Below are 121,896 nucleotides of genomic sequence, written 5' to 3'. Positions count from 1 at the left end.
TAAATGTAAATAAAATTAATATGACATAGCAATAATAGTATTCTCAAATCATAACCAAAATCTGAGGTTTCTCTTGAATTTAACTAGGTACAAAGTATAAATTTAATTAGAATGTCTTTCTTTCAAGTTAACTTATTTAAAGTCATCTTCTAATATTAATTTTTGGTCATGGTGTCAATTTTTAGTGACTTACTTAGCCAACCTCATATTTGGAAAGGGGAATGTCAATCTTATTTATGAGTTATAATTTATTATAAATCATAAATATTATATTTAGGTTTCTTTGACAATGTAGTTTTCAGTACCAAAATAATTCCAGCGAAATTTTTAAATCTGAGTTGAGCAAATAGATTTAATATTCATGCCATTGACTTGAGTGCATGATTCCGAATAATTACAACATTTTGCACAAAATTGGAAATTATAAGAGCATACTAAAATGAAATTAATGTACAAGTAGCACTCAAAGAAAAATTTTACAAAGTCACATACCACATAATTTTATTGAACAACTAATCTCTGTAAATGATCAAGGAAGACCTCAAAGCTAACATCATCCGTAAAGATAATATCCCCCCCGGGATGTGAAGTTTCAGTATTGTAAGTAGCAGAAGGATTTAACTTTGCTAGTAGAAACCGTGCCTGCACATGATTGCAAGTACATCAGCACATGTACGCCAAACATCTTACATTACCAAAAACATATGCATAAAGTCCACACAACGGAGCAAAACTATAGCAGAAAGCCAGTTCGAAGCATATAAACCAATCAACTAAATTACAGCTAAATTTCAATCTAAGCAAGCTAACCAATTAACAAAATAATTGAGATATTCCTTTTCACATACAAACAACTTGTGCAGAAAGGCTTTCGAGAAGAATATGATAGGTGAATTCTCTTTCTTTTTTATTCCCTAGCATTGGATCTATTACAGGAAACCACTAACCAAATACACAAGGATTACAGAAAACCATGATATTTTCATCACCAATAAATTCTATAATGCATTCTCCGCACATTGATATCCTTCTATACCCGGAATTCCATTCGATTAACTACTTTTCCAGGTTTCCTTTTACCCATCTAAATTGTGATCCTAAAGCCAGCCTTATTCCATTTGAAAAGCATAATAGCATTTCAAATTGATATCAAGAAAAAAGCTTCAGAATTTTCTTTGTAAAAACACAATAATTTTAAATAGATTTTCTAAATGGTGCCACCATCCCTATCCTAGAAGGTCACATACACTAAATTAAAAGAAATAGATGAAGAATGTATAGAGTCGAGTCATTGACAAAAAATAGAGATAGAGAAGTCGAAGTTCTGAACTTCTGATAGTTCCAGAACAGCAAACAGAAATTCATCCACATATCCCTTGCATTTGAAGGTGAGTGCATTGTTCAAAACAAAATACTACAATTTGTAGTTTATATGCTTCTTTACCGGTAGAATTTTTCTGAGTGAGAAACATATGAGCAGCAGCTAGTACATACCATTAATGTTTACTCCAAATAGGACAGTAATGAGTTAGTAGCAGTGAATAGACAAACATAGCAAGCAAGCCAACTATACAGCATTGTATTACCAGAAGATCAATGGCAAGAAGGAACAGAGGTTAACCTGAGAGCCATACTGATCACAGACAACAAGTCGAGGCACAGGAAATCTCTCCTTCATTATTAAATCTGAATCGTCATGTGGAGCTTTTAGCAATTGAGCGAATGCCTGCAAAATATAGTTACTTTATTAAATAAATTGACAATGTGGAGGCAAGAGCATTGGAAACGCAGTGCCATTTTGGATATTATGACCTCAAGAAAACACTGATAGAAGTTTACGAAGACCTGGAATAGGTGTCCAATAACAAGGTCCCTCAAGCTCAGGAACAAATTACCACAATCATAAAACCAACTGCGCTTTTTGGTACTGAATGTAGGGCTCAAAATTTCCAACAAGAGCATGAGAAATATTGTTCAGATAAGCTAGGTCAAGATGTATATATTGTCACTACGATAATAAGGAGAATATTTACATTATCATGTTCTGGCTCCTTTCCCTTTTCAACAGTTTTTATTAAGGTTTCCTCTCTCTTAATTATTTTCATTTCCCACTGGGATGTATCCATCAAGTCATACTCTGTCAAATATCAAAGTAATTATAAATAAATACATCATGAACCATAAAAGCTTAGAAAATCAAATAAGACCCAATAAGGCTTAAGTAGAATAAAACTGATGCCCAACTTCATCCTAGGAGCTGCAAAATTTATTAAAACCTTGCAGTTGCACAGCTGCAAAGATCTGAAATTTAAATTTAAGCAGCAAGACCAAGCACCTTACTAAACAATCTTAAAACTATTCTCACGCCATCCGAGGTGGCCCAGCCCAGCATTCATTCGCAAATCCTGTAGTGAAATTGAGACTGCTTGACCACAGAAGCTAATTCGCGTGTAGGCATCATAAAGTAAGCCCATAATCTACTTGGTTGTTTGATACATTGAAATTAACAAAAATACTGAAACAATTTCACCATAATAAACATAATCTACACTTACACTTCTTGATGCTATTTTGTCTCTATAAGTTGGATACTCTAATTCTCCAACAACATACCACAGGTCAAAACTAATAGAATAATTATTCTCAGATTAGCTATAAAATGCTCAAAGAATACCTGATGTTCTGGTTCATTATGATATCCAGCCTTCCTCCATTGAGCAATGGTTGAACCATGAAAAATAACAACAGTGAAAAATGAATCCAAAAGCAGGATCCTGTCAGCTGCAATGGCTGCAACATCAAGAAGAGCTGGTTCGGGACCAGAATGGAATGAATAAGAAATCAATGAAGGCTGAACCATGACAACAGAATTAGCAACATTTTCCCGGTTCAGTATCATTCTAAAGTAAGCAGTCTCATCTGGGCTGTTGTTAAAGACCTGAAACAAAAATAATTACAGAAAATAAGTAAACAGCAACTGGAGTAAATAATAAAACAGCAGCAGCAAATAACAGCTGTTACATGCATATAAAAGATATGATAATAGAAAATGCATACCTGAACAAATTGAGAGCGTCGTAAATGAAACATAAATTGTGGGAATATTGACAACCTGGGAGACAAACTGAAAGAAGATGGACTATCTTTCTGGAAGTCTCCAAACCGGGAACACAAATTTATCAATGCTTTGTCCAACCATCTGATAGGATCAAATTCAGCCTGATTCCAAAATTACATCATTACTAAAATGTCACAACAATAAAAAAGTAAAAAACCATATAAGGTGGATCAGCAAGAAAAAGATTAACAGGTTCTCCAGCTCTCACAACTATGTGTGTTACATGTATCAAGTGGCAAAGAATACTTCTGAGTCTTGATTCTCTCTGTCAATACACTTTTCAACTATACAAAAGTATTTAGGGTTTTGATTCACTATAGTCCATTCCTTGTTATGAAAGGAAAAAACAAAGATAAGCTCATCCCATTTTTCATGCTGTAATGAAGTATTTAGCAGTAAAAGCTCAAACAATAGTTTTTCTTGTCTTGCATAATTAAATTTGGGTTATCACTTATTGTTAACAGCATAAAATAAAAAAGTCTCTATACATGCTTTTTCTGCTTCATTTCTATAACATGCAGTAATTAATTATAATGCCATTTACTTCTGTAAATTTATGTACACAGACACATGATGGTGATCCACATCCACTACATTGGTTTTTTTTTTCTCTAGCAGAATTTAATTTTCATTATCAGTTAACAGAATAAAATGCAAAAGCCTCTTCACATGCTTTTTTCTGCTACATTTCCATAACATGCAAATGCGATAATTAATCACAAGCCCTTTAGCTCTGTAAATTATTTTATACACTCATACACATGACGTGACCCACATCCACTTACTTGTTAGTATATGAGTAAGCATTTTCAAACTTTGCTTAATAACGTTTTATGGTCATTAAATTTCATCAAACTGACAGTAGGATTATAAGTTCTCATTTAGTAGAACAAGTGCACAAAATTCCATACAACTTAAAAACTAGTTGTGATACAAGATACTTTCAAAAGATACATGTTGAATATAAGATTAAATTAAATGCCTACAAATGTATGATTTGTCTAAAATTTAGTACCCACAGTCATCAAAATAAATTCACATGATTCAACAGTTATATATATAATGTTTATTCTATAAAAAATTATAAAGTCAAGTAAATGTTCGTGACTTACTCCTACATTAAGTAGATCACAAACATACATACATGTGTGTGTGAGAGAGAGAGAACAAATGCATCAAGTGTCAAACTCAAGTAAAACACTAACAATAACTTTTATCAAAAGTAAATTTCATCAAGCTAACAATTGAATTTAAAATTTTCATTATTTACAAAATTTTACACACAAAAAATTATTTGATACTTCATCACACCAATTTATTTTAAAATATTTAAAATAGAAATAAATAGTTAACACTTGATTACACATCTACAAATGTCTAAATCAAGGTAGTTAAAATTAGGATTTTACTTTAAATCATAAAGGAGAGTGAAAATCGTAATTGTAAAATTGTAAATCAAATTGTAAGATTTTACAAAATCCATATATATGCTTATAAATTCATATTAAGCATATAAAATAACAAAATTTAGGAAAAAAACCTTTAAATCAGTAAAAGCACTTAAATAAAGTAGCACTCAAAATCATAATCCATATTCCATAATAATGTCATGCATCGGCATGGGTAAAAAATAGACCAGAACAGAAAAAATGCAAGAACAGTAGCACTAGACTCAAACTCAGAGTCAGAGCACTAGCACACTGCTGGGTTTAGTGGCAGATCAGGCTGCACACACTGGGAGGACTGTTGAATTAACAACAATGTTAGGGTTCAAAGCTGCTAGAGGGAAGTTAGGTTTGATAAAAAAAAAAGATATGAAAGAGGTGTCAACTAAATTAGGGTTCAATAAATGAGACTTTTCGTGGAATTTTCAGAATCAAAGTGAATCATAAAATCCCACAATTTGAGGGATTTTATGATTTAAATCGGGATTTTACTACAATTTTACTCAGCCATGATTTAAATCAGGAAGGTTTCCAAAATTGTAGGATTTTCCGATTCAAATCGGATTTTAACTACCATGGTCTAGATCATGTAAAATTGCATATAACATTATCATTACGACGATATCATATGATTTAATGGTTGGATTGACAAAAATTATTAGAGGTGGCATTTCACTAAGTTTGACACATAGTATAATTTATTCCTACACATACATGCACACACACATACCAAAATACAAGTACATTAGGCACAGAAAATATCCAACACTCACCTCTGTTTCCATTTTGAAAGAGACTTGGCGCGCCATGACTATAGCAGCTGCTTCTTGGTCAAATCCAGCAATCAAGTCCTACAACATTTTAGACATAAATGCTAACTTAGTGATTGAAAAAAATGATAAAATTGTTATAACACCAAGTAGTACTTAAGTTACTTGATAAACCATCCCGTGAAACAGGAAACCAATAACCAACATAAGCACTGATTATCACATAAAAGATTGTTAAGACCATAGTAGTCAAAATCGAGATTTTACGTAGGATCAGAGAAGGGCTTCAGGATCATAACACAGAACGTAAGATCTTACAAAATTGTATATATACATATAAAATAGTATAAATAGGAAGAAAATAAAAACATTAATTCAAACCATAGTATTTTAAAAGATGAATATTAAAAACATGTCCAACATAAACATATTCCAAAGTTCCAAACCAAATACAAAATCAATATTCAAACTTTAAATATCTATTTTATCATATCTAAAATATTTTGATAATAAAAAAATTCGTCATCTCCTTCATCATCTTCATTTGGCCCATCTTCTTCATTTGGTCCATCATCTCCTTCATCATCTAAATTGTCTATATTAGCAACATCACCAACATCTTGATTTGAACCTTGATCTAAATCCAAGTTCTCATCTTCATTAAGAGTATCAACCTCAATGTCCTCATCTTCCAAATTGTCTTCTAAGCCCAAATCTTCATGATTTCCTCTATCATTATTTTCCACTATCCACTCATTGTCAGATGGAATATCATCTACATTTATGTGTAAATCCTTCACTCTCCTAATTGTCTTCTTCTTGGCCAATTTTGAATTTGCCATAACAAATACCACATCATTCATTGTATTTTGCTTCAAACGGTTTCTTCTTTTAGTATGCACCTATCAAATAATAATATATTAAATTATAATTTAAGATACAAAAAAATAGTTGGCTAGCCTAGTACATAATTTTAGAAAAAAGAATTTCTACTTATCATCTCAAATACACTCCAGTTACGTTCACATCCAGAAGAACTGCATGTTAAGCTTAGTATTCGAATAGCAAATCTTTGAAGCTCAGGATGCTCATCTCCATGAGACATCCACCAATCAGTTGGCAGTCGCATATCAATAGTATTTCTAGCCAAGTGACTGCAAAAATTACCAGCTCGCTTTCTAAATGAATCAAGTTGACAATCAATTTTACATTGTTCATCTTGATCAGAGACCATCCTTGTCAAACAATCATATAGTCCACGCTTAACTTCAAGATCAGCCTTAAATTTAGGACTATAATGCATCTTAGGATTAAGAAATTTAGGACAATGTGCTGTACAAGGGGTCCAATACAAGTGTTTTCTTTTTTGCATCAACATCTCCCCTGCAGCCTTATAATTTGCTGCATTATCAGTCACAACTTGGATTACATTTTTCTCACCAATTTCTTCAACAACATCATCAATCATTTTAAATATTTTATCAGCTGTTTTTTCTATATGAGATGCATCAATAGACTTCAAAAAAATAGTTCTTTTAGGACTATTCACCAAGAAGTTTAATATTGTTCTCCTCCTCTTATCAGTCCACCCATCAGTCATTAATGTGCATCCAACATAATTCTATTCAGCTCTATGTTCTTCTAATCTCTCCTTTGTTAACTCTATTTCCTTTTTCAAGTACTTTACTCTAATTTCATGATAGCTTGGTGGTTTAAATCCAGGACCATGGCTAGCAATTAAATTACACATAACAGAAAATTCATCACTTCTTGCCACATTGAATGATATGGCATTATTATAAAAAAACCTTCCAATAGCTTGACAAGCCTCCTCTCTTCTAGTTTTGTTGAATATGTTGTTGATTGTTGCTTGAGTGGTCCTTTTCCCTCATTCTCACTTGATTTTCTTTTGCTTCCATCACTTGTATCTAAAGTCTCTCTCTCAGCAAAGGAATTTGATTTTTTATTCAAATTTTCTTGCATGCTTACAAGTAAATTCCACATTTGATTTTTGACCTCATCCAGAACAGATTTGCATGCTCCAACATCTTTGGTTATTTGAGCCAAGTGATGCTTCAATTGATAAGCACCTCCACTTACAATTTTTTGACAATATTTGCATTGAATTTTTCTTGTACCTTCAATTGCAATCCCATGTTGCCATGCTACATCACTTTTGTTTCCTGGTGCATTCTTTGGTAATGACTTGGAAGGAGGAGCTTGACTACTACTTATCTAATGGTAGCAGACAGCTATAGCACAGAAAACAGAAGCAAAAAAATGAACAAAATCCCAATCACACGCAGCAGCCAAGATGATGAAGGAAAAAACAGAGCACAGGAAGCAAAAAATCCCAAACCAAATCAGAAACAATCCAGTCGCCGAAGCTAAGCCCAGTTGCCGGAGCTAAATGAATTGCTGTCGTCGGAGCCTCACAGACGCACAACAGAGACGCAGTTGCCAGAGCCGAATTGCAGTCGTTGGAGCCTCGCAGAGAAGTCGCACAAAGACACCCAATCTCACAGAACAGAGTGAAGAAGAAAGGAAGAAGCGCAGTGACGAGTTATGGGATTTTAGGGTTCCAAAAATGATGCCGGGTCGGGTCGCGGGTCGTTAGCCCAAACAGCCTTCTCCTCTGCGCGTCGGAATCGCACGTCTTTAACGCGTTTACGACCTAGCACGTACGATCCCACCGCTTCAACCAATTCGCGTTCCCAGCACCAACTCAGCACGGAAGCATGGATGGAGATCGTAGAATCGTACGATTCTACGATCCAACACGCGATTTTGACTACCTTGGTTAAGACCACACATCAGCTAGGCATAGGGAGTGTTTATTGTCCCTCCCAGGTGTCTTTTACCAATCCTATTTAAGACATCTGTATGTTAAATATCTCTATTAATAATATGGTTATAAAAGGGGAAAAAAGGCATTTTAGACAAAAATCACTTAAATGGGTTTAGTAATAGAAACTTAGGAATGGTAATAGACACACCCATTCACATATTCCCAAAGTAGTCTTTCAAATGACTTGAGTGATGCCCCCCTTCCTCTCTTCTTCCACACACACACAACCAACTTCTGGGGCTAAATGTGACCTTTGTTCTCACTTCTCAATTACATGGTATCAAAGCCTTTCCAATCTTGATGTTGAGTCAACCACAGATGTCTAGTCTAGTAAAAACTTCATGCTCAAAATATCCAATCCCCACATAAGGGGTGTGTGTTGAGATCCAACACCAACTAGCCATATCGCCAAAGTAATCCCTAAAAGGACTTGGACAATAGTAAGCCCTTTTTGGGATTGAATTAGGCTCAGTGCATTCAAAATTTGATAAAGAGAATAAATGTGAACAGATGAAGTTCATAACAATTTTGGTGTAAGAAACAAGAATATCAATTCACAGTTCACACCCATTAGATCATCACCCATCTCCGACCTTGCACACCTTTGAGCCATTGAAGCTGGTGAAATACTTCTTTCTTTAAGGTTCCCAATGCAAATGTGCAAGAACCCTATACCAAACCCTTTCTTCTTTTATGGATAAATTCCCTGTTAAATTCTGAAAAAGGTCCTAAATGGTCATGGCTCAAAAGTGACCTCAGTTTCCCAAATATACAACTAAATTTGTTAGAACTATGGTCCTCACTTCACTGATACTGTAACTCCATTGCTCTGAACCTTAATGGAGAAATTACAATGTCCTTCTGTAAAAAACAACTCCCAATTGTTACTCATGAGTCATATTATGTTACCATCAACCACTTGGAATTCTCTCTCCTTTTGTCCATGAATGTGTTCAAAAATCATGGTTAATAAAGCATATAGTTAGAAGAGATATATTGAATCAGGGCCCCACTTGAGCCATGTAAACATTGTGGAGGGAGGGAAATAACCACTTGCTCACATGACTTGAGATGAGGATCATGCAGGAGGGGAATCAGAGGAAAAGATGATAAAAAGCAAGGCAGGGAAGTGGGAAGGCGTGTAATTCTTCAGCGAGGAAGGTGAGGACAGTTTAGGCACTCTCCAATTGCCTAGACTTCTGTATTTTTGTTCATTTCCTGATAATTCTAAATCTGTGTATACTTTACATACCCACTGATCTGATATCACCTTTGCTCCTAGAAACCAGTTCAGGATAGATGCATACCTCTGTTTCTGTGCTGTGTCTGAATCTGATCCTTCTATTAAAAATATAACCACACTTATTGCACTACAGGATTGATTATCACAACAATCCAACTGATTGCCATTTGATGGCCCTACTAAGAACGCTGCTCCAGTTAAATATTCAAACCCATCCATCAAGACTAGAGACAGGTACAAGTACAACTTTTATACTTCAGCAATTAGGAAGAGAAAACAAATGTTTTAAAACTAAAGAAGGTAAAACACTAAAAATAAGAAAGAAAAGCCATGAAAAGCTACAAATAATCCCTTATCTTCATAAAGGAATACTCTAAAAAAGGGTGACACAATGCATGAGACTTCCACATGGCGGCTTCTAAGTCTCACAAAGCACCAATCATATCATTGCACCCAGGTTCACCCTCTTATACACAGAATATAATTGAAAATATTTATTGAAACCATAGTAGTCAATAGCAGCCGCTATTGCCAGAGGAGCAGAGCAGCTCCCTGCCACAGTTCAAGTGGTCATTGGGTCGTGGTTTGCTGTAGCGGCCATTGCGCCACGAATCATGGCCGCACACAATGTAAATCATGGATATTTTGCAGCTGCGAATGGTGTAACCACTATTTCTTGCAGGGCAAAAAGTCAAGTCTTCCCTCCCTTTCTAAACGTTGGAATCCTTTTAATGGGGGGAATCTTGGGATTTTGCCCCCTTTTACATTGCTGCTTTCTGTGCTTCTCCGCTGTCTTCAACAAATCAAACCCTACTGACCCTGCTTCTTCCTCTCATCTTCCTGCTTCGTCCACCATCTCCAACGAAGTTTTCTAGTCATTTTCTGGCCAAGCTCTGGTCTTCTTCATCTCTGGCAAAACAGAAGCAATTTCTGACATAATCTAGACGTTTTCCAGTCGTCTTTTTCATCTCTGGCAAAATCCAAGCTATTTCCAACATGATCCAAACATTTTCTGGTCATTTTCATCTCTGGTGAAACTTCCAACATGACCCCGATGTTTTATGGTGAATGACCACTCTATTTTTTATTTTCCCTCTCTGTTTTTATTTTCTTCTTTGTTCTGTTGGTTTTTGTTCTCTGAATCCCTCCAAATGATCCAAATTTGAATGCCTGACCCAAACCTCAGAATAGTGGCTATCTTGCTATCCCATTATAGCATGTTCGGGGTGGCTGCTTTGCATCGCTATCCAGGATTGACTATTATGATTGAAACACAAACACAGTGCACACTACAACAATGAATTTGCCGTCCCAAAAACTTGCGTCTCCTACAGAGAATATTTCTCTTTCTGAAAGTGACAGATAACAGCAAAATAACTGCCCACATAGGTGATTAAACACTACAAAGCACAACTGTCATATGGCATAACTAACATTCATTACCAAAAAAAAAAAAAAAAACTGCCATTCGTTACAAAACATAACTGCCCACTCACAGTGCTCCTAAATTAAATTAACAGTCACATGGCATAGCTGCCATTCAGTACACATGCCTTCTCAAATAAACATTCCCATGTGAGGTCAGTTACATGGATCACACGATGCCATTGAGCTTGGTCAAAAATCAAATTTTCATAAAACCGGCATAAATTAGTATAAAAGAAAAATCAACGTAGAAACTCAAATTCAGCAAAAGAAGAGAAAAACAATTAAAGATGAATTGTGCTGGCTAGTACTAAACATGTTCTACCCTAGACTATTATGAAAGGAAAGAAACATAGACATAGAAAAACAACAAGGAAAAGCTTTGTTTAGCATCTTAACTTATTTTATGTAATGAAAAAAGTACAGTGTATCATTCCCAAACTAATTTTAGTAAATCACTTCCAAATTCAACAACTCCAAAGGAATTGTTTTAGTAATGAATGGAGATGAAAAGAAACAACTATAATGAACCAAAAGGTAGCAGATGACACCTTACCTGTATGCTTCCTGGTCCAGCAACCCATCTACGAGAAAGAGTTGTAACCCGTAATCTCATTTGCCCACTGTTATTCTGATAACTGAAGCAAAACATCTGTGATGAGTGAGAAATATTTCATGTGCATTATCATAACATACAAAAGATTACTCAAAGGAGCACTAGGATGGTCTTCATACTAGGTCAAGAATTGGAAGTAAAATTGATTGCTTGTGGACTGCATTGTAGCATCAGGACTTTCTTTCCTCACAATGTCAAAAAATAGACACAATGATGTGGATTTATCAAGACCACACATCTTCCATGCACTTGTACCACCTTGCCCAATAACTACATCTGAGCATAATGGGCCTTTCTGCAGATACAAAGAAGCAGCTAAGCATCTATTGTGAGGGAATAAGCAGCAGAAAAGACAAGAGATTGTCTAGATATACCTTTTCAAGAGATGCACAGGGGCCAATAATACCTTGGACTTTCAAGTCCTTAGAGCAGTTTATCTCAAATATTCCACTGCAAAAATAAGTTAAAATAAGAAATAGATGATGATATATATAGGAAGACATGATTATCAAGACCATCTACACTATTAATATATAGTGGAACTTAGAATAATATACAATTATAGAAAAGCTATGTTCATGGTAGCATTTATAGTCTATTATCCAGCATTAATATGGTGTCAGAGCTTGGTACTCCCAATACATAAAACAAAGAAGCTGCTAGAGTCAGGCACTAAACAACCATAGGACATGCTAGGTGGCACAAGAATATATTTCAGGTTTTCAGTAAGGCTAAAAGTGCTGATCAACACCTCCCTCATTTTCACTGGTTTTCTTTTGGTTAGTAGATGTGTTTCTGTCAAACTTGTAACAAGCTTAAGCTTGAGGGAAAGTGTTCAAAGATATATGGAGTATTAGTTATTCAGTGCTAATGTAGTTAGCAATCATTTTTTGTTCAGTTCTTCCCTAACCCTAAAATTTATAATTTCAACAAGAATGAACTTATTGTTTAATTTTACACAATTATACAATGGTACACTAAGACTTACTTTGACGATAGACCCAGATCATAATCGCCTGATTGGAAAACTCGCTTAAGTGAATCCTTGAACACTGAATGGCCAAAACTTTCAGCAAGTACAACAAGGCCCCCAGTTCTTTCAACAGCAGTTTTAAGTTCAGCAATACCAACCTGTAGGATAAAGAAAGAATAAAGCAGAAATTTAATATTTTAAATATAAAAAAAATTATACAAATGAAAAACAACCACCAGATTGTGCATTATGAACATTTATAGAAATTAAGAAATAACACTTTTATCCACCAACAGAAAGCCTAACTATAAGCTTAGTATCACCCCAACTTCAACATAAATGGAATCAGATAGCACAGTTAACGAAAATAATCACCTTGTCTTTTCTCTTATATTCATAAAATCAACCAGCAATTTCAGAGTACAGGAATTATGAATTAGTATGAGTTAGTTATTAATGGTAGTAGGCATTAGACTGATGGGCGGTCATTGTCAGGATTGCTCTAATATCAAACATCATTTACATTTTATAAAAAAAGTTAGAATGATCAAAATTAATGTTGTTAAAATCGCAATTAAAATTGCAAGATTGTACGTGAGAATGAATATACCAAAGGAGTTTATCGTTTCAAAGTTTCAAACATCATTTGACAAGAACAAAGCAAAATGTTGGAGTTTGCATAGCTGTCCCTGATGATGTTCGAAAACAAATATGGGACATTGTTGTTAAATTGCAAGAAAAATTCATAAAAAACAAACACACGGCAAGAAGGACTGTACTTAATTTTTCGGTAAATAGTCCTGCAGAAACTGTTTTTGAAGTCTATTGATGCTGTTAGAAATATGCAAATATGGAAACATGTAATTATAGTAATATTGAAATTAGGGAGATGATATATTATATTTAGGGAAATAATATTCCTGAAATTATGGTAATTAGGTAAATATAATATCTCTGTAATTAATTCTTGTATCAATGCTCCTAGTATATATATATATATATATGCTCCGGTGTGTAGTTGAGACACACGGATTCACTCAATTCTCTTTCATTTTCTTTTCTCTTAACAGATGCATCTGACATATGCAAAACAAATAAAATTTTTAAGATGATAAATGATGTTGAAGAAGTTGGAGAAGCAAATATGGTACAAATTGTGACGGATAATACTGCAAATTATAAGGCAGCAAGAGAAATGTTGATGGAGAAGAGGAAATTGTAATTGTTCTACTCAGATGTTCCTCATTCTCTGTGTTTACTAGTTCTACACTTCTAGTTCTAAAATGATAATATAAAATGAATTAATTGGTTTAAAAGTCATCTCTACATAATCTCATCTTTTCATAGAATATATGTCAGTATTTAAAGACTAAATAATAGTAAATCACTAAAAAATTATGGCAATAAAGGGAGTATTTAGATCCACCTTTCTTACATTTTTCTTTTACTGTTTCTTTATGGAATACATTGTTCACCTTTTCTACTGATCGGGACATGGCCCAAGGTCCTTCGTTAGTACTAGCACTGGTCATTTTAGTAGAGGTATGGAGGCTACATTTTTATGCAACATTCAATTCTTGCTACAATGGAAGCATTTGGTTGAGTACAAAGCTCGTATTTTAAATTCAATGAATTTTTAATCCAACCGCTATTATTGAATCAAAGATGCAAGGAAGTTAGTGCATGAAGACTAAACATACGGCAGAAATTTCAACACAAAACTACTTTGAAAAATTAAATTATTCAAGAATAGGAAGAAGTGAATTACAATTTAAACCATCATTACACAAGAAGTACTTGGAGGTTGGACTGTCAATTAAATATTCTGGCTTAAAAAAAAACTGAACACTGGTGAAAGCTTTTTGAGGGGGAAAACAGAGACAGTCATTGGTCAACCTATAAAAAACCAAAACGCTGTGTACCAAACAGAAAAGGTCGGTTGAAAATGTGAAAACATTACCTGATCAAGAGCGCAAGCAAAGAGATCTAATACATGACCTTGATGGACAAGCTGCTTCGAAAGTCCATCATAGAATTTCACACATTTATGGTAATATAGTACAGAATCTTTATCCAGATCCTTGTGGGAGCGAATTGGTTCAGAAAGTTGTTTGGATACAATCTACAGTATACAGTAGTTCATATAGAGAGAATCAGTTGAATGTCATCAATAAATCAAGTGAGACGGAAGTAAATGTTGATTCATACACTTAAGTTTTTATTATCTCATTTTAGTTTTGTATTTGTAGCATTCAACATACAGCAACTAGTTGAGGACAAATGTTCTGAAAAGCAAAAATAAAATAAAATAAAACTTTGAGCTAAAGATTCTAACAAAAGCTTAACCTGTTAAGGAAAGGTACATAAATAGTTTTATACTTTTATCACATTTCTTTTTAATAAATGTAACATTACACATAGGTGGATATTGCATTCAGGTTATTTCAGACCAGAAAAATGTTCAAATACCCATAATTCAAGATCTTCTTTTATTATGGAAATTAATTAATTAAATTCATTCCCATGATGTCTGTAGGCATTCAAAGCATAGAGAGATCCATCATATATGCCAACGTAAAAGTGCCAACATAATAAATGCTTACAAAACTAAAAATATATTTTTGTTTGGATAAAAACTAAAGAGAAATTAATAAAGAGGAAGGGAAAAGTACAATAGAGGGTGTTATATACTAAAAAAGAAAGCAAAAAGCTGACTGGCTGAGAACAGACAGAAAAGAAAAAATCTGCACAAGAACCCTCATCACAGGATGGAAATAGCCTACCCTTTTTAAGACCTAACCCAGTTTGGCCTATTTAAATAATAGACTTAATTTAAGTTTTTTAAAAGACTTAATTAATTAAATAGATTAGGCTCAAGCTTAAGAAAAAACCTACTAAACCTATTGAAATGACTTATTTAAAATTCATAAATTTATAATAATATATTAAATAATTTTATATCAATATTATAATATTATATTAAATAAGTTAAATTTTAAAATAAATAAAATCTTAAATTATAAACTCTAATCCTTTTCGTTAGAATTGAAGAGTGTTCATACTACATACCTTCTAAGAGAGAGTCTCAACTAGCTGGAGTTTTTTGCGTTACTATTGTTTAATCTATGCATAACGCTGATTTGCATTTGTGTTATTTCAATTACATATTTTGATGAAATAGGAATATGTAATTTTATTATACATGTTGAAGGTGTTAAACCATTTTTTAATAGCTTATTTAAATATAAGTTTTATGGTCCTTACAAAGATATACCTATTTAGATTGTTTAATAGCCTATTTATAAAAATGCTTAATGATCTATTGAAAGTTCTCAATAGGCCAGACTTTTAAAAAAGTTAGGCTAAACTTAATAAAAAGCCTATGAGCCTATGAAAGATAATAGGTCAGACTTAGGCTTCAAAATTATTAAATAGGCAAAGCCTATTTATGCAAAGCCTAACCTAGTCCAGCCTATTTTCATCTCTACTCAGCATACTCCAAAATCTTATGGTGAAGTGAAATGGAGCAACAGTTGCCGCCATACAATAAAACCAGATCACTTCATCGAAAAATAACTTCCAATGAAAAGGATGAATGTAAACTATAAAGCCCAAAACAACTTCACCTGATCCTCAGCACAAAAGCCAACATCAAAACTTTAATAAAACCTTATGTAAGACTTCATTTCCTACACACCCTCCACAATTCACTGCAATGGTTAATCTTTGTAGTTCCTTCTTCATAGTCTAGGTCAACACTGCATTATGGCACCTCAACACCCTCCCCCAACAAATTAACCAACCATTAACCCAATAAGTCAAAAAGTGAGTGAAACTCCGTCCATCAAGTAATTAACATACACTGCATTATGGCACACTGGACATAAATTCGTCCCCCAGTCCTCTCACTTTGACCAAAAGATGTTGTATTATGAGCATATGGACAGAATCATCTGAGAATAGATTAATCTAGTCCTTCACGGAATCTTTGAAGCCTAACTAAAAGTATAATCAACCTCAGAACCTTGTTGCTGAAAAGGCCTCCTTCCTTCGCTCCCAGCCAAAACACACGATCAATCACTCCTTCACCCACCATACCTGACTCAGATAAAACTACAACACTAACTATTTATATAACCCAAAAATCATCAGATACACGCAAGTAGCACACATTCAAGTTCATTTATAACAACACAAGCACAACGAGCAGCCCTTACCGGAGCAGGTCCTTCTGTCGCAGGTCCCCCAATAAATGCCATTATTCTCGCAGCAGAACCCGGCACACACGCCCCCAACAAACTGGCAGCAATACTCAACGCCGTGCTGGTACACCTTGTTGCCCGCTGATCCGCCGGGACTGTCCAAGGATCCCTCTGCATCTCCTCCAAAACCTGCCAACCAAACCACACACACATGCACGATCAAAACCAACACAATCAACCAAAATCCAAATCCACTAACACACACTCATCAAAACCTCACCGAATTGAGAGTAAACTCGCACTCGGACGCTGGCACCAGAAAACGCGAAATACTCTCCGAGGAGAGGCCGTCCCTGGCGCCGGCAACAACGCCGACCGCAGGCCGGGGCTTCTTGGCGAAAAAACTCATCTGCTCGAGAAGCTGGTCTTTGGAAATATCCTTAGAGCCCTTGAACACATAAGTCTTGGGAACAATTCCAAACCCTAATTCATGAACATGCACGAAAGTCCCGAAGGTAACGAGTCCAACGAGGGAATTCTCAGGCAACAACTCAACGGCTTGGGAAAGCGCGGAGCGGAGGAAGCCGATTTCCTCCTCGATGACGCAAGTGTCAACGACGAAGAGGAAAACGGGGGGCACGTGAGGGGAAGGGTCGTTAACGGTGTCGTATTCGACGGTAGTGTATTGAGGGAAGAGTTCTGCGGGGAGGTTCTGGTCGGAGATGGAAGCATAGTGAGTGGGGAAGTGGTTGCGTTGGAAGCAGAAGGGGCAGATCCAGATCTTGGCGGCGAAGTCGACGATGCAGAAGGGATTCAGAATGGATCGGCACGTGCGGCAGCGGAGAGGCGTGTAAGGGAGGAGAGGCATTGATGGGAAGTGTTTGATTGGAGTGTATATGGCAGATATCGGAACGACGGCGTTTAGCGAGTCTTGCTTTGTGCCTGGGATCACGTTCCATGGCATTCGCACGCCGTCTTGCGATTCCAGATCTACGAATTCCGCCATTCAACTCAACAACGCTGATCTCAGAGCGATCTTTCCCCTGCTTTTGCTGATCTCCACTTCTCCACTCCAATTTTAATTCTTTTGTTTCTTCACACAAACAAGTCACACAGGTTAGATTTTTATCAGTTTAAGTTCTTTTATTTATCAGTTCAAATATATTCAATTTTATCAGCAGTTAATAATAATTGAAAATATTTAAAAAATAATCTCAGGTAGTGTGTTGTGAGAATTTTTTAAAGGTTAGATTTAAATATTAAAAATTAATCGATAACATTTTAAAAAGAATAAAAAAATCTAATATATTAATTATATAATTTTTAATACAAATTTATTATATATTTTTTATTTATTTTTAAATATAAGTATCTCATAAAAAATTTAATTGTGCACCGTAAGCATGTTACTATATTTTTTTATTTATTTAATTAAATCTTTTTTTAAATTTTTAAATTTTAGTTTTTTATTTAATATTCTCAATTTTTTACATTTTTATTTAAAATTTTAAATGATTAACCGTGAAATTAAAATATAATATAATTATTATTAAACATGCAAGACTTATCTTAACTTAACATGTAATTTTGAATTTAAGTTTGAAAGAAAACCATTCAAATAGGATTATTACTTTCATTGAATATTATTTAAGATTTAAAAACATAAAATAATTTAAAAAGTTTTTAAAAAAAAGCAAAAATCTAGACTAAACTAGCATTTTAGTCTCTGAGAAAGTTTGAATCCAGCAATTTAGTCCTTGAGACATTTAAAATATTACATTAGTCCACAACTCCCTTCTTCGTTATGCATTTTAGTCCTGACGTTAGACCCCGTTAAGAGACCGTCACAGAAGGTTAGCTGTCACGTTAAGTGCTACATCAGCATCCCAGTTGGCAGCAACGACGTCGTTTTGAAAGCTGGCATGGCACAGATAAATGCAAAACGGTGTCGTTGTCATTAAAACCTTTTTGCCCAAATTGAATTAAACATTTTCTGAATATATGTTGCGCCGCTGGTCTTCTTCCACCATTAGGGTTAGGGTTCATGGTTGCAATTGAGTTACTTGATTTTGTTGGGTTTCTTCCGTTCCTCTATTGTTGGGGTTTCTTGCTTCTATTATTAGGTTCGTGCCTTCTTTGCACAATTTTGGTTTCCAATACTTTATATGGCTAGTAATAGCAATAGAAGCCCTCTAATGAGTTCTGCTTCAAGGTCATCATTAGAACAAAATAAGAAACGAAATGGCAAGATTTGTCATTGTGGGTTGAAAGCAGCTATTAGAATTTCACAAACAAAAGCTAATCTTGGAAGATTGTTCTTTAGATGTCCCAAATATATGGTAAACAAAGTTAATTTATTGTTGTGTTCGATTGTTATTTCTGATAAATTAAATTAAATTACTTGTTACACATGATGTAGGTTGGTGAACATTGCAATTATTTTGCATGGGCTGATAACAAAAATAGTATGGAAGATAGTTATAATGCTGCTAATTATGCAACCTCTCAAGTAACGTCTCCTCTTACAAGTGCAGTAGCTGTGAATGAAGAATGGATGAAGAATTTGGCTGTCAAACATATTTAGAGGCTGAAATTAAGATATTAAAGTTGTTTGTACAAATTATTTGTATTTTGATGTGTATTGTCATGTACTTTGTTGTAAGAATTGGATAAAATTTTGTTTTAATATTAATAAAGAATGCTTTTGTAATCATTGTTGACCCTCATTTCATTTATATTTTAGTGAAAAAATTGATGAAAAGAAGAATGAAGCAAAGTAATTTGTTAGCCTGTTCTGTCAAGTACTGATAACTATGAACAAGTAAAAGTAACTTGGAGGCTATATGAATTTACAATTTAGAATGCATTATAAGTGGATCAAATATGTGTGATTTGAAAGGAAAGAGGAGAGCACTGAAGTAAAAAATATTTTTTTTTATTGAATTTTTTTATCATTTAATAGATGGCATATTGACAAGATAGATTTTGAACAGTTCTCGCCAAAGAAAAATGAAACATAGAACTGAAGATTTAACATTCCCATACAAGGTGCTTGAAGACTTCATCCTTCAATTGCTTACAAAGCCATAGATGTCACACACAAAACTTATGGTGTGCACCTGACATCAGTTATTGCAAAGCTGGAATCAAACATTGCAGTAAAATACGAAGTTCATTTTAGTCCTTAATATAATAAAAATCATGCAATTTAGTCCCTAACTGATGAATTATTCATGCAATTCAATCCCTGTCAATTCTAATGCAATCAAACCTCTGGTGCTATATAAGCTGGAGTTCTAACTGTTGATTTGGGTCATGAATGAAGCAAAGACAACTAAACCATAAATAACAGACATTCATAAATATAAAATAACACTTCAGTGGAAATAAATAATTGAAATGACAACTTGTTCAATCAAAATAACTATTCCAAATAAAACATGTCCAAATGACAGAAGTCTTACATAATACAAACTTGTTACGTAAAAAATAATGAAAACAAGTAACATAATCAGAACAACTCATTCTGCAGTCCTAATTCCAGGTGTTGGCATGAAATGTGCAACTTTTGTAGAGTCATCTCCCTTTTCATTTGGTGAATGTGGTGGTGGACTTTTTTGCTGAGGTGATGTGGGAACATTTGCAGCAATTGACCTTGTCCTAGTGGTTAATTTAGGCCTAATTCTACCGCTCTTTTCTTGTGGTACTGCATCTGTTGGCCCTTCTTTTGTAGGTACAGTAGAAAATTGTTGTGTTGAGACTTCTTCTGCAGGAATGGTGATGAACTGTTGTGTTGAGTTGTTGTGTTGGGCTTGAGAGTCTTCTATTCTTTGCTTTTTCAGTACAAGACAAGTCTGTTTGTTGTGGTTTAGAACTCCACAACATGAACACCTAACCTGTGGCAATTTTCTTTTCAATTTATGTTTCTGTGGATTCTCAGTTGTTTGCTTTTCTTGTTCATCTTTTCTTCTTTGTTTCTTAGGTCTACTTGCAGTCCTCTTAACATGCAATTCAATCCCTGTCAATTCTAAGTAATGAGAAATTATATCCTACGTAGATGTTTACCTTCTGCATGTCAGATATGAAATTCCAACCATGTTGCTTATAATCTCTCATATCTTCATGTAAGAGTGATAAAAACCATTGTCAATTCTCCTTATTTTTAACATCTACAATAGCGTAGGCTATTACCCATATGTGATTATTAGCAGCTTGTCCCACTACTGTCAACAACTGTCCTCGGTAATAACCTTTTAAAAATGCACCATCAACCCCTATCATTGGTCTGCATCTAGCCTTAAAGCCATTTTTACACCCAGCAAGACATATATACAATCTTTTAAACTGTGGTGGACCTTCAACTTGAGGATCAATTTCCATTTTGACAGTTGAACCCGAATTACTTCTCAAAAGTTCTCCACAATAGTCCCATAACTTTGCAAATTATTCTTTCTCACTTCCCTCTACAATCTTTCTTGCCTTAACCATTGACCTGTATATTTTGGTATCTTTTATCTGCACACCAAATTTCTTTTTAAAGTACTCAACAGCTTCAGAATGTTTCATATTTGGGTGTTTCCTTAGTTTTATAACAAGCTTACCTACAACTCAATCTTGTGTTGCTTGTTTGTTTTTAAAAACTTTGCCACAAATGTGCTACTGAGAAAAGTCTTGATCTGGAAGCTATGTGTGACATTATTTTTTGCACAATATATTTCCCACTTGCAGTTTTCATATTTGCACTTAGCTCTTGCTCTCACTTTGTCATTTTTTACCCACCTTATTTCTCTTCCCATCTGAATTGTATAATCCTTAACACCTTTTTTGAAAGATTATAAACTTTCAAACTCAATTCCAAGCTCCAAGTAAACATTTTCAAATTTTTCAGATTCATTAAATTTGGAAAAAACTTGTTTGTTACTATCCTCTTCATCTGATGAGTTTGCTGGAGTTCTTAATTCTTCAGACCTCCATAAATTTTCAGAATGCTCTTCTCTTTCTGGAGTTTCCCTATGACCCACCTCTTCTACATCTTCTATAGTATTTTCATAAAGTTCTTGGTGTAAATAATCTTCTTCATCAATATAGGTCATTTTTTCTTTACCTTTTCCTTTAGTTTTTTTTGCCTATTTCCCTTTTCCTTTTTTGTTTCCCATGCTTTTTTTTTTCCTGTTTTTTCTCTGATGTAGCAGATTGAACGTTTTCTTTCATGGCTCTAATTTGCAAACTTCTTCTTCTTATTTCCCCAGCTGATTTACTAAAGATACCTTTTCCTTTTCCCTTTCCAATTTACTTTTCTTTTGCCTTTTTCTTTTGTTGTTTCTTATCAACTTCAACTTCTAATTCTTCAACTATTACATCTTTAACTTGTACTTCTTCCATTGCTGGTTGTGCAACTTGTACTTCTTCTGTTGTTGGTTGTTCAACTTCAAAACCTTCTTCCATTGCTGGTTGCTCAACTTGAATTTCTTCTTCTATTGTTGCTTCTTCAACTTGAATTTCTTCTTTCATTGCTGCAATATCACCTTCAGGGCCTTCCAACATTAGAATTTCACTGTCTTCAAGCAATTGTGATCTACCTATCTCATGCTCATAATAGACATGCATCTCTCTTCTATTCCTCTTAGCAACAACCACATTTCCAATACATCAGTATCATATTTTAATAATTTCAAACATTCATCAAACTCTTTATCAGGGTCAGACCAGAATATATTTTTTATGTTATTGAAATACCCCATTGCCTTGGCAAAGTTTATGAAGCTAAAGATATCAACCATATTTTCATCAACATCAGCCCAAACCTCAATTTTATCCTACCTATACTCCTTCTTAATTCCATTTTCTTCCAAAAATTTTCCTCTATGGTGAATGTAAAACTTAATTGACTGCATTTACAGAGAAACAATTATCAATAAAGTTAGCAATCTTTTGCAAATTTAAACTAATTTACTGAATAAACAATGACTTTCATGCACGTACATAGGAAAATGGGTTAAACCATGCAGAAAGGGACCACTTTCATTAACATTATCTTCTTTAATTTTAAAAAATAACAAGTTACAGGAAACATAAGGGGACCACTACCTACCAGGGACCACTTCCTACCATCTCTCGATAACAAACAAAAAATATTTTTCAATAACCATATTGACACTTATTAAGAAGAAAGAAAACAGATAGGCTTCGTCGTCCCCAAAACAATGAGCACTTATGGTTCATCGTCCCCAAAATATTGAACAGTTAGGGTTCTTTGTCCCTAACCAAAAAATTGACTCAATGAATTAAGAAAATTTTTTTTTATCGAATTCTCCATGTGTTGGCACTTCTTCAACAACAACAAACTTCAATCATCAAATTTTTTACCCCCAAACACAACCACGAATAAGAATTTGGGCGACAGAGAGCCTGGAATTAGGGTAGGGTTCTTCGACAATAATCAGAAAATGTTTGATTCAATTTGGGCAAAAGTGTTTCAATTACAACGACACCGTTTCGCATTTATCTATGTCACGTCAACTTCCAAAACGATGTCGTTGCTGCCAACTGGGATGCTGATGTAGCACTTAACGTGACAGCTCAGCCTTCTGTGACGGTCTCTTAACGAGGTCTAACGTCAGGAACTAAAATGCATCACGGAGAAGGAAGTTGTGGACTAATGTGATATTTTAAATGTCTTAAGAACTAAATTGCTGAACTCAAAAGAGACTAAAATGCTAGTTTAGTCAAAAATCTATTATATGCAAGTTCTTGCTAATCCATTATATGCAAATTCTTGCTAATGTCAGTCAGATTGAAAAACTATTATAATAAAATTAGGCCCTTAATTCAATTTATTAAATCACTAAATCAATCGTTCAAAGCATAAAAATGGAGTGGTGTTAATCTGCAAATTATATTAACTTTCTTAAACATTTATTATTTAGTTTCTAAAATTATAAAAATAAATTTTCAGTCTTTAAAATTACTAAAACAAATCATTTTAATTTTTAAAATTATAAAATTAGCCGTCTTAGTTTTTGAATTATAGAATCCATCATTCTAATATTTACATAAAGTAAGAAATAAAGTAAAATTTTCATATCAAAAGTCTGAAAAAGAAAATAAACAGTACATAAACTGAACAAGTAGTAATATTTTTTAATAACAGTAATATTTTTATAAAAAAATATTTAAAGTGTTTTTTTTATATTAAAAGACCAAAATAAATTGAAATAAAGTTGAAGTATTTTAAAGTTAAATGATAAAAATATTAATTTTACTCCTTAAGTAAGTATAATTTTCTTAATTAAAGGTTTTTCTGTATATTATGGGCAGGTCCGTCAATTTGCTTTAAAAATTTAGCCATTTATTAATTATGCCAGACTTTATAATATAACATGATATATGTAATAATTAAAAAATATATATTAATATGCTTTCGGGACCCAGCACAAATTATATTGGTGATGAATGAGTGCTTACAAAGTTTTTATAAACCCATTTTCCATCATAAAATGCTATCTTCAAAGTTGAATACTTCTCTTAATCTGTTATTGGATAATTAATGCTAAACTCAATATAAAAAATAATAATATAAAAATATCTTTCTTTATTTTTAAAATAAAAAATTAACAATTATATTGCCTCTCCTTAAATTTACATGTCTTTTTAAATAAAATGTCATTTACTTTTAAAATATTTTTCTTCGAGTAAGCCCAATTAATAAAGTTATAAAATATGAATATTGGGTGCACAATTTTGATTTCCAACATGCACTTTGCCCTTTTTCTCATTCATTTGTCCCCTTTTGTCCTTTCTTCTTCGTAAGGCTTATTGTGTACAAAAGAAATATTCTTGAGGTAAGTTTTTAAATACCATTTTCTTGCTTAATCTGCTGCTAATAATGTCAATCTCTACTTATTTTAAACCCTATATATTATTTCCTTCTCAAAATCAGTTAATAGTATGTATAAATGATATCTTTTAGCCGAAAATAAAAATTAATAATTCTTTTTAGATAGCTAAGTCATCAAAGTGTGTACAATCTTTTTTAATATATAATTTTTTTCATATGCATAAACAAAAATAATGGATCCTTAAATAATACAGTTAATTAACATGCACTTATACAAACGATGATGTATGGTGTTATTGCAATGTAATGTGTTAATACATTTTTAATTTATGTCAATTTGAGAATGCTATGGCGACTAAAAACACTTTTTACATGAAACTAATAAATTTTAAGATGAGAATATTAATAATACACTCTTTGTAATATACTATTCATTATTGGTTAAATATTTTTTAGAAATATAAAATTATAAGAGCTTTTAAAATAATTGAAACTTAAATAGTCTTGTGATTTTTAATAAATTTTAGTCAATGATAAATAATTTTTAATTAGATTTATCTTTTAACAAGAAGATTAAATAAATGAAAAATCACACCTTACAAGACTAATTTTAACATTATATTTTTTAGGGACTAAATTAAAAGAATCTTTAACTTATCTTTTATGAATCAATTTGAAATTTCAGGGCATTTTTAGCATTGATTGAGAAATGAAAATAAAATATATTGATAAGAAAATGTATAAAATATATCTTATAATGGTACCTGATAAACAAATTTTTATTTATTGAAGGACACAGTGAAGAAGGAATATTTATTCAGCAAAGCATGATAAGAATCATATAAATTAAAAAAGTTGGGCTTCTTCGAGCGTAATATTTGCTTGACCAATAAACTTTCTTCCGATTTCAACGCTTCAAATTTATCCCTTTGTTTGAAATTGTCTATCATCATCATGTGATTTCTATCAAACCACCATTCTTGAGCTACTGGAAAATCCTCAAACAAAACAAAACAAAACAAGAGAGAGAGATCTACAAAGAGAAACAAAGAGAGTGATCATTATTGATCTTCCCATCATCCTACTCTTCCTCTTCAATGGGAGATAGAAAAGGAGATGTTAGAGTATATCTCATCTCTGGAATTTTCTTGGCATGCACCATTGGAGGAGGGATCTTTCTTTGTATGTACATAATATTGCCAAATTCAACATTTGCACGATTCTATCTCATTGCTGGCATGACCTTGGTTGCCATCCCATGGTTCTGTTGGCTTCTAATCTATTTGTATAGATGCTTTGATCACATCAATGCCAAATTTGATGAACACCATGATCATGGTCGTTATCATAATCATGATCATGAAGATGTGAGGACACCAAAACATGCACCAACAACTGCTGTTACCAACTCTTGTGAAAAAAACCCTATCAATTCTCCTGTTGGAGAAGACCGCCATGTTCATTTTGGAGCAGTTATTGAGATAGACAATGAAGGCCAAGAACACCATCATGAAGATGTTGCTAACAAGTCACAACATGAGTACGAGGAAGAAAAGGGTAATGGTTAAAATTGGTCTAAAGAAAGTGAAAATACCTTTGAAATCTTAAAGGAATTATATATGCAGGATGCTATGAAGAATCTAATACGAGTGATGGGGTGTATTTAGTTGAATGCATGTGCATGCGATGCATGCCAAGTAGTTCTTACTAAGGTAGGGGCATGCATCTATGAGATAAGAGAAAATAGTGCAATAGAGTAGATGAATTGATTAATTAGCTAGGCCCCAAGCCTTGATTGTAAAAAAAAAGGGACAAGGTGGGGAAAAATTCATTGATATATAGTGATTGTATTAATTGGGAGGTTGATGATAGAACAGATAGTGTTAAGTGAAGGGGAAAAAAATGGTTATCATGAGTCATCTTGATCATTATTGATTTTTTTCCCCCTTTATTTTGCTTTTCTTTTTGGTAAATAAATGGGGCAAGAGATATAGAAAGATAAAAAATTAAGTTACATGGAAAAGGATCAAGGATGTAGAGTCCTAACCAAATCTAAGAATACATACACAAAATTAATATGAAAGGGGCAAGAGAATGACCAAATTGGCAAAGGATGAAGGAGGTATAGAGTCCTAACCATCTGGGATTGTTCATTGAACCTCACATATGCATATACAAGTTGGACAAAGCATTAAGCTCCCTTTTTTTTTAACCTTTTAAACTTGAGAATTGAAATCTTCAATCTCCCAAGACTATATTGGATCCCAACTAATAGAAGTTAAGTTAGGAGAAATCGTTAAAGGGCTGATAAAATTATCTTAAAACTTTTTTTATTATTTATAATATTAAGACTTGATACTTTATTTAAAGAAATCAAAATTCTATAATTTGAACACATGAATTAATTAGTAGGAGGTTTTATCGTTTTAACCTGTAATTTTAAGTTCAAATTTTAGTGAATGAAACATAGTTGCTTTCAATAAATAATACATGTGCTTTAAACTAAAAGAAATGAAACTCCTTAAAAAATATTATTGGTCTAAATAAAAAATAAATAAACTCACTTTTATTCAAACATTTTAAAGATTTACCCGTACTTAATCAAAATTTGTTATTGAAAAAGTTAACAAGCTACGAGGAAGAGCTGTCAAAATGGGCGGTTCAGCCCAACCTAGCCCAGTCCAGCCCAATACGGGTAATATGCTCAAACGGGTCAGGCTTAATTAGTTCAAGATAAAAATTGGCTTATATTTTTATTGCCCAAGTCTTACCCTATGCTGGCTACGGGCTTTTAAGGGCTGGTCCGACAACTCAAATAATTTTTATTTTTATTTTTGTAACATGTCATTTTTTTTACTATTTTTATAACAACAAATCATTATTTTTATTGCTAATTTTAGTATTTGTAATAGGTTATTTTAAGCTATTTTTGCAAAAGTTTAATAGACCACTCGTTTTTGTTGTCTAATTTTTATATTAGACCATTTATTTGGTTTTTTTATTTTTTTATTTTTGTAACAGCCAATTTTTTATTTTTATACACACAATAAGTCCACAAAAATATAAAGCAAGTTCACAAAGATTAAAAAAAGTCCATCAAAGATTTAAATATCAAAATTTAAAAACATGGAACTTCTTGAGAAAGCTTAGAATCATCAAGAGTAATGATTTCTTTTTCATTAACATATATTTTAGGATTTTGAAACTAAAATATATTCTCTTCCAAACTCCTTAAAACTCAGAATTTAATCTCAATATATATATATATATATATATATATATATATATATATATATAGGCTGTCCGAACCTGCATGAGCCAACCCAGTTAAAGCCCTATCGGGTACCAGGCTTATTTGGATTAGACCAAAATGACCCAAGGTAATTTCGAGTCTTATTTTTTATAACTCAAACTCGCCTATTTTACGGGTTTTTTTGGCCCAATTCATCGGGCTGGCCCATTTTGCCGGCTCAGGATGTAAATAAAATTTATAAATATTATGTATTCTTTTCTTTCTTACACTCATGATATATTTTAAATATAATTTTAAAAACTCCTTATAAGAAGGTGGTGTAACACTTTTGGCCAATAACTCATTTGTCTAAATCCCCAAGTCACATAAGACCCCAAGAAGTTTTTATATATTTTTAATAAATTTTACTTATTACAAATTTAAGTTAATAAATAATAATTTACATTTAAAATATATATGCTTATTAAATTAAATTTATTATCAACATAATAATCGCTATTAATTCTTAGTTTCATTCTAAGACATTGTTATAAGTTTTAATAGGTGCATTCGTTGGTAATTGTATTCATTATTTTTCATAACTTCTTAAAATAATTAAATTGTCTAATATTTTAGAATTTAGTAAAAATATACTAACTATTTACATTATCATCCAATCATGGATGACCATATTCAAAATAATAGTTAGCTTTAGTAATAATTAATATACAAATAATATCTATGATTTATTTTAACTAATTAATAGTATACAATTTTTTTACACTAACAATATTAAAATTAAACTCATATTTTATTTATTCCACTACTAGAAAACCTGTAAATATAGATAGATTTTTTAATTATTATAGATAAATTTTAACATTAAAGACAGATTTACAGACAATTCTAGTCCGTCTGTAATATGTGTGTCAATAAATAATTACTGACAAATTTTTGAATCCGTCTGTAAGTTATAAACGAAAAAATTCATCTGTAAGTTATAGACAGAAAATTTCGTCTATAAATGAGAGACGAAAAAAATTTATATATAATCCATTTGTGAAATTTCAAAAAAAAATTTAATTTTTTTATATACATAATTATTCCTCGCTATTCCTAATTATCATAAATTATAAACATAATAAAAACTATAAATTATATATTTAAAATTAGAAATTATTTATAAAATATAAAATTAAAATGTTATTACAAATGAAGAAATGAACATCTCAATAAATAATGTCAAAAATAAAATAAAAATTGTATATAACTAATAATCGGTGTGATCATTTTCTGAAAAAGTATCAAGATCAGTGGAGGGAGGAGTTGGAGGAGGAATGAGGAGTTAAAGATTGATGGTGTTGGAGCTAGTGGAAGAGGAGGAAGAGGTGTAGAGCTGGTTGCTCTCATAAGCTCAAAATATGCATACATCTGCTGCATCTGCATATGCTGCTATTGTACCTCTCTCTGCATCCTCGAGCTCACCTTTTTCTCTATTTTCTTCTCTATTTTTTGCACCCACTTCTTCTTCCATGCACTTTTCTTGATCTTCCACATCTCCTCATTTTGCTTCTGCAGTTTTTCATTGAGGACATGGATCTGAGTGCGGACCATGTCCTCCATTTCCTCAAGTGCAAGAGAAGGGGCATCTCCGATAACAGATATAGGGGATATGGAGTTTGTAAAGTGGCTCTCTATGCCATAAATGTGACCTTTATAAAGACCACCCACCGTCTCTGACCATATAGTATCCTCATTAACTGACTCTAAATCTTGAGAAGATGTCTCTTCGAGTGTTGGTGTGGAAGTGGAAGTGGAAGTGAGCGTAGTAGGTGAAAGAGTGTTGTCACGATTAGGACGCTGAGCAACACCTTTCTTGCCTTTACCTGCCATATCTAAATCAAATATAAAACATGTTTAGAGACCAAATACACAAATACACAATGTTGTATCAACCTTTTATTTTATATTACACAAATTTCTAATGTAAATTTTAGCAGAATCTCCCCTAATATATGAATATTTTATTATATTTGTTTATACTTAATATAACAAATTTCTAATGTAAATTTCAGCATAATCTCCCCCAATTTATATTTGTTTACACTTAATACAACAAATTTATAATATAAATTTTGGCAGAATCTCTCCTAATATACGAATATTTTCTTATATTTGTTTACACGTTAATACAACAAATTTTTAATGTAAGTTTTGGCAGAATCTCCCTTGTATATATGTATATTTCCTTATCTTGTTCTCGTACTTGATACAAAACTCTACATTTCCTTTGCACATAAGCTATATATTATATAACAATCTATTATTAATCAATTCATAAAAAATATACACATCACAATCCTAAACTGTTCTTGAGCATATCCTCTTATAACTTCACAACATACAACATGCATATTCTACAATCTCTGCAAGTACAAACAACCCCATAACACACAACAATCTGGTTCAGGAAAAGACCTCTATACCTATCCCCCAGTCATACAATCTCTAGTCCTACAACTCTATCTTAAAAATTTTAAGTCTCTATTATACATCAAAAATTAAAAAATTAAATCGATTAAAAGTTAAAGTATCGTACCACAATGATACAAATTATTTTTCAAATGAATGCTCCAACCACTTGCAAATGCCAAAAAAACTGATAATGCTAGAGAGAGACAAAGACAGGAAGATGAAAAAAAGAAGAAATAATGAAAAGTGAGAAGAAGAAAAAGGAGTAGACACGATTTTGATGTGTGATTTCACACATCATAGCAAGAAAAATTTGTCTATAAATAATTTAATAAAACAGTATGTATTACAGACAAAAAAAATCCGTCTATATAAAACGTGTTTCTGGTAGTGTTCTCTCTCTTGTATCTCTTTTCCCCTTATTTGCTTCTTATTTTTCAAACATTTTATTTTATTTTTATAGTTGATTTATTATTATCCTCTTTCAATGCACACTAATTATACATTCTATTTTTTATTCTTTGAAGAATTGAAGATATCAAGTGAGTTTCGAAAGTGTTATAAAAGTCTTGTACAGTAATTTAAAGTAGTTTACTAGTTTCTTCGATTGAGAAAGATGATCTTGATTGAACTTTAAATTTGAATACACAGAGAAAGCGCTAAAATAAGAAAATAATATTCCACCAGTATTAAATTATATAAATAGATTATGTTTATTTTCAAATACATGTATTGTTTAAAGAATATCACTCATTTTGTTGTATTCGTTAATGTAAAAAGAAATTCATTTCAAACTAAAACTAATTAAATTGTATTTTAAACTAATTATGTACTAAAATGCGTAAGATGAATCAATCATAAAATTTGATAAACAATTTTATAGTTCATAAAGGTAAAAGAAATAAAATAAAAATCAATTGGTTGTATTAAACTAGACTTTAAACATAAATTCTCCTCAAGGTATCAAATTTTTTAGACACATACCTTATGTTTGAAACCTATAAATTATCATTATTTGCTTAAGAAATTGTTTGACAACAACACTGGGGCAATCTTTTGTATAAAATAAAATAAGTGCAATCTTATTTTTCAATATTAATATTGTTGGATTTTACAAAATTCAACGTATCAATTCAGATTATATCAAATTTAATTAGTTTCAAAATAATAATAATAATATAATAATGAAAAAGAATAGAAGATAGATTAAGATGCCATAATTAAGAGTGATCTTTATGTAAAACTATGGTAGGAATCAACAGTGAAAAAAGCATCAACTAATAAGTTGTAATAAACAAATTTAATTTTGTGCAAAAGTTGTTGTTTTCTTAATAATATTCAATTTAATCGTTGAGTTTGCAAGCTAACATTTGTCAATTTAACACTTAATTTTATAAAAAAAAATTCACTTTAGTCTTTAATATCTTAAAAAATATTTATTTTTAATCCTTTTTATGTTATTTTTAATGTCATTTTGTATTAAATAGAATTAATATAAATGTGATTTCGTAAAGTTAAAAATTAAAGTGAGATTTTTATAAAGCTAACGACAAAAATATCAATACTTACATTTTACTTAGAAACTAAAATAAATATTTACTCGTTGAAAAAACATGATTTGTTCGTTTGTTATATTCTTTAGATTTTGTTACTCAGTGTCCTTATGAAACTGGTTAAATAATTAAAAATACAAAAATTCTTAAAAAACATGCTTACTGTATTAAATATTATAAAATAAAATTTATTTATTATAAAAATTTCACTTTTAACTTCATTAGAACAATCAGTAACATTTATTTTATTGAGAGTGAAGGAGGGGGTGGAAGTTATAGGCAATTATGATATAAAAAAAAAGTGATAGTATTATTTAATAAAATTTAAATTGACATTTTATCACAGGTATTTCTAATTAATGATAGTATCATTAGTTTTTCAAATAAAAATATGATATCACATGATTCACGGTAGAAAGTATTTATATTTTTATAATTAATTATAATATATATATATATATATATATATATATCTTTAATCTCTTATTATTTTCTCTAATTTTTGTCTTCACCTTCTTTTTCACTTCACACTACCTTCCACCAGCCTAAAATTTCACTTAAAAACGAATTTTAATTCAGTTTTCTCTTTCAATCTTGCTACAGTTTTTTTTTTTGTTAACATATTTTCAATACTAAAATGAAATATAAGACAATAACAACAAAGTTGCCAATAATTCCTAAATGTGTGTATAATTTTTTTTAAATGATTATTTTCCCTACAACAGCAAATCCTTTTTTATTATTTAAATTAATGACTCAATAATTAGTTATTAAGCAGGATAATTTTAACAAAAATTACACCTAAAACAATTTAATCCTCTCTCTCTCTCTCTCTCTCACACACACACACACACACACATATAACACTTTCAATTGCAATTGGATCCCTTCCCACTATGCATACAAGTGTCGTGTGTATATGTACAAGTATAAATACTTAACATATCAAATAATAATATTTAAATTATTAAAATTATATATTTTTTATTGTATAATATATATTTAAATTTAAATTTAATTATTTTTTATAATTTAAGTGTAAAAATAAATTTGACTAGCTGCATTGCCCGCGTAAAAACATACTTGTATATTTGTATGTTTAAAACACGGAACAAGTCTTTAGACGCGAAGAACCAAAGACAAAAATGCTTCAAACTTAGAACTAAACCCGACTCAATAATACTTCAAATTAAGCACTTCCAATAGATAATAACTATCGACTGAAAGGTTCAAACCAATAACTTCAAGTGGGTCAATACATCCCAAGTTCATAAGGAGTATGATGTTGCCTACATTAAAATGCACTTCGTTCAGGAATGAAAAAAATATGGTCCTTGAAAAACAAAAATTAACACATTTACCCAAGTACTTTTAAACGTACATGGGAATAACTATTACACTTCAATACTCCTGTATGCAAATACAAAAAGGGAGCACATGGGCAAAAGGGGGTGGAAAAAAAGTAAGTAAATTGTCACTAAACTACATCCTCCATACGAGGAAATCAATCTGAACCATAGCTTCATTCCCAATCAATATACAATTGGCTTTCTTCTGAATTCCTTGACCAATAACAGAATTCAACAGCCATCCCATCACTATTGTGATAAGGGAAAATGATGGGTTGGCCACTTCGGGTATGCACGTTTGTATAAATTCATACACACAGTATCACGCTGTTCAAGAACCCCATTGAGAAGGCACTTCATTGTTCCTAAACAGCAATAAAAGAATATGATCAAATATGACAGGCAACAAGCAGAAATAATAAATGAAAACATAAAAATTGTCACTGAGAATCATGGAAAGCACATGTACATGTGCAATCAAGCAACATATAATATATTTTGACCCTAAAATAACTAGTTGCCAGAATGTTCATAGTAAGATTAATGATAAGGATTTCAAACATTACTAACTTACCATGTGTACCAACAGGTTCTTTAATTCGCCCACGAAGACCACGTTTTGTATAAAGCTCAACAGGCTGCAATCACCACCGACATTAAAATCTCATTAGGATGACGACAATGGAAACCAAATTTTGGGGAGTAAATTCTTTCAATTCTCTTTGCTACCATCCTAGTAAAATTTAAAGATCCATAAATTGGGTAAAATATAATTTCACCTTAAACCATCTAACATCCTCTGGATTATAAAACATGTGTCTCACAGAAGCTTTACGTTTTGATACTCTTTGGGGGTAACTGCACCACAAAAATGTTTGAACACTCCAAATAAGCAACACATAAATTCAATAATCGATTTTCACAAAGATGATGTAAGTCTAAAAGTGGCAATAGTTACATTTCCACTAAGAATCAGTATTGGAAATAAGACAAAAAAAAAAAGAAAACAGAACAGGTCTTGACAAATATCAACAACATACCCTGTCAAAATAACCCGCTTAAGGATTATCCTATCTGGATCAACAGTTTTCAGTGAGCCAACAGCACCCACTGCAGGTGCAGCATCCCCTCCAGTTCTCTTTAGGATTATTGAAGGAAGAGGAGGAAATGAAATTGGTGCATAGATTGAAGCAACTGAAAAGCGCCCAGCATGGAGAAATCTCTCCATCTTGTTCTTGTCTGTATTTATGAATTCACTAGAGAAAATTGGCCTGCAAAAATTTGCAATTAACTAAATATTTCTCCCAAAAAAAGATATATATTATACAATATATATTATACGCCATGGTTGTTCAAATTGACTACCCTACCTGGCAACAAATTGCCGAAACCCTACATGAAATATCAACTCTTCCTTGGATTTGATGGGTGCATCATATGTTTCATGCTTCTTCACACTACAAAACACAAGTGACTTTGGTTCATGACACATCTTTTGAATATTCAGAAAGGACCATAACTTAGAGGGAGGGCACAATGCAAATGGTAAAATAATGACACAAAATCACCTGAAATGAAGAACAGATACTTTGGACTCATGCTTCAACAGGCCACATGCTGTAACTGGTATTGTCTTTGCAAGCATGCATAACTTTGAAGCAACAGCACTAGGCACTCCCATGATATGCAGTCTAGCATATGAGCCAACTGGAATACAGTCCTTCCGGTTTTCTTGATCCAGTTCTAAGGCTTTAGCAAGAACATGTTTTTGTGTTCTTTTAAAATTATCAAATTCAAAAATTCTGGCATAATCTTGGGGTAGAGATTCCTGATATTATTAGAAATGTCAGAAATATTTTAAGGTAAGAGACAAAAACTAAATATAAAGAATTTCCAACACACATACTTTAGGATCCCATGAAGAAGTCCTAAAGGACTTGAGTCCTCTGTATTTTGCAAACCGCTTCCTGGCAGGAACATCTAATGGGGTATCCACTTCATCAGGAAACTCTGCAACAAGAAAACAAACAAATGACAGGCAGCACATTAGAAAGAGTATCATTATATTCATAGGCTCATTCCTGGTTATCTTAGGCAAACTTCCCAACAAAATACAAAAGGTATGAATAAGAAAGTAGAAATTTTAAAAAATAAACTCATTTGGATAACTTTTAGACATAGGCAGACCAAACATTCATGCCTTTTTCAAAAAGAGGCAAATGAGACCAATAAATTTGAATAAAAATAGAAAAGGAAAGAAATGCACCTTCATCTGCAGCATGTGCTTCTTTAAGTTCCTTTAGTTCATCTTGTATCTTCTCTCTGGTCATGTTATCCACTTCCTGTAATATACAACAGAAAAGTAGTCATGCATTGATAATATAGATGAGAGTTTAGAATCCATTAAAATGAATTGTGCACAAATGAATAACAGTAGGTTTAATGAAATTCTCACAAAATCTACTGTATTAAAAGCTTGTGTGGTGCACAAGCTCATAAAATTTAACAATGATCCAATGATGGCAACTACTAAAGGTCGCTCTTAAAATTAATGAATAATATGGCTATCAAACAACCATGTCAATTAATCCCCACCACAAACACACATTAAATGAAGAAATGCCTGCCAAAAAGTTTAGAAAAAGCTTAGCAGACCAAGGTGTGGGGGGAGAACCAGAGACTGTCCAACAATGACAAACATTTATGTAACAAGTGTTTTCTAGAACCTCACCATCATAACTGAATCATTGTCAGTTTCTTCCTCAGAATCTCCAAATCTAAGTGAAGCGTCATCATCAAATTCTGAATACTTATTTCCCTCTTGAGCAGAAAACCCTTCTTGCCCTTCATCCAACAACATATGATCATCATTTTCATCGTCACAATCTGACTCCTCCTCATCAGAATCATCAACAATCCATGCAGCCTGAAAATTTAAATAAAATCTACATTCTATTATTTCTATACTGGATATTTGGTAAGCCAAAAAAAATAAAAATTAAAACAAATAGGTCATCAAAAACCACTATGAAATAAGTGAATAAAAAAAGTTCAGACCTGATATTCTGAAGTGCCACGGGGAAGACTCCTCTTTTTTATCTTCTTCTTTCCATCTTCATCAGCCTTAGCAATTTCAGCCTCTGTTGGCCATGTCTAGTGAAAAGTAATGATACCCAAAATATTAAACAGAAGAATCAGACATTCAAACAGAAGAGGGGGGAAGGTTGTTGTTGACCAATCAACAGTAAAAACAATTGGGCAACAATTGATAGGTCATTTTGGCTAGTCTTCAGAATTTCTTTTGGTAAACCATTTGGTCTTAGTATTAAAAATATTAAAATGAAAAAATAATGTTTATAGAAAACGGGTAAAAAAAGACAGATGAATACATAAACTTAAAAAAAGGAATAATAAAAGGGATGAGATTTCATTATCTACCTGCTCTCCAGCAAGAGGATCAGGTATATTCTCAATGACTATGGCTTCCTGGTTATGAGGATCTGGAACCAAAGAGCCAATGACCTAAAATATAAAAAAGGTGGAAAAGCAGGGAACAGGTAAACACAGTTTACATGAATAAATAAAGCATAGAATTAGAAGAAAAATAATTGAAAGATCACAATGTCTATTCTTACGAATAGCATGTACTAAATGCAACAGCTATAACAAAAATTGAAAAGATATTCCCTTTTAATTGGCGACTATCAAAAAAATCAGAAATTTCAGGCAGTCAATTTTAGGAGGGGAGGGATGTGCATGTTTTCAGATTGAACAAAATCTGTCCTTTTAATATTTAACATCAATTCAACCGAATGTAAACGTATTCCATCTCATTTAATATTGTTATTTTCCATATTCATTTAAGTGAATTTATGTATATATTTAGCATATGCAAAAACAACAATCAAGCCTTTTCCCACTAAGAAGGGTTCACAACATAAATCAAACAATGCTAAAAATGTTTTATTGTGAATTGTGTCTATACTCTATAGATAAATTATTGATCTTTAAATCTGTACACTTCACACATGCAATTATATTTTTTGACATATTGTTATATGTATGCACATGCGTGTGTTGAAAATGAAGTTGAACCTAAAAACCATAACACTTGTTCCTTTAACAGTTGCAAAAATGTATAAGCCTGTACCTCCACAGCATGGATTTCTTCTGAATCCATTAAGTCCTGATTTTTCCTTGCATTCAAAGGACAAGGATCTTTAAGAACTTCAATTTTACCCAATTGGAAATCTCCTGCACCTGACACATGAACCTGGTAAAACAAAAACTGTGAGACAACTAATAAATCAATGCAACTATAATAGCAAATCCATGAACTTGCTGATTACCAGTTGATTGACTGAGAGGCTACGAGCATGAAGATAACCAGTGAGAAGCAGCGTGCATTTTTCAGAGTTTCCATCATATACTGCATCAACCTATTGTTTAGGGTGGCAAAGATTATAAAGTCATTAAAAAACCTGTTCATGAATTGATACCATCAATCAAGATCTTTAGACCAAACAACATTAGGGCACTTCATAAAAAAAAAAAAAAAAACTATATGTGAACATTAACTCTTAATGTCTTAATAATATAATCTTCAGGTTTTCCTACAGCCACAAAAATTGCAAACTTGATTAAACTAGACTGTTACCTTTGCTAGGTAACTGTTAGGATCAAGGCATATCAAAACATTCCAAGTCAAACTATGCTCAAGAATGTTATTAAAGGGAAAAATTCAAAATGTTGGGTTAACAATTAATATTTTCATTTTTTTGAGTAAATATATAATGTGGTCCTTGAAAGTGACATTTCGTTATCTTTGGCATAGTTGTTAATCTCGGATAGCGGCAAATAGCGGCTGACCCCTAAAGTGCTATAGTGGAATAGCGTAAGCAGGATGATCGCTATTTTATAATATGCATATATTATTATATAAAACATTATAACATGACTGTTATATTAAACAAAAATGCTTTCATATGATAAATCACTGAACAGAAGCTGAAAAATCTGATTTTTCCGGTGAACAGAAAAATAGAGATGCCGGAAAAACTAATTTCTCCGGTGAAAAAAAAAAAAGAGGATACACCTCAGAGGAGATGCGAGAAAAGCTTGTTCCTCCGGCGAAATGGAGCAGGTGAGCCTCCGGACAAGCTGATTTCTCCAGCGAAATGGACTGGATGCACCGCTGAGAATGGGAGAAACTACTACGCAGATCTCGGTCTTTTTGCAGAGAGAGGAGAGTGTGAGGAAGATGGGTTTCTTTTTTCCCCCAAATGACCTTTGTACCCTTAACAAATAATCTAAATGGTGTGTTTTATAAAAAAATAGAATAGGGTTTCTTTCTTTCTCCTAAATCACGCGATTGCACACGAACGTCTCACTGTTTTGGCTGCAAACGCCCGCACCTGCCGCGACATGCCAAACGCCCTGCGATGTGGTGGCAGTGGCAGCCAATGGCCACGCCGCACCACTCCGGCGCGATAGCGCCACTATAGCGCGCTATTAACAAGTATGATCTTTGGTCCTTGAAAGTTTTTCTATGTAAAATTTAGTCCTTGAATGTGTGAACTTACTTACGTTGTGGTCCTTTTCTAACAAAAAAATGTAAGAAAAATAGGAGTAAATGGAGGCAAAATTAACATTAACAAAGACCAAATTGATACACTGGCACTTCCAGGGTTCAATTAGTTCCCAAATAAGACCAAATTGTGAGTAAATTAGCACATTCAAGGACCAAATTGTACAAAATAAAACTTATAGGGATTAAAGGTATACAGAGTGTCAGTTTCAGGGACTAATTTGTTTATTTGCTCTTTTTTTTCAAAATCTATTTAGCTTTTTTCCAAAAAATGGGAGAATGAATGGGGCAGAACGAATTAGGATGGAAGATAACAGTCAGGTTTCAAGATAACTTCCATTGCCATGGGAGAGGGAAAGCAACATACCAAGCCCTCATCATGGGCAAAACATGTTAATTTCCTGGGAGTGTATTTTTTAAAGCATATACCAAACATGAGAATTTCATATTCCCAATTTGAATTTCTCAAGAAAAACTACAAAACCTCAAAAAAAACACATTATAGAAGTTCAGAGCTGGATCAGCACAAATCCAAACCTTTTGGGACAAGAGGTAAGATCGTTGATTTCTCCAATGAGGAACCTTAAGCCTTTGCTCTTTAAAGAGCCACAAGAACTGCAATTGTAAAGAGGGAAGAAGTAGTAGGCTTAGATAATCAAACTGGGCATTCATTTGATGATATGTTCAGCAGGTACAATCATAATTTTCACCCAACAATGAGAGAAGTAACTACCTTGTGCAGCTCATCCTTTGTATCAGCCGGATAAAATTTACAATCTTCAGGAAATTCAGAGGCGAGACTAGATGTACACATCTTCTTCAGTTCATTTCTTTGTTTAAGCTCAGTAGGTAGATCCTGAAGGCAGAAAATGAAAATTCCACACAAATGGCTAAAACTTGATTTCTTCATGAAAGGTTATAAGATTATGTAAATTAGTTCATAAGTTCAAAACATTAAATCCACCATAACTTACACGAATAAACACAGCAGTGCTTGGTAAACCAAGAGACCTAAATACAGAAAGGCATTGACTTCCAAATGAGTCAATGTAGTAAGAATCGGGTTCTTTGCAGAAAGACCTTACAGAGGTCACAAAAACCAGTAGATCAGCGACCTACAATGAAAACAATGTCCAATGATAATCAAGAGCCACATTTTTGGCACTCTAAAAGTGATAAAACAAATCAGATAGAAACAATAATACCTTGGCCATTTCCATGCATGATAGGAGATCACCATGAGGTGCTTTTAGAACCTGCAGTGCAGAACGTTTGATCAATATTATAAAATCCTATTCACCATAACAAACCTGGGAATACAACTTCATACAAAAAGCATAATAAAATATTCATTCAATGAATATAAATTACAATTTTGGTGCTCACTTCCCAAAAAACTGATAAAGAAAATGAGGATCCAATCTTGGACCAAATTAACCAAGGCCCAAAGGTTTGGAAAGTGTATTAGAGGTGGACACGTAGTAGCTACCAGGAACAAGAGAAGTTTGTTACGCAGAAAGGTGATTCTATTACATGTGACGGAAGAGAGATTCAAATAGGCACATGTGGATTAGAAAGGGGTGTGGAAAAACTGAATAGTGAATTTGGCTGTTGATTTGGGACCCCTCAGCTCTGGGAGTTGGGAGGTAATAGTCAATTTTTTTTATATTTCTGAATTTGTTAAGTTCTGCAGTTCCATTATAAACCAGGTGCAGCATGCAGGTATATATTCTAATATATGAGAATGAATACATTCTGATCTTCATAACTCCACATCATTAAAAATAATTATTAAATGTTAACCATTAAAGTTCTTTCAGACTATTAACTCAATCATTGCTGTATCTATATAAATTTTTTCATTCAAATTCATTAGTAAGTGCTAACAATTATGCAAGCCAAAGCAACATTGTACTCCCATATACACGTAACACATCCACGACTTCTTAGTTCTTATATCGAATGTCAATATACATCTTAAAATCAATCTAAAATTATAAAATATTTCATTGATTGTGATATATTTTTTGAAATATATGAAAATAAAAATTGCTTTATCACATTCTTTTGGTATTTCAATTTTATAGATTTGACATGAAAATTCAAGATAAGAGATAGTGGTAATTCAACAGTTGAATTGATAAACAATACATTCTAAATAAAGTAGTTGAAAGTGATGTAAGAATGTATGTTACACCATTGTAAAACATCATTCCCGCATATAAAAGCCTCTCAACAAGTTAATAAGTTTACAGAGACTAAGGCAGCAATGCAGCATACCGTTATTCTTGTCCTATATTCAGAAGAAGCAACCGTTCCTGGCAGACCCATAGAAGAACCTTTAGATAATATTGACAAGAGATCCCCAGCAAGTGATTCTAAATCCACAGAAGCAGAGAGGCCAAAGAGCACCTGCAAAGAACAAATGATAATACGGTGTGAGGACATAACATAAAATAAGAAAATGCTAAATAGTCTCCTAAGGGCATTGGTTATGAAATAAAAAGTAAAAAAAATATATAAGTGCTCTCACGCTAGTAATTTTCAATACATCCTAACTTAATTTTCAATAAAAACTTACTCTTTATTAATTTCTTAACCTACTAGCAAGACCCTATATTTCAAAAACAAATGCCCAATTCAATTCCATTAAACAACCATGCTTTACTCACTATAACTCGAGGAGGACTTCGCGACCCACTCAATTCTCTTTTTTCTTTCAAAACCGCAGCTCTTTTCTGATCACGTATCTGTAAATTTGCTAACAATCAGTGCTCTGATAATTAAAAAACAAAAAAAGCAACACGCAAGGTACAATAACAACAACAAAACAGAGACGAATACCATTTTATTTCTCTGAATTCGAGCAGCACGTGCTCCTTTTCCAACATTGCGCTCTGTTTTCGCGACCGCGATTCTATCTAAACAACCGATTCGAAAAACCAAACATTACATAAGACAAACAAAAACATCAACAAAGTCTTATTCCACAGGTCGGCCACATGAATCACACGACAAACATGAAAAAAGAGGAAAAAAATTCAACCTTTGACAGATGTTTTATGAACATTCCGAGAAGATTTAGAAGAGAAGCGAGACTTGTGAGGCTTATTCACTTGAACTCGCGTCCCTCCCATTGTAAGCAAAACCCTATTTGGGAAGCAAAAAAGCTGCACAGGGTTTTAGCAAACAAAGAAACTCAAGCCATATAAAATTTTATATATTCGATACAAACCCTCGTAATAAACCTGTTATCTGTGCTACCCGGTTCGAACCAAATCAAACCCATTACTATCATACCGGGTCAGGGCTTCGATAGAGAGAGAACATAAAAGGGCAATAAATAAAGATAAACTAAGATTAAATAAAGTAAATTACATAAACTTTTGAATAATGTTAATAAAATTAATTTAATAAAAAATTTAAATCTCCTATTATAGTTTACAATTTTTACTTAATCAAAATTTATTTATAATTTTAAATTACATAAAATATTATTTAATTTTAAAATTATTTTAAAAAACCCATAATTCCTCCTTTTGTTTCCTTGGGAAGAGATTCTTGTTATCAATAAAAAATATTTTATTTTCTATTATTTTCTTTTTTAATTATTATTGTAATTAAATATAATTTTTTATTTCTTTATCTTCAAAAAAAAATTTATGTATTCCCACAAAAATTTGAGATAATATTAATTATTAATTTCTATTAATATTCTTTTACTAACATAAAATACTACTAAATACATAAATAAAATAATAAAAGTTGTTCCATTTTACCATATAATTTTATATTCAAGTAAATATAATTATATCAAATATTCTAAAAAAATTACTGTACATAATAGTTTTACCGAACTTAAACTATATTACTTTTTAATAAAAAATACTTGATGTATAGAAAAGAAATATTTATACAACTTGAATAGTTCAAGAATAAAAAACATCCTATTTATAAAAAAAATGTAAATTAGTAAAAAAAATAATAAATTTTAATAAATTATATTTTAAATTTTTTTCTCTCTTTAAACACTAAATAAGAAAGAAGTAATTAAATAAAAAAGTAAAATATTAACTAATTTATTTTAAATAATTTTTCTATTAAAGTTAATTTTATAAAAATTATGATCATTTAGGGTCTGTTTCCCAGCACAAATTTATAATTTATTTAACTATTTTTTTATAATTTTTTGTCAACAAACTACTAATACTGTTCATCAATAATTTTTTAAAGCTAGTTTATTAGAAAAGTGATTTCAAATAACATTTAACTTTTTGAAAATTAACTCATTTTTTTTCTGACATAACTTTTAACATTTTAAATAATTTATAAGCCACTAGTTATAACTATAAATTTTAAGAGACTAGTTATAGACTTAATTTTTGGCAACAGCGTCTTCATTAAAAAAAGCTATTCATCCAAACACAAAAATCAAAGAGAAACATAGCAACAGCGGGAAACGTGGCAGCACGACAAAACATACTTCTGAATTCTGAGGTCTTCATTTATTACAAAAATAGAAAAGAAAAACATGTGGTGACTAAATTGGTGGGCTTGTTGAACGCTGCAGAGGTAGCTGTTACTGTTTCATGGCTTCTTCAACTGCCACACTTACACTCCCTTTGGCTTTCACCCAACAACAGCATAACTCTCTTTCTCAGCGCCAAGTTTTCTCCTTCACTAATATCCCAAACAGGGTTTCCCTGTATTGGAGAGGGAATTCTAGTAAGTATTCAAAGTGTGTTTATGCAAGAGCTGTTTCAACCAACGAGGAAGTGAATCAAACTCAGAGTTCAGAGTTGAAGAACGATACCCAAAGCACCCCATCATCCTCCAAACTCGTCCTTGTTGTTGGTGGCTCTGGTGGCGTTGGTACTAATTCTTTTCATCTTCCTTTTTTCCCGTGTTTTGTTGTTTCCTCAAATTCAAATATGTTTTAAGTTTCTAATTTTTTGTGAATATTAAATTTTAGTCTCTGTTTTTCTTTTAAATTTTAGTCTCTGTCTTTTCAAATTTCAAAGCTTTGGGTCCTTAACGATGCACTATCAACGACAATGCGGTTTTATAAGAGATTTTCACCTGTCAATGTTTTATGCTGCGTGTAAATTTTTATTGAATCAAATCGTCGCTGTGGATAAAAATTGTTGAATTTTGACAAAGTAGGGACGAAAAATTTAAAAATAAATAAGAAATTAAATTAAAATCTGCCAAAATTACATAGACCAAAATATTTTAAGCTTTATTTGTTTTCTATGGACTGATTTTATGACCTTATTTCTAGTTCGTATTAATTATATGGAGATTTTAATGTGTTTAGGACATAAAATTATAAATTAATAAATAATATTTTTTCGTCAAAATTTACATATTTAATATTATCAATATACTGTATTCTCTGTTTTTCAATAAAAAATTACTATATATAAGTTCTTATTGTGTATTTTTGGACATACATTAAAAAAAACTGTAATTATATTTACAATTATATATCAATGTATTTTTGGACGTACATTATGTTGTAGTCGTCTTGTATATTTCAAGGATAGTTTGTGTTTGGCTTGTACATAAAATTCTATATACCTACTAATAGGTATATATAAAATTCTTAAATACAATAAGGGTTAATGTGTAATAATAGTATACTAATTAAAGGAAGTAGCTGTAATTTTTCAATTACAAAGAATATTAGTTTAGTTAGCGTTAAATATAAAGGATGCAAGTGTAATTATGTTTTCTTTTACCACTGCTGGTGGAGTTGTAAGTGGGAGTAAATTGTGATTTAAATTTTTTTAAATTTCTATGTTTATTTTACAGACAAGCTTATTTAAAAGAAAAAAAAAATCACTGCAAGATGTTTCAAGAGAAATATTTATTGTTTACTGATTTTATCACAAGTGATTAAAAGTTTATTCAATATAATTTATTAATAATAGGTGTTTGATAACTCAAGTATTGTATATCACAAAACGTTTTGAAGTTTACCAAATATTGAACTAGCAATTAATAAGTATTTTTCAACTTATCAATAAACCCTCTTCTTGGTCTGATTTAGACAATTGTCCTTTAAAAGATTTTTTATCAAACAAACCCCTTAAAGATTAAGTGTTATTACTCCTTAAAAATTTTTCATTAAATTAGTTCCTCAAAAATACAAATAGTTACCATATTCATCATTTTGTTTCACCTTTTAGACTTATGTAAGGATGAATATAGTGATATTTAGATATGTAAATGACCAATTTGATGATAAAATCTTTGAAGGACTAATATGGTAATTCTCAATCTTTGAAGGCGAAGTTGAGGGTTTACTCTATAACTAATTGATATACCACAACTAAATAAACATGAGTATAGTAGTGATTTGTGTTATTTGTATAACCTTCCCTCATTATGTATTTGTATGCCTTTGGGATCCCTTTTTTAATTTTATTTTAGCATTCAGATTAGAAATGTAAAATGTGGAAATGCATACATATTCACGGCAATAGTTTGATTGGGGAAGTTTGTGAAGCAGTTCCCTTATACTTACTATTCAGGGCAGCTGGTGGTAGCATCACTGCTTCAACGGAATGTTAAGTCACGCTTGATACTTAGAGATCCTGAGAAAGCCACAGAACTGTTTGGTGAACATGATAAGAAGAAACTGCAGGTTTATCATCTACTCTTTAGTGAGCAGTTGAAGTGCAAATTTAATTGCTTTAAAAGTTCCCCTGTGAAATAACAAGCTTTGTGGGTCAATTTGATTATTCATCAATTCTTAATTTATTTTCTAGTCATATAGAGCTTCTGATTTTGAACATAATAGGTATTCAAAGGAGACACAAGGAAGCAAGAGGATTTGGATCCATTCATATTTGAGGTAAACTCTTCGGAGTATTTTACTGAATAATACAAGGGTGATCTGAATAATTTTTATTTTGATGAGTCATTTCATCAGAAAAGAAAATGTAGGACATAATTTATGTTTCTTATGTTCTCTTTGCTTCTTATTACTTGCTTTATAGGGTGTCACACACGTGATTTGCTGCACAGGAACGACAGCTTTTCCTTCAAAGCGGTGGGATGATGATAATACACCAGAAAGGGTTGGTAAGAATCATGTTGTGCATATGTTGCTGCATTTGATGTCATAACTATAATGAAATAGAAGATTAGTTAGGTGAAGATTGAATCGAATGTGGAAAATCTAAACATAATAGTAATGCTAATGCCTTCTATTCAAAGTTGCCTACAACATAGAATTCATCAGCATTTCAAGCACCTGTAAATATTTGGATTTTGATATTGACTATAAATATTTAATTTGAAGATTGGGTGGGAGTAAAGAATCTAGTATCTGCATTGCCTCCCTCAGTGAAGAGAGTTGTTCTTGTGTCATCAATAGGTGTGACCAAGTTCAATGAGTTGCCATGGAGGTAAGAATACCTCATATTTTGTTCTTAATTAACAAACTTGGCTGTGACTTTTATAGTATCATCATTTGGCTTGCAAGAAAGCTTTTCTTTACTGGTAATTCAGACTATGGTCTTTATAAAATCTTAATGAGATATTAGTCTAAACTTTAAAAAATTAGTTTAAGTTGTCCTTGATATAAAGACTTTTTTTCTTTCAAAAATCAAGTAACATTAGATGAAAACTCGCTAAAAATTTGAAATTAACTGATGGTCATTTTATTATTTTAATTCAATTGCTAGTTTTCTGTTGGCTATTCTTGATTCTAGAATTGGTATCATTGTGTATACATACTACTGTGCTCTAAACTTAGGTAATTGAAATTGTCTAACTTATCCTAGTCATTATGAAAGGTACTGGCAGGAGAAAAGAAGAATATTTAATTCAGAAAGTAGAGGAAATCAGAGAGAAAAGTAACTTTGGAATAATTCTTGTCTCCTTTTCCATAACAATCAGTGCTATATAAGCACAAATGATTACACCGCCTCAAAAGAAAAAGACAAAATACAAAATAATAGAGAGAGGTAATAAGATTCCCTCAATCATTTCTTCATAACAGATTTTCCCTTCTTACGGCTATTCTGGCACGTCATGTAGTCAGTTAGGCCTTTCCTCTATCAGCAAGGGAGATTCATTTGAGGGAGAGGTAATGGGGCGATGTGTGGAATTGTTCTCAACAGTATTTGTTGGCCCATCAGAGTCAATGAGGGATATAGGCCCAGTGATCGTTACACATTACCAAGACTTACATTCTCAATTTTGTTTTTGCAAAAAGTACAAATTGACTGATGACCTGCAGGAGAGGGAGGGAACAACATTAGAGGAATTCCTAAATGTGCTAAATAAGAACTCTGCATTAAGCCTTAGGTGGGCCCTTCCTTTTACTCTCCACCCCCACCCCCCAAAGAATTTGTACCTTTGTAGTAGACCATTAATAGCTGATGTCGCCTTTGGGAAGGGAATTGATTTGAGGCTTTACCTCCATCTGCTAGGACCTAACACAAGATTGGTCTTTAGCACTAGATGGGAATTTAAAAAACGTTTTTTCTCACCTCACATCCTATATGAAATCCTCAATATTTTGTTCTGTACCTTGTGTTGTTGGAACCCTTAAGCAAGTCAAGTACATAAAACAAGTCTAGTACCCTTATTTCTCTGTCTACAATTCTGCATCATTCCCATATTCATCCTTTCGTAGCAGCTTTCTTTTGGGACAACTGTTAGTAACAGTTCAAACTGTGAGATGTCAATAATACATGTGAAAAATGCGAACAACACATTTTATAACTCTTTTTCTAATAGTCTCTTAGTAATTGGCTAAAATTTATTAAAAATTGTAAAAGAATGTGGGTCTCACTCTTAATGTAATGATTTTCAATCCTAATTTAATGATTCTTTCTCATACTTTTGTAATTTTCAATACATTTTAGCAATTGAGAGTATGTTCCTAGCATTCCTCTAATACATATTATCCTCACTGCATCTTCATTTTATATACTCATTCATGGTCTTCATTAGTACCTACTTTATTAAAATATCTATTATTTGGTTTTTGGAAAAAAGGATCATTAGACATCAGGCAATAAACTCTAGGTGATCAATGATATACTTAGTTGCGTTTATGCTCCAAATTTTTTCTGATGGTGTTTTTAATGTTGTTTTTTCTTGTAGTATTATGAACCTATTTGGTGTCCTAAAATATAAGAAGATGGGTGAGGATTTTCTTAGGAGTTCTGGCCTTCCATTTACCATAATCAGGTAAGGTGAAATTCTAGCATGTTTCATACTTGGTGGTGTTGATACTTGATGAACAGAGAAGTTGAGGACTTTTGACTTGGAGTATGTGGGTCTTAAATCTTGAAGTCTCCTCATATGGCATATTTAAATGCATTTTAGAGCTGGAAGGTTGACAGATGGACCTTACACATCGTATGATCTCAATACTTTGCTCAAAGCAACAGCTGGACAACGACGAGCAGTCCTTATAGGTCAAGGTATATGAATAATGTTCATTTATAACTATTGTACAATGAAAGCATTTATTTCCCTTTTTGTTGCCAATTTCCTAAGCAATTTTCACCTAAGCAGATTACCAAGCTATACCAATTGTATGTGCGAATATAGTCTAGCAAACCAATAAGGTGATTTGCTAGGCAATGTAGCTTGTTTCATAGACAAAAGGGAAATAGGGTTCCCACCACTCTTTGTCTAATGAAGCAGGAGCCTGAACTGCAGTTGAATTTCCTTAGTTAGATGCATAACTGTATGATGGTCTTGTGATAGATACCCATTAGTTATTGTTGAATTTGGGCTTTAAGCCTAACCCAACTCTAAAAGTTATCTCGTAAGTTGAGGATTGTTTTAGCCTTTATAAACTTTTATTTATCTATATGACCATATTTGTAGTTGTAGGACTTAAAAAACACATCCCCTCATGATAAAGATTGGACATCTCAGGTCAAAAATTGTAGGACTGATTTTTATTTTTTTTTAAATATTGCATTGGAAATGCAGAGCTGGGTAGGTGGCACTAGGGAAACCGCAGGACTAGGTTAATTACACTTGGAAAATCTGTGGGGCCAAGTTGTTTTTAGTCAAGGGTAGCCCAATATTGGATCTAAGATGGGCTTTGATACCATGTTGAATTTGGGCGTTAAGCCTAATTCAACCCTAAAAGTTAGCTAGTAGGTGAGGATTGTTTTAGTTTTTATAGGATCCTATTTAGCCATATCCGCAGCTGATGTGGTACTTTAATAGTTAGTTGCTTAGTTATGTTTGTTTGAGAGTTTATAATTATCACAATTCTGTAACCCTTGCGCATGCTACATGTATGTATTGGGGTTAGAACTTCACAAACTCTCTCTCTTGTAAATAAAATATGGCATCCTAACAATTAACAGAATAGTTCTGAGGATAATGGCATTTAGCAACCAATCCAACACTTCAATCTAGCAACTCATCTATAATGTTTAATTTTGATTGAAAATAATGCACTTACAACCTATGGCATGTATGTCTTTGTCAAACGAAACTAAATGGGTAGATGCATCACAGAATTTTTATTCAGATCCATCCTATTCTCCTACATAGCTTTCTGCTACCCATCATCATGTGCAAGACTGAGAAGAGAAAACGCTCTTTTCGAGCAAGGGTGATCTCCTAGAGAAATAAAATTGGAATTAACTCTTTGCCTTTTTTTTTTCATTCCACTCGCAACACATATAGTGTGAATTAGTTACAAACAAAACGAATCTAATGCCACGTGGATAACAAACAACAAAAATATATCAATAAAAATTGGAAGAATAGTAAATTTCAAATATTAACTTCAGACTCAAAAACTCAAAAACTACTCATAGTCATTTAGCCACTGGGGTTTTTGCTTATTCCTCTTAGGTCTTGCAAAATTGGGCTTTTTTGATGCTATAGGCCCAAGAATTTTCCCTTCCTAGCTATGTGGTAATTGGGCCCCAATGCTTGCGACCTTATCAAAGACCCTTTGAGACAAACTTTGGAACCGTAACATAATCCTCTAGGAAAACAGTGTTTCAATTTGAGTAAGGGGATAGACATCTTATGACAGAGGTAGCTGGGTAGATGCAAGATTGTTTACCTCTGACAAGCCATTGAGGCATCAAGACTATGATTTGGTTTGTTGGAGAGCAAAGAGAAGGAAACAAAGTGACCATTAGTGGCTATGATGAAGCTAATGGTGATCAAGTGCTGCTAAGAAACTGTGAAATTGTTGGTTAGTACATTAGGATGTACTTACCCTTCAGTTGAAAAACACAACTTAAATGCCAATGTAGCAGGGAAGCACACAGAACCATTGCAGGCATTCTATGGTGTGAATTCAAGCACATACAGAGCACTGTGTTCTTGACCATTAACAATGATCTTTGTGAACTTGTAGTTTTTCATTTTAGCAGGCGGGGACTGGGTGATATTTGCTGATGGATAATACATTAAGAGGAGAGTTTTTGAAAAGGAAAAAAGGAATAGTAGCAGTGGATTTGTGAGGCTTGTATGGGGATACTGGAAAGGTATTGGATCAGGTCAGACTAAGGGTAAGTCAATGCAGGCTAAAATTATCAGTCATTATTAGCACTGTGTATGATGTGAGTTGACTTGTATATGGCAGAAAAGGAAAAACAAACCATTATTTCTTATTCTACAGCCATATATATAATCTAACGCATCATTTAACATGTTCGTTAGTCGTTACACTTGTTAGCACTGTGTATCTACTACCCATTAATTACATGGGCAGTTATGCATAAAATGTTTGTGTGAATATGGTTTTCTTTTCCATGTTTAATTATTGTCTCTACATTTGGGATAAGTTTCCCTTAGCATAATAGATAGATACTTGTTTATTAATATGATTCATTTGTACACTTTGCTAGTGTTTTTCTTTAAAGTTTAGAAATTTGGCAATGGGCTTTCAGGAGATAAATTAGTGGGAGAGGCCAGCAGAATTGTGGTTGCTGAAGCTTGCATACAGGCATTAGATCTAGAAGTCACTGAAAACCAAGTATATGAAGTTAACTCTGTTGAGGTAAATTTTAAGTGGCAAATTTGGTATTATACATGAATGTGTTACGTGTGTGAGATCATAAACACTTGATAGAATCTCCTTGATTGTGAATGCTAGGCAGATAGCTGAAAAGACCTGATAGTTTGATGCCTTGAATTTCCTAGTTTGTGAATTTTCAGCCTTAAAGCAATGGAAAATGTGTCACCTAAAAGTAATGTGCTTGATGAATAAACAGTTTATCATGCTTCACATAATTTAGTTACTTCTATTTGTTGCTGTTAAGTTTGTGTTTCACATGTAAATCAAATGCTGGAAAATATTTATATAATTTGTTTATATATATTTTAGGGTGAAGGTCCTGGAAATGAAACTAAGAAATGGCAAGAACTATTCGAGGCAGTACACTCCCGCTGACTGGTCTTCCAATAAATTACCATAGTGCTTCGATCCATGTACATCGCCATTTATTTGATAGCATTATATGAAGAATGATATTGCGAAGTGTTACAAATTTTTTGGTACAAAAATATTAGTGACATGGTCTTTTTTAATTCGTTATTATATTATTAGAATTGCTGTGTAGAAAGAAGTTAAGTACACAAATAACGAATTTAATAGTTGAAATTGGAGCATGACCTTCGAAAATGCTAATGCAAAGTATTCCCAATTAGATGCATTCTTATTTAAATACAATAATAGTACCTAGGAAATTTAAAGATGACATCATTCAATACTATTAATCACACTCAATCTTTTACTTTCTTTTATTTGAGAAGAAGGGGTGTTTTGAAGAAAATGAAAGTGGATAAAATTCTTATTTTAAATAAAAATATTTTAAGTTTATAATTTTTTGAAATAAAATATAAAATGATAGATTAATATAAATTTAATGCATTAATAATTTATTTACCATCATAAATAATAGATTTTTTTAATTTAAAGTTAAAATTTTGCTTTCCCTCTCTTTAGTCCTTCCAAATAATTCCTTAAAAACCTGATTATCTACTTCTGCTTCATCTTTCTTTTTTCCTCCAAAACATCTACTATTATAGCAAAATGCAATGTGAATGATGTGTTTGTTTTACAATTTATTTTATTTCTTTCATTTAATGGTCAACTTCAACATGAGAAAGCAACTTTCGATTCTCAAAGCAGCTTCAAATGGGCATAAGCTAGTAGTTTCAGTGGGGCAATGAATAGTAAACCTTCTAATTTACACATTATATTGCAAATTTACATCTATTTAAAAATTTCACAGTGGCATTGCATAGCTCTAATCCTTGAACGACTCCTGACACCCCTTCTAACGAGACAAACACAAGCTTCATTATTATTTGGGTAGACATTATGCTTAAAAAGTGTATAATTTAATCATCAATCACAGATAATACAAGACAATAGCTTGTGCAAGAATGTTTTGGGTTGTATTGGGATATGTGGTCTAGCACAATGGACAATTTCAGATCCATCAATTCTACTTTGCTTTGCTTTCTCACACTCATTCAAGAATGTTCCTAATGCACCCTCGCAGTATTTAAGTGCCTCCGAAACAGTTAAGTTCTCTCTTAGCTTGTTGGGGTATATCGGCTTGCCATGATCCCCATTTAGAGTTGCTGCCATATATACCAATTCCTCCTGAAATTCACTCAATTCCGCTTCTTCTTTAGCCTCAGATTCTCGAAGTTTGATAGGTTCGGGTAGTTTCACTGAAAATTGGTAATAGAAATTGTCAAAAAGAAAGATTTTTTTAAATCTACGTATGTAATGTAATTATTTGTTACAGGAGTAGAACAACTTTCTCATAATACACCTTATTTAACATATTTATTAAAATTTATTAAAAAAATACAAAAATTATGAAAGAGAATGTAAATAACATTTTAAAGTGCTTTTCTTTGAGTGATCAGTTCTGGATAAGACATTTTAATTCCTGAAATCAATAACAGTAGAAAGAAAAAGGAAAGAGAATAAGATAGAGATTTCACCTGGGCAATCAGTTCTCGGGGTGCTAAGAGTTAAGAGTCCCTCGAGTGTTCCAGCCCATGCATCACGCTTTGTCAAAAACTGAGGTAGATTGAATATTTTCTTAACAGTTGCTGGTATTGATGAGTGCTCATACTGTGATGTTGGGAATGGCCCAGAAGGTTCGTGCAACACTATAAATAATCATTATAATACAATACACAGTTACTAGTTAGTAAATAGTAAATAGTAAAACTAGTCATTAGTTTATGAAATAAATAATCATTATTTACTCTTCCAAAACCTTCATCTTTTTTTTTTGAGACATCATTAAGAGGAAACCAACTATATATATGTAAATGTAATGATACCTTTGCCTGGCTGAATCCATGGAGAAATAATGATGGTGGGAACCCTTACACCAAGTCTATCAAACTGAAACTTGAATGGTTCAGGACCTGCCACGTCATCTGGTCTTGGTACTCCAGTCACAGGAGTTGGCACGTGATCATAAAAGCCACCATGTTCATCATATGTAATCACAAACAAGATTTCATTCCATTGTGGACAAGCTCTTAGTGCTTCATACACTTCTTTCACAAATTTTTGTCCTTCTGCCACATCATGAGATGGGTGATCATCATTCCCCGGTTGTGATAACAAGTCAAAATATCTTTGTTCAATCACCACGTAGTTTGGCAGTTTCCCTTCTTCACAGTGCTTCTTGAACTTTAAATCGAATTGATGAAAGTTGTCTACGTATTTCAGTTTCCTAAGATTTCTGAAAGTGCTCAATGGATTAATATGTATGTGCAAGACATAAACATATACAAAAGATAGTAATCATAATTTTTTTTAGAGGTTTGAGTTTGGGTTTATATTATTTATTTAGATAAGTAGTTCATGCTTCTAAGATTTAAAATTTTTCTAAAATGTCTAAGTATTTTACATAATTTAATTCAACCAAAACCAATAATCAATAAACCCTAATCGACAAAAAGCTCAAAAACTCCACATGTATCAATCAGTATTTTACTCTCTTGGCATTTTTGCTAAAATTGGTCACTCCAACTTGACTAACTTGACAATCAAGGAGTATCATTTCTCAGCATAATAATGGGCACGTCTCTAGGTAGTAGGATGATAAACTACCTAATTAGTCAGGTAAGGAGACGTTTTTAAGCCAACATATAATTAAATAGCCATTTAAAATATGACAATTTCCACTAATAGCACAGTTGTGTATAATACTTTATGAAACAAATTTATTATAAGGATTAGGATTAACGTAATTTGAAAAACAACTCCAGAGGATTTGAAATCTCATTTCTCCTACCCCTCTTCTCACACACAAAAATCCTCTGATGAGTTTTTATTTAATAAAAATAATATTTTTGTTAACATATCTATTTCATATTAATAACACGAGAGATATTTTGCCATCAACAACAACCATTTTCATCTTTCAAGTCATTGTCTTGAGTTGCCAATTTAAATAAAAAAAATAAAAAAAGCATAATTAATTATTTATTGTATTTTAAAAATTAAAAACAACGTTCTTATCATTATTATTAATAAAAACCAAGAAGTAAAAGACAATGGTAATTGGCAAGTGACTTACCTATAAAAAAGTGTAGCTGGTGCGGATTGATAATATATTCCAAAGCTGAACCCATTTTCGTCCAATGAATCGAAAATAGTCTTCTGCGGCAAACCCCCAATTAGTTTCTTTGTGTCCTGAGTGGTCAACCCATACGACGTCGCAGCATGCACGTAAAGCCGGTTCGGTTGGGTTGGACCGGGAACTGAAGAAAACCAACGATCACAAACTGCGAACTCCTTAACTAACTCTCGGTAAACCGGTAACAAATCCGGTTTGAACCCATTCATAACCGTTTCCGCCGTGGACCCCTTCTTTTGCTTCACGGAATTTAGAGCGAAGCCTTCCATTGTTGGCGGCGCCACCGCTGGCGAGGCTTCGGTCCACGGCTCTCCGAATACTTGCTCATAGACGTCCTCAACCGTGTGGCCTGGGTCCGGTTCGACGAAAACAGACCGGTCCCCAAAGTGAATCCGGTTCGAGCTGGGGTCGGCTGCTGAAACCGGGTTTGACTCTGAACCGGTGACTCCGTCAATTTCCGGGTTAAGGGACTTCATCCAACCCAATATGTGGTCGAAGGAACGGTTTTCTTGGACCAAAACGACGACCGTTTTGATGGGGTAGGACATGGCTCTACTAGTATTGGAATCTGAAAACGTTTTGATGTGTGGATGGTGTTGATCGATTCTGAAATGGGGTGGGAATAGAAACTTAGGAAGGAGAGTGTGTGAATTTTAATATATTATTGTGTAATGAAAGTTGATAATAATGGTTTTGGTGGAGCTCACTAGCACATGGTTTAGTTTACTATAGGAATATGGTAAAGGTGTTTTTGTCTCGTGCTTTACAGGTTTAATGCAGTGGTGGGCTCAATTTGGCTTCATTATTGTTATGGGATTTTGATTCTTTAATTATCTTCATTAATTTGTTGTCTAGATCGAGAATTTGGGATCTTATTTCACCTTTGATTGAGAGAGAATCAATAATTTAACTATGCTAATTATTAAGAGCCATTATTTAATGCTTTTTTACTTAGAAATTTTATATTAAAAAATTTATCATAAGCAGGGGCGGATCTTGCGTATGGCTACCCCAAACTTTTCTCAATTTTTTTATATATACTTTCATATATTTTTAAATTATATTTATATTATTATATTATTATTTGTTAGAAAGTTTGAAATTCAAATTTCATTCTCTTTCCAAAAATAAACTTCTTTCACATATTTTTTTATTTCAAGAATAGTAGTTATGTGATAGAACTTTATTTCTCCTAAAAGTTATTGTTCTAAAACACAGTTATCCACTTTTGGGTTTCATAATATTCATTCTTCTATCCAGTTTTTCTTTCAAGCTCAATGTTAAGTTGTTAACATTTCTACTCACAGGTGAATTACATTGAACTTGATTATTGATAACCCTCATAAAAAATTAAATTTTTTTAAAACTGTGGAATGAAATATTTGTATAAAATTGATGTTCTGCATTTTTTTTGCGTCTCTTCTTTTTTTTATGTTAAACATTTTTCTAATACTAAATATAGTAAACCTAAAAAGAATGTATTATGACAAAAACAAGCTTTGATTATGATTTTTATCACATTTCTAAGCTAAAATAGGAGATTTTGACGAATAACATATATCATATAATTTTATTTTATTAAAATTAAAATTTTGCTCAATGATACCAATTTTTTTATTTAGAGTCACATTTCAAAAATATAACTTATCCATTTATTAATTCTTTTAAAATCTATTTATTTCAATGTTTTGCATTGTGATAACTGTGAAGATAATTTTTTTCTTTTCTATACAAGTGATAAATTTATATTAGAAAAAGTATGATAAAGTGTCAAAGAATTGATTCTTTTTTCAAGAGAAAAGCTTGTGAGAAAGATTTGAAAAAATACAAATTGTATGTCAAGTGAACTTGAGAAATTTCCTGAGAATCCAAGAATTGAAGAAAATGAGAAACAACTCTCAAAGATTTCTAGAGTTACATATAATGAATTTGAAATTTCAGTGAAGCATTATTTGAGAGTTGAAATATTCTTTATTACAATTGGTAGGCAATTACAAGAGTTGAATTGTAGATTTAATGACCAACCAATGGAGTTATTAACTCTAAGCTTAGCATTGATTCCTAAGGATGCTTATAAAGCTTTTAATATTGAAAACATTTGTACTCTTGTAGATAAATAGTATCCCATGGATTTCAATGAGTAAGAAAAGATTAATTTGCATTTTCAACTTGAGCATTTCATTGTTGATGCTCGTCAAGATTCAAATTTGAAGAATTTATCAACAATGCAAGAGTTGTGTACATGTTTGGCCACAACAAAAAAGTCAGAAGTTTACTACTTGATTGATAAATTACTCCGTCTTATCATAACTTTTCCAGTTTCTACAGCTACAACAAAAAGATCTTTTTTCCCAATAAAAATAATCAAGACTAGATTGAGAAATAAGATGGAAGCTGACTTTTTAGCATATAGTCACTACTAGAATTATTAATTTTTACCAAGATTTTTTTTCCACGGTTTATATAACCATTGTTAAGTTTGAATTTTACCCGCAGTTTAAATAATTGTAGTTAAATTTAATATTTTACACGGTTTGCTATTATAATCGTAGTTAATTAACGACGGTTAAGAAAACCCCAGGTAAATATTAAAAAAAGTTTTATCAACCCCAAATACATATTTAACCTTCGCGCTCAGAAACCCCTCTCTACCAAAAACGTGAAACAGAAGCCCTTCCCTGCGCTCAAAATCCGTCTCTCCCAATATCATTGATTGAAATCAATTTGAACATCCACTATTGCCAAAGCCCCCTCTAAGAAGCCTTAGAAACCCCTCTTTTCCAAAAACATGAAACAGAAGTTGTCTTTCTCAACTCCGATGTTGCCTACCCTTTCCCGCGCTCACAAATCCTCTCTCTTTGAATTGACTTGGTGATGTTGTTTTTGCTCTCGTTGTCATACGAATGTATGATTTTTGTTTTATGTTTGGAGTTTTATGTTTAGGATTTTAGATGAACATTTATAATTGTTTTGGTTGCATTTATAATATGGATGATTAATCGAGAAATAAAACAAAGTTTGATAACTGACTTGATGATTAAGGAGGCACAACAAAGACTGCATCTGAGTATGGTAGTCTATATCGAAGAGGATATTGCAACAAGCTTTAGTTTTGACTCAATTATTAAAAATTTTAAGTCATTGAAAGAGCGTATAGCGGTACTTTGACTAAAGATAACTTTGATATTTAATGATAATCTTTTATAATTATTTTATGAAATGACTAGTAAAAGATAACAATTTTTCTAAAATTTTATCATCATAGATGTTTATTTTAAGTAGAGGAAATGATGAATATTGTTATTTCTTTTTTTAATTAAAAAAAATAATTTATATATAAAAAAAGTTAATTTGACACCTCAAATTTTTTGTCCAAAATTCTGCCACTGATCATAAGTATATTATTTTTTGAACAATTGAAAACTTAATAAAATAAGTTTTAATAGCTTTTAAAAAAAATTAAAATAATAGATTTTTAGAAATTATATCATAAAATCTCTTTTTATTTTTATAAATCTGAGAATAAATATTTGCGAGACTCATATTTACTTATATTTCTTTTTAGTTATAAAATTGCAGAAGAAAAGATGTGATTTGCGGATTAAACTCCATTAGCAGCAGGGGAAAAATTGAAAGATAATGGTAAATGATGCATAAGAGAAGACAGGTAAAGCCGAAGAGGAGAATATTGACAAAAGAAAAAAGACAGATAAACAAGCATAACTCCGTTCATGCATGATGAATAATTCTAATATATTATGTAAAAAATGAAATATATTTTATATTTTCAAAATATTAAATACATTAATATTTTCATTTAATATTTACTTAATAAAATATTAAAAATTAATAGAAATATATAGTAAGGGAATTAATATATTATTACTCTTTTCATTTTAAAATTCTCTCTTTTATTTGTCTAGATACAGAAGTTGATTTGCTTAATTCATCCTTGGAAGAGTTTAGTCATGCTAATAGTAATACCCTGTTCTATGTATATTTCTTAAGTAATAATACTTTTAATTATAAAACATATCAGTTAGTGTACATATATATATATATATAGAGAGAGAGAGAGAGAGAGAGATTTTAGTAATGCATAATTTGAAGACCTTAAGTAAAAAGTAGAAAAATGCACTTGAGTGAAGGATTTTTAATAAGATGCTATATTTTGTTATTATAATTTTTAACAGTGAACTTATCTATGAAATAATAACTAGAATAGTAATAAAGTTTTAGAGTACCAAAATTTATTTAAATAAAAGAATGTTGATATGATGATATTTAAGTAACAAGTTTTATATCATCAGAATTTAGGAGAAGAATAATATAGTCCCTACAACCGATTTAACTAGTTGTTTGTATTACCTCGTTAAAATTTGGATGCTAGCTGAACTTTTTGATGTTATGTCTAGAGTAAGGATTCAAATGGACAAAACAAAATAAGTATTAATTTAAAACACATAACAACAATATTAAGATGGAAATGGCAATAATGATGAATAATAATTTCAAACCTTATCAAAATACAACTTCATGCTATGTCTAATTCTACTCAGGTACATATGGTATGAATTTTTATTTACACAATTTATATTTTGAAATGAGTAATCAAAATGGTGGAAAGACACATTACATATTGGAATATTGAGAAAGAAAATAAGAGAAAAGGAGAAAAGCAAAAGTGAACAGATTGTACAAACTAATCTATTACATTGCATATATGAAAATGTTTTAATTTGTTTTGATTTGGGAATTGATGAAAGATATAGAATGGTGATGATGGCCACTTGATTCAAAAGTAGCAAACTTAAAATATAATTCATCAACATTCAGTCACATTCACAACGTGGCAATTGACATGCATATCGGCAATTCTTAAAATCAAATGTGCAACATTTAATTATTAATTCTAATTGATGATAGCAAACAATGATTATTAGTTAATTCTAAGTATGATGCACGGGTTTATTATTTGTGTTTTGTAGATGGATTTTTCTTTTGTTCTAATGATAATTTAACGAAAGAATGCATGGAACGTAGATACTTTACATAAGTTTTTTGAAAAAAGTGCAGAAAAGTCACAATTTTTTCCAAACGTTATACTAATTTTATTAAATTAGCTTCGGTATATTGCAATCTATTTTGCCTTTTTTTTTTCTATTAGGTTTATTTACTTGTCAGATTATATTTAAGTATAACGGTTAAAATAAGTATGAATTAATTCAACACATCACATGTTTTTGATGAATTAAGTTAAAAAACGACTCATAATAAGAATTTTTAGTTGTTTTAACTTGACTCATCCAAGTCAACTGTCAGGTTAATTCATAAATTTTTAATTTTTTAAAATTATATGACTACAAAAAAACAAAATTTTAAAATATAATATTATTAATTTTTAATATTTCTATTTTTGTAAATTTTTTATTCTTTTATATTTTTAATATAAATTAAAAATAACATTTTAAGTTGGTCAAAAAATCAATATAAATATATAGTTAATATAATAAGTTAAGATTTTTGTTTGTAGCAAGTTTACGGTTTAGGTACATATTACTAAGCATAATCTTAATGGCTAGTAAAATATCTTAATTTGCTTGTACTAAAGGAATTTTTTTTTATTTAGTTTTAAATTAGGCAAACTCTTAATTTTTATTGTGTTAAAAACACTTGAACTAAATAGAAATAATATAATTCAAATGAAAAACATTTTTAAGAATTGTGAATTTTTTGAAGGCTAAGATTCTAACGTCTTATCAAGACTTAAATATTTTTGTGAGGATCATTTTAAATTTATCAACTAAATAGGTTAATGGCACTTATCATTTACTCTTATTTTAATTTTTTGTTTTATTTACATTGACAAAGAGAATTCAAAATCTAACTTAGACTTTAAGAATATATCAATTTTCTTCTTATCACTAAACTTTTGTTACAATTAGCTCATATCATATATCTTGTTATACAATATTTTTTTAATGATTTTTGAGCCAAAATTGCATTTCAAAATGTAGTGCAAAAAATAACTTAATTTTATTATATATGCAATTGCATCATCTTTTTCTTGTTTTGCTTTTTTTCATTGTTCACTTTTATTTTGTACCAATTTTTAGGGTTCAAGAGTTTATTTTGAAAATCTTAATTTCCTCTTTTAATTTAAATATTTTTAGTCTTAGTTATGCTTTTTTTTTAAGGAAGATTAAAAAACCTCAACAGAATATAATTCAATCAATTTAGAAAGTTCTCTTTCCGTGTTCAATGTTCATTAACGTCATTAATAACGTTAATATTTGTTGAAAATTTCTTTTATTTTTGTTAAATTTATAAATAAAAAATATGTAATATTCATTAATGTTATGTACCAAAAAATAAATGGGTTAATAAAAAGAAAACAAAGAATGAAGCGAAATTTATCCTAACATATCTAAAATCTTGTAAAAGATTAGTATTTGTTGATGACATATTAAAAAATATTTGGATCCAAATCTTCTCTAGTTTGTGTTAGAATTAAACTTTTAGTTTTTTTTTTCTAAAAAAAAATAAAATTTTTAATTAAGTGAAAAAGTAAAATTTTTTTATCATTAACATATATATCTAAAATCTTGTACAAATTTATCGATGACATATTAAAAAATGTTTGAATTCAAATCCTCTCTAGTTTATGTTAGAATTAAACTTTTAGTTTTGTTTTTATTTAAAAGAGGAAACAAAATTTTTACTTAACTGAAAAAATAAATTTTTTTGCTTAAGCGAGTTACACATGTTTTAAAAAAAATAATGAGTTGTTTTATTAGCTATGATATAAGATGTCCCTTTCCTTCGTTAGCCACCACACAACACGTGTCACCAAATCTTTTAACTTCCAATTCCCAAACCCATCATCATCCCACTCTCTATTCATCTTCCCTCTTTTCCTATTCACACACACCCTCAACACTGGTTCTACTGTAGAGTAACTAGCTGAAGCATACTAAATTGAACTTGATCTCTAGACAAAGATTCTAGAAAAACAAAGAAATGATGTCACTAAATAACCGCATTTTATAGTTGCTACAACACCACCATTTTGTCTCATAAATCGTTGGAAACTGCACTGGCTCATCATTTAGCTATCAAATTGAGCAGTGCAAACCTTCCAAGTTATGTCCTTTCTAATCTTTTCGTGAAAGTTCTAGAAGTTGATGAAACCCTCATAGATGATATGATGATCGTAGAGCAATGTGCATTGTTTCTTGAACTTCAAAGGGTTTTTGACATGTTAAGCTCATAAGGTGGCTCATAAATTGTGGCTTCAGGGTAAGAAGGTTTTGGCTACGATGATTTTGAACTGTGTTTCTAAGGTTTTGCAGTGGATATTCATCCTGGAGCTAAGGTTGAAAGTGAGATTTTGCTAGATCATGCAGCTCGGATTGTGGTGGGTGAAACTATTGTGATTTGGAGTAATTTGTCAATTTTGCATAATGTGATTTTGGGAAAGACCGGTAAGATTGGTGCTTGATAGAACCACCCTTTGTTACATTGTAGATGAATCTAATTTTAAATAAAAGGTTTACTTTTTATTTAAGAAAAAATATGATTGAAGGCTTATCTTCCTCGTAAACTAGAGATGATCCATATCTGAAACATTAAGAAAAGCTCATAAATATAAGTAAAAATTTGTGTTATCATCTCCAATTAATGATGTTTCTTTATTGTACGCTTTTAAAGAAGAAGAAATAATTTTTTTTTTGTTAAAAAGTTTGTGATGAAAAGAAATGACTCTTGTGCTATCAACTTTATAAATTCCTGTATTGATTAACTTCTAAAATGTCAATGTTTATATATATAAAGGAGGATCTTCTTGTATCGGTATAAATTTAAATATTCATATATCCTGAGTCTTTTATTTAATTTATATCTAACGGTTAATGAAATAACAAATTATAACTCGTTAGAGATAAGTTAAATGAAAGACTCAAATTAATTGCAAGAGTTTTTAGACTTACACTAAAGAAGATCCTATATATATATATATATATATATAATATCTTTTAATATTAAATTATATATTTATTTTAAAATAAAATATTTATGCACTTTACAATCTACTAACTAGTTAGTATTGCATTTGAATATACTGAAACATTTTTAATTTATAAATTCATTTGAATTATGATAAATTTTACTAATATTTAATGATTTTTTTTAGATCTCTCTGTTTTATATACTTTTTTCATATTTATATTTTTTTTATAAAAAATAATAAATCAAATAATCTAATTCAAACCAATCCAAATCTTATTCAATTGGTTCGAAATGAGTTGGTAAAAAACAAAAATAAACCAAAACTATTTTTTTAATTGGTTTGGACATTATTTTTTTAAGATGAAATTATAAATTTAGTCTATATTTAATATATATATATATATATATTAACTTGGTTCTATACGAAAAATATTTATTTAATATTATTAATGCATATTAAATAGTAAAGATTAATCTAAAAACATTTTTTTATATAAGGACTAAAATTATAATTATTTTTTATAGAAACTAAATTAAAAAACATATTATCTAAAATATTGAGACTAAATTTATAATTTAATAATTTTTTTTTAAAATTCAAACCAACCTGGTCCAATTACTCTCAAACTTCTAGCTAATTTTATCGAATGGAGTCTAAGTCTCACTCCAACCCTTCAAAATAACGATACGACATGTTTGAGTCACAAGAAGAGATTGTTTTTTTTTTTTTTTTTCTGATAAAAAGTTATGATCAGAAGAAACTCTTCAGGTTTCCAAGATCAACTATGTAAGTTTCTATACTAGTTAACTAACTGAGTTTTTCCATTTTCTCATCAACATTTTAAAGGTAGATACAACTTAAGCTTAAGCATGGAGCCTGTTTTAACATTATAATATGCACGAACCTTTCTCTCTATTCTTTCTATGGTAAAAAGAAAACACCAACGTTGAGTTGACATGCATAGTTATGACCCATAATAAGTCATAAATGAATAAACTTTTTATTCAACATATCTTAACTAGTTAACGTCAATAAATCTTACACAACACGCGTTTCAAGCAGCAATTATGTCCAAAATGTGAAGTTGATTATCGATTACATGTTATACAAGACAATACATTTTGAAAGAAATTTTTGGAATTGGGTGGTGCACTTCCATTAGCACAATCCACGATTTCAGATTCATCAGCCCCATTTTGCTTTGCTTTCTCACACTCTTTCAAGAATGTGTCGAATGCACCTTCAACGTATTTAGCTGCATCCTCAACACTCATGTTTTCAGTTAACTTGTCTGGGTATGAACTCTTTCTATGATCCCCATTTAGAGTTGCTGCCATTTGTACCAATTCTTCTTGAAATTCACTCAACTTGGCCTGTTCTTGTGCAGGAGCTTCTCGTAATTTGACAGGTTCAGGCAATTTCTCTGTAAAATTAGCAATTCAAAGGGTCAAGAATTAAGGTAATCTAAATATTTATACACTTGGGTATATAGATGTAGTAAAATAGCACATTGATCCTTGAAACTAAAATGTATCACTAACTTTAAATTATTAAGATCTTTTTTAAGTTTTTCTGCTATATATGACATTTGACAACTTGTGTGAAATGGATGCATTTGAATAATTTTACGACTTAGTTTGAATGAATCAATCTGAATTTCAAGTGAACGAAAATTTTTAAGGACATGTATATCGTTGTTGTCCATGAAAGAAATGTTATTTTAGGTGTAAAAGTACAAAGAAATTGTCTATTCTATGTCTATAATTAGCACATCATATGAAGGTAATAAATACAATCAATTAAATTTTTTAAATTATTTTAAAAAATATGTAGTGAATGGCTTTTATATATTTTAAAAATAATAAATACTTTTTAATAAAAATACTTTATGTTTAAAACACTTGTGCATTTGCATATAAATACACATTATAAAAAATCTTAAATATGAATATTAAAATGATCTTACTTATGAAGGACATGAATTAATATATCAACAAATATTTTTTATTAAAATAATAGTAATAATATAATATTAATTCCGTTATATGTTGCATTTTTTTATAAAAAAAATATTTTTAATTTCTTAATTAATATTATTTATTATGTGTTTATTCTCACATGATATAAAAGTATTAAATACAAATTAGTAAAGGTTTTGAATTATGTAAACGGACAAGCATTAAATATTTTTTTTGTATACTTAATATAATAAATTTTTTATTTTAATATAAAAATTTACTTTAAATTTCTTATCTCGTGCATGTGCATTTGGGCATATAATAATAAAAATTAATATTAAAAAAATTTCGTTAGTAAATATCTTAGGACATTGATTTAAAAGAAATCATGGCAAGAATATATAATTAATTAGGTGTCACATTTTTATAACTTTTTAAAATTTTAATTTCTTAACTAGTGTTCTAAAAATATTAAATACTATTTTTTATTTAAAATAAAAAAAAATATGTACGTATAAAAGTACTAAATGCATCTATACTTTACATAACTTTCTTTAACTTTAAATTCATTCATAGATGTGTGGATATAATTTTTTTATGTGCAATAAGTTAATATATATGATCAACTCTCTCTTGAATAGAATCTTCTCTTCCTTCCACATTAATCTTGCAACTCATGTATAACAGTAATTATTTTTAAGCAATTCCTACAGTAAAAAGAAAAAGAACTTAAATGACAAGTGAGGCTCTATTCATCAGAACAACCTACATTTATTAAATACTTTTCATGCATATTGGCACATAAATATTAAAAACATGATCATAAATCTATCATCTTAGCAAAAAAGAAACAGAAAAGACAAAAGATAGATACTTTGTTTATGTTCAAATAAAAGAAAGATATTTAACCTGGACAATCGGTTCGTGGGGTGGTTCGAGTTAAAAGGCCTTCAAGTGTTCCAGCCCATTCATCACGCTTTGTCAAAAACTGAGGCAGATTGAATATCTTCTTCACAGTTGCTGGTATTGATGAATGTTCATATTGCGATGTTGGGAATGGTCCTGAGGGTCCGTGCAACACTGTATACAACATTTATTATTAATTAAAAAAATTAAACAGTATCTTAAAAAATTATTATATTAAAACTATAAATATTATTTAATGCATACTTTTAAAATCAATAATAGTATTCAACATGGTATAGTAAATATTCTTTAACTAATAATTTTAGAACACTTATTAGTAAGTTTAGTAACATTAGAATTTTATAGTATAAATATTCACTATAATGTAATTTCACAACGTCTACTGGTTGAGAGACTTGAGCTCCTTTGAATTTAGATACCATCTCCTCATTCAAAATTATGAAAGGAAAACACAAATGCGTGCATTGGAAAGAATATACTCGATTTAGAAAAATTAAATTTCTTGATTATAATTTATAAAGAAATAAAAAGAACCAATAAAAAAAAGCATAAACCAAACCTTCTTAATAAATTAAAATTAACTTACATATCTTAATTTTTAAAAAAAAATTCCCTACCAGGTTTCTCTAAAAATTAAGATGCATAAATTAATTTAATAAACAAAAGATATATAATTATTTTTGTTTACTTTTAAAATTCATTTGATTGTTTAATTTTAGAAGTATTTGTTGACAAAATGATTCAAAATAACTTAAATTTTTGTTTAGATTGAAATGCTGAAACACGATCCAACATGCAATTATAACATGATGAATTAATGTATAAAAGTAGGTGCATGGTTCTTATTCTTTCTTACCTGTGCCTGGCTGAATCCATGGAGAAATAATGATGGAAGGGACCCTAACACCAAGTCGATCGAACTTAAAGAAGAATGGTTGAGGACCCACAAGGTCATCAGGGCTAGGGACTCCATCCACAGGGGTTGGAACATGATCAAAGAACCCTCCATGTTCATCATATATGATCACAAACATCATTTCATTCCATTGTGGGCTACCCCTCAGTGCTTCATACACTTCTTTCACAAACTTTTGGCCTTCTGAAACATCGTGAGATGGGTGATCATCATTCGCTGGTGCTCCTATCAGGTCGAAAAACCTTTGCTCAATCACCACATAGTTGGGTAATTTTCCTTCTTTACAATCCTTCTTGAACGATAAGCCGAATGGATGAAACTTGTCTAAGTATTTCAGTTTCCTCAGATTCCTGAAAATGATTAGTGGAATAATTTGTCAACCAAACATATGAATAACAAACTAAACTAATAGGTATGCATGGCTTCTAAAAGCTTAGGGTGCATCATCAAATGGGGTTGCACAAATAGAATAGTAAATTAATATGGTGATTGTACTTTGAACTATTATAAAGTCTATTTTTAAACTGGATATATCCAAGTTAACTGAGGTCAACGCAAATTTATACATCGATTGCGATCTTTTTATCTCTGATTCTTTTGTTATGAAAATTGAGTACACTGTTTTTACTTTTTGGCTATGATTAAATTAGAGTACCTACTAATCACCAATTATTAAAAGATTAAAAATAAAAATATTATGTAAATGTATGAAATTCATTACATTTAGACATGTCTAAGTAAACAACCTAATTAAAATTTTATATAAAAATTATCAAAATAAAAACTTTTTCATAAACTTGAATTTTGAAATTTGCTAAATTAAGTTAAAAATAATTTATTCTGAAATAAAATTTATCGAAATAAATAAAAATATTATGAAAAATTTATAAATTATTTATGTAAACTCAAAAAAGTTGTTCTTATATTATTTCTTAAGAACTTCAATTATTTTAATACTTTTAGCCTTTTATATCTTCGACAAGCCAGTGCCCTCATCACTTGTCAATATTTTTTTTCTGAAACAAAAACACTTATTAAAAAGGGTTCCTTTTATATAACTACAGCATATTTTTGGAGTAAACTTATAGTAGGATAGCTAATACAGAACTTTTATGATAAAAAATAATTACGATCAACAACATCTTATACAAATAGTTACGATTTGTATAAGGTTCATTTAACTTATTTGAGTAAATATTTTTAGTATAACGTATAAAAATAAAATATTTTTAATTTATCCCAATAAATTTAAATTGAAAACATTAGTCATTTAATATATAAAGTCAGTTAATATATAATATCATCCTAAAATAAAAGAGATCAACTAAGACAAGGACATTTATTGTTTTTTCTTGAAGAAATACGACAAGGACATCATAAGTAGCAAGAGTCATAGATGATATTCGAGTTCGAGACAAATTTAATAGAAAGGGTAAAAAGAAAAGGGAAATTATAACAACCACAGAAGCAAGCAAAAGAATAAAGCAAAAACAGTAGCAAAGTAAAATATGCAGGAACCTGTAGAAAAGGGTGGCAGGTGGAGACTGATAATAGATCCCAAAGCTGAACCCATTTTCATGCAAAGAATCGAAAATGGTCTTTTGAGGCAATCCTCCAACAAGCTTGTTAGTGTCGTTACTGCTTAACCCATGCGACGTCGCAGAATGCACATAAAGCCGGTTCGGTTGGGTCGACGCCGGAACCGAAGCAAACCAACGGTCACATACCGCAAACTCTTTAACTAACTCTTTGTAAACCGGTACCAGTTCGGGTTTGAACCCGTTCATCACCGTTTCCGTCATCGTCGCAGTTGCATTCTTCGGCAACTGTTGCCGAGCCGCGTTCTGAGCGAAGCCTTGCATTGCCGCCGGCAACTTCTTCGCCGCCGAGGCTTCGCTCCAAGGCTCGCCGAAGATTTGCTCGTAGATGTCTTGTATCGAGTGACCCGGATCCGGGTCCACGTAGACCGATTGGTTCCCGAATTGAACCCGGTTCGAGTTTGGATCGGATGTGGAAACCGGGTTTGATTCTGAACCGGTGACTCCGTTGATCTCCGGGTTGAGGGACTTCATCCAACCCAGCATGTGGTCTAAGGAACGGTTTTCTTGAACCAAAACGACGATCGTTTTGATGGGGTAGCTGCTGCTGGAATTTGAAGCCATGTTTCTTTAGTTTTGATCAGATATCACAGAGTGAGTCACTTTTGTGCACAGCAACAACACATTATATGATGAAGTTGTACTGTTGATGAAGCAACTTAGGAAGATGGATTAACCACGAGAAAAAGAAACCACATTAATTGATTAACACGTTATTTCATATTTTAATTTATTATTATGTGTATTTTCTTACGCGAGCTTCATTAAATATAATTTTCGTGATTCGGTATATATAAAATTATATAAATATGGTACTATGACGAGTGGATAAGAAACGTGAGAAAAGGTGTGAGTGGCATGGGTTGTCGAGACTAATTATCTTATCGAAAAAAATTATTTGTAATTATTTAAATATTTTTTTCATCAAATTTAAATTGTTTTATATTTAATGTTACCATAAATAATAGTAAAATTACCTAAATTTTGTTCTTATCTTATTTCATGTCAACTATTCGGCTTTTCGTTTGGGAATGTACATATGACGATGGCCCAGCGAGTTAGCTCGCAAGTGGCAATCATGTTTCCTATTGAATTCTTTTGCTCATAATCATAGCTCCCCGTTGAGTGAAATCTCTTCTTTTTTTACCCCTTAAAGATTTGAGATTTGTTGTATTAATTTTAAACATAAATTTTAAGATTAATTATCAATAAATATGTAGTAGTTCATTGTAAATTATGCCCATGAAATGCCATAACAGTTATCTTGTTTATTTCAATCCGCAGCAAATCAAATGAAATTACTTGTGAGTTTTCATTATTGTCACGGGGATTCCTAAAATAAAATGAATTTAAATCATCTCTCTCTCTCTCTCTCTCTCTCTCTCTCAATTATCATGTGTCATTAGGTCAGTATAATACATTATTTTTTATAATATATGTAGTACTTAACATGTGTATGATTTATTATATAATTTATGTTTTCAATAAATATTTAATAATTTTTATCCTTAAAAGATAAATAGTTTAGTTTTTGAAAAATGAATATCATCAATTCAGATCTCTTACCATTGATAATTACATCAAGACCATTATATTGAGAACAAATCATGAAATTAAAGCGTTAAATTAATGTTATTTCTTATTGATGAAGACTTTACAATTAAGAGACTAGATTAATGTTTTTCTTTTATTAATGAGAGGATAAATTGATGACACACTTCGTATCTCAGAATTAAACTAATTCCACTTATCTTTTAGTAATATGTTTGAAGAGGTTATAGCATTCTGTAGTTGTCTAGAACAAAAAAACAATAATATTGTCTTGTTTATAATCTCTAATTGTTTCTCTTAACATATATAATCTTATGATAATAATTAAAAAATAGATTTCATATCTTCAACTCAATTTTCGGATCGATCTGTAGTTTTCATTGGTCAGAGAATTAATTATTGGAAAACCTAAATAAAATTAAAAAATAGTATTTTTGGATCACATAAATCAAGGGGGAAATTTTTTCACACAACTCCAAAATTCAATATGACAAATTGGTGGCGATTATTTAAGAAATGTGCGTGATATTACACTTATTATTCTTGTTGACTTTGTCTCCACATGCATACATACATGTTATGCCTTTTTCGAGATCCGAGTGTACAAGCTATGCCAACGAATCTGTCGAATCATACCAGCATATACTATACGTAAAAATTGCTACGTTGATCTGTTTTGCGTGTGATTTTTAAATTATGAAAGAAATTGTTTTCACGTAAAACAGTTGCGTCACATGCCATAAGTAACTTACGTGATTAAATATTTAATCATTAGTAGATTAATGTTAACAATCATTAGATTGTTGTTGCAGGTGGAATTTAAAGTTACACAACAGATAAAAACTCGAAACATTTGATTTTAATCCACAACTAGTTTTATTTTTTTAAAAAAGTTTATATTATTAACTAGTTGTATTATCACAAGTCAAAACTTTTGACATGGACAAGAACACAACGTCTTTTTTAAATATTGTGATAACAATTATTATATGATAACATAAACATGTTTGGATTGATTATATGAATAACAAAATAGAAAATAAATTTTGGGGCAAACTACAACACCACACGATCCCTTCATTTCAGTGGAGAAAATCCAGCAACTGTCAAATCGTTATCCGCTGATTGCTTAAAGAAAATAAATTTTTATACTTCATTTTTGGGATATGAAATAGGTTGAAGCAACAAAGATTTGAAAAAAAAAAAAAAAGAGAAAGTAAGCAAATATGATAGAAAATAAAGAGAAAGATAAAAGGAAAAAGGGCATAAAGAATGAGAGAAAATATAGGAGCTGATTATCAAAGCAAAATCATTATTTGGGTGTTTCATTAGATGGTCTAAAAAAATTTCTCTATAAATTATATTACTTTTACTTTTTCTTTTCTTTACAATGAATCCTAAAGTAGGACTCTTGTGCCAACGGTGATCCAAAATAATGGATCTGCAGCAAGCCACACACTACTTGTGCTCTTTTTCTTTTCTTTTCTTTTCTTTTCTGCTTTTTCATTTGGAACGAAGAGGAGCGCCTAGCAAATGAATTAAGAGATATTGTGGTTTGGTACATTCGGTTGATCAGAAAGAGTGAAGCATTAGATTTGTCCGCATGAAAAGAAAAGGAGATTGTGGAAAATAGTGAGTTTTAGTTAAAAGATGATGTGAAATAATTTATATAATGGATGTTTCAGTAAAATGAGACCATTCCCGTTACTAATTAAAATGAAGATAATGCAAATGCTATATTTATATTATTGTCACAATTTATTCTCATATTTGCCATTTCCAATACTACTCTTTCTTCATCTTTTGGATAGTTCGTCTTCATATTCCCTTCCTAAAAGTCGTTAGCTTTGTTCAATATTTTGTTGTTGAACAAAAGCAACAGAGGATATAGAAACTAAAAGTAGAATCTTTGAGACCATCAAAACTTTCGTCTTTGGGTTCGGGGATGCGTGCAACAGTGCTTAAAGTTGAAGATAAAATTTAATGGATTTTCTGTTTGGTCAACCAATTTCACGATGTTAAAGCTTCAACCCTTAATCGTTTCGTACTGTTGTTCTATATTCATAAAGGTTTTAATCTTTCCTCTAATTCTTGCTTGATTTGTTAGAAGCTATCATTTTTGCGTGTAGAAGGTTGGGTGTAGAGACAGAACTGAAAGAAATTTTGTCCATCTCTTATTCTTCCTAATTTTAAAGTGCCATATTGAAGCATTCGGGAATCCATTGAACGGGGTGACACTTGTCTTCTATATTTTTATTTTAAGTTGATACGATTTAGATTGTTGATGCCTTACAGCTTTGAAATAGCATATGCAGGCAGATTGTTGAACCTTTTAGGAAGATCCAAATCCTCCCATCCTTCATCGTCAAGCTTGGAGAAGTAACGATCAACGTCACTATCACTAACAAACTCCAATTTGGAAGGTTCCCACTGAAAAAGACATTATCAACATGAGAACCAAAGAAATACAATTTCAATAATATTAATTTGCATCTAGGAATGTTCATGAGTAAATGTGCAAACGATTATACACAATCGAAGTGGCTACCTACCTTTGGGTTCCTGTCTTTGTCTAACAGTATAGCCCTACAACCCTGCAGTAATGAATAACCATTGAGTAAAGGCAAGAAAGAAACAATTTAAATGCGTAACCATGAGTAGGATTTATCAGAGAACCTCAAAGAAATCCTTGCTGTAGTGTCCTTTTAGAATATGACAGACAATTCTATAGTCACAAACAAGGCATTGACCAATACCTAGGAGCCTGGCTTGTCTAATCTGTAAAAGGCAATAGAAATTAATAAATGTTCATAATGAGGATGATAGTATAATCATGATGATGATGACAATGATAAGTGAGTTCAAAGACTGGTGTATTTGCTACAAGAGGGAAAAATCAATGAGCTTGTCTGTATGACACACCCTTAAACTGTGGTCATAGTTGGACTATTGTCGTGATCCATGCATTTTCGTACGTGTCCATAATAAAATATTGTCTCCAAGAACCAATCCATTCGTGCAATGAGAAAAAATAAACAGTGAATAACAATAAAAAATAAAAATCAACAAAAGCCATTTCAAGCTTTCGTCGCTTTTATACCAGCAGACAACTTTTTCTATTTTGAACAAGGAGAGATCGGCAAGTCCGGTACCATATAAATATATAGTTCCATCATTTGAATATCAAATAATGGACGCTGTGTTTGCTATTGTATACAATACCTCTCTCTCTTAGTTTTTATTTTTTCTGTAACGCATATCTCAATTAAAACTGATTACTAAAAACAGTTGTGTGATTAAAAAAAAAAAGAAATACTCTTTGATAAGTCATATCCATCTATTATAATTTATAATAGATAAAAATAAAAGGCTTAATTATGATTTTTGTCCCAATAAATATTGGTCATTTTATGATAAGTCCTTATAAAATTTTGTTAGGATTTAGTTCCTAGCAAGTTAAGATTTAATCCTTAATGTCAACTCTCTTCTATTAAATGCTGAACATATTTTTAATATTTGCAAAGATTTTTTTTTTAAAAATATGTAAAATATGTTCAAAGACTTTTTTGCAAATATTTATTTTAAATCATAAAATTTTATAAAAAAATGATGTAACATGCCATGTACACAGTCTTGAGCTAACTTTTTGTCTAATAGCTCATCACTTAATAGATAAAGTTGACGACAAGGACTAAATTTTCACTTCTTAACTTTCTAAGAACTGAATCCTAACAAAAAATTTCATAAGGACTTATCACAAAACCAGGATAAAAAACATAATTAAGCCTAGATAAAAAATGAGATGCAAGATTTTGAGATGACATCTAGCTTAAACTTCTATCATTTACCATATAAGCAAATTTTACACATTCTTCTTCCTAAGTCGAATCTAGCTTTCCTTTTAACAACTCTTATCTTATACATGAATGTAATTTAATAACTTTAATAACTCTTCACTTCATACAGTGTTGAGAGAGAAAAACAAGAATAGGATGAATCTGTGTGGTTTGAGTACACAGCAGAGCTATCTATTTATAATTATAAGTCATAATAAATACATGATTCACAGTTATTTAGAATCACACCAATTAAAAAGTAACCTATTTATAACATTACCCAATTTATTTATATAATTCTCAACACTCCTCCTCAAGCTAGAGCATATCATAAATGAAAATTACATAACTGCTCATACAAAACCTATTAACTGTCTACAATCAGAGCATACATAAAACAATTGCTCCTAACATAACATAACTGAACCTAATAACGATCTATCATCACACCATACATAAAATAACTTATAATAGAATTATTAATTCCTAATAGTAATTATCGTTTCCCATCAAAATTTCTATCATTAAGTCCTATGGGTATGAAATGTGATCACTTGCTGAGCTGGGAAGTATGTTGTCATCCTAAGGAGAAAGGAGGGGATTCAGTTTTGGGTAATTTGGCTGTTTATGTCATTTTCTGTTGCAATCTCTTTCCCTTGGACACAAGGTTACTCAAGTAAGTATGGCTTAGACCAAAATGGGTGAGATACTATATAGGAAACCAAGCTTCCCATTTCAGTCTACGGATATGTATCTCAAATGGTAATACTATCTTTGTAAGTATTTGCTTTCCTCATAGGTAGACAAGACAATGGTTCTCATTCAACTTTTGGGAGGACCATGGGGTATGAGATCCCCTGTTCAACTTTAATAGAATTCAAGAGTCCACATTTTCATGGGATTTCTACTTCTTTTGTAACCTAAATATGATAGGTATTTCTCTGAATTAGAGATTCTATTGAGTCTCCTTCACCATGTTCTCTTTCTTCTAATCCAGAAGAAAGGATCTAGTTTCTTGATCCCTCTGGTGTTTTCTCATGTGAATATTTTGAATTTTAGGGCTCCCTCGAAGGCTAAGTCCTTTATTTGGAGATGATAAGAACCTTGGGAGAACCACACTAGAAAAGCTATCCATTGTAGTTGGAGAGCCCAAGGCCTTATAAATCCCTAGCCCCTTTGACTAGTCTTAGGCAAACATTGCAATGCAGGCGTCACCACATTGTGACACTAGTTAGGAGACATGATGGAAGGCTCTGATACCAATTGATAAGAAGCTTGGGAGAACCACACTACAAAAGTTAGCTATTGTAGTTGGAAAGTCCAAGGCCATATAAAATGGGCATTAGAATCTCATACTTCCAGTGTGGGACTCAAGTCCCATACCTTGCAATTGGATCCTAATAGGACAGCGTGCTTAATAAAACTAATACCAATGAGGCAATGAAATGCTGCAGATCATATGCCCTATCATACCTGTAAAATTCTTATTTTTAAGGTATTCTTACCCACACAACAACATACTAGAACATATAAGAGAAGTGAGCTTTAGAAAGTAGAAAAAACACTTTCAATACTTTCTGGACACATACCAATCTAAGAAAGATTTTAAGGCTTGTTGGAGATGCTTTCTTTAAGGTTTGAATAGTTGCCAAAATCCAATTATCAGCCTTACTCATAGCTTCCATCTCCTCCTAAACAGTATAAAATTAAGATTACAAAATTGGCAAAATTAGATCCTTGATGCAGCTTGAAGAATATTAATCAATCAGATATGTTTAATAACGTAACTCCAAAACTTACAAGAGAAGATAATATTTCCTCAACTGTTCTTCTAGAGAAACACTTATTGATCATATGCATCCTGCAATGAGCCAGCATAACAAGCAGAGATAACTGAGACATACGAGACAATGCCAGTTTTCAATTATTTTAGAAAAATAAAGAAAATAAACAAAACCAACACAAGCTCAACTTTTTAGAAAAATGTATATTTACAGAGCTCAAGCCCAAAATTGTTTATTTTGATGCCTTTTAAGATAAAATAGATTTTATTACTGAAGAGAAACAAACAAGAGCTATGGATAAGATATCCCACCACAAAAGCCAGGACAAAGATCAAGTAAGCAAAGCTCTCCAATTCTTATGCATTTTGAACAAAGAGAAACCTTCTAAAGTAGCCATTAAGTATGCTGGAGAAAGAAGCCAAAAGTAGCACTTAATTTCATAAAAGAGATAAACAATATCTATCCTTTAAAATTCTAGCATTATCATCCTACCATGAGAATCAATAAAGCCAAACAGAAAACGATACACACTAACAAAATAGTCTTGCCATCTCTAAACTTCTTGTCATCCAAAAAAGTGATCTATGGGGGCTTGGGAGTGGGGGAGGTGTCCCAACCATTGATCTTTAACCAACAAGAACATATTTCAATGAGATCACTAGAAATATAATTCCAGACATTTAGGATATTTGGTATGTCAGCAGAATTAATTATCATAGAATTAGCAGTGAGGGTTTTACTAGGTCACATGTTCAAAGTTCAAAACCCTACGGATCATGGTAACCAAAAGAAAAATGAATGATAAGAAATTCAATTAAAATGATCACTTCATTCAAGTGTTATCGATCATGAACAAATCACATTCCATTATGTAAATATCTTCCATACATGGAATCAGAGATGTATCCCTAGTTGAAAAAGTTTATAATTGAATCATAGTAGAAAGATAAAAAAACAGGTACAACCATGAGATTTGAGAAGGATAAGACATCATCTGAAACAGTAAATCAAAAAGAAAATGGTAGTCCAGGAAGATGCAAAAATATATCTTGCTGTCCAATCTGTTTTCACAGAGATCAGGATAGAATATGGTATGTCTAATAAAAATGTATAAAAAGTAGGACAGTTAACATACACACATACATGTGTATGTGTAAGAACATAATAAAATATCTTATCCTATGTTGTCATATCTTAGATTTTCCTTTAGGATTAGTTTCCCTATTTCCTCACTATCTTTTCCTATCCCAAAATTTGGTTTTAGACAGAAAAAAATGACAACAAATGATTTTTGTGGCCATCCCAACCTAGTAGGAAATTGCTTTGGTTGTTGCTACAGCAGCGGTTGTGTATATAGCTAAACTATCAATTGTCGTTGTATGTGTATATGTTATATGTCTTTTAGATATGGATTATTTTATAGATAAGACTATTAGCTATAATCAATTTTCTGTTAATATCAGTTATCTTGTTTTATCTGATTAGAAGATAAAGATAGACTTGGTTGTTAAGGAATAAGGATTATAAATAACACCCTAGTGTAATCAAAGGGGATCATCAGTAATACAATCAGATTATTGTGTTTCCTCTACAATTCTCTTGTGAGGTTGAGAGTGAGTGTGTTGGAGGTGTGAGTTCCACCTTTGACAGTATATATATCATGTTTTATTTATTTATATTACATACCAACCTGTGATAAACGCTATCCTCTTTTAGGGAAGGTTGTTCGGTGTACTTATCAATAACTGCAGATATTGCAGATGAATCACTGGTTTCCACCTTGCATAATGATTCTTCCAACAAAGACAATTTCTGTGCATTGAATGATTACAAAAGAAAACAAATCAGGGATACAAATCAGAAACCTGAGCGAATAAACATCACATGATACATTAGATAGAAAATATTATGAACTAAAAATCATAATAATGTTCCAATGGAAGACACACCATAACTTATGGAAATTGATGTTAAATTAGGATCAGGTTTGTGTCATCTTAGTTTAATATAAATCTTCAAGCTAACTGTCCATAAAGTTTAAGACTACCATAAAGTTTCTAATATTTTGAAATAAGGCAATGGCTTTAAAAAGCAGACAGCTACGACTCAAAAATATTCAAAACTGCCCAAATTGAAAGAAACAAGATTCTCAACCACTCTCTCTTGTTTCTTGCATAGCATTAGAAACTAATTAAAAACAACACGTCATCCTCTATATAAAAATAAGGTTAACACCTCAGCCAGTCACTAAACTTTCACCTTACTCAGAAGGTGCACACCTATCATTTGCTTGAATCCTAGGGTAATAAAGTGTGATGCCAAGTTAGAGATGCATATGAAAAGCGTCTCTAACTTTCTGAATTTATCAATGGATATTTCATCATAAACATTCAATCCAGACCTGAAGAAATTAGGTTAAAAAATACTTCAAAATTGCACTAAATTTTCAATGATTTTTATAATACACATTTCTACGTCTGAAGTTCTGGTATCTAGTTACCAAAGACACTAATCATCTGAAAGAGCCAACAAATATAGAAGTAGGTAGCATACCGAAGTTGGGACAAAATGTGTTGCAAGACCACAAGCAAGCATTTCCGCACCATCCAATCTAGCACCTGTAAGACCAACGTATTCTCCTGCAATTTGTTTTCCATTAGAAAGGAGAAAAGGGAAAAAGGAAATGTTATTATACTTTTTCCAAGTAGCTGTTTGAGAATGCTTAAAAGCTTTTAGATTTAAAACTGGAAGTGTTCAAATGAAACAGTATCAAGAATCTTAGCCTCTCCCATCCCCAGTACTCTCTTCTCTGTATGTGTGTGTGTGGGCATGCAGCATTGAAAGATTTTAATTGACTGGAAGAAACAGTAATGCACCAACAGTTTGCAGGAGAGATCATCAATGACAAGAACAATCAAAAGATTGAAAAATTAAGATTAATATGAAGGAAACCAATTACATTGACAGAGATGTAAGATATAACATGCATACCGAAAAATCCAGCGAGTCTAGACAAGAAATATGAGGAACCTACATCAGGAAATAAACCCAAAGCTGTTTCTGGCATTGCAAAGACCTGCAATGCAAATGCTAGAACAAGTAGGTCATGAATTACAGACAGAAAATTTGAAGTCAACAAAGATTTTGATGGGAGATAGACGTAAATGGAAAGGTATACATGTAAAGGCCCTTTCAAGCCAACCTTCTGTTACTATCACTATATTCCAATTTATGGATAGAAAGAAAATTATTAGGATAAGAAAAGTTTAACCAAATACGAAGAATAATGTATATACAAAAGCACCTAATGGTATTATGCAATCAATTATGCAAATATCTGATGCTTATGGTTATAGAGAAATGCCATATATTTTGAAACTTATGAAAATAGGTCATGTTATGAAATAAATTTCTAATATAGCAATAAAGAAAATTTAGAAGGCCAGGCTTAGTAAATTGGTGACTTCTTCCTGACAACTGTACACAACTAACTAGAAAATCTCAATTTCAATTGTAAAAAAGACACATGAAACAAATTGATAGAAGTTTCACAAGAATAAAAAGATTAAAAGAAGAAAAGCTAACAAAGAAATCATATAGTCAATTGCAGACTTTAAGACACATATTCAGAATTAATACCATTCTTGCATTTCTTTTATATGCAAAATAGTCCCATTAACTCAAGTTATCATAACATACTTTGCTCATCTGAGATATCTTGGAAAGAAAGAATTCAGTACACTAATCAAACCTAACAGTGCCACTAAAAAGTTAAAACCAAGTAAGTGATAGAAACTGATAATTTATTATAAGGAATTGGGAAGAATTTCCTCAAATATAGCTACAGACTCACAGAACTTTAGAATCTGTACCTACCAATGCCAAAAGGCTCTAAGTTCCTCTTGCAAAATGACAAGATCTATCTCTCATAAACTCTCCTAAACCATTATAGCCCAAAATAACTACCACTTCCTCTTCCTCCTAGGTCAAAATAAACAAGGGCTCCTCTAGTGCTCTATTTTTCAGTAATATCATTGGCTGTGAAACAGAGTATCAAAGCCTCTGCTACTGGGCTGTGATCCCATGGATCCCTTAAGGACTATAATAAGCCAAGTGGTAGCTGATGATGACCATCATGGTCCTTCACTTTCTGACAGTTCCTTGTTCACCATATTGATTCTGGTTCTTGATCTCTAGATTTGTTTCTGATTCTTGGTTTCCACCCCTGTATCTACATTCTTGCATCTGTTTCTTCTCTCCCATGATTTTTGTTCTTCACTCAGCTCTCTTCTTATACAAGTAAGCCCTTTCCTTATTTCCCTAATAAGGTTACCCTCCCTAATCTCCCTTCTCCAATTTGCAATTTCTTTCTTGATTTCTCCAAGAATGTCAAGAAAGCCATTGTTCATTCTTGTTGAAATCTGAAGAACTCCTGAACTCACCATTATGCACCACCCACAGCTCTAATACAAGTAGATCGAACCTAGATCAGAATTGTAGAAAGAAAAGTTTCTATTAAAAGAAAAGAGTACAAATGATTACCAGGACTTTCGAGAGGCCTGGACTCTCCCAAACAATATGAATTTTCCTCTCAAATCACAAGATAAAATCTCCCTCTCAGCCCCATTTATTATTCATAGGCAACATGCATATTTCTCTGATTATCCCAGCCCCAAACTAACTAACTAATTATTCTACTAACTAACTATGGGAGTTACCTATCAATAAGAATTTCATTATTTCATAGTTCATTTCAACTGTGTTGAATTAACAAAGAAAAGCGAGACATGTGATGAATCGTATGTTTAATAAGTGTTACAACTTACAACAATATATGAAAAATAAAAATCAGTATTTGATTATCAATATACCACGGGTATCTTGGATTATCTCTTAGGAGTGGTTTCATATTTCATTATACTTAATGACTAATTCCCTTATTTATTTAGGTTTAGGAATCTAGTATTAAGTAAAGGTCTTCTCTGCATATGACTAAACTACCTTAACACAGTTTTTAGTTATCTTTTTCACTATAAGTGCAACTCCAATATTCTCACATATACTATCATTTCTTATTCTGACTTTTCTCATGCGACCACTTATCCACCTTAACATTCTCATTTTTGTCACTCACTTTTTTTTCGTATTGTTCCTTTTTGGTCCAACATTCGCTACCATATAGGATAGTTAGTTGTTTTGCAATATGATAAAATTTCCTTTTCAGGTTGATAAGTACTTTACCGATAAATAACTCTTGATGTCTTTCTCCATTTGAACTTTTGCTATAGTGACTTCTTGTTATTTTTCAGTTTATCTTTTTAAAAGGCTATATATTGAATTCGAGCATTCAGTTTTTTTTGTTAATGTGACTGACTGTTATGATTTGAATCTTTGCTTGCTAACAAGTGCATGTCACATTGTTAGTTATATAATATTTGACTTCAAAATATTAATATATTAGATGTTTTCATGTTTCTTTATTTTGCAATGCTCTAATATTTATGTTTTAAATTATTGATCTTGAATGTCATGATTTGATTCATGATTCTAAAAACAGATCTTACGATTCATGAGGGTGCAGGGAGGAGGAAGGGAAGGAGTTGGGTTGGGTGGTTATGGGAAGGAGGAGGGGGGAAGAGGGGTGGAGAGCAAAATAGAGAAAAGAGAAGGGGACTTTTGCAAATATAAAAAATATAACCAAGGACTTATTTACACATTAATTTTAAATAATAAAATATTATTAAAATAAATGACATGGTTGCCACATAGGAGTGTTGAATTGGCTTTACGTCAACCAACTCAGCGCTTAACAGAAGAGAGCTAATGACTAAGACTAAATCCTAACTTCTTAATTTTTCAAGGACTAAGTTTTAACAAAAAAATTTAGAAGGATTTATCACAAAATGCCCAATATTTATAAAGACCAAAAACATAATTAAATCTAATTATATTATATCCATTTTTAACTTCCAATGCACGGTCTTCATTTATTTATTTTTTTTCTTTTTGCTAAACTTATGATGCATATACTCTATTTTACTTTTATTTAGGAAAAAACTATTAAATTCTAAAGTTTCCCTCCATAACTCAAGTTTAGCATTTTCTTCTTCTTTTGAATCCTCAACCAATACTCTGTCATCTGCAAAAAACATGCACTTATATATTTTTTTGTATGTCACTAGTAAATACATTTAAGACTAGTTTAAACAAGTAAGCACTCAAAGCGAAGTTTTGATGTAAACCTATACCTATTGAGAAGTCCTTACATGTATCTCCAAAAGTTCTTATACACGTAGTTACCCTTTCATATATATCTTGTATAACCCAAATATATACTATACGAAATCTTTTCTTCTCTAAAGTCTTCCATAATAATTCTTTTGATACACAGTCATCTGCTTTTTCCAAGTCAATTAAAATCATATGCAAGTCATTTCCTTTGTAGCAATACATTGCCATCATCTTTCGTAAAAGATAAATAGCTTCTGTTTTAGACATTCTTGGCACAAAATCAAATTGATTTTCTGCAATCCTAGTTTGAGTTTGTAGTTTATGTTCAATTATATTTTTCCACAACTTCATAGTGTGACTCATAAGCTTAATGCTTCTATAGTTTACACAATTTTGAATAACACTTTTGTTCTTGAATATGAGGGCCAAAATATTCTTCCATTTATTTGACATATTCTTAAATCTCAAAATCTCATTAACAAGCTTAGTAAGTCAATTAAGTCTTTGTTTTCTCAAACTTTTCCAAACTTCAATAAGAATATTATCGTAACAACTAACTTTATTATTGTCTATTCTCTTAAGAACTTCCTAGACTTCTCTAATCAAATCCTATGGTAGTATGTCAAATTTAGACCATTCGTTTGCACTTCTAATCTTTCTATATTTCTATTTGCTTCTTGTCTATCGATAAAAAGTTCATACAAATATTTCTCCCAATGGACCTAAAACTAATTTTTTTTCTTGTTCACCCTTAATATATCTATCTTGATTCAATTCTTTAGATTTTCTTTCTCTACTTTTGGCAAGTTTCCAATATTTCTTTCACCACACTTTGTCCTTAGAGCTTGATAGAAACCCTTCAAAAGCTTTAGAACGTGTTTCACTCACTTTTTCCTTGTCTCATTTCTTGCATTTCAATACTTTGCCTAATTTTCAGCATTGTTACATGTATGCAAAGTTTTGAAACACAGCATATTCTAATTTTCTTTTACATACTTTCATTCCACCACCATGATTCCTTGTCTCTTAGTCCAAAACTTCTAGATTCACGTAAAATTTTCTAGTCAACTTTCGTGACCGTCATAGCCATTTTGTCCCAAATGATTATAGCACTACCTTGTGCAACCCAACTACCTTCTTCTACTAACTATCTCTGAAATTCCAATAATTTTTCACCTTTAAGAAGTCACCACTTAATTTTTGTAACAAAAACTTGTTGAATTCTTTGTTTACGAGTCTTCAAACAAAATCAACGATCAAAATCTCGTGTTGTGTATTAACGTTCTCTCCTGAAATCAATTTACAATCCTTGCAAATTCTTTTGCACAGATTCCTTACTAATAAAAAATCAATTGACAAACTTAAAACCCACTTTTAAAAGTTATTAGATACTCTTTCTTTTTAAAACAAATGTTCATAATTTTAAAGTCACAGGTCATTGAAAAATCAAGAATAAATTATCCTTCTTCATTTAACTCTATAAGACCAAAACCACTAAGAACCCTTACAAATTGTCTCGTCTCACAACTAACATGGTCATTTAAGTCTTCACCTATGAAAATCTTTTTGGTTTGTGAATTATCTTAGATCAACTCCTTTAAATTCTTCAAAAATACTTCTTTCAAAAGAGCTTCTAAGTCAACTTATGAAGTATAACTACTGATAATATTAATAGTGGCTTCTGCAACCAATAACTTCGAGGATATGATCTTGTCTACAATCCTCTTAATCTTTACCACATTCTTCTTTCAAGTATTATCCATAATTATGCCTATTTTGTTCCTTTAACTTTTTCTATGTATCAAAGTTTGAAATATGTAGTATCGACTTTTTAAACTTATCTTCAACCCATTTTGTTTCTTGAAGGCACATGATGTTAATCTTTCTACAAATCAATGTTCACCACTTCTAATGACTTTCTTGTCAAAGTAATGATATTCTATGAACCAAACAAACACACACGTTCTTAAACTAACTTTTTTACTTACATTTGTCCAATCAAATGTGAGGACCCTTTTACTGCTTTAACACTACATTTGAGCACCAATGAAGCAACTCTAGCTCATCTAACATCATACTCGAGCCATACAAGGCATTACTTCCACATAACGACCTAGCCCTAGCACAATATTGTCATAAGCAATCGATGTAAAAGGTTTTGACTAGTTTTACGTTGACTGCCAAATGCTTAACACAACCTTTCTCCTTTGCTCGAGCTTAGGACCGGCTATGGGACTATATAGCTATAAAATTAATGCACTTAATACAATGATATAGTTCTCTAATCTGATTAAATTATACAATGAATCTAAACACTACTTCTACAATAATGCACTCAAAACCATATACCGTATTCTCCGTAACAACACGAAATCTTCCATGTATAGAAGCACCAGCACCACCTCCCATGACAATTCCATTAAGAATTGAAATCTTCAAATGTTTGCAAAAAAAGAGTAAGTAAAAGGCACATATACGAATGCAAAAACAAAATGAAGCATTTGTAGATAAGGAAAACCTGGGGCTTGCTATATGTTGCCATCATGTAATTCAATTTAAATTCTATGTTAAAATATTTTGCACCAGACTTCCAATCACCTGTTTCCAAAGAAAATAAAAATTAATTTTGCATTTAAACTAAAAACTACATTCAAGAGCTCATGCACACAAATTTATCAAAATCCTTTGTTGAATAATAGTTGTTTGAAATATGCCACAAGTTCATATAAGGAATTTCATAGTAGTACAATATTTCAGATCAAAACAGCCTCTATCAAATTCACAATGTTCCTCAAGGGTGGTGAAGCAAGTAGAGAAACTAAATTTATTAAAAAAAAAAAAATACAGAATCACCATCACTAAATTTTACATTATGAAAAAAATTGGAAAATAATTTATGTGCTCAGTAAAATAAGTACTCTCATAGTTTGTTTGGGAAGTGCTCATCTTCAATTATTGGTTCTTGTGCCACTAATAATATCTCTAGTAACAAAGTCCCTTTTCTCCTCCCTCTCTACCTCTAGATATTTGCCAACTGTCACCTAGGCTCATTGTTCTAAGATATAGTCCCAAGGGGATTGTATAATCCATCCCTTCCTTACTCGCAACTGATAATGTTTTGTATGTCCCTAACTCTTCTTTAAGTTTTCTTTCTAAGAGCCAAGTATCTCATTTTCTTGATTGTTAAATTTTCACCCAAGGTTATGCCATCTTGCGAGACCAAAGTTCAAGGAATAAGATTGGTGGCAAATGTGAGTCCCGTGCCCTCTAGTAGATTTTTTTACTCTTCCATTGTGTGCTCTATGGTGATTCCATCTTCATGCTTAATTAGGTCATCCCAATCTTGCCAAGCTCCAAACATTAATGCCATAGTCCAAGCTATTCAAATTACTTAATTAACTAGTGAGTTGTGTAAGGGAAACATACTTCTTGTTTGTTTCCAAACCCTATCAGCCATTGAGATCTATCTCGTTGCTTTAGTCCATTCTGATGTCTAGTGACCTAATCATATTATGTTTGCTTTCCAGTCCAGATATTTTATCACTTTTTTAATGATTACTCCCTGTGCATCACACAGTATATTACGGTTAAGTGATCAATTATGCAATAAAAGGCCAAATAAAATAACACATACCTCCTCTTGCATCACGAACAACAGTTGCAACATCACCACCTGCGCAAAATGCCCTTCCATTTCCCTAATACAAGTAGCCACAAGACAAGCGAAAGGTCAGAAAATCTAGGTTCTCTTTGAAGATAAGATCACATTACATATCCAACTAAACTTTTGTGCCAACCTCTGCAACATGGGTACTTCATTTTGTCAAATATACCCACACTTGGTGCGTATTAGGTACAGATACACCTGGTTACTGACTAAAATTAATTATTTTAAAAAATTTATATGCAACTTGAGTATGACTCTAACGAAACTGTGTAGCATGGCTAGACATGCCTAAAGTACTAGTTGGATCATTTTCCCTTGAAAAAATTTATCGTTTTTAGGGTAAATCTAGAATTTTTTGCTCTCTCTCGTTTCCGTGTGTGTTTTCGCTGTTTAATCAAACTCATTCATCCTTAGTTGTGAGATGCGAGATACAAGTTTGTTAATTTCTTTTTATTATAAGACTTAGCATAACAATTTACAAAATATTTTCGTAACAATCTACAAATATTATTCATTTTTCAGTCATTTTATTTAAATTTTATATTACTGTATATGACTACACGTTCCTTTAATTTTTAAATTTACCATATTCTGTATCCATATTCATACTGGGTACAAATACCATACACATATTCATGCAACATAGGTTCCAACCAACTACTTCTCCCCTCTAATTGTCAAAGACAGACATACATTTACACATATTAGATGAATTGTTAAAAGACAGAGACATGCACAAAGACAGAACAGAGCATAGCAAAGACAAAGCACCAAAGAAGTGAAACTACAAAGCAAACCCAACACCAAAGAGCATAACTCCAAAGTAGTTGCTGGCTTGCTGCCAAGTGCAACTACAAACCCAACGCCAGAAACCAAAGAGAGCCAAAGGCAGACCCAGTCAGAGTACAAGGGTTCAAACATACGATGAGAGAGCATTTTGGCTTTTGAGTCAAAAGAATTGAGAGGATGGCCCAACCACACAAGGGAACTACGGCACAATTATGCAACAAGACTGAGCTTGAAAGCACAAGAATGAGGTAAAAATTTGGATGAAAAGGTAGGAGTTTTTGTATTTTGTGGATCTTGTTGCAATTTCACCAAATCAAAATGATGACAAGTCAATGCAATGTCACAATCTTAAAAACATTGATTATAGCACTACAAGATAGAAGGCAGAAACTTTGTAGATGGAAAACAGATAATCACATACATTCCCACCGTGTAAATTGAACCAGCTTCCATGCTGTTCACATCTCTAGGTGAAAAGTGAAAACCAACAAAAATCCATTCACAGTCAACCCTTTTTCTCTGTCCTTCAACCTCATCCTTTTGGCATTCAGAACAGATAGGCCTTCATACTCCCAAGGCTATGCAAATTTGTTCATCATCAATTTCATATCCCAGAATAGGAAACTCTTTACAAGTTACCCAAGCACACAAATTATTCCCAAAAATTGTTTTTTGGTCTAACCACGCGATGTCCTAGAATCACATTCAATAAAATATCATTCTACTAATCAAACACGTAAAATCTATAATGTTCCGAAAGAAACTAATCAAAGATTTGAAATTACCCCAACCCAACAAATATATAGTTCGCATTTGACAGAAATAACCAATGTAAAGCAATCTGTTTTATTAGTTGTTAATAATAAATACCGATGTAAAGGAGGAGACATAAGTAGGAGGGCATTTGTGTTTGTCTTGGTTTTCCACCAGTTATGCCAGATTGAACCTACATCAGCTCATTGTCCAGCCAAAAAACCCCAACTAAAAGGTAATTTTTTTACAGGAAAATGTTCAAATATCCCTGTTGAAACGTTTTTCAATATGTTAAAAACAGGTAGTAGGTAATAGCAATAATGCTACAAAACTTTTTACTATTGAAAAGAAAATTGCACTACTGCAAAAAAGCAAAGAGGCACAATTCAGGTGCACACATTTAGTGCACATTAGAATTGGAATGTTTCTTCAAACTTTGGCTAATAATAAACTATGAAAGCAAAGGTTTTGAAAATCTGCACCTTAGTTAGAGTGTATATTCTTCAATTCATTCATATTTCTTATGAGCAAAAATATTCATATCTTTTTCATTTTGCTCAGAATCATTTTTCTTCACTTAGAATGTATCTCTGTCTAATTTTCAGGTATGAGTGTTTATGAAGATACAAATTTTACAATTAGCTTCCATGGAAAATTCAGATAGAGAAAAAATAAACATGTATAACATACAGATATCAAATATTACACATACACGATGCAACTTAATTTCATATTCAGATAAGACAAATTTCTAAATGAAAAAAACCAAATATTTCCTTAAAAAAGTTTGCAAGAACAAATTAGTCACTCCAAGAAACTAACGTGGTCCCTCAATATAGTTTGAGTGACTTCAAATTGATACTTATGATAGTGTTAGTTAGGACATCAAGGAAATCACATTTTAGCCACAATACATTATTTGAGGACCAAACAACAGGTACTTTCACAGAACAATTTGCTCCTTCCCAAATATTTCAAGAAGGGTGGATTTGGACACAGGTTAATTAAGTGCTTATCAATGTTGTCAAAAAACAGTTATTGTGGCACCACCATGGCAGTTAACGGCAGTGGTTTCTGACCAAACTGCCACAACAATGGCAGAAACCCTAAATCACACGAATCGCATCTCTTCTTCCTCTCTTCTTCATCTCACATCTTTGTCTCTCTGCTTCATCTAAGTTCTTCGTCCTCACTCTCACTCAACCCCTGTTCTTCCTCAACATCGGCCAGTCTCTAGTTACTATTGTTGCTGTAGTTCCGGCAATTAATCAGTACCTTTTTTTTTTCCGTTTTTCCCTCCCCTATTTCTTTTTTCTTTGTTTTAATTCTTGATTTCAGTTTTTCCCCCTCCATCTTTCTTTGTTCTCTGTTTGAAATCCTTTACTTCAGTTTTTCCCTCTCCCACAGCTCTATTTCTCTTTTTTTTCCTTAAATCGTTTTTCTCTTTATTTGAGCTTTCCTTAACATGGCTGAACAAGAGTCTTCATCAAATTTTTCAGGAGTTTCTAATTATTCTAATCCAAAATGGAAATATGCCAATTCATTGACAAATGGCAGTACAAATAACACCGTATGCTATTATTCTGGAAAAGATATGAGTGCAGGGATCACTAGAATGAAACATCATCTAATTGGAAAGAAGGGTAATGTGAGATCTTGCCCGAAGTGTCTAAAAGAAGTTAAAAAGGAGTTTGACACATATCAAAAGGAGAAAGAGAGTCAAGATAACTTCAAAATTCCAAATGTGAGAGGCTTTGAAAGTATAAGCTATGATGAAAGCAAGGATGAGGAAAATAGTTAGACACATAGTATTGCTATGGGGAATAAGAAGGAGGATAAGAAAGGGTCAATAGACTTATTTTGTAGCAAGCTAGAAACTGCCATTGAGAAAAGAAAGAATTTAAAATTAATGCAAGCAAATATAAGAAAAGTATGTGACAAGGAAGTCAAAGCAAGGGTCTATAAATACATATCTCGATTTTGGTATCAAGCTAACCTTTTCTTTAACCTTATTAAATTAAAAAGATATCAGGAAATAGTTGTAGCTATCGATGCCTTAGGTCCAAATTTGCTAGTTTTGAGTTATCATGAGATTAGAATTCCACTTCTTAAGAAAAAGCTAGAATATATTGATTCTGACTTGAAAGATTTCAAGGAGCAATGGAGCAAACATGATTGTTCCATCATAGACCGTTTCTAGGCAATAATGTTTGATTAATTTCTTAGTGAGCTCTGCTAGGACTAATGTTCACTGGGGGACCTAATTTTGTAAAGACTGGTGAAAAGCTATTTGAAATGCTTAATGCTCTTGTAAAGGAGATTGGAAAGAATAAAATTGTGAAAATTATAACAAATAATGGAAGCATGTCTTGGCCTGTAAGATGTTGGAAGAAAAAAAACCACATCTTTATTGGACTTTTTGTGTAGCTCATTATATAGACCTTATGCTTGAACATATTGGTAAACTTCCCTTAATAAAGAAGACAATTCCAAAGGGAATATCTCTTGTTGGTTTTATCTATAGTCATCCAAATACCTTGAATTTGTTGAGAAATTTTACAAACAAAAAGAAATTAGTGAGGCATGTGGTCACTCGATTTGCAACTTCCTTTCTATCATTAAAAAGGCTTCATCAAGAAAAGGCAAATCTTAGAAAAATATGTACTTATAAAGAGTGGTGCAAAAACAAATTGTCAAAAGAAAAATAAAGGGAAGCAAGCTGATGGGGACCCAAAAGGCAATGTTGGGCCAGAGGAAATGTTAGTCCAAGAAGCAGTTACACGGCCCAAAGAATGGCTTGTCTATGTGAGAAGAAAGAAGAAATCAGAAAATGACAAATAAAATGTTGTGCTGGCAAAGTTAGTTAGGGAGAAAGAATAATATTCCATTATTTAGGCACGATGAGACAGGGGTAGAATGTTATGTTGATTCTGTTCTTTCGCTATTGCAGGATAGAGCAGCGATTGCTCTATTAGGAGCCTAGCTCTGGGGTATTAGGAGATTTTGCTCTTCTAGTGCATTTTATTCCGTTCGTTTCCGTTACTTATTTTAAACAATATTCTCCCTATATTCACAGCCTTTTTTTGTTCCTGTTCCCTATATTTGTATTCGCGTTTGTGTGGTTTGCAACAGTGGTCCGACCTGCCGGATACTTGGGCGGTGGATGCCACCTAAGAAGAAAAAACAGACAAGGTCAATATCGGAATCAGCTGAGTCGGAGACTGGTGATTCAATGATGGATTCTAGACTTGAGACTGTAGAAAGAGAACTTTCAGGAATGAGAATATCAATGGAGGCGATGCGTCTCCAGGCTCACGAACAGCAGAAAGCTATAGAGGCGATGAGAAAAGAGAATGTCGAGACCCAATCGAAGATCTTGGAAATGCTGTCAAAGAACTCAGAACGAAATAGCAGAGGTTTGGAGGATGAAGGAGAACGCTCCGAGAACCAGAAGAGTCCAGGTGGTGACTTACTGGAGGAGTCGCAAGGACGCAGTGGATCAAGTCTTAAGAAGTTACAAGGAGAAGCATTGAATTTCGTCAGTCGGTTAAAAAGGTTGAACTACCCATGTTTAATGGAGATGACCCTGCAGGTTGGATTTCTAGGGCAGAGGTCTACTTCCAAGTTCAGGAGATTAGCGATCAAGTGCGTATCAATTTGGCACAACTATGTATGGAAGGGGGGACTATACATTTTTTCAACTCTTTGATGAATGAAGAAGAGGACATGACATGGAAACAATTTAAAAGAGCTTTGTTGGATAGATATGGAGGTTTGGCGGAGGGGAATGCATACGATCAATTGACAGCACTTCGTCAGGTTGGAGATGTCGAACAGTACATTAGAGACTTCGAATTTTTGACTGCACAGGTACCTAGAATTCCAGAGCAACAGTATTTTGCTTATTTCCTTCACGGCTTGAAGGAGGAGATTAGAAACAGGGTGAGAAGCCTGCACGCGTTGGGGACGCTTTCCAGAGCCCGCCTAATGAACGTGACGAGAGCAGTAGAGATGGAGTTGCAGGTGAAGGGCAAAACTGTAAATTCGTATGGAAAAGGAGACTCACGTGCCGGGTCACAGTGGTATACGAGATCCAACGTGAATGTCAATGCCAAGAACCCAATAAGGGGGGACCGAGGTGTAAAAGGCTACGAGTCTGGAAGCGGTACTAATGGGCCTGGCTCTAATCACAAAAAAGAATTTTTAGACAGATCCACAAATGGGCCCAAGGATAGAGGGGTTAAACATTTATCCTACAATGAATTGCTGGAACGTAAGCAAAAAGGTTTGTACTTCAAGTGTGGAGGTGTGTACTCTCCCCAGCACATATGTCCGGAGAAGCATTTGCGAATTATGTTAGCTGATGACGTGGAGATAGGAGAAAAAGACAACACATCTGAGGAACATTACGCGTCCGAAGAAGAAGAAGAACACGATGGGGAGTGCAGTGCACTCAGTCTGTTATTGTTATCGCAATCAAAAGGGGAACAACCCCAAACACTCAAATTGGAAGGTAGGATCCATGGAATTCCAGTATGTGTGCTCGTTGATAGTGGAGCAACGCATAATTTCATCTCTCGAAGGCTTGTTGAGGCGCTGGGATGGAGAAAAGTTTCCACAAAGAACATGCGGATTCTAATGGGAGATGGGCGAAGAACCGAAACAAATGGCATCTGTAAAGGGCTTAAGATGGAATTGGGGAGCATGCATTGCGTGGTGGATGCCTTGCTATTTGACCTTGAAGACATGGATATGATTTTAGGGATGTCTTGGTTAGCATCGTTGGGAGAGATGATAGTAGATTGGAAACTCCAAACAATGCAGATTAATGTAGGGGGTACCTTAGTGCTGTTACGAGGAGCGCAAAATGTGCGTTCGGCCCAGATGGCGTTAAAGGGTGTCGTGGTTGAAGATTTTGACTGGGGCATTGGCGAAAGGATGGCGGCGAAAGATACTAACACCAAGGGAAAAGAATCAGAGTTGAGGCACCTGAACTCACAACAGAAGGAAGAGTTAGAAATAATTTTGAACAAATTTAAGGTTATTTTTCAAGAACCTAAAGGGCTTCCCCCTAAGAGGGCCCAATCCCACCGCATAACTCTTCTACCTGACCATGGTCCAGTAAATGTGCGTCCATATCGGTACGCATACCACCAGAAGGATGAAATAGAGAAGCAGGTCAGGGAATTATTAGAAAACGGAGTTATTCGTCCCAGCCAAAGTGCGTTTTCCAGCCCAGTTATATTGGTTCGTAAGAAGGATCAGTCGTGGCGCATGTGTGTAGACTACCGAGCATTGAATAAAGTGACAATTCCGGACAAATTTCCTATACCAGTGATAGAAGAGTTGTTGGATGAACTTCACGGGGCTAAATTCTTTTCGAAATTGGACCTTAAATCCGGATACCACCAGGTGCAAATGCAGGAGGAGGACATCCCAAAAACGGCCTTTAGGACGCACGAGGGACATTACGAATATCTCGTAATGCCCTTTGGACTAATGAATGCACCATCCACATTTCAGGCCCTGATGAACGACATATTTCATGGAAGGCTCAGAAGATATGTGCTGGTTTTCTTTGACGATATCTTAATTTACAGTCCAAGTTGGGAATCTCATTTGGAGCAATTAAAGGACGTATTGGAGGTTATGAGGACTCATCAGCTTTTTGCTAACAAAAAAAAATGTTTGTTTGCTCAGAAAAGTGTTGAGTACCTAGGACACATCATTTCAAACCAAGGAGTAGCGGTAGATCCTGAAAAGGTACAAGGAGTGTTAAATTGGCCCAAACCTCGGAATGTTAAAGGAGTAAGGGGTTTTCTCGGCCTCACGGGATACTATAGAAAGTTTATTAGAGATTATGGGAAGGTGGCTAAACCATTAACAGAACTTACCAAAAAGGATTCGTTCAAATGGAATGAAGCAGCTCAAGGTGCCTTTGAAGAGCTAAAAAGGCGGATAACAACAGCCCCGGTGTTGGCATTGCCAAATTTTGATGAAGAGTTCACAGTGGAGTGTGATGCTTCTGGATTAGGAGTGGGGGCCATTCTTATGCAAAAGAAACATCCAATCGCGTTTTTTAGTAAGGCGTTGGGGGTGAAGAATCTAAGCAAGTCAGCATATGAAAAAGAGTTAATGGCCATCGCTTTGGCAGTTAATCATTGGCGGCCATATCTGCTGGGTAGGAAATTCGTGGTGACAACGGATCATAAGAGCCTTAAACAACTACTTCAACAAAAGGTGATCATGGGAAATCAGCAAAATTGGATGGTGAAACTCCTTGGCTATAATTTTGACATTGTGTACAAACCGGGAATTGAAAATAGAGGGGCAGATGCCTTATCAAGGAAGGAAGAGACCGGAGAAATACGACTGTTAACATATTATCCATTGTGGTTAGATATCCAAGAAGTTATTACAGAGGTGCATGAAGATGATAGGCTAAAGGAGATTATTGAGCATTTGAAAGCAGGGAGAGAGGATCATACGGGGTTCAGCTACAAACAAGGTATCTTGTTTTATAAAGATAGGCTAGTTATTTCAGAGAAGTCTCCTTGGGTCTCAAAGCTATTGGAAGAATATCATTCAACACCTCAAGGAGGGCATTCGGGGTATTATAGAACGTATCGGAGGATGGCAGCCAACCTGTATTGGAGAGGAATGAAAAACACTATACAACAGCATGTGAGATCATGTGATACGTGCCAATGACAAAAATATCTAGCCACATCACCAGGGGGTTTGTTGCAGCCATTGACCATACCGGAAAGAATTTGGGAGGATGTTTCAATGGATTTTATTACGGGCTGCCTCGATCTAAGGGCTATGAAGCTGTTTTTGTAGTGGTGGATAGATTATCTAAATACAGTCATTTCATCCCTTTGAAACACCCATATACTGCAAAGGTGCTAGCTGAGGTGTTTGTGCGTGAAATAGTGCGGTTACATGGAGTACCCAAGTCAATTGTGAGTGACAGAGACCCCATCTTTATGAGTCAATTCTGGAAGGAGTTCTTTAGACTACACGGAACAACTTTAAGCATGAGCACGGCCTACCATCCGCAAACGGATGGTCAAACCGAGGTGATTAATAGGTGTTTGGAGACTTACTTGCATTGTTTTATAACAGATCAGCCTAAAGAGTGGGTTCATTGGCTTCCGTGGGCTGAATATTGGTATAATACCACATTTCATGCCTCCACTCAAGTCACTCCTTTCGAAGTGGTATATGGTAGGAAACCCCCTTCTTTAATCCGGGGAACTCAAGGAGAAATAAGGGTTGAGGCAGTACAGAAGGAACTATGGGAACGTGATGAAGCTTTGAAACAGCTGAGAGAACAATTGCAGAAGGCACAAGAACGCATGAAAGTTCAAGCAGATCTCAAATGACAGGAACGAAGTTTTGACATAGGGGAATGGGTGTTCTTGAAGCTAAAACCTCACAGGCAGAAGTCAGTTCATACAAGAATCAATCCCAAGCTCTCAGCAAGGTACGACGGTCCATTTGAAGTAATTGGTAAGGTGGGGGCAGTAGCTTATCGTCTAAAGTTACCAGAAACAAGCAGGATACACCCAGTTTTTCACGTATCATTACTTAAAAGGGCAGTAGGGAACTACAGAGTGCAACCTGAACTACCTGCAGGTCTAGGGGAAACAGGAGAAGACATTTGGACTCCTGAGACTGTGTTGGCTTCAAGGGTGATTGATAAACATGGTGAAAAGGTGAGACAGTGGTTGATTCAGTGGATAGACAAACCAGTAGAAGAGGCTACGTGGGAGAATGCAACTGACATCCGGAGTCAATTTCCACATCTACATCTTGAGGACAAGATTCTTTTTGATGGAGGGGGAAATGATGGGGACCCAAAAGGCAATGTTGGGCCAGAGGAAATGTTAGTCCAAGAAGCAATTACACGGCCCAAAGAATGGCTTGTCTATGTGAGAAGAAAGAAGAAATCAGAAAATGACAAATAAAATGTTGTGCTGGCAAAGTTAGTTAGGGAGAAAGAATAATATTCCATTATTTAGGCACGATGAGACAGGGGTAGAATGTTATGTTGATTCTGTTCTTTCGCTATTGCAGGATAGAGCAGCGATTGCTCTATTAGGAGCCTAGCTCTGGGGTATTAGGAGATTTTGCTCTTCTAGTGCATTTTATTCCGTTCGTTTCCGTTACTTATTTTAAACAATATTCTCCCTATATTCACAGCCTTTTTTTGTTCCTGTTCCCTATATTTGTATTCGCGTTTGTGTGGTTTGCAACACAAGCCATAAAAATTATATTAATGCCTTCATTTTGGAATTATGTGGTTTACATTCTCAAAATTGTGGCTCCTCTTGAACGGGTGCTTCATTTGGTTGAGGGTGAAAGATCAGCTATGGGACACATTTATGAAGCAATGGATAAGGCTAAATAAGGCTAAAGAAGAGTCTTTCAAAAATAAGAAAAGCAAATACAAAGATCAATTTGCCAACTTCATCGTCCTTTACATGCAATTGGACATATTTTAAATCTGGAGTTATATTAAGACAACCATCAAATAGAGTTTGATTTGAAGGTCACGAATGAATTATATGATTGTATCAAGAGGTTGATGTAGAGTTGGGATGTGCAACAAAGTATATTACTTGAACTAACAATTTATAAGAATGGTAGTGATCTCTTTAGGTCCAACTTTACAAAATTACAAAGAAAAAGTATTGCTCCTAGTAATTTATCAAAGGCTTCAATATTTTAATTTCAAGTTAATTTATAGTTAAGACTTTTAAGGTTATAATTTATCTTTGATTTTATAGCTTAATAGTAGAGAATGTACGACCATTCAACTCCAAATGTATAGCAACTAGCCATCAAAATTTTGAGTTTGACATGTAGTATACTCAGATGTGAACGCAACTAGAGCATTTTTTAGCAAGTAATTTCTCATCTCTCAAACCTAATACTTTCTTCTAGAAATTAGAAAGAAATTAATCAACACTTTTCTAATTACACTTAAATTGCAGATTTATTCAAAGAAGAGAAATAGACTTGATTATAAAAAATTGCATTACTTAATTTATGTAAATGCAACCCGCCATCCACCATTGATAACATTGGTAACATTGGTACTTATTCAATAAACTCATTTCACAAGAGAGCTTATGCCATAAATTTAATCATAAAACTTATTGGAAAAAGATGAAAACAACTTATTTTAATAAGCTATACCATGAAGTTTATTAAAATAAGATAGAATGAGCTTATGAGAGTTCCAAGCTATTTTATAAGTTTTCCATAAGCATTTCCAAAAGCCCCCCTTAGTAGTTTACCGTTTGTTATTCCAATGTTGCTAGTAGTATTTTTTTCCCCTCTTCCACAACATCAAGGAAAAGGTTTTAGAAAATTAAATTGATTGTGCTCAGCAAAAGAAGATTACCTTCACGATAATCAATTTAACATCAGAGTTTCCCTCATCCTCATGAAAAACTTCCAGCAGCCGAGACACCTACAACAAGATGACAGAAGAACACATAAAAATAAGAAAATAGGAAATGGAATTGGCATTGGCAATGGATATTCACAAATAGAAGAAAAAATAACTTTTCAGAGTTCAGAGATGCAACTGTGGAAGACGATAAGGTGCTTTTGATCTGTAAACATATCTCCTATTTTCATTCTACTTTCACTAATAATTACAAAAGCATCACTTTGTTTATGTTTCGTATCCTGTTTTCAAATATTTGTACAAGAAATAGCAAAAACAAGATTTCCACAAGTCTGTAGAAACAGAAAACAAAGCAAAAACAATGCATCTTTTCTGTAATCATTACTTAAAACAGAAAGCAAAAATAGAAATATATTTCCCCCATCCAAACCTCAGCATTTGAAAAATCCACTTCAGTTTCCAAATGTGTGTCCTCAGAATTATATTTCATTTTGACGTTAATCCAACCAAACGTATACCGCAGCAGTGAGAAAACAATCATAAAACCCTAAGAGAGTATAACAAATAATTTGAAATTCAACACAGAGCTTCACGTGTTTATAATAAACGTTCCAGTGAAAGCAAGTTATAGCTTCATACATCTTTTCCATCCAGTGCTACTCCAAAGTAAAATCAATTCATCAAATAAAGTGACAAGATAAAGTATCGAGATATGTCACAAAAGGATATCAATACCATATAAAAAGAGAGCGCATTCAATTGCTTAGGCCTGTTTAATGTCAAAACTCTCGCACACGATTTACGCTCCACCAGAACCTGTCGAAACAAAAACAAAAAATAATTAAGACAATTTTATTTTTTAAAAAAGAAGAAAATGAAAAAATAACAGAAACAGAAACAATCGAAGAAGTAAGAGTGTTCAAGCTAGTAGCGGAAGTTAAGCGACGATTGGAATTCACAGAATATTCTGAAGAGCAAGAGTGGTTCAAGTTCATGTGATGATAGAGAGAAAAAATGAAGAGCACTGGTGAAGTGAAGTTGAAGTTAATATTACATAACGTCAAGAATAGAGAGAGACCTGATTCTGATCGCCTTTGGAGAGGGAAGCCATAACGGGTTGGTTGGTGAGGGAAGTTCCCTGTTCCAGTCGGTGAAGGAGCACCCAAAATGTGGTGGTGCGCACTGGGCTGGTAAAAATTCATTATACATTATATGCATAATGTGAATCGTTAATTTTTATTTTTCTCTTTTTTATATATATTTATGCTTCTAAAAACTACAATTTAATTATATAAAAATTATAACAATGTCTCCCATAAAGAATATAACAAATATTTTCCTATAAATTTTAACTTATGATTATGAGGTTTTTTATTTTCATTTTTATGATTTTTAATGTTAAGTATTTACGAGATTGTTAAATATATTTACTTAAATATTTTTACTTATTTAAAAAATTTCAGTAAATTTTATATTTTTAATATAAAAAATATTTTTAATGATTTTTTTAATTTGTATCTGATGCAGTTGTGCATAAATATAAATAAATTATTATCTTTAAATTTAAAATATTTTTGTAATTATAACTTTTTCTACTTATGACATCTAGTTTTATCAAAATTTAATATTTTTTATTTTAAAAATTCTCATGTTATTAACTATTTTTTAAGGATGCTTTTTCTTTTTTATTTATTTTAAAACTTTTGTTTGTTTATCAGAGCTAGCAATTTATGCTTTAGATTTTTTTTTTTTCAACTATCCTCTAAAATATGCTTACTTTTCCTTGAATTTATCTAAGGTATAGTCATGTAGTACTAAAATTTGAATAATCATTTGTTAGTGGAAGAGATTATTTTTCTTTTTACAAAACTCAAACTTTAACGGCTCCTTATATGTTTTATTTTTAATTTTATTTATTTAAGTTAATTATATATTTCTTAAATTTTAATATTTTTATTTTTAAATTTTGCTTTAAAATATATTATAATATACAAAATACTAGTATTTTTTAAAAAAAAATTCTTACTTTTTTCAACACATTATTGAATAAAACTAATACAAAAATCACATAAAGTTTATCCAATGACAGTATATTTTTAATATTGCCCACAGATAAATAAATTTGATATTCTATGAGATATATAGATCCAAATCCTCTCCAGTTAGGGATGCAAATAGGTCAAGCCGCCTGACAGGAGCCTGGTCTGATTTAGGCCTGGCCTGACCTGACCTTTTTAATAAACAAATCAGGCTCAGACCTTTTTTAAGGTTTGTTTAAGTAAACAAGTCAGACTTGAGCTTTTTATAAAGCCTGTTAAGCCTGACAGACCGGCCTGTATAAATATATATATATATATATATATATATATATATATATATATATATATTATAATTTAAAAATAGAGCTATCAAAATATATTTAAATAATAAAGTTATTTAATAATATATTTTTATATTCTTAATTCTGTTATTATTAAATTAATATACTATGTTATAATTTTATTTATTTATAAGTATAATAAACAGAAATTATATTATATTAAAATTAAAAATATTTATAGATGATTACACTTTTAAATAATATATTTATTTAATAATAAATTATTATATTTAAATAATTTAAAAAATAGTTAAGTTTTTGAACAGGAATAAGACGTAATCAAAACTAAACGAAATAAAATTTAAAAATAAAATAATAAAATTATATTAACATATTTTTAATACTCTTAATTTTATTATTATTAATTTAATTATTTAATTATTATATTAATATATTATATTATAATTCTTTTTATTTATAATAAATAGAGATTGCTTAAATCTGAATTATATTTTATTTGAAAGTAAAAATTTATTTAAAAAAATGATAACAAAATAAAATAAAAAATTTATTATAATATATATTAATATATATATATATATATATATAATTAGACTGTCTAGTAAATAATATAAATAATATAATTATAAATAAATTATATAATAATATATATTTTTATAACTTACACATGTTTTAATTAAATTATTAGTCAATTTATCAATTTATATGTAATTTATAAGTATGTGTTTTAATTTATTGTATCAGTAATATTTTATATATTACATTAATATTATAGTGTAGTTAATTTTACATTTATTTATTAATTTAAAATAACAAATTAATGAGACAAATAAAATTAAATATTTTGTAATTATTTTTTAATTTAATAGTTATTATTGTTTTCATTTTATATATATATAGTACATTAAGTTTAAATTTTTATATTAAGTTTTATCACATATTTTTTAATTAAGATAAAAATTTGGAAATATAAGTTATTTTAATTTAAATATAAATTTTAATAATTCTTCCTATGCTCATATGTTGTTTTTCTCCATCTATAAATTTTATAATATAAGTATTTATCATCTACAATTTTTATAATAACGATATTTATTTACTTTTTAAAATATAATAATTTTTTTAGCTGATTCAATAAATTTTATAAGTGTTATTTTTTGTAATTATTTTTTTAATTTAATAGTTATTATTATTGTCATTATATATATATATATATATATATATATATATTGCAATAAGTTTAAATTTATTTTTTTAAAACATATAATTTTCTTTTAATTGATTCAACAAACTGTGTGAATGTTATTTTTTTATTAATTTTATGTATTTACTATAACTTTATTTGTTGAATATAAGATGTCTTTAAATAAACAAAATATATTTCTAAAATAAAACTAAAATATTTACTATTTATATAATTTAAAAAAAAAATAAAAAAATATAAATATAAATTTTATTAATATAAAATATTTATAATTAATACTTAAATAATATTTTAAAAACTATTTATAAAATTATATAAATATTATTATAATTATTTAATAATTATTAAGAATATAGATAGAAATTAGAAAAATGTATAAACTAATTTAATAATAAAATATTTATATTTTTATTAATATTAATTTTTTTTAACAGACTTTGTTAACAGGCTTCAGGCCAGGCCAGGATCAAGCCTAATAATTATGTTACAGGTCAGGCCTGTTTAGAGTAAAGCTTGGCCTGACTTAGCTTGTTTCCATCCCTATCTTCAGTTGTGATGAAAACTAGACATCCAGTTCCATTTTTTCTTAAACAAAAATAAACTCGTTTAAGTGAAAATGAAGGAAAACAAAAAAAAAATTATGCACAATTAACTTAAACGAATTTTTTTAATTTAAGTGAAATTTGTAGATTCGCTTGAATGAATTATTTTGTCTAAAGCGAATTTTGTGGATTTAAGAAGATAGAGGTTGGGTGGAGATGGGAAGAGTGGTGATATAGGATGGTGGTAGAGGGAGAGGAGGGTGGAGAGTCACGTATAGAAGAAAGAGGGAGAGGTGGGTATGGGAGTTGCGTGAGAGTGAGAAGAGGAAGAGAGAAGGTAGGTATGGGGTAAAGGGAAAAGGGAGTTGGAAAAAGAAGTGAAGAGTTGGATATAAGAAAAGGAAGATAGTTGAATATGGAGGTTGAGGAGAGAGTGTTATGCATGGCAAAAAGGAGAAAAAAAGATTAAGAGAGAAAACACAAAATTCGCTTAAGTTAAAATGATTTGCTGAAGCCAAAAAAATTTACTTAAACTAATTTTGCATAATTTTATTTTTTTGGTCATTTTCTTAATTTTCACTTAAGTGAATCCATTTTTGTTTAAGCGAAAATAGAACTGGATGTCTAATTCCTACTACAACTGAAGAAGATCTGAATCCAAAATATATGTATAGCTTTAACTCTCTAAGTTTACAATAAAGTAAAGTTGTGTTAAGAATTCTCATTCAATATGGCTTTTGAGTTAGTAACCTAAAGCTTTAATTTACTTATAAGTTACCAAAGGATGTTATAATGATGCTACGGATAGAGTAGAGTGTATATGTAAACGTGTTTCATTGCATATATAAAGTAATGTGTAAGATTCTTAATTTCTTATTTAATATAGATAATAATTTATAAAGAAGAAGAAAAACTAACATTTCTTTTATTCAATTTATGAAAACTCAAAGGCATTTAAAAATAGGGTTTTGTTAAACCCAGCCCTAAGGTTGAGGTTAACAAAATTTTTAAAAATATTACAAGGAATAGTTTCAAAATTTTAATTTATAAATAGAATAAAAACTAAAATTTGCATCTTGATGATTTACTTAATTCATATTACATACGTATAAGTTTAAAATATAAATAACATTTTTTTTAGCAAATTAAATTTATATTCAAAAGTGAAAGTAAACTACAATTAAAATATTTAACTACAAAATATTACATACGCACTTCAAATCATTAATCACAATAAAACTTATCAAAATATTATACATTCAAAATAAATAATATGGAAATGATTACATATCCTTGTCGACTTTAAATAAAAACTTAATCAAAATTATTGCAGTCTTCAAAAATAGTTTAATTTCTAAAAGAGTAGTCTTTTCTACAACGTCATTGAGAATATGATCCTAAAACATATCAACTTTTTTTTATTTCTTCAATTTTACTTCTTGAAAAATAATTTGTAAGGGTAAGTATCCTTTGCCCCACTAAATCTTTATTTTATAAAATAATCAAATAACCCAGAAACATTATCTAATACAACACACACCAGAATAAGAATAACTCATATATCATAATCATGTCAATTAGTATACTATAACACATGCATTATAACTATATTAATCAATAGATTACAACACATGTATTGTAATCACACTCGTCAATGTATTACAACATGTAACGCCCCGAATTTTATAATATTAAATATTGTTATTTATATAAATTTAAATGCATATGTATGTGTGTGTTGATTTACTTGATAATGATGTTTATGTGTATGAAGTATATGGATATGTGTATTGTGTGTATGTATGACTGGATATGGCTGAAATGAGCTAAGTGCCTAAGTGCAAGAAGTAATTCTGGGCTGTTTTCACTGTAGAGAGAGGGCCCTAAGAGGAAGGATTGAAACTGTCGCCTTATCGCTGTAGCGACAGAGCGACAGTTTGGGGTGCATTTTTGGGTGCAATCTCGCTATAGCGAGAAGGTCTCGCTATAGTAAAATTCTACAGAAACCAGGGTGCAGTTTCGTCTGAGATTTTTGCTGCAATGTGAAGACCTTGCTGCAGCGAGAATATGTCGCTGTAGCGAGAGTGTCGCGACCAGAAAGGGATATAAAGGGGATTAGAATTCGGGGAGGGTTATTTCTCCCTCTCCCTTCAAAATCCCTTTGATCCTCTTGTTCCCAAACCCTTTTCCACCGATTAAATTGTCGTTCGGGAGCTTGATTAAAGGTTAAATTTGTGTGGGGAATGCTTGAAGGTGAGTTTTAATGGTTAGGGTTTTAGTTTTTCATCCTCTTTCTCTGTTTTTGTGGTTTTCTTGGGTTTTCATGGAGTTTCTCCATGTGTTTAGGACGGAATCTGTGAGGGGGAGCGCTTCTTGGTGAATTTAGCGTGTGGGTCTTCAATCTAGGGTAAGAGGGGCTCTATCCTACTCTTTTGTGCATAAATTGTTGTTATTTTGCTGAATATTGGGTTGTGGCTGAGTTAGTGAGTAGGAAATTGCTGAGAAATGTAATGTGGGCCATGTGCCGTGATATGTGAACATTATGTGTGTTGACCCGAAATTGATGAATGTGGATTGTATGTAAATGTTGTGTGATAGAATAAGGGCATGTATGCTGAGTGTTGTGAATGGGTATGGGCACTTGTGCCGTATATTTGAATGAATATTTTAAAAATGTGGGCTCAAGGCCCGTGTAATATGAACGATAATTGTAGGCTACGTGTTGTGTGTGAAATGGAATGTGGGCTGTGTGTCGTGTATAAGCATGATTACTGTATTCGTGAATGAAATATGTGTGAATGAGCGTGTTAACGCCGTTGTAATATGCTGTGAATGGTTCAGCGATACACTGGAGTATGGAAGATGAGGACGGTAGAAATACCTTGAGGAAGATGGAGTGGTGGTGACACCAACTGTGGAATGGGTGCACCACAGGCCACACACTCTCTTCTTGACTAGACCTCTGACCATTACCTTTGCTGAGCGACCCGGGACTACCCACGCAGTATCTGTGAGGCGGGGGTAACCAGCGACCATTCATAGTGAAAATCTATGATCACAGTGGCACAGTGAGTGTGGCTAGCGCATGGATTTATGTATTGTACTTATAAATGTGAAATGTTGCCGATGCCGTGAGTGCATCGGTGTTAAATTGACATGAGTTGTGTGATAATGCTGCTTGTGATTGTGTTTATTTAATGTATTAAAAATGTTCTGAAGGTGAGACTCTGTGTTGATTGTGTTTTTAGGTAGTGCATAGTACTCACCCTTACATTCATTTTTCAGGTAATTAAGACGATTAGCAACAGACTCAGTGAAGGGATGGATGGACTGCTATAGGACTTAGCTTTTATTTTGAAATTGTTGTAATTGGACTAGTCTTGTAGCAGTCATTTGATATTAATTTGTAACCTGTCCCTTGTTTCGTAGTATTTTATGAAAAATTGGTTATTCTAATTTGCGAAATTATTATTAAATTGAAATTAAAATTAAGGTGTTACACAACACTTGTTTTTGAATCATATCACTCGATGTATTACCACACATGTATCATATTCTTTCACAATTCATTGTCCTTGGTATCCCTTGAGGTCTTCATAATATATAGATAGTTTCTGGTTACCGTAGCAATACTAATACAATGTATTGCCAACCTGACTTATTTTAGTAAAAGTGTGGTTAGGAGTATAGGTCAAGAAATGAATGTGAGACATATGATGCTTTCATTTTCAATAATTTGTGTGCAATTTAAAGAAAAGCATTCACCACCCTACATTTCTCCAAGTTTTTCCAAAATCAACCTCATCTTCCACACTCCCAATGTATCTGTGTTACTATCCATACACATTTCTATCACTTTTTCACAAACACAATTTCTCAATAATTCTCAAATATTCACCTCCATTTCCTTTTATCACTTTTTATGATAGTACAATTTCCACTCTTTTTCTTTCTCATCATAATACCATTTCATCATATCAATCATTCATTACTTTAAACAAACAATCATGATCTCAACTCATATTTCCAAAATAAAATAGAGTACACAATCATACATCAATAGTCTTTTTATCATATGCAATCAATTTCACATTTTCTCAACAATTCAAAATATCACTTCAAACAAATCAATACAACATGTCAAAAGTCGAACACCTTCAGTCTCAGCACAATCGTATAGTTTAGAAATACATTGCCGGATATCACACTCTCTTGGTCTTAATAAAAATCACCTATCCTAGAGCTTAGCATCTTCTGCATTTTTATCACATATATTGTTCAAACACACACATATAGACTCTCTACATTCCATTTTTCAACAAATATATTGTTCAAAAACAAACACGCACACACATTTTATAGCTTTACTATTTAAAACATAGACACACACAACTTTACTATTTAAAACACACACACACACACACACTTTATAACTTTACTATTTAAAATGAGATAGTTTGAGTTTTTTAAGTCAAAATGCATAAATGAAACTTAGGGTTTGAGATCAACTTTTCTTACCTGGTGTAACATCTTATTTTGTTATTTGTTATTATTACAATTTATATTTTTTATTTGTACATGTTGTTTGAAATTAGGAAAATTCTAGGTGTGTAAGTTGCAAGATTTTTTGCTAGTAGCAATATTTGTCTCGTTGTAGCGAGAGAGATAATCCAGAATCAGACTCTCTCACAGTAGCTAGGGAGTCTTGTTATAGCAAGAAGTGAATAAGGATAACCCAATAGCACTCTCGCTGTAGCGAGGATCTCTCACTGTAGCTAGAATGACAGACAGCAAGAGAAAAATGTCGTCTGATTTTTTTGTTGTAGCGAGAAAATTGCAAGTTTGAGAGGTATTTAAAGAATTTTTGTCATAGAAACCTTCATTTAGAATCAAACAACATTCTCTCTCTATCCTCTCCATTCTTAGGGAAAACTTCCCTAAATCCTGAACTTCTTCTAAATCCAAGCTTGAACGTCTATTCTGTTCAGATTCAAGTAAGTTTTTTGGTATTTAGTTCTCCAAACTTTGTTCTATTTCTCTGTTTTCTCTCTTCTTAAAAGTGATATATTTTGTAATATCTAGGGAAAATCTTGGTCCTTGGGAAGTACCTCATATCATAAGATTGCGTTTCTCTGTAGATTTCACAAAGAAAGCAGTCTTAAAGACCTATTCCAGGTAAGGGAAGTTGATCCCAAACCCTAACTCTTATTTATATGTTTTTGGCTTAAAACTTCAAGTTCTCTAGCTTAGGATGGCAAATCCCTAATGATTTCTTAAAGTTTGCAATGTAAAAATGGATTTGAGGACATATAAAATCTATATTTTGTTAACATAACTACTGGATCAAATTTTCATAGTAAGAGTTATGAAATAAACCAATTCATTTTTAGAAATTTTATAATTTTTTTTATTGATTATTATACATGAAAAGTTGAGTGTGAATTGTTATTGAGAATAATATGGGTACTTGGAAAAAGATTAAACTCTATGATAAATGATTTTATTAAGACTGAGAGAGTGTGATCTCCGAAAATATATTTTATACTGCATAACTAGTCTAAGTTCAGAGGTATCCAACCTCTGGCATATTTTATTGACTTGTATGATGTGGAATGAATTGATAGTTTCTCTGTATTAGATTGAATGATACAATGAATGTGAATAATTATTAGGTATTTTGATGCATGTTGAGAAATTATGAAAGGTGTTTAATTGTCCTTGAATGAAAAATGATGAATAGATGCCTAATATAAATGGGTATGCATGAGAAAGTAATGTTATTTATGTTATCAAAATAGAAAGAGAAATATTGATGAAATTGAATGTTATGTGAAATGCTAAAAAAATAAGTGTCATGAGAAATATTGAGACACTGTATAAATAGTTATAGAGATACATTAGGGGTATAGACTCTGGAAAAGATTTAGAAAATCTTAGAAAAATGAGAGTGGTGAATGCTTTTGTATTTGGGTGCACATGATTTGCTAAAAATTAAAGCATCACAGGTTACACACTCATTTTTTGACTATACCTTACTAAAAGGGGTCGGGGAACACATGTTGTATTTGTATTGTTACAGGTTAGCCAGCGACTATCTACACATATGTAAGACCTTAAGGGATCCTAGAGACAATGGCTGTGAATTTATGAAATGTGTGTTTATAATAGTTGAGTTATAACAGATTAATTGTTGTAATTATAATATAGGTATTGTAATATATCGGTGGGTGTAATTATAATGCATGTATTGTAATGCATTAATTAATATGGTTATGATACACATATTATGACATGCTGCTCGGCGTGAAAATGCATGAAATGAAATAATGAATAATCAGTTTGAACTGCTATAATATTAGTTAATGTGATATATGAATTTCTATTATCACAGTGTATAACATTTGATTTAAAATATGGAGATACAACTATTATTGTTGTGAAGATTTGTAAATTTGACATTGAAACTAATATTTTTGTTGTATTCCACATTAAATTATGTTTCCTATGTTACTTTGATTTATTTATGAATAAAAGATTTAGTGGGGCAAAAATACTCACCCTTACAAAATATGTTTTCAGTAAATGCTAATTGAAATAATTAAAAAAAAGATGATTCGTTCTAAGATCATATCTTCTGCAAAGTGGTAAGAAGTGCTACTCTGTTTAGATATAATATATTCTAAGGATTGTAGTATTTTAACAATTTTCCATTTTAGGTTGACTAAGTAGTGTAATTATTTCAATTGTCAAATTCAGAATTTATGATATCCTATAAATTTGGTTGTAAATATTATTTTAAAGTGTTTGTAATATAGATAATCAATGATTTTGATTATGGTTTACATTCAGTTTTAGATAAATGTTTACTTTGTTGAAAGATAATATTAGTTATGTTTTAGACTTATAGGTTTGAAAACTAAGTTTAGCATATTGCCAAGAAGTCAACTTTTTATTTCACTATATTTTTTTAAAATTTGAAATATCGAAACTATTTCTGTAAAAGAAGAAATTGTAGGTTTTGCCTTTTTTTTTAATGTAAGTCTTTAAGCTATAAATAAGAAGAAAATGTATTTTATTTCTTCTTTTGCTATACATTATTGTACGTATTTGAGATTATTGTACATATTTGAGAGTTAAAATTTTAGGATGTTACACTTAGAAATGAGTCTTTCACAACTAAAAGGATGAAAGATGGTCAAATGATATTTCTAAGACCCAGTTCTTCTTGAGATCCAAAAGAAAGCTATAAGGTTGTGATGGAAGATGTTGTCCAAAAGATCAAGATCTCTTTAAGCATTTCAAAATAAAATAACTCTTGAGAAGGAAGAAAATGAAAGAATAGAAGTGAAATTGGAAGATCAATCTTTAAGAAACTTACTTGGAATCTAGGGGAAGAGATATCCAAGCTTGGATTCGAGAGAGGTTTGGAGTTCAAAGGTGTTTTTTTTTCTAAGAAAGGGAAGTGAGAGAACAAAGAGATGAAAAGGGTTTTTTTGTTTTGAGATATGTGTTTTTAAAAGGCCAAAATCACTTAAATACCTCTTTTTCTCGCGAATTCTGGCTTGAACGAAAAAACTAGACAAAAACTGCTACTTTTCTATTGATATTTTCGCTTAAGTAAGGGTATTTTTGCTTGAGAGAAAACAGACCTTAGAGCTACCCTTTTCTGTCACAAATTTTTACTCGAACGACAGATTTCTCGCTTGAGCGAGAGTACAGGTGAGAAAATCTATTTTCGTGTGAGCAAAGAATTTTTGCTTAAGCTAACATCACTTTTTCAAAAATAATTTTTTTTAGAAAACTCTTCCATTTTATAACAAAAATGCAATTGAAAATTTAGGATGTTACATAAGGCACCCAATGTAATGCTCTAAGGATGAGAAATGTATACTTAATGACTAAAGATGATCATGTTTATACAGTAAATAATTGCTTAAGAATAGGAGTGATAGGTTGCAAATATTAGTAAGGTAATGTAATTTTTCTCATTTTGTTATGTATCTCTAGGTTAGATTTGCAATTACAAAATTGAGGGAAAGATTGCAATCACTTCAATGAAATTTAATTATTTTCTATTCCAAAGGTAATTTTTATTTTAATTACCATTTGATACATAGTAAATGTATACTTACATATTTTTCAAAATTACTAAACACATTATGATACATATATACACATTTTAGCTTCTTGAATTTCCAACTCCTACCATATAAATTATGGCTTGGTTGTTGTTGTGGTTGTAGCTCATAATAATACTTTTTTGAATTGAGAATATATGATATTATAATAGAAACAACCCTATTTCTTTTGGCACTTAGTTTTGTCGTAATTGGTTCTCAATTTATATATTTATATTATAATTAAGTTTTTTTTATATTAGTTATTTTTAGAACTGATGTAAAATCAAATTAAAAAATTATTTTAGAGACATACATTAGTAAAATAACATAAATTAAAGTCGACGAACACGAAATCAATTTTACATTCTCAAATTTTTATTAAAATTTTTGTTTTATCCTATATCTTTTTATGTCATTAACAAGCACAAACTCTTATAGGTATGTCAATGATTTTTGTTACATTCTGTGTTTTCTTCTTTATTGATGAATATTGTATATTTTTTAACATTGTATATTTTTTATTTACAGACTTACAAAAGATTGATGACAAATACTACATATTGAATAAGATTGAGAATGAACTGCATATTGATAAACACTGACAATGAACATTGCATATTTTTTTATTTACAAACTCAATGAATATTAAATATTAAATATTAAATAAATATTAACATGTAAAAAGATAAACATTAACTATTGACATTGAACATTGACACCACTAAAAAATTGTTTGTTAAATTATAGGAGGAATGCTAATACTATTGATGAACAACAAGAAGAATATTTTCAATATGGGTTAGAATGTATACATTTTTTTACATTTGTTAATTAATTGATTTAAAATCTGCTCATTTACTACATCACGTATCTACATTGATTCACCAACTGACATTAAAAGTCATTTTTAACAAATATAAAAGGCTTTTTTTTGTACCAACGGTTCTAAATAGAAGCACTTTATGTATCTACTTATGTGAGTTTTAAAGCATTGGTCGCTTTTTACGAAATACTTGGGCAATATTCTTTCAAAGCACTCCTAAGCACTTTAAGGTGTACATAAAGGCCTCAAAGATTTATGAAAATATTTTTTAAATATTTAGAATTTAATTATTAAAATAATTAAATAGTATTTTGTTTTTATTTCATTTTAAAGTTTTAATTCATAACATCTAATAAATAAATAAAATTTTATTTTAATAGAATAATAATTAAAAATTGATTAAGTTTAAATTTTTATAAGTGTAAAATAACTAATCATTTTAATAAAACAGTTGATTTTTAATTTTTAATATTTTTCTTTATCATCATAATAATAAAATAAGTGAAGTTAAGATTAAAAAAATTTCAACGTGTAAAATTGTAGGTTATATAGAATTTAGGGTTATTAACTGTCCAGGTACAATAACATCGTCAAAGTTAAATTATTATTAATATTAATTTATATAATTTTTACTTTAGTCGTTATGATTATCTTTGATGATATAATTTTATATAATTTCGTTTAAATCTTTTTTACTTACATTGTAAAGTTATGTTATAAAAAATTATAAATTTATAAATAAATAACAAACTTGTGTTATAAAATTACTATTTTCGAATCGTAAAAATGTAGATTATTCAACTTTGTAAATTTTATTTATTAAATTCTTTACATGAAATAGTTTATTTTAATTTTTCTATTAATTTTTTTGAATTAAAAGAGGATTAAATAAATGATATTTGTAAATTTATTAATGAAAAAATATTAATGTAAAATTTTTACATTATTAAATATAACTTTTAAAATAAATTTAAATAAGAATTTAATCTATCTGAATATTGTTTTTGAAACTAATTATCATAAAAAAAAAATTTAACGTTTTTTTCTAATATTTTAAAGAAATAAAACATTTACAATATTCTGTTTAATTAATGATTTATAGGTTTACTTCTTTTAAACAAAAATTATATTTTTATCGTCACATTTAGCTTAACATAAAATACTAAGAATATTCCAGATGCCCGAGAAGTCAGATCAGAATACCAACCCCCAATAGTATGTTTTTCTTCGTAACTGCTTTAAATATTAATTTTTCTGTCTCTACATTATTTGATGAGTTGGACTCACATGGCTCCAGACATTTTTATAAACATTTTTTTCTTTTTTAAATTTCAGTGGAGAACTTCACATCATTGAATCAATAAATTATGGGTTGCTACTTGCTGGATACATAATAGTGTTTTTGCTTCCTCCGTTCCCAATCTCAAAATCCATTTTCGAACTTCAAAGTAGCCTCTTACTGTCTCTGCGATCATTTCAGGGATGGCTGAACAAATTCCATTTGCTGTTACTTCAAATCTCATTCGCAGGTTCGTTTCCGCACCCTTTCTTCAACGTTTAACTCTATTTCCCGTACCTTTCCATTGCTCTTCCAAGACTTCATGTGTGTGCCTGCTATATTATTTTGGGAATTTCTACTTTTCTACTGAATTATATTTTAACTGAAATCAAAGCAAATCATAATCGATCTAACATTTTAGAATAATTATTTTGTCTCCAATAAAATCAGGTCTTCAATTAAAAAAATCTAATATCTAAAATGCTAACAATGATATGTTCTCTTTTATCTATTAATATATTATTTAAAAAATATTTTATTAGAATAGATAATGTCATGTAAAAATGGCGCAATCAATTTTTTCGTAGGAAATTACAATCTTCTCTCAGAACAGATGGATATATTATGATACTCTCATTTTAATTTTTTAGGAAAGAAAGTTATATAGTTTTAAAATAGGAGAGAGATAGTAGTGTAATATATGCATCTTTTAAGATAGAAAATTTTAATTTAATATCCTATTTATTGGCCAGAAGAATTTTCTTTTTATTGTTTCTTCATCAATCATGATTCTTATATTTTAGTAAAAATAAATATTGGGCTGAATCAAATTAAAATAATTTTAAAAAAATTGATTATATTTATCAATTAATACAACAACTCAATCATGATAGTAAAAAAAAAAATTAATTTATAACGTTTGTAAAAAAAAAAAAGTTAAACATAAAGAGATGAATTAATTTGTTATTCTACACAGATTCTTTTCATTTTTAATCTAGTCCTTCTAGTTAAACTGTTTTTAATTAAATTTTTATAAAAAGATGAATTAATTTGGTCACAATACTTTGTTTCTTGCTCCACCATCCTACTAGATTTTCTTCTAAAAACATACAATATCTTGAAGTGAATTTTCTATCTATAATGAAACCTGCATAGTCAATATTTGTATATACCTCTAAAGCAAGAAACCCTCTCCTTTTAAAGAGAATGTCTTGTTCAAGACTTCCTTTTAGATATTAGAGAATCTTGTTTACTGCTTGTCAATGCCTTTCAAGTTGATATAAATTGGCTAGTAATGCTAACAATATATGCAATGTGAGGTATAGTATGAAATAAGTAGATTAACTCTTCCAATAGTCTTTGGTATCGAGCTTTATCTACAGTACGCCTTTTTTCTTCTCCTTTTATTTGACATTTTTGTTCCATGAGTATTATGGTAGCTTTAAATCTCAATTTTCAATTTCCTTAAGAAGATCAAGAACATATTTTTTCCAAGAGATAGAAATTTCTTATTTCAAGTAAGCCACCTCAATTTCTAGGAAGTACTTTAAGTCTTCTTAGATCATTCATCACAAATTGAGCATCTAGTTTATCCTTCGAGTTTTGTTATATGTAACACCCTTACTCTTTTAAGTACTTTTCTTTTGTTATATATATAAATTTTGATAAAACTGAATTAAAATAGATAAAGGATATGGATAATTTAGAAAAATTTATATTTATATAAATTTTAAACTAATAGAAGTTTACAAAATTTTAGAACTTCATGCATTTGTCTTATTCATATTAGAGATGAAAGTTGATTTTCACAATATAAATTTTCTTTAAGATATATATATATATATATATATATATATATATATATATATATATATATGCAAGTTTAAATTATAAACAAAACTACTTTTTAGGAAATTAAGTTTTGTAACTAAAAATCGAATCTAAATTTTACAAGTAGGATAATTAACCTACTAATTTTTACAAGAACTCCTCAAGTCATCATTTACAACAAGATTTATCAAAATATTACAAATTCTAAAATAGACATTAAAATAATTACATATTGTGGTCCTTACAACACAACAGAGAATATGACTTTAGAACAAATCAAATTTTCAACAAATCTCATTTTACTTCCTAATTTCATTTCATGAAAATATTTGTAAGGGTGAAGATTCTTTGCTCCATTGAACCTTTATTTTATAAAATAATCAATTAATACACAAAACATTATCTAATATAGTATTTTCTTCCTAATCACGAAGGACTTACGCTAGCATGGATAGTCAACGGTTAGCCACCACACACGAATATAACATGTGCATTATATGGCCCTTATAGCAAAGGTATAGTTAGAAAATTAGTTAGGAAATGAATGCGAGGCCTGTGATGTTTTCGCTTATATTGTGCACACATACACAAAAACATTCACCACCCTCATTTTTCCCAAATTTCTAAAATTGACTTTGAATTCTATACTCCAAGTGTATCTCTCTATAACTATCTACACGAAAACTTAACAGTGACAACTTGCACTGAAACTTATCCATACAAAAACTCAACAGTAACAATTTGTAATGATACAATGACAATTTGTACTAAAAATTATCCATAAAGAAACTGAACAGTGACAATTTGTTTTGAATTCTTTTATTCCACATATATCCGTCACCCTTTCATAACATACGTCTTTTATAAATTATTTTCCTTTTTGGTGACATAAACAATTTCAAATCCACACACATAAATACATTCGCACTTTTTTCACATGCAATCAATTTCATACTTTTTTCAAAAATTCAAACTATCATATAATCAATTCAATATGCCAAAGATTGGACATCTTCATATTCAACTTAATCATACATTTTATAATATACAAAAAATAAACCACAGATACACTGCCAAAGATCACATTCTCTCAATTTTAATAAAATCATCTATCTTAAAGTTTTAGCCTTTTTTAGTACACATATTGCTCAAAAACATAATTCACAACTGTACATACATAACAATAATTATAGAAAATCATAAAAACTTATTTTACTCATAACTTTTAGCACAAAATTTTCTCTAGGTAATTTCTGAAACAAATCATAGATTTTTCATACTCCAAGAATCCATTTATTAGGAAAAAAAAACCAAAAGTGGGACTAGAACGTAGAACCCAACAAATAATTGTCAAGTACTAGAGTTTGAGTGCTAGGCAACTAGGATTTTTGGTGTGCAAAAGCAAAGACCCCTCGATCAAAGATTTTGATACAAACTTAAAATTCTAAATTGTATGTTGTTGTTATGCATTATAATTTTACATGCATGTATATGAGTCTAATATTAATATTTACAGAAAATAATATTCTAGATTATCTTTTGATAATTATAAAAATAATGATAAAAATAATAACAATAAATAATCATAATATTCATATTCTAGATTATCTTCTAATAATGATAGAGATAATAACAATAACTAATAATTAAGAGATATTTTCAATATATATACATGTCCTTATTTAATATTTTTTTAATTAACCATGGTATTCATATTTTTTATTGATTATTTTATATTTTTCAAACGTAATTTTTATATATAAATATTAAAAATATGACATTACACTAATTAAAAATAAAAGCTCAATGCAAGTGTAAAAATGTAAAAATAAGAATAAATTATATTAACCAAACAAAGTAATAGATATTAGAATTTGGATGAATTATAGAAATAACAGTATTTACATATATTTAAAAATATAAAAATTAAAAATAAATTAAATAATTTTTTTTAACAGGTATAACATATTAGATAAAGTATATAAAACTATATTATGTTGATATATTTTTTAAAATAATTAATAATTAATTTTATATTTAATTTATTAAAATAACAATTATAATTAATTTTATATTATGTCAAGAAAATTTATTCTTTAATTAAGTTTATTTTATTTATGCTTGTATAATGTTCCATTATGTATGATTTATAAAACCATGAATTATCTTTTTGTATGATTCCTTTAAAAATTTAAAAATAAGAAAATAATAATGTAGACATTTATTCTTGACATCTCATTCACAGGTTGGCCTCCGTAGATTTTATTGAATTTGGAGAAGAGTATGGGGTGAAGGAAGAGTTGGAAGAGCTTAAGAAGACAATTGAATCTATCAATGATGTGCTCCTTGATGCTGACCACAAACAAGATCAAGTTCGCGTACGTAATTGGATATCTGACTTCAAAGAAGTACTCCATGATGCAGATGATTTCTTAGATCACCTTGCTATTGAATTTAGGAAAGACAAATTGGGTGCAGCCGAAGGAAAAGAAGTAAACAGGGTACTTCTTTCCATTTCATCTTCAAATCAATTTCCTTTATACACTGAAATGCCTGACAAAATTAAAGAAATACGAGAAAGTTTTAACGGTGTAGTAAAAGAAATGAAGGATTTGAATTTGTGCCCAAGATCTATTGTGGTCAAGCAAACTGATAGTGGATGGAGGGAAACATGTTCTTTTGTGTTAGAGACAGATATCATTGGAAGAGATGATAGTAAAAAGGAGATTATCAGTATGTTGAGACAACCTCATGAAAACCAAAAAGTTTCTGTGATTGCCATTGTTGGCCTTGGTGGTTTGGGGAAGACAGCTCTTGCTCAATTGGTGTATAATCACGTAGAAGTGCAGGAATTTTTTGAAAAGCAAATGTGGGTGTGTGTATCTGATAACTTTGATGTGAAAACTATTCTGGAGAAAATATTAGTATCAATTACTCGTTGGTTACCGTTAGATTACTTGCAAGAAGAGCTTCGTCAAAATTTAAGTTGTAAAAAATATTTGTTGGTGCTGGATGACATTTGGAATGATAGTTATAAAAAATGGGCTGAATTGAGAAAGTACTTGATGTGTGGCGCTCAAGATAGCAAGATTTTAGTGACAACTCGAAGTGAAAATGTAGCAAAGGCAATCACTGCTAGCACTTCCTATCATTTGCAAGGTTTAACTGATGAAGAATCTTGGAGTTTGTTGAAGAACATTGCATTTGATGATGATTTCAACGGAGTGAATCAAAATCTAGAATCAATGGGGAAAGAAATAGCCAAAAAATGTAAAGGGGTTCCACTGACAGTTAAAACCTTGGGAGGCCTGTTACGAGGACAAGACGAAGAAAGTGATTGGGAGAATGTTTTACGTGGTGACTTCTGGAAATTATGTGAAGAGCAAGATAGTATCATGCCAATTCTAAAACTCAGTTACCACAACTTGTCGCCAGAAATGAGACAATGTTTTGCTTACTGCTCTTTATACCCAAGGATTCAGAAATTGAAAAGGATGAGCTGATTCAGTTATGGATGGCACAGGGTTACCTTAAATGTTCAACCGCAAAGCAACAGATGGAGGAAGTCGGTAATCAATTTGTAAAGATGTTTTTTATGAACTCATTCTTTCAAGATGCGTTTAGTGAATACGATGAGATCATTAGCTTCAAAATGCACGATTTAATGCATGATCTGGCAATGCTAGTAGCCGGCGGTGATTATTGTTGCTTGGATAGTGAGGCAGAAAAAGTTGAAGGTAGACCCATGCACGTGTCATTGGAATCTTGTGAGGCCATTCATTTGTTGAAATCATTAGATCCGAGCAGACTGCGAACTTTGATTTTGCCGGATGACTTGGAAGAGGAGGAAGATTTGTCGGTTATTACAGAGTTCAAATACTTACGTGTCTTGAGAATGCATCATCTCTCTGATTCCACTGAACATTTGAAGCATTTAAGATACCTTGTTTTAACACAACAAAAAAGTCTTCCCAAATCTATAAGCAATCTTGTTTGCTTACAAACATTAAAACTCAAAGGTTGCGATAAAGAATCATTTTCAGAAGTAGTCACAAAGTTAGTCAATTTGAGGTGCCTTGATGTTGCTGATTATGACTCCGTGAGTGGGATGGCAGGGTTGGGAAAATTATGCTCTCTGCAATTATTATCGACCTTTGTTGTGAGGGACAGCCAAGAAATAAAATATGGCACCCTAAATGAACTGAAGGACTTAAACCTCAGAGGCGAATTAAGAATTGAGCATCTGAATCGTGTGAGAGACGTGGCTCTGGAATCACAGTATGTAAATTTAAGAGAAAAAAAATTCCTTCGTTCCTTGACTCTAGATTGGTCGTATGGAGACATCATCCGTAACAGTGACAGTCTACAATTGTTAGAAAACCTTCAGCCCCACCGCAATCTCAAGCATTTGGAGGTGAATCATTATCCAGGCGTGCTTTTCCCAAATTGGCTTTCTCTCCTCACAAATGTTGTTTACATCTCTCTCTCTGCTTGTTATAATTGTCGCTGTCTCCCTCCGTTGGAACGTCTCCCTTACCTCGAGTCACTTAACATACAGTTTCTTTATGAATTGGAATCCATATATCTCTGCGAAGATGGTTTTGCAGTAAACTTCTTCCCCTCTTTGAAGAGCCTCAAATTAGGTCATTGTCCCAGGCTCAGGGGATGGCGGAGGCGGGGAGATGACATCAAAGATTCACATAATCTCTCCTTACCACTTTCATTTCCTCATCTTTCTCATCTAGATGTCTTTCGGTGTCCAAAGTTGACTTTTCCAAACGTTGAGAATTTAAAAAAATTGAAGATTTCTGATCCTATGAATTTACCAAAGGGTTGGATGCAAAATCTGACTTCTCTCGAGTCTCTTCATATTGGATGGTGTAAAAGTGAAACACTGGAGGAATTTGAAACTTGGTTTAAGGACGACACCGACTGCCTTCCTTCTCTGGGAAAAATCGTCTTATATATGTGTGAAAGGCTAAAGGCTTTGCCAGATTGGATTTGCAACCTCTCAGCGATTCAGCACGTCATGATCTCCGGTTGCCGAAAATTGGCATTGCTGCCCGAAGGAATGAGTGGTCTTATCAACTTAAAGATCTTTGAGGTCAGCAGATGTTCCCTCTTACTTAAAGAATGCCGAACAGAGACAAGTGTTGTTAGTCGCCAAATCGCACACATCCCACAAATAATCCTTCATGATTACTGATGATCAGTTATGATAAAGGTACTGATCTGATTCTGATGCGTATTTATTTAGCGTAAACGTCGTGTACTGTATTTGCTTTGCTAGTAAAATACTTTTAACCAGTTTTGAGTTAGTATTCATTTGTTTCAAAGATAAATACAAATTATCCTAATAATATTACTTTTCAATTGTTAAACAATATCGGAGTCTTAACCTTCAAATATTTAATGCCAATAATTTTTTTTTTATTTGCACCGATACTATTACAAAAATATAATTTTTAAATTAAAATTTAAATATTATATCAATTAATAAATTTTATAAATATACATTTAATTATTAATAATAAATATTTTAGTATATTAATAAGATTAAATTAAAGAAATATAATTATAAAATTTGTATTAGAAATTTATTTATTTATGGCGTAAGATAATAAATTTTATTATTTTATCAATTGATATTTTGTCTACTTATTCAAGTTTTGTTTATTATAATTTTCATTACACAATTTCAAATACATTTGCTAAAATCATACACGTTGACAATTCTTTTTCTTTCTTTATTACTTTTGTTGAAGCAAGTTGTCAGGCAAGAGTCTAATGATTCATGTGATTAAAGATTAAGCAAGTAGAGATACTTGAGTTTATGAAGCAACAACTTTGTTGATTTCTGCTATGTGAGTGCATTTATTGAGGTTGTTATGATATTATCTTGGCCATCCTAATAGGGATAACATCTTTCTAGAAGAAGCCATAAAAACGTTGTTTTTTTCTTAAATTTGACTTGGTGCTTGCTCAATGCAAGTTGAATTGTGTGTATGTTGGGTTCATATTTTTAAAATACTATGATTTCATAGACTATGATTTCATAGTTTTCTTAGGTAATAGACAGAAGAAATTTGTCTAAGAATAGTATCTAATTTCTTTTACACAATAGTAACATATTTATTTAATCAATAATTGTTTTAATATATATGTTCAATATGTATGTGTAATGCTATCTATCATGCACTTAGCTATTGAGTGACATTGATGTTTTTAATCTTATTGTCTATCATTATGTATTTTACATTTTTGATCTATGATTGTAATTCTTTATCACAAGAAGTCTATTGCTATTCTTTACAAGTTTTTAATGTTTGAGCTTATTATTCTTTCTAGAATTTCCTTTTACTTTTTTGCAATTTTGAGTGAGTCAGTCTTCTATTCTTCTCCATATAAGAATAGATTTAGTGCTTTATATGATACACAATTATCATTTAATGTGATTAAATACTACTTGAATAGGATAATGATTGGTATTTATCATATGGCATTGTTCTCTTACTACACTTATATCAAAATCCAATCAAAATGCTTAATGTTTCAAGTCACTTATTGCTTATTTACATATATTTTTTTTATTGACGATAACTATTTTGACTTGAAAGCAAGTAATTTTCACCAAATTCTCTTTCATTTTAATTTCTTATAACAATCAATTGACATACTATCTCTTGTTGATACTTGAAACATACATGAATTCATTTAAAAATATAATATTTAGAGATGAATAATTATTTAAGATAATTTTATATTATTATTTTTAATTATTGAATTACCTTTATATTAAACTCAAAGATAAGGAAAATTATTTTGATAGCGATGTTATGTGAACAAAACTTGTTATACAATTTTCCTTCATTTTTCTTATCACATGAAATATCACGAGACCGGTTTAAAAAGATAAATTGACTTATGATTTTTTTAAGATTATTTGGTCCCATTAATTAAGCGAAAGGATATTTTATGCAACAGTGTCGTAAACAATGAAAAACTCATAGTTTTCTATCTTTCATTTTATTTTAATGCAAAAATGTCATGTTGATAGAAAAAGTAGAAATAACTATTTTCTTAATTTTTTAAGATGCTTTAAAAAATAATGAGTTTTGTTTTATTTTTAAGATTCAAAAATGACATATTAATGATGAAAAATAACTGTTATATTAATTCCAAGTGATATTTATACTGATGGCTTATTGTTTTGATGTGCAATAACTATTATGATCAATTCTTATTTGGATGCCTATTTTATTTGAAGACAAAATAAATTGCCACAATATAATAAAATATGTAAGAAGAATTGTTGAATTTATTAGAAATATTTACAGTTTGATTTTAATTGGTCTGAGAATAATATTAAAGATCGAATCATTTCTAATTGATACGTTGTGAATTTGATTGGATTGTTTTTTTCTCTTATATTTACAAAACTTTGATTTGTTGGTTAATAATAAATAAATTTTCATTGTTAGAGTTAGAATATTATCTAAAATTAATATATAATTCTTTTAGTAGTTAGTTTTTATTAATTTCAGAAACAATGCTTTATAAGTAAAAAGTCAAATTATATATATATATATATATATATATATATATATATAATTTGAAAATAAATATAAATAATTTCAAGTTTTTCATAAAAATACAAATATTTAATGAAAATATATTTTGATTAGTATTTACATTAGGAAAAAATAAAAAATTAATATATTGGTAGTTCATTATGATTTAATTTGAATTAGTTTTAAATATGGAAACTAAAAAATAAAACAATAAAAAAATTTTCATTTTTTTTATTCATGATTTATTCAATGTTCAAATTTATGAATCGATTTACCTATTGAAAATGGTTGATTGATTTTTTAACACTAAGTTGATTATTTAGAATTAATTTTGAGCATGAATGCTAACGTAAAGTCTGTTGTAGGACAGTTAGTGCAAGAGGGAGGGGATGGGAGCTTTGCAGGGTGTAGGAAAGAAGGTAGAATAAGCTAGCTGGGGCTTGGAGCGTGGTCTGATAGGTATAAAAGACTGCAACATTTCATCAACAATTTCCACTTGGTAAGTTCTGAGGAAATGAAGAAAAGAAAGAAAGGATTTGAATTTTGGCAGCAATCCAAGGAAATGCTTAGGTCGGGAATTTTAATGTTGTTTTAGGCTTCTACTTCAGCTCTAACAGCCTGCTCAAGCTTTTACAATGAAGACACTGGACGAACTGAAGAACATTGGTTCAGAATAGGGCAAAAACAACGAAGAAATCTGCAGTGCATTGTTCCCACCACCATTCTTGATCAGCTAATATAGTCCTCGAGCAACTTGGAGCGTAAGAAAAATGAAACCTGTTCAAATTTGTCAGGAAAAAAGTAAATCAACAGGGGCAAAAGTAAATGAGGATATATGTCGCAAACAGAAAGAAACAAAAAAATGCATGTGGCTGATCATTGATAAAATATCAATCCTTTTCATATATTAAACAACTAGACAACGAGGCACCTTTACATGGGAGAATATGCAACTATTACTTGAAATCATGCTAGTTAAATCGATATTCGTGAATCGTAAGATTCAACTTCATTGTATAAATAATAAAATGAAACATAGTAAAAGATTCAAGGCACATCAGTTACAATGACACCAAAAATTGTAATTGCATAAATAATTCATATATATACTTTTAAATCAGCCACAACGACATAGAAAAGAATTGTGATGGTATAAATCAGCCATATATACCTTCAAAAAATAATAGCAACCAATAGCTAGTCACTTTCTAGTTCTAGACCCTAAAAATATTCAAAAAAGTCTAAATTCTAAACACATAATCTAGTCATCCTCTCCAAGATCAATATCACTTAGTTCATCCTTATTTTTCAATAGTAAAGACTTTTCTTGTTCTTCTTCCCCTTTCTCCCCATCTATAAATATCTCTTGATTCTCTTCAATTTGACTCACATCTCCCACAATAGAATTTTCTTCTTATTGGCCCTAACATTTAAGTTTCTTGGACCTATAAAATAAAATAAAAAAAACATTAAGCATATATATATATGAAATAAATTTGTGGTTTGAGATTGTTGGTAGTGGATAGATTTTGATAGAAAGATGACAAAACTTCCATAGGACTTTTTGATCCTAAGGCTCTTGAGGGTAATCTATTGATGAGATGGGTCGCAGTAAGGACAACTTCTCCCTATAGTTTTTTTGGAACATTATTCTGAAACAGTAATGCCCTAGTTTGATTAAGGATATGCCCAATTTTCCTTTCCACTATCCCATTTTGCTGTGGTATTTTGACACAAGAAGACTTATGAATTATTCCTTTCTTTTGGCAAAAGGAAGTAAGGACATGATTGAAAATATCTTTAGCATTGTTAGATCGAAGCTTCTTAATGTTAACACCAAACTGGTTTTTTTACCATGAGGAAATTTTTTTGAAAGACTGAGTTGACCTCAGATTTTTGTTTAAGTAAGAAAACCCATGTGACTCGAGTACAGTCATCTGTAAAGGTGAGAAACCATCAAGCATCCGACACGTTTGGAACAATGGAGGGCCCCCAAACATCAGTGTGAACAAGATAGAAGGGAAATATGCTAATTTTATTATTAATCGGAAAAGGTACACGCTTGTGTTAAGCAAATTTACACACATCACAATGAAAACTCTCAACATTTATTTTGTGAAATAAAGAAGGAAACATAACTCTGAGGATTCTAAAGGAGGGATGTCCTAATCGACGATGATAAAGTATGACTTTTTCTCTGTTTGTTAACACAGATTCTGAGTTGAAGGAGTGACAGATTCTGCCTTGGCTAGACAAACTTGGATCTTCAAGGAAGTAGAGTTCATTCCATTCTCTAGCATGTCCAATCGTCCTCCCTGAATCCTTGTCCTGAAAAACACAATGATTGGTGTGAAATACAAGCTTACATGACAAGTCTTTGGTGAGTTTTTGAATGGAAACTAAATTGGTAGATAATTTTGGGACATGGAGAAAATTTTTCAG

The 121,896-nt window shown here is 31.3% G+C and overlaps 9 protein-coding genes and 1 pseudogene across 17 annotated transcripts; 5 read left to right on the top strand and 5 right to left on the bottom strand.

Moving 5' to 3' along the window:
• Window positions 1-301: 301 nt before the first annotated feature.
• On the bottom strand, window positions 302-29,238 carry LOC113849093 (protein transport protein SEC23). The gene is made up of 13 exons (XM_027478704.1): window positions 29,228-29,238; window positions 16,921-17,683; window positions 16,656-16,829; window positions 14,399-14,560; window positions 12,454-12,596; window positions 11,840-11,915; window positions 11,585-11,760; window positions 11,406-11,487; window positions 5,337-5,414; window positions 3,058-3,219; window positions 2,675-2,938; window positions 1,622-1,726; window positions 302-642 (listed from the first exon to the last, which is right to left on the bottom strand). Exons 2-13 carry the CDS (start codon window positions 17,644-17,646, stop codon window positions 502-504), a joined length of 2,289 nt encoding a protein of 762 aa, XP_027334505.1. The 5' UTR covers window positions 17,647-17,683; window positions 29,228-29,238; the 3' UTR covers window positions 302-501.
• On the top strand, window positions 25,575-26,045 carry LOC113850658. The gene has a single exon (XM_027481230.1). It carries the CDS (start codon window positions 25,575-25,577, stop codon window positions 26,043-26,045), a length of 471 nt encoding a protein of 156 aa, XP_027337031.1.
• A 3,648-nt stretch (window positions 29,239-32,886) lies between the features above and the next one.
• On the bottom strand, window positions 32,887-41,892 carry LOC113849122 (pre-rRNA-processing protein TSR1 homolog). Of its 3 annotated transcripts, none has more exons than XM_027478771.1 (21): window positions 41,717-41,892; window positions 41,515-41,591; window positions 41,343-41,420; window positions 40,951-41,082; window positions 39,876-39,926; window positions 39,645-39,785; window positions 39,404-39,526; window positions 39,208-39,285; window positions 37,433-37,522; window positions 37,234-37,356; window positions 36,522-36,605; window positions 36,141-36,236; window positions 35,815-36,009; window positions 35,350-35,425; window positions 34,990-35,093; window positions 34,652-34,911; window positions 34,454-34,540; window positions 34,124-34,354; window positions 33,863-33,941; window positions 33,658-33,721; window positions 32,887-33,448 (listed from the first exon to the last, which is right to left on the bottom strand). In XM_027478771.1, exons 1-21 carry the CDS (start codon window positions 41,805-41,807, stop codon window positions 33,333-33,335), a joined length of 2,376 nt encoding a protein of 791 aa, XP_027334572.1. In that variant the 5' UTR covers window positions 41,808-41,892; the 3' UTR covers window positions 32,887-33,332. The 3 variants fall into 3 exon arrangements, with proteins under 3 accessions (XP_027334572.1, XP_027334573.1, XP_027334574.1); XM_027478772.1 differs by having other exon boundaries at window positions 37,433-37,512; window positions 39,198-39,285; window positions 41,717-41,837; XM_027478773.1 differs by having other exon boundaries at window positions 41,515-41,587; window positions 41,717-41,787.
• Window positions 41,893-43,103: 1,211 nt separating this feature from the next.
• LOC113849145 (uncharacterized protein At2g37660, chloroplastic) lies at window positions 43,104-51,339 on the top strand. 4 transcript variants are annotated; one of them, XR_003502073.1, is made up of 10 exons: window positions 43,212-43,542; window positions 45,207-45,319; window positions 45,476-45,529; window positions 45,675-45,759; window positions 45,980-46,085; window positions 47,794-47,880; window positions 48,019-48,116; window positions 50,052-50,189; window positions 50,571-50,680; window positions 51,008-51,020. XR_003502073.1 is itself a non-coding variant. In XM_027478821.1 (9 exons), exons 1-9 carry the CDS (start codon window positions 43,260-43,262, stop codon window positions 51,071-51,073), a joined length of 1,002 nt encoding a protein of 333 aa, XP_027334622.1. In that variant the 5' UTR covers window positions 43,104-43,259; the 3' UTR covers window positions 51,074-51,339. The 4 variants fall into 4 exon arrangements, 2 of the variants coding, with proteins under 2 accessions (XP_027334622.1, XP_027334623.1); XM_027478821.1 differs by lacking the exon at window positions 50,052-50,189 and having other exon boundaries at window positions 43,104-43,542; window positions 51,008-51,339; XM_027478822.1 differs by lacking the exons at window positions 50,052-50,189; window positions 51,008-51,020 and adding an exon at window positions 50,839-50,980.
• Window positions 51,340-51,930: 591 nt separating this feature from the next.
• On the bottom strand, window positions 51,931-57,012 carry LOC113850657 (non-specific phospholipase C3-like). The gene is made up of 5 exons (XM_027481229.1): window positions 56,945-57,012; window positions 54,243-54,908; window positions 52,993-53,402; window positions 52,645-52,815; window positions 51,931-52,365 (listed from the first exon to the last, which is right to left on the bottom strand). Exons 1-5 carry the CDS (start codon window positions 57,010-57,012, stop codon window positions 52,034-52,036), a joined length of 1,647 nt encoding a protein of 548 aa, XP_027337030.1. The 3' UTR covers window positions 51,931-52,033.
• Window positions 57,013-61,111: 4,099 nt separating this feature from the next.
• LOC113850655 lies at window positions 61,112-61,803 on the top strand (annotated as a pseudogene).
• Window positions 61,804-63,398: 1,595 nt separating this feature from the next.
• LOC113849430 (non-specific phospholipase C4-like) lies at window positions 63,399-68,273 on the bottom strand. Its single transcript, XM_027479339.1, has 4 exons — window positions 67,630-68,273; window positions 66,052-66,461; window positions 65,178-65,348; window positions 63,399-63,733 (listed from the first exon to the last, which is right to left on the bottom strand). Exons 1-4 carry the CDS (start codon window positions 68,271-68,273, stop codon window positions 63,399-63,401), a joined length of 1,560 nt encoding a protein of 519 aa, XP_027335140.1.
• Window positions 68,274-71,415: 3,142 nt separating this feature from the next.
• Window positions 71,416-96,922, bottom strand: LOC113849405 (3-hydroxyisobutyryl-CoA hydrolase 1-like). Of its 3 annotated transcripts, none has more exons than XM_027479301.1 (14): window positions 96,823-96,922; window positions 96,480-96,560; window positions 95,736-95,804; window positions 84,746-84,809; window positions 83,630-83,709; window positions 83,461-83,544; window positions 77,872-77,956; window positions 77,434-77,519; window positions 76,571-76,692; window positions 74,897-74,957; window positions 74,686-74,787; window positions 71,937-72,038; window positions 71,813-71,854; window positions 71,416-71,690 (listed from the first exon to the last, which is right to left on the bottom strand). In XM_027479301.1, the coding sequence occupies exons 1-14, from the start codon at window positions 96,853-96,855 to the stop codon at window positions 71,550-71,552; spliced, it is 1,152 nt and encodes a 383-aa protein (XP_027335102.1). In that variant the 5' UTR covers window positions 96,856-96,922; the 3' UTR covers window positions 71,416-71,549. The 3 variants fall into 3 exon arrangements, with proteins under 3 accessions (XP_027335102.1, XP_027335105.1, XP_027335103.1); XM_027479302.1 differs by having other exon boundaries at window positions 71,550-71,690; window positions 74,686-74,784; window positions 96,823-96,907; XM_027479304.1 differs by lacking the exon at window positions 74,686-74,787.
• A 13,124-nt stretch (window positions 96,923-110,046) lies between these two features.
• Window positions 110,047-120,506, top strand: LOC113851393 (putative disease resistance protein RGA4). 2 transcript variants are annotated; one of them, XR_003502209.1, is made up of 3 exons: window positions 110,129-110,303; window positions 114,129-117,107; window positions 119,825-120,506. XR_003502209.1 is itself a non-coding variant. In XM_027481859.1 (2 exons), the coding sequence occupies exons 1-2, from the start codon at window positions 110,257-110,259 to the stop codon at window positions 115,384-115,386; spliced, it is 1,305 nt and encodes a 434-aa protein (XP_027337660.1). In that variant the 5' UTR covers window positions 110,047-110,256; the 3' UTR covers window positions 115,387-117,284. The 2 variants fall into 2 exon arrangements, 1 of the variants encoding a protein (XP_027337660.1); XM_027481859.1 differs by lacking the exon at window positions 119,825-120,506 and having other exon boundaries at window positions 110,047-110,303; window positions 114,129-117,284.
• Window positions 115,398-117,089, top strand: LOC113850654 (putative disease resistance protein RGA3). Its single transcript, XM_027481228.1, has one exon. It carries the CDS (start codon window positions 115,398-115,400, stop codon window positions 117,087-117,089), a length of 1,692 nt encoding a protein of 563 aa, XP_027337029.1.
• Window positions 120,507-121,896: the final 1,390 nt, after the last annotated feature.

This window comes from Abrus precatorius, unplaced genomic scaffold (genome assembly GCF_003935025.1).
Source record: "Abrus precatorius isolate BTA unplaced genomic scaffold, Abrus_2018 Scaffold9, whole genome shotgun sequence".
In the NCBI taxonomy this organism is placed as follows: domain Eukaryota; kingdom Viridiplantae; phylum Streptophyta; class Magnoliopsida; order Fabales; family Fabaceae; genus Abrus; species Abrus precatorius.
Note: the sequence above shows the minus strand (reverse complement) of the source record. Positions and strands in the feature narration are given on the sequence as shown.

What these genes read in the sequence shown, in the direction of transcription:
- LOC113849430 (XM_027479339.1), bottom strand. Translation starts at nt 68,273, where the DNA reads ATGGCTTCAAATTCCAGCAGCAGCTACCCCATCAAAACGATCGTCGTT. An exon ending in CCTGCCACCCTTTTCTACAG is followed by an intron (nt 66,462 to 67,629) that starts GTTCCTGCATAT and finishes AATCATTTTCAG; the next exon opens with GAATCTGAGGAAACTGAAAT. An exon ending in CCCACGAACCGATTGTCCAG is followed by an intron (nt 63,734 to 65,177) that starts GTTAAATATCTT and finishes CTAATTTTACAG; the next exon opens with AGAAATTGCCTGAACCTGTC.
- LOC113849122 (XM_027478771.1), bottom strand. Translation starts at nt 41,807, where the DNA reads ATGGGAGGGACGCGAGTTCAAGTGAATAAGCCTCACAAGTCTCGCTTC. An exon ending in GTATCTGTTCTTCATTTCAG is followed by an intron (nt 34,541 to 34,651) that starts GTGATTTTGTGT and finishes TGTGTTTTGTAG; the next exon opens with TGTGAAGAAGCATGAAACAT. An exon ending in AGAACCTGTTGGTACACATG is followed by an intron (nt 33,449 to 33,657) that starts GTAAGTTAGTAA and finishes ATTGCTGTTTAG; the next exon opens with GAACAATGAAGTGCCTTCTC.
- LOC113850658 (XM_027481230.1), top strand. Translation starts at nt 25,575, where the DNA reads ATGGGAGATAGAAAAGGAGATGTTAGAGTATATCTCATCTCTGGAATT.
- LOC113850654 (XM_027481228.1), top strand. Translation starts at nt 115,398, where the DNA reads ATGGCACAGGGTTACCTTAAATGTTCAACCGCAAAGCAACAGATGGAG.
- LOC113851393 (XM_027481859.1), top strand. Translation starts at nt 110,257, where the DNA reads ATGGCTGAACAAATTCCATTTGCTGTTACTTCAAATCTCATTCGCAG. An exon ending in ACTTCAAATCTCATTCGCAG is followed by an intron (nt 110,304 to 114,128) that starts GTTCGTTTCCGC and finishes TCTCATTCACAG; the next exon opens with GTTGGCCTCCGTAGATTTTA.
- LOC113850657 (XM_027481229.1), bottom strand. Translation starts at nt 57,012, where the DNA reads ATGATATTGGGAGAGACGGATTTTGAGCGCAGGGAAGGGCTTCTGTTT. An exon ending in CCAGCTACACTTTTTTATAG is followed by an intron (nt 53,403 to 54,242) that starts GTAAGTCACTTG and finishes GAGCACTTTCAG; the next exon opens with AAATCTTAGGAAACTGAAAT. An exon ending in ATGGATTCAGCCAGGCAAAG is followed by an intron (nt 52,816 to 52,992) that starts GTATCATTACAT and finishes GATTATTTATAG; the next exon opens with TGTTGCACGAACCTTCTGGG.
- LOC113849405 (XM_027479301.1), bottom strand. Translation starts at nt 96,855, where the DNA reads ATGGCTTCCCTCTCCAAAGGCGATCAGAATCAG. An exon ending in GAGGATAGCGTTTATCACAG is followed by an intron (nt 74,958 to 76,570) that starts GTTGGTATGTAA and finishes GGCTCATTGCAG; the next exon opens with GATGCATATGATCAATAAGT. An exon ending in TTAAAATCTTTCTTAGATTG is followed by an intron (nt 72,039 to 74,685) that starts GTATGTGTCCAG and finishes TGCCTTTTACAG; the next exon opens with ATTAGACAAGCCAGGCTCCT.
- LOC113849093 (XM_027478704.1), bottom strand. Translation starts at nt 17,646, where the DNA reads ATGGCGGAATTCGTAGATCTGGAATCGCAAGACGGCGTGCGAATGCCA. An exon ending in TTGCTTGCGCTCTTGATCAG is followed by an intron (nt 12,597 to 14,398) that starts GTAATGTTTTCA and finishes TTTATCCTACAG; the next exon opens with GTTGGTATTGCTGAACTTAA. An exon ending in CTTTCAAAATGGAAACAGAG is followed by an intron (nt 3,220 to 5,336) that starts GTGAGTGTTGGA and finishes TTTTGGAATCAG; the next exon opens with GCTGAATTTGATCCTATCAG.
- LOC113849145 (XM_027478821.1), top strand. Translation starts at nt 43,260, where the DNA reads ATGGCTTCTTCAACTGCCACACTTACACTCCCTTTGGCTTTCACCCAA. An exon ending in TTCAATGAGTTGCCATGGAG is followed by an intron (nt 46,086 to 47,793) that starts GTAAGAATACCT and finishes TTTTTCTTGTAG; the next exon opens with TATTATGAACCTATTTGGTG. An exon ending in CTTCCATTTACCATAATCAG is followed by an intron (nt 47,881 to 48,018) that starts GTAAGGTGAAAT and finishes AATGCATTTTAG; the next exon opens with AGCTGGAAGGTTGACAGATG.